Raw genomic sequence first — 120303 nt, forward strand, 5'->3', positions numbered from 1 at the left:
GGAAAAGGAGACACGGACAGCTGGAGGGAGGGTCGGGGGGAAAGGAGACACGGACAGCGTTGAGGGGTCTCTCTAAGCATGGCCCATAGGTGAGCCCGAGCAGTGACTCTACATTGTAGGCTTACTAAAACAGCTCGTCAGCCCCCGGCTATGGCGGGTCGCTTCCTCGCTCTCGGGCACCTTCCCAGCGCCTGGCAGCCTCGGGCTGCTGCAGGCACAGCAAGCTAAAAATCGGTGCTAAGCATAGTGTGCCGTCCGACATGTATTTTGCTGTTTCTGTTATTGCATCCAGAGGGTGGGTGGGGGAGGTGGTGAGTCTCTCAAACGTCCGTGGGCAATTTAATTAAGGGTGTGGCTTAAAAACACAAACGCTAAAAATGTGTGCTAATCATAGTGTGCCGTCCGACATGTATTTTGCTGTTTCTGTCACTGCATCTGCGAGTAGCCCCCCACCCGTCCGACATGTATTTTTCTGTTTCAGTCACTGCATCTGCGAGTAGCCCCCCACCCGTCCGACATGTATTTTGCTGTTTCAGTCACTGCATCTGCGAGTAGCCCCCCACCCGTCCGACATGTATTTTGCTGTTTCTGTAGGCTTACTAAAACAGCTCGTCAGCCCCCTGCTATGGCGGGTCGGTGGGCCGCTTCCTCGCTCGAGACACGGACGGGGGGGGGCGGAAAAGGAGACAGCGGGAGGGAGGGTGGGGGGGAAAGGAGACACGGACAGCGTTGAGGGGGTCTCTCTAAGCATGGCCCATAGGTGAGCCCGAGCAATGACTCTACATTGTTGGCTTACTAAAACAGCTTGCCAGCCCCCGGCTATGGCGGGTCGCTTCCTCGCTCTCGGGCACCTTCCCAGCGCCTGGCAGCCTCGGGCTGCTGCAGGCACAGCAAGCTAAATATCTGTCCTAAGCATAGTGTGCCGTCCGACATGTATTTTGCTGTTTCTGTTATTGCATCCAGAGGGTGGGTGGGGGAGGTGGTGAGTCTCTCAAACGTCCGTGGGCAATTTAATTAAGGGTGTGGCTTAAAAACACAAACGCTAAAAATGTGTGCTAAGCATAGTGTGCCGTCCGACATGTATTTTGCTGTTTCTGTCACTGCATCTGCGAGTAGCCCCCCACCCGTCCGACATGTATTTTGCTGTTTCTGTAGGCTTACTTAAACAGCTCGTCAGCCCCCGGCTATGGCGGGTCGGTGGGCCGCTTCCTCGCTCGAGACACGGACGGGGGGGGGGGGCGGAAAAGGAGACACGGACAGCTGGAGGGAGGGTCGGGGGGAAAGGAGACACGGACAGCGTTGAGGGGTCTCTCTAAGCATGGCCCATAGGTGAGCCCGAGCAGTGACTCTACATTGTAGGCTTACTAAAACAGCTCGTCAGCCCCCGGCTATGGCGGGTCGCTTCCTCGCTCTCGGGCACCTTCCCAGCGCCTGGCAGCCTCGGGCTGCTGCAGGCACAGCAAGCTAAAAATCGGTGCTAAGCATAGTGTGCCGTCCGACATGTATTTTGCTGTTTCTGTTATTGCATCCAGAGGGTGGGTGGGGGAGGTGGTGAGTCTCTCAAACGTCCGTGGGCAATTTAATTAAGGGTGTGGCTTAAAAACACAAACGCTAAAAATGTGTGCTAATCATAGTGTGCCGTCCGACATGTATTTTGCTGTTTCTGTCACTGCATCTGCGAGTAGCCCCCCACCCGTCCGACATGTATTTTTCTGTTTCAGTCACTGCATCTGCGAGTAGCCCCCCACCCGTCCGACATGTATTTTGCTGTTTCTGTAGGCTTACTAAAACAGCTCGTCAGCCCCCTGCTATGGCGGGTCGGTGGGCCGCTTCCTCGCTCGAGACACGGACGGGGGGGCGGAAAAGGAGACACGGACAGCGGGAGGGAGGGTGGGGGGGGAAAGGAGACATGGACAGCGTTGAGGGGGTCTCTCTAAGCATGGCCCATAGGTGAGCCCGAGCAGTGACTCTACATTGTAGGCTTACTAAAACAGCTCGTGAGCCCCCGGCTATGGCGGGTCGGTGGGCCGCTTCCTCGCTCTCGGGCACCTTCCCAGCGCCTGGCAGCCTCGGGCTGCTGCAGGCACAGCACACTGCCGCACCCGCATGCAAGATAACTCAAGCAAGCAAGTTAATGGGTCACCACGGGGATCCAGCAACGGATGCAGCCGCAGCAGGGCCTCCCGCCAGTGACGACACTCCGAACTCGGCCCAGGGAACAGCGCACACGGCAGACTCCACCCAAAGCCGCACGCTCCGCGCTGCAAACGAGTGAAGAGCCGAGAGTGCCCAGGCAGGGGAGGGCTTGTCACAGGGCAGTAAGAGGGCAGAAGTAAGGGCGGCATAACCGGGTGTCTGTGGATTGCAGAGGAAGGGCTAAATGAAAGATCGATCCTCACTGCAGACAACAACAAAAATGGCGGCCTCAAGGTTCTGATTTTTTCGGATTCGGGGGCGTGGTTTTGCTGATTTGAGTGACAGACAACGTCACTGTCTAAAGAACAGCAAAATTTACGCCCCCGAATCCGAAAAAGACGGGGCTTGTTTGGAGTGACGCATCTCTCCTCCAATGGCTGGCCTCCGTTTAGGAAGCCAGCCAATGAAGGAGAGACAGGGCAGGGAGGCGGGACCTTCTGCGCTACTAAGAGTCATTAAATCTCCGGCCTAAGACTGCGCAAGCGCAGCCTTTTAGGCCTTCAACCTAAAAAACTTGACAAACCTGTTTCTTATGGGTGGGAACTGCACATGTGCCCTCCTCCCGGCATGAAGTCATGTAGGCTGGCAGACTTGTTCTCCGTCTCCCTCAACAGCAGGAACGCATAGAGTTTCTTGCTGCTCAAATGGGTGTAATTTCTGATATTTGTGTTTCCTCGAGTCTTCGTTGCTTGATTTTTTTTTCTCAGTACAGATTGTCGCTCATAGTCGTTAAATGTCCCTCATAATGCCCCTCAAATTATGAAAATGTCACACATAAGCAATCTGAAACCTTGGCAGCTATGCATTGGCCAGATTCATTTGCAGGCATTAAACCAGTGGTCTTCAAACTTTCCATTGCCGCACCCGCCCTCTTTCCCCCCCCCCCCCCCCCCCCCCCCGCCGTGGGAAGAAAAAATCATCCGGGCTCCTCTCAGAATTGTTCACAATTATTTTATTAAATTGGTAATGTTTAAATATATCTATACATATTTAAACATTGCAGTTACATTCTGTAACTGTTTAAAAAATGCATTCAAATCCATGATTGCCAAACATACTATTCTGGTCAGGCTAGCCTTACTAAGGAGCAGAAGTAGCCATAGTGTGATTATTAGATTGGGGAGGGGGGGGGGTCCCCGGGATCACTTGAGGCCCCTCTACAGAGGGCCCCCTTCAGTTGTTTAAAGACCCCTGCATTAAACCATGCACCTAGTAAGTCTGCTACAAAGAAAGTTTTGAGATGCTAAGCTCTGCACTCGTATTGTGTCATTGGCTATGTAGCAGCAGCTGATTGGATGTCTCAGTTCCAGGCAGCCTCCTTCAGGCTGCACTGGAGTCTGTTTTCATTTTTTCATATCCTTCAGATTCACACCAACTACCAGTCCTGCCTATACCTAAAATGCTGAAGGAAGTCCGGGATCAATCAATGGGTGGCAGGCCTGCTGCAAAAGCTATAGTTTGCTGCCTAAGTCTCTAGTGTTCACAATCATGTTCTCCATTTGCTGTAATGGGAGCACCTTCTTCAATAGCTCACTTCATCCTCATTAAACGTCACCTTGTTGACACATTTGCACGTTTCACAAGTGTCATCAGGGACACCGTTTTTGTAGTATCCTAGTTTCCTGTCCATGTTTATGTATGCCATTTTCCACCACATGCTCAGCCAGTGGAATGTTACAGTGATGATGTATTACGGAATGTTGGGAGTCTGTGAAGAAAAGCCACTGTCGAGATTGGGCTGAGCAGCATGCTGGCTGCTGCTGGTGGGGATCATCTACATAGATTGTAACCTACTTCAATAAATCATCCTGAACTACATCAACCAGTCTGGACTTAATTACTACAGTTTTTAACTCCTGGACTTTTGCATTCTGGCACTTGTATTGCTTCATTACAACTGAACAAATTAGACTAATGCATTAACGGATTTCTAAAAGGAATATCAGGACTGGAGCTGACACGAGTCATCCGAAACCATACCCGTCCCAGGCTACACCTGCCCAAGCAAGTTACTTCTGGCCCCCAGTAAGCGCAGCTCATCAACCGTCTAATGTCAAATCCAGCGAGTAACTTCCCCACCCAGCTGGCTCTTGTGTTAACTTATTCAGCAGTACTACCCACAAAGCCATCAGTGGGCTCGGCCAAGAACCAGCTACTACTAAGCCCAGCAAACAACTGCTCCAAATCCAGCCAAATAGTGCCCTTACCTAAAAAATCGATCAAATCTTACTAATCTCCCGTTCCACAACAGACACAGTGCCCCCGGTCAGCCAGCAACTATCAAAGGCTGATTTGAGATATCTTTAATGAAATCATGCCCTGGCCCAACCCAGCCATCTCTTGCCACAAGCCCATTAAATATCTGCTTTTTCCTGCCACCTTTTACCCAGTCTATTATGTGATCTAGCCACTCCATACAATTACTGTACCACCCAACCAGTCCAGCTAATAACTGTCAAAACACAGAGTGCAATTACCACACTACCAACCATCAATTGCCACAACCCAGGTAGTATTTAGTAATCAATTTAACTCAGCCTGCATCAGTGTTAACACTGCCACCTTGTACTTCCGCCACAACCATTGTGTGTCCTAGCTCAGGAAATTTAGCAGCGTCTGTCCCAAGGTAGCCAGCAACAACCCTCAAACTCAGCCAACAACTTCCCTGACTAAGCAAGCAAGTGCCTCAGTCCAGCTACCTAATACTACAACATATGGACTGCTCCATCCCACGCGCCAATGCCCCAAGCCTTGACTGTAAATGCATCAAACCAGATAGCTGCTGCCCCACTCAAGCCACCTACTACCACAAATTACAAACTTCAGGAATCCAGACAGTAAATGCCTCAACCCAGTCAACAACTTTCCCATTCCAACCAACAAATGACCCAGTCAAGCAAGCACCCACCACAAACCAACTGACTATTGCAGCAGCCAGCAAATGCTCAAATCAAGCAATTCAATTCAATTTCAATTACGTTTATTTCAACTGAATTCGTCCATACAGACAAAAACCATGAAATGTTGTATCTTCATAGAAACATTAAAATACAATAAAACACAGTATTATTTAATATAACCATATAAAAACCATTGTGAATGTTGTGTGAGTCATAGGTAACAAATGACTGTCTTTAATTTGTATCTCAAATTGGTCTTTATAATGTACAATCAATTATATGAGATAGAGACTGTGTCCTAGTTGAAGGGGAAGGGGAATTACTGGATGTTTGTTAGAAAAAAACTTGCCTCCAGTTGGGGGCCTTTGTATACCTTTAGTCAAATCAATTAAAATAAATAGTACAGCCAGGTAGTAAACCAGAGTCTTCATTCACACTTTTAGGAATAAGGAGACCTATATGTTATGATGAACAGAGGAAATCCAGTAGCTGAGGTAAGGTTATAAAAGAAGGATTTATTGATCTTGGTTTCAGATAAGATATATGTTTCAGTCTTTATGGTAAGCCCCACCAGGAGCAGCCTCCCTGCTGCTCAGCGTATTCTCCAACTGACTAACACTGGCGTCCTCGCATTCCATTACCTCACCATGCACACCAACATTCCACACAGCAGATTCACACTGGCTGAGCAGCAAGGGCCAGAGTATCAGGAGAGATGCATAATACCATATACCAGATATAACACATCTTCCCCTCCTACAGAACACATAAAATATTGCAAATACAAGATGGAAACATCGCAGTTACATAAAGTAACTTGCCTATGAAAATATTGCAGTTGCAAAATGGGAACAACACATTGCATGCTAGAACATGCATCTGAAGATATTGCAAATGCAAAAAGGGTGAAGATATTGCAAATGTAAAACAGAAACAATACATTCCAAAGAGAACATGCATAGAAAAATATTGCAATCTACAAGATGGAAACACCTCAATATAGCATATCATAAGAGATATGCATAGAAAGAATTGCAATATGCAAGTTGGAAATATTGCATTATAATAACACTTATCTTCCTCTTTTACAGAACAAATTAATATAAAATAAATGTTAGATAGAAAGAAAGCAATACATTAAGATAAAGGTTAGCTAAATAATGAGCTGAAGACATACAAGATGGAACAAAACTAACATACCCCCCCATGCGGACACGTACGGACAAAAATGATGCAATATGTTACCAGACCACAAACACACCAGCTGGCCAGACTAGCATGAAATGAGAGATAACACAGGACACCAACAATTAGGAGGAAAGAAACACCATATAAAACACCAATAAGACACTCTTGAATGCAATTACACAACACAGGACTCTCCTACTCGCACACCAAACCGAAACCACTAAATCTCAGACACAAAAGCCAAAAGGCTGGACACTCCTACTCACACACCTAAACGAAACCCAACACACTTAAAAATGAAGCAGTGGGTGGCTTACACCCCACACACTCATCCCTGAAGAGAAGGCATCTAGCGTAAAAGCAATAAAAGGGTGGCTTTAACCCAACAGGTCATCCCTGAAGAAAGGACATCTTGTGTAAAAGCAGCGAATGGGTGAACTACACCCAACTAATATATAAACAACCAATGGGGGGCTTATACCCAACAAGCCATCCCTGAAGAAAGGGCATCTAATGTAAAACCAATGAATGGTGAACTACACCCCACTAGTGTATCAACAAATCATCAAAATAAAACCAATGTGAGAATAAATAAGTGAAGATTCCATGCATAAGAACCTTGTGCACAAGTAGGAAAACACAGTGTCACCAGAAGATTTATAATGTTGCATAAACACAGTAAAGTTCTGATGCATAGGAGCAAATGCATGCCAATAACAAAGAAAAGAAATTACACCAACGCGACAATAAATACGTGAAAAATTCAACACACAAGAGTTTGCGCATAGGTAGAAATTCACACTGTAACAGAAACATTCTAACACAGAAAGATCATAGAAAATATTCCCACGCACAGGAAAGCTTGCATACCGATAACTAATAACTCACCAACATGAAAGAAGTATAGATGACGATTCCACCACAAGAATATGTGCATAGGTGGGAGGTCACACTGCCTCAGGAAGTTTCAACACATAGAAATGTCAGTAATAACTCTCATGCACATAGAAAATGACATGTACACTGTGGATAGAACATGATGACTGAAACAGAGTTTGGAACATCTTACAACATCGTTTACACAATGTCCAATGGTAGTATCCAACAACAGATATAGCATTACCGACTGTAAATAAAAGAAATAAAGCATAGCACAAGTAACTAGACCATACTTGAAAACAACAATTAACCCTTAAACGGATAAGATCCGTTGAGAATGGTGAAAAACATGGCAGCAAAATAAAGACTAGACTAATCCATGGCACTGAAACAATTGCAATACAATAGCGTGAAAAATCCAAGATAACTCCTTCACTGTGCGCGGTCCTTTACCTAGGTGTGCATGTCACTGAGGAATGAAGAAAATCAGCGATGACAGACAGGCACGGAGGTTATCAGAATTACGGTGTTAAACCATATCCCACAGCAAAAGATCACTTCAACCAGTTTCCATGAGGCAATAACAATAACAGCAATGTACAGGCCATAGCCTCCAGGAGTTCAGACAGCAGTCGGACGATGCAGTAAGGGACGGCGTGTTACCTGTGCATACCTCAGCACACTTAATGCTCCCCTCTACACAAACGTCCTGCCAAGCAAATTATAGAGAAAGGTAAACGCAGCACTACCCACAATGCCAGAAGGGCTGAGCTTGGTTAGAATTTAGGCCGGTACTCGACAGCTTGCTCCAAAACCAAGATGGGGGCACACAATAAAATACATGCCGTGTGGCTCCGGGCACAGGCATGCACCTGCTATGGTCAGGGACTACCGACCATCCCCCTCCCCTGCCTTGTGTTCCCCCCACACTTATTAGAAATTGGACATGAGAGAGAATTTTCTTTGGAAGGCAGCGGGTCTTACAACCCCCCGGCCATATTTATTAAAACATGAAAACAAATAAAAATTTGAAATAAACAATATTTACACAATTATTTATGCAGAAAACGTAATTGACATTAGATTACAATTCATGTAGACAAGTATCAAAGGGCTAACCTTAACATACTTCTAATACAAAGTATTTCCTATCCGCAACTAATATTTTGAATCATAATCACACATTATTAATTTTTTGCATATCCTATTTGGGCATACGGCAAGGTCGCTAACCGGTGTCAGATCCTTATCAATCAGCCGCGCCCTCACGTATGAGTGTGCATGCGCAGAGGGCCCGTTTACTGAGAGGGTACTCCCACCACCCCCCCCCCCCCCCGGTTACCCCCGTACGCTCCATGAACTCCATTAACAAAAGGGGGGCCCTTGCACTCTGCGCCATTTAATGACATAATAGTGCACGTGCGGGGTGGCCAACCAGCCTAAAGAGAGCGTGACTCCCTCCTCCCCCACACCCATCCATCCAACCGGATGTACCGCGCCTTGAGTTCTGGGAGATACCACTTGTCCCTCCCCCTAGGCGGCCCCATTCAAGAATGGTGCCACCCCCTAAGGACCTTAAATTGACTACTCACCAATCATGACCTTATCAGGCCAGCATAGTTGCCCGACTATCTGGCACCCCCCCCTATCCTCCTACACTGAAAGGTCATGCCCAGACCTAAAACCCCCTAGCCAAGCCATGATGTTCTCCAAAAATATGTAGTTGCCTGCACTAGTCAGGTGAACCCCGTCTTGTAAGAGGCACAGTTCCCCCCTGACACACCCATGTGGTATGTTTTGCAATTGAGGTGACCAAAATAATTTCTCTATTTTATTGTTGATCCTCTTTACCGAGTGATTCAACGCTTTGGTAGAATCCCCCCCCCTCCATCTGAGTCTGAGAATCATCTGGGACCAAACTATGGTGCAGCCCAGGCATGTCTTAGCTAACCAGCCTACCTCAGAGATTATCGCCTCCATCAGGACCCTTCTCCCCAATCTTACCAGATCGTTTCTGCCCAAGTGCAAGATAACAACTGTGGGCGGCGGGGTGTGTGTGTTCTGCAACTCTGTAACAAACCCCCTAACTGACTGAGGCAGAGACCCCCCCTACCATGAAAGGAAACCCTGAAATCTCCCTGTTCAGCCCTCTGTCTGTAATTACCTGCAAGAAAAACTGATGTGATACTCTTTACATAAGAATGACCAATAACCCATACAACATGTGCATCTTTGTCCTGTGCATGCGCCCACCGTGATGAAGATACTTGCTGGTGATGTGCTGACGGCAGTTTCCGCCTTGCGTGACAGGTTCGAGAAATTGAAATATAAGCAAACAAACAAGACAGATATCAGTCCAATTGTTCTGCCACCGTCACAACATGTGCAGCCGCACATAACGCGCGTAACAATTAGAAGACCATCTCCCAATTCTTTTCACACTGCTATTGTGTAACCCTCTAGCAGTTGCCTCTGTGGCAGCCCCTATTCAGAGAATGTGTCCCAAAGTCTTTTGGATTTAAACCAGTCCTGTCAATAGTCATAGTCAACACCCTTTTGAATTGGAACCTGGTAAGTGGGGTACCATCTGCATGCATTAATAATGTCTCCCCCCACTGCACCCACCCTCTTGCGGAGGAAGGCCTCCATGTGCATCACTGGGCAGCATGGGTTAGTTAGTGCCCGATGAAGTACCAGCCCCTCACCACGGGCTTCTTGATCAGTTTTTGATTCCTTAATGATAATTAACAGCACATCACCTATTATCTGTGCGTGTTCAAGCTGGAGTTCACCTAGCAGGTACTGCTCCTTATTGCTAGCCACCAGTTCCCCTACCCTGAATGCCCCATAAAAGGCTAGTGAAAAGGCAGCTCTAAACAATAGCGCCTCCCCTGTTGAACTGCAAACGCCACCCAGGACATTTAATAGTGATGCCAGCCGCTCTAAACCTATTGGTTGTCTCGTGTCCGTGGCAGTCCCTTGGAGGCGCCGCCACCCCTTCAGAGCCTTCTTCACAATGAAACTATTTGTGAGGTCCTTGGTACCCCTGATCTGTGCAAAGAAAGAAACAGCTGGCACATGCCGGCTGGCTGTCGCCGCAGAGCGCCCCTCCCCTTGCAATGCGTCTAGGTACTAGATGAAGTTCCCTGACTTATCCCATCTCTCCGCCCAGCCCTGGCCCTAAACTGTATCTTCAGTTTCATGCACACCAGCACTATCTCCTTCGGTAGGCGGAGTATCATTTTACAACGGGCCGCCTGCTGGTTGATACATTCAACTACTGTCATGTTATCAGACCAGAAAATTACAGATTGATTACACAACTGCTGAGGCCAAACTGTCAGTGCAACCCAGATTGGAAATAGTTCCAGGAAACCTATATTGGTTGTCAGACCATTCTCCTCCCACCAAGCCGACCACTGCTGTGCCACCCACTTGTTTCCAAGTATGGCACCAAATCCCACACTGCCCGCAGCGTCAGTCCATAAACCTAACTCTGCAGACGTAGTGGGGGGAACAAGCCACACTACCCTGCCATTGAAGCCCTCCAGAAATGCTATCCAAATCCGCATGTCCTGGCGGACCTCTGTCGGCAGTCTCATGTGATGGTGCTTCTCCCGTAGACCTGTCATGGTCTGTGAGATTGAGCGTAAGAATGGTCGTGCCATGGGTATCACTCTCAATGCGAAGTTCAACTGGCCAACAGTCTGTTGTAGCTGATGAAGTGCCACTTTGTCTTTGGCCAAACATTGCTAGAGTGCTGCTCTAAATTTCATGATTTTGTCTTAAGGTAACCTAAAACAACCCTCAACCGAGTCCAATTCAATGCCCAAGAATTCTATTGTTGTTGCTGGACCCACCGTCTTTCCCGGCCCCATCGGGACCCCAAAAGCCCGCATGAGCACGCAAAATTCCTGCAATGCCCACGCACTCTCCCAAGAGCCCACCGACCCGAGGAAGAGAAAGTCATCCAGATAATGCACGGCGTGTTGGTGCCCAGTTGTCTGTCTAAAGACCCACTCCAAAAAAGAACTGAATTTCTCAAAGTAGGCGCAGGAAACAGAACAACCCATGGGAATACACATATCCATATAGAATTTTTCTTGAAATGAAAAACCTAGCAGATAGTAATCTAGAGGATGACCCGGCAGTAGCCGGAAAGTGGATTCAATATCTGACTTTGCCAACAAGGCCCCTGATCCCAAAGCCCTCAGCATATCCACTGCCTGGTCAAAGGAGGCATATTTTACACTACAGATTTCTTCATTGATGGCGTCATTCAGCGTTGCTCCCCTAGGCGTTGACAGATTATGAATCAGCCTGAACTCGCCCTCCTCTTTCTTTGGAACCACGCCCAGGGGTGAGTAAACAAAATTGTGCACAGGGATGTGATCAAATGGACCCGCTATTCTGCCCAGACGCAGTTCTTTTGTAATTTTGGTCGCTGCCACCTCCGGGTTGTTCCTAACAGACAGCTGATTTCTACACTCTGATGCTCCTGTGTAATCCACCGCTGAGATCCTAAAGCCATACAAAAAAACCTTCTTGCAACATCCTAGCAGAGGCATGGTCTGGGTACTTGTTCAGACAAGGAGTCATAGCCAGAACGTCAATGGGTGAATGTGACAACAGCCGTACTCTCTCCCTATTCCTGTTTCTTTCTACCCCTGTTTCCAGAGGAGGCGCTACCTTTTTTGCGGCATGTTGTTTCTGGGTGAGAAGGTTGATTACAAATAGAGCATGCATGTCTGAACTTACACGTGCCTTGTTCTCTGTGCATGATCGTTTATTAAAATCCCAGCAAACCCCTTTTCGCCCCCACTGCTCCCTGCACTAGGGGCCATATCCCTGCCCTGCGCCGGCCGAAAGGGCTGAGGTGATTTGGGAGTGTAACCTCTGTTCCAGCTCTGCCCCACATTACCAGACTGTCCTGCTGTAAACTGATCATACCATGATATTGAGTCAACCCGATCCCAGGTAAGTGATGAGTCAAACTCTTTAGCTTTCCTGAAACTCATGTCATAATCCTTCCATCCTACACCCCCATATTTATCATGGAACATTGTGATCCTACTTTGATAACACGCCCTTTCTACTTGCAAGTTAGGGGAACGCTCAGCTATAATAGCCATAAATACAGAGAAGGCCCTAATCCAATTGGTTAAAGTTTTCTCCACCCTGATTCTCGCCATTTCCACACGTCATTCACTAGCCAACATCCAATCTTTCTGCTTCCTAGCATATTCCATTTCCCTGTTATTCACAAGCAAAGAACATATCAATCAATCAATCAATCAATCATAGCATTTATATAGCGCACTACTCACCCGGAGGGTCTCAAGGTGCTTGGGATGGGGGGGGGTCCGCTACTGCTCGAACAGCCAGGTCTTGAGCTGCTTCCTGAAGGCGAGGTGGTCTTGGGTCAGGCGGAGGTGGGTCGGGAGGGAGTTCCAAGTCTTGGCGGGCAGGTGGGAGAAGGATCTTCCTCCTGTTGTGGCTCTTCAGATGCGGGGGACGGCGGCGAGGGCGTGGCTGGTCGATCGAAGGTGGCGTGTGGGAGCGTAGAAGTTGAGGCGGCTGTTGAGGTAACTCGGGCCTTGGATGTGCAGGGCTTTGTGTGCGTGGGTGAGGAGGCGGAAGGTGATTCTCTTGTTGACCGGGAGCCAGTGCAGGTCTCTCAGGTGTCTGGAGATGTGGCTTCGTCTGGGGATGTCGAGGATGAGTCTTGCTGAGGCGTTCTGGATTCCCTGGAGTCTCTTCTGGAGCTTGGCGGTGGTTCCGGCGTAGAGGGCGTTGCCGTAGTCCAGACCGCTGGTGACGAGGGCCTGGGTGACCGTCTTCCTGGTCTCGGTGGGGATCCACCGGAAGATCTTACGTAGCATGCGCAGGATGTTGAAACAAGACGAGGAGACAGCGTTGACTTGTCTAGTCATGGAGAGGGAGGAGTCCAGGATGAAGCCCAGGTTGCGTGCGTGGTCTGCTGGTTTGGGTGTGGAGCCCAGGGCGGGTGGCCACCAGGAGTCGTCCCAGGCGGATGGCGAGGAGCCCAGGATGAGAACTTCCGTCTTGTCTGAGTTCAGTTTCAGGCGGCTGGTCATCATCCATTCGGCTACGTGTTTCATCCCTTCGTGTAGGTCGGCTCTGGCGGTGGCGGGGTCGTTGGTCAGGGAGAGGATCAGCTGTGTGTCGTCGGCGTAGGAGATGATGTTGAGGTTGTGTTGGCGTGCGATGGCCGCAAGGGGGCTCATGTAGACATTGAAGAGGGTGGGGCTGAGCGAGGAGCCTTGAGGAACGCCGCAGATGACTTCGGTGGCCTCTGACCTGAACGGGGGTAGGCGGACTCTCTGTGTTCTTCCAGCGAGGAAGGAGATGATCCATTCCAGTGCCTTCTCCTGGATTCCGACGTTCCTGAGGCGTTGCACTAGGGTGCGGTGGCAGACAGTGTCGAATGCCGCGGAGAGGTCTAGGAGGATGAGGGCCGCTGTTTCTCCGTTGTCAAGCAGGGCACGGATGTCATCGGTGGCAGCGATGAGGGCGGTCTCGGTGCTGTGGTTGGCCCTGAAGCCCGACTGTGAGGGGTCGAGGGATCCATTCGTCTCGAGGAAGGCGGCCAGCTGCTTGTTGACTGTCTTCTCGATGACTTTGGCTGAAAACGAGAGGAGCGAGATGGGGCGGTAGTTCTTGAGTTCGGTGGGGTCTGCTGTTGGTTTCTTTAGTAGAGCGCTGAGTTCGGCGTGCTTCCAGCTCTCAGGGAAGGTTGTGGTGTCGAAGGAGGCGTTGATGATGTCCCGTAGCTGGGGTGCGATGGCGGCGTCAGCTTTGTTGAAGACGTGGTGAGGGCAGGGGTCGGTTGGAGATCCGGAGTGGATGGAGTTCATTGTGCGGATGGTGTCTTCGGTGTTGATTGGGGTCCAGGGGCTGAGGGTGGTGGTGGGGGGCGTTGGTGCGGTCGTGGGGAGCGTTGGTGCGGTCGTGGGGAGCGTTGGTTGTGTGCTGAAGCTGTTGTGTATGTCAGCGATCTTGTTGTGGAAGTAGGAGGCGAGGGAGTTGCAGAGGTCTTGTGATGGGGTGATGTCGTTGATTCCGGCGTTGGGGTTGGAGAGCTCTTTCACGATGTTGAAGAGTTCCTTGCTGTTGTGTGCGTTGTTGTCCAGTCTTTCCTTGAATGATGTTTTCTTGGTGGCGCGAATCAGTTGATGGTGTTTTCGAGTGGCGAGCTTGAGGGTGGTCATGTTGTCCGGTGTTGGGTCTCTTCTCCATGCTTTCTCGAGAGCTCGGCAGTTCTTCTTGGAGCTCTTGAGTTCGTCGGTGAACCAGGATGCTTTCTTGCTGCTGGGTCTGCTGGGCGGGGTCCTCAGTGGGGCGAGGTCGTCTGCGCAGTTGCTGATCCACTTCGTGAGGTTGTCGGCGGCCTGGCTGGGGTTCGCTGAGCTGGCGGGAGGGTGCTGGTTCAGGGCTGCGGTGAGCTGGTCGGCCGTGATCTTGTTCCAGTTTCTTCGTGCAACCTGTTGCTGGTGGTGGTGGATCGTGGTCCTTCTGAAGCTGAAGTGGACGCAGCTGTGGTCCGTCCAGTGGAGTCCGGTGGCGTGGCTGAAGGCGATGTCTTTGCTGGATGAGAAGACGGCATCGAGTGTGTGTCCGGCGAGGTGGGTGGGGGTGGTCACCAGCTGCTTGAGTCCGAGGTTGGCGAGGTTGTCAAGCAGGGTGGCGGTATTGCGGTCATTGTTGTTCTCCAGGTGGAAGTTGAGGTCCCCGAGGAGGATGTAGTCAGCGGAGGGGAGGGCGTGCGGGCTGATGAAGTCGGCGATGTCTTCGTTGAATTGTGTGCGGGGTCCCGGGGGACGGTAGATCAGGGTGCCTCTGAGGGTGGTTTTGGGGTCGGTGTGGATCTGGAAGTGCAGGTGTTCGGCGGTTGTCAGGGTGTCGTCGGTGTTGGTCGTGATGTGGATGGTGTTCCTGTGGATGATGGCGATGCCTCCTCCCGTCTGGTTGACGCGGTCCCTCCGGGTGATCTTGTATCCGTCCGGGGTGGCGATGTCGGGCGCTGAGGAGGCGTTCATCCAGGTTTCCGTGAGGAAGGCGACGTCTGGAGATGTGGTGTCGAGGAGGTTCCAGAGTTGAACGGCGTGTCTGTGGACGGAGCGGGTGTTGAGCAGGATGCACTTCAGGTGGTTGCTGCTGGTGTTCGGCTTGGTGGGTGCTGGTGTAGTGCAGGTCCGGATGCATGTGAACTTGCAGGCGTGGCAGATGAAGGGTCCGTGGGTGCGTCTCGGAGTGGCTCGGTAGCATCCCGGGGCTCGGCCGGTGTTGAGTGCGTTGAGGGTGGTGGCGTCGTACGTCCGGCGGGAGGGGTGGCCTCTGCGAGGGCCAGGGGTCCTGGCACTGGGCGCGGTCCAGGCGCGGACGGGCGTAGACGGGCTTACCTTTGGCGCACCTTCGGCGCTCAATCGGTGCTCCCGCTGCGTACGGTCGCTGCGCGGTCGCTCTGGGGACGTCATAAGAAGGGAGCCGGTCGGGAGGGTCTGTGGGGAGGCGGCAGCGAGAGCCAATCGGCTGGCGGGGGGGCAGGGCCGTGGGCTAGGGCGGCGGGAAAAGCTGGAGCGGGCTTGGCGGTCCTCGGGTGGCTGGGGCTGCGGGAGGCTGGTGTGGGCTCGGCGGCCCTCGGGTGGCTGGGGCTGCGGGAGCAGGCACAGGCACAGGAGCGTGGGGGTGACCAGGCCGGAAGGCGCAGTGGTCATATTGACATAAGCGCCAGCCCAAATTAATTCCTTCACTTCTCGTGTCACATACCTTGCCAAATGTTCCTTCCTAGAGGGTAGTGTACCCTCACCTAGCAATGGTAATGCCACCTCCTTACCTATTTCCCCAGCACCCACTGGTTCTACCACCTTGTCTTTTCCGGTGTCGCTCTCTGCTTGCGCTGCTTGGGGTAGACTAGGAGTACTTCGCCCCCGCCACTTGGGGCAGCCATAATCTTCGCCACCATCCTATGTGCCTTGACCAAAGGATCCTCCCCTACCTCTTTCGTGCCCACTGAAGAAGGTAACATCCCTCCCTTCCCTAGCCAAGGGAGAACTGCCGCTATCTGAGCCGCTAGCTCAGTTGGGACCTGACCAAGCGCTGCTGGTGATGAAACCGGGTGGTGGCTGCTGCACTCGGGAATGCTTGGGACTGACGCGTGATTAGATTTAGGCACCACCGGGACTACACCAAGGACCAATGGAGGCACTGAACTTGGTGTTGGCACCAGCGTGGCAGGTGCCGGGATTGCAGGTATATTAGCCGGAGTCTGAGGAGTTGGTATAGGAATCACCGGTGGCACCAGGCCCCCTAAGGGACCCTCTCCACAAGGCTGCTTTGGATATTGAACCTTCCCCCTCTTGGCTCTAGCCCGTTTGGGGAGTGGATCCAATTCCCCCTGGGTTGCGGGGGCACTATCATTCGCTTGGGCCTGCCTGATGGCCCAGTCTGTTCATCCAACCTCTGCCTGAGCTCCGCAACGCTCTTTCCTATCTGTTCTACCTTTCCTCATCTCCTATTCATCATTGACATACTACGCATCATTCCTTGCAGCATATGTTCCATGCAGGAACGCTTTGCGCCACGTTTACTGGCCATCCTCTTCCAACCAACAACTGCTAGGTAACTTACACACTGACCTGCGATAACACTGCGAGCACAATGTTATTTTTTGCTACCACCAGAATCTTTTACCTGTAGTAGTTAGGGGTACACAGACTGGCCGTAAGCACCACGCAACTGGGACCGGTCCACACCAGCTAACCTGGGTGGTGGGCGAGCGCACTCTAGCCCGGCGGCCCTCAGAAGCAGTGAAGTGCAGGCCTGCCTGTGTCCCCTTTCAGCGTTGTCCAAATCTGCACTCCTTGTCGTCCAGTCCGCAGCGCACTCCCTATGTACTCCTACAGTGCAAAGACAAAGTTAGCATATGACACACAAGTGATATAACCTATCCAATTCTGTAGTTGTGCATTCACCTGACTCACTTCGGTTCGAACAAAGAAGGTAAGTCTCTTAATATTGGGCCCAAAACCACGACCCCAGGTTTCAGAGCACTTCACATGAGCACCAGTAACAGTCCACAAACATTCAAGGCACAGTGCCTTTAAGCGAGCTGCCCCGAATCACCGTATAATATTTAGATCAATTACCCCCCTGCGCCTTTTTTTAAGAAACGCTGGTACTCTCCCTTTCAAACTAAAGAGGTGGAAGTACTCGATACCTGGGAGACCAGCCCAGCCTTTTAGCATCAGAACAGCTGTTAAATCCCAGCTTTATACACCTGCCACAAACTCTGTGCTACCAAAGGTTCATAGGAGGTGCCGGGCAAACGTGCTGCGCTCCAAACCAAGGTGCACTCACTTACTTTGAGGAGGCAACCCCGTTTGTCTCTTTAAATCAACCCGATTAAATGAATGGTTGTCACATAGGCAATCTAATACAACAGGGAATGATAAACAAACCCCATTCGGAATCCACACTGCTGTCCCCCGAGCGTCCTTCACTTAATTGAAAATGCACAGTGGAAGTTTGCCCGAAGACCGCTACACTGAAAATACAAGCCAACTCAGGCTGTAAAGTCGGCAACTCACGATACGTCCCCGTATACCGCTCGTGCCCTCCCTGCCCCGGCAAGGTCGCGCCCTCCTCACCGTACCTCACAGGCGCATGTACGCCCTACCCGAGACCGCTGATCGACCATTCTCGCCCAAGCTTGAACTGCACCTGCAGAGGAGATAGGAGAAAAACAAGATAAGGACGACACTACCCGCCGTCACCTTCACACCAATCAATTGTGGGGCACGCTTACCACGTCATAATGACGCGGCGGGGCGCGCCCCACCATGGGCTGCCACAAGGGGAAGGGGGGCCGGTGCCCTGTCATACCTGCGGGGGCCCGATGCGCCCCCACCTTTCTCGTCACTGCACAACACTGTCCTGCGAAAGTAGAAAAGACATGCGAAAGGAGTCTTGTAATGTCGAGCCAGACACATAAATGTTGAAAGGATGGTTTCTTCTTAAACAGGAACACTGGTATGCAGCAGGGAACAAGAAAAATGCATCTTTCTGAGTCCAGCTCCTAACGTTCACTATCTGAGATCTAGAATGGAATCTCCAACGTGGAGCAGGAGGTGGGTCATGAGCTTCGTGTATCGTAGACAAAAAATTATCTATATATACAAGGTAAAGAATCAAGTAACATACAACACAACACAGCTTTCCCCCTGAAACAAAAGGAAAAGAAGAACTAATTGAAAAACAAGCATTGGCATAGCCAATAGAACTCGCCTTTGGGACAATCTAAGTGAAAAAAATGTAAACTGAAGATACAGGAGTTTACATTTACCACTAGTAGGATAATGTTAGGATGCAAATGGTAGAAAAAAAGGGAGGCAAACTGATCAGCGTGGAAAGGAACCTCTAAAGGTTAAGATAAGATTGCAGTGGATTTCTAACAGATTTGATTAAAGCATGCATGTGAGGTGAGATGCTACATTGTTACTTTCAGTTCAGAATGTTTCTTTTTGTTAACTGCTGTTTGCAGATTCCCTGACAGTGCTCTGTGGATGACTCAGGCTTCCTGCACTCAGCGCGCTGCCTCTAGGCTCGACCTAAAAACTACTCCAATATGTCCTTACAGGTATAATCCAACATCAATTTAGGTTTTGAGTGTAACCGCTTATCACAATCTTCTTTATCTTTGTCTTCCTCAATACACATCAACTCTGAACAGCCCTCAACAGCAAGATCCTCCCCATCTCTTCCATCACCATCTCCATCAACTTCCGCTCCATCACTCCTCACAACTTCCAGTTCCTCATTATTAATATTTGCACAATCTGCAAAGGTGTGCACATCTGTTTCATCAACATTCCCCTCCTCGCAATCATGCAAGTTCATATTAGCACTTAAAGCAAAATCATTGCAAATACCACTATTATCAACATCCACAATGGAATCAGACCCTTGACGAAATATAGCAACACATCTCAGATTCCACACCCTGCCATCACTTACCTGAACAGCATTCCTTAACACTTTCGTCTCTTTTAGGGTTTCATAATATTGACTTTCTCCTTTCTTTACCTTACAGAGTTTTTTCACATTAACCTTGTATCCCTCCTTAATTAATTATTACTCCTTTAAAAGAATGTTGAAGGTCAAATATTTCATTGTATTTCTTGCACTTCTATACAATTCTGGACCTCACCACTTCTACTGGAATCGTGCTACTAGCTGCCTTGAACATCCATTCTGGATTACAGTTAGTTCTCCCACCACTTCCTCTCATAATCTCAAATGAGCATACCTCCATCACTTCATGAGGTGTGGTTCTGCACATCCATAAAGTTTTAAAAAATTGGATCTCCCAATCACTGCCATTCTTGACAGCCATTTGTATGGCATTTTTAAGTACTCTGTTAAACTTTTTTCTTGCATGCCATTACCGCTTGGATTGTATAAATATGTTGTTCTGTGTTTAATCCCCACTCTCTCAAAATACTTCTTAGAAATATTCGACATTAATTGAAGTCCATTGTTGGATACTATTTGTACCGTTAATCCTTCATCCATGAAAATGCTATCATTGAACTTCAAAACTTCCTCAGAAGTTATTTTGTTCAGAGTTTTCAAAACAGGCCATCTTAAAAACACATCAATAAAAGCAATAACATACTTAGCCTCATCTCCAATGGGTCCCATAATATTCCCAGCTACAGTATGCTGCAGTTTGCTGGGAATTATGGGTTCACACATGTTAGGTCTTAAAGTAACTAATGACTTACCTCTATTGACACACCATATGCAGTCCCTCACAATCCTCTCAATGCATACATCCATGCCAAGCCACCAATACCATTGGTTCATTCTTTGTTTAGTTTTTACAATACCACAATGTTCACCATGGCACATCTTGACTATGCCAATTCTCAGAGGAGAGGGTGGTTCTATTCTGCCACCTCTATGAACAAACCCATTGACTACAGATAATTCATGATGTATTTCCCAAAAAGATCTCAATTCTTTAGGAACACAATATATTCTAGTCCCTCTACGTTCCACAAACTCTATAATTTTTGGTAAAACTTTGTCAAGATGAATTGTCTTTTCCAATCCTTTTCATTAATATTATGCAAGCTTTGGTCATGTACTAACTCTATCTTTATATCATCCCAATCATGATCATAGCAATCTTGCAAATCAATCAGCATATGTGACAAAAAATCTGCAATTACCCACGGACATATGCAACCTCATAAATGAAATCTTGCAACCGCATTGACATCTTTGCTGATGCATTGAAAAGTTCTGTAGTAGTTAAAATATTGACCAGTGGTTTATGGCCACTATGTACCACGCACAGTTTCCCCCACACAAATGAGTGGATATGCTCCAGAGGCAAAACGCAGACTAAAGTTTATTTTTTCTTTAGTGGGAGACAAGGCATGTGAAGCGTATGCCATTATGTTCTCCTTACCGTACACATTGATTTGAGATAACACACCACCAAGCCCCTTATTACTGGCATCAATTGTAACTATATTATCTAAATTAGGGTAAAAACTTTTAAGAGCAGAATCTTGAGCAATAGCTTTCTTGATGCCCTCAAATTGTTGGTGGCACTCCTCACTCCCCAAAAATCTTACTTTATTCTTGAGTAATTGACTGATGCAAAAAAACCCTGCTAGCATTTGTTTTTACAAATTTCGAATGCAATTCAACTAACCCAAGGAATGATCTCACTTCTTTATACTTTGGGCTAGGTGCTTTCTGAAACACATCCACCAATGAAGGCTTAGGGAACACACCGTCACCACATAGCACATGACATAAATATGTGATAGACTTCACAGCAAATGTGCATTTTGAATGCTCTACTGTAAAACCTTTTGCTTCCAGGACACCTAAGACTTTTCCTAAAATTCTATTGTGTTCTTTCCTGTTTTCTCCGAAAATTAAGATATTATCCTGAAAACACCTCACTTTTTCATATTTACCAAACATTGGTGCATAAGTCTTTGGAAGATCACAGCGGCAGGAGCTAAACCAACCGGTACTCTCTTGTGCTGGAAACTTCCATAAAATGTAATAAATGCCATAGGAGGTAAGAGGTTTACTCTCTTCACTTGAGGAAATTTGGTGGTAAGCAGCTGACAGATCGATGGATGAAAATCATTTAGCATTGTTGACAAGGGACAATGTCTCGAAATCCTAGGGAGAGGAAATCTATCCACAACAATATTGTTATTGAGATGCCTTAAATCAATGCACAACCTCAGTTTCCCATTACTACATCCGGCCACGACAGTCGGAGAAAAATCCATTCAGCAGACTCAATAGGTTTGATAATATCTGCTCCTACCAAGCTTTCCAATTCTTTTTCCACATCTTTGCCAAGTAACACAGGCATGTGTCTCACCTTATAAACTTTAGGGCATGCATCAGGGTTTAGGACAATACAGTGCATAAAGTCATTGAGATCGCCAATACCATCGCTAAAGACTTTCGGAAATTTGTTTAGAATTTCATTAAACTGCAGATCACTGTCATTTAAAACCATGACAGGATCCGGACTATTGGGATTCAAAATGATATCTAAATCCCCTTGATCATTCCAGCCTACCACTGCTGGTCCTCTTTTAGCAACATATGTTTGCTAACTGACTCCTTTTCTTGAATTTAAAGACTAACGATCTGTAACCAACCATATAAATTTTCCCACCAGAAAATCCATTAGGGTGAATATCAAGTTTCAACAATTTATCACCTAACTGTTTGATGAATAAAGAGTTCCAAGTCTCCTCATCAGCAATAGTATATGGAGATACAGAATCTGCATACAGTTGCACCTTAACACCACCTACAGACATAGATCATAAAAGTTTCTTCCTACCCATGTCTCCCTTGTCTTTGATGTTTAAAATGAACAATTCTTTAGGATCAAGGTTTTGTGTTTCACTACTGCACTCATTAAGGGTGAGTTTTTTAATTCTAGACTCCTTATCACTTGAACTCTCTTCTATATTATCTACACATTTAACTTTCCTGCTCCCCTTCCTTCCACAAACCTTGGCAACATAGCCAAGAACCCCACAATTGGAATACTTTTGTTTGATAGCAGGACAGGACTTGCTGGATGCTTAACGTGAAGCACTATCACAGCGAAAACATTTCAAGTTCCTCTTCTTGACAAACTCTTGGTTTTTAACCGTTTCTCTCTCAAATTTAGCCACGCCTTTAGCTTTGATTTTGCTAATGACATCTTCCGACCCTTCTCTGGCTTCTTGTTTGAGAACTTTGGCACCGTGGCTAGACATTTCAGCCTTTCTTACTAATGCTAAAGTGTCTTTTAAGTCTGCGTCTCTATTGATCCATAACCTCTCCTGAATGGCAAGATCCCTCGCATGCATCACCACCTGATCTCTGATAAACTGATCTTGAAGATGATCAAATTTACAATCAGCATCTAACTTTCCCAAAGCAGACACATACTCATCCACAGTCTCATTCACTTCTTGTTTCCTATGGAAACATTTGTATCTAACAATCCCAATACACACCGTGGGTGCAAAATAATGATCAAAATCATTCATAACGGCATCAAAAAAAAATTGCACCACATCCCCCAAGAGCTTTCAGCATCTCCTCATAAGCCTGGGCCCACAGAATGCAACAAAATTCCTTTGTTCCCTTCTGATGTCATCTTCCCATCTTCATTGATAGTGTATATAAAATGTTAAAAGTAAGCTTTCCATTTGATCCATATTCCTTCAAGAATTTTTTCCAGCAGGCCAAAAGGTTTGAGGTAGTTGTAATTTTGACTGCCCATGCTTGAATAGTATGCTTACTTGTTATGTTATGTTATAAAGATATTTATAGTGCGCACTGCTACTCAAGAGTGTCCTGGCGCGTGGGGAAACAATAACAGTGGGAGGCAGCAAAGGCTAGATGGATTGATTGTACCCAGCCGTACTCTCAGATCTGCAGGCAAAGGTGATTTTGTCGTTCCTAGATTTAGGCTGGTAAAGATGGGCGGCCGCTCATTCTCTCACCTGGCCACTAGATCTTGGAATGCTCTGTCTGTTGGGCTGAAGTTGGAAACTGACCTTGCCAGGTTTCGTAAGGGCTTAAAAACTTGGCTCTTCCAGCAATAATCACCCAGAAGCATCTTTAGTTGTCCCGTCCTTATGAAGCCTTGTAGTTTTTCTTCTCCAGTCTATCCCTTGGCACCGGGAAACCCATTGCGGGTAGCTGTGCGCCTTATAAGTTTAAATAAATAAATAAATAAATTGTTTAAACAGGTGTGTTTTTAGCTGTTTTTTGAAGGTGCACAGTTCCTTAATGTGCCTAAGATCATCTGGGAGAGCATTCCATAGAGTGGCAGCCTTGACTGTGAAAGACAGCCCGCCAGTACGTGCTCGCCGGAATCTGGGGATCACCACCCGTCATTGCAGAGCTGAGCGCAGAGGTCGGCTGGGAGTGTAAAAGGCAAATCTGACACTGATATAGGCAGGGCCCGAGCCGTGTAGTGCCTTGTGTGTCATGGTCAAAGCTTTAAACTGCACATGCTGAGCGACGGGCAACCAGTGCAGGTTGCTCAGCTGCTTACGGACGCTAAGTCGCTTCGGGATGTTGAATAAAAGCCTAACTGCCGCATTCTGGATGACCTGCAACTTTCCCAGGAGATACCCTGGGATGCCTAGGTACAGGGCGTTGGCATAATCTAGGCGAGATAATATAAGAGCCCTGGCCACCGTCTCCCTGGCAGAGCGGGGGAGCAAGGGAAAGAAGTATGCCGAAGCAAACCCCTGAGAGTTTCTTGACCTGCTCATGGAAGTTTAGATCGTCTCCAAACCAAACTCCCAGATTTTTGCCACTCCGCAATCTCCTGTAGGACATGGAAAACCTGGAGGCCAGAGGGACTCTCTAAAAGCAGGAGGGAAGTGGCCGTAGAGAAGTACCTCCGATTTCTCCTCGTTGCACTTCAGGCTAGCTTGAGCTAGCCATGAAAACACCGAAGAGAGACACCGATGGGTCGTCTCAATCTGGATGTCATCTCCCTTCCACGTGAAGAGAAGCTGGGTGTCATCGGCATAGGCCATGATTTTAGCCCCCAGCTTCTCCGCCAAATAGATCAGGGGGTAAGATAGACATTGAACAGAAGAGGGCTCAGTGTGGACACCTGAGGGACCCCAGTGGCCACTCTACTTTCTGATGAAGAGAAGGGGGGCAACCACACCTGTTGGGTACGGTTGTCCAGGAAGGATTTAACCCATTCCCAAACCGTGCCGGAAATGCCAATATCGGACAAGCGCGAGAGGAGCTGGAGGTGGGGTACCGTATCGAAGGCGGCAGAGAGGTCGAGCAAAATCAGAGTCGCTCTGCCACCCGCATCAAGGCACTCCCTAATAGCCTCCGTAATCTCCACTAGCGCTGTCTCGGTGCTAAAGGATGTCCTAAACCCGGATTGCGCCGGGTGAATAGAACCCGAGGATTCCACAAATCTCTCCAGTTGTTTAAAAGCCACTTTTTCACATACCTTAGCCAAGGCTGGAAGAAGGGAAATCGGGCGATAATTGGAGAGAATAAGGAATAACTACTTTAATGTGAACTAATTAAAATACGGTGTCTCTTCTTCAATCAAAAGAACAACGGATTCACTGTAGAAAAGAAACAAAAATATAGAACCCTAAAAATGAATACACAAAACTGTGTAGAACTTGCAGTATGGTGCACCGGTAGAAGGTGTGCACACCACCATGCGTTGCCGTATGAACTGAAGGATACAATAATTAAAATGCTAAACAAAACTGTAATGGAAACTCAATTCTGAATCAAAGTACAGTGTCCTTTCTTCACCTGAGCAGGCCTAGTTCACTGTATGAAAAAATGCACAATAAAATAAATGCAAAAAAATCTTTGAAGTACTTGCCGTATATCACAAATCATAAGAAGATGTGCACACCACCATGCACTGTTGTTTGAATTTACTGAAGAAAACGGTAACTGCCTGAAGAAATCTGTAGTGGGAACCCAATGCTAAGGTGTGCGGGCTGCAAGTTCCGTCCCGCTCGCCCTGTAACCCTTTCGTGGGCACTCCCTTCTCCCAGGGGTCCCTGCCGTGTGTCACCCCAAGGGCCTCCTCAAGCATCTACTCTACCTTTCCTGAGGCTGAGTCCTTGTCATCTTCTCCCAGGTACCCCTGCCATGAGGCATCCCAAAGTTCCTGCGGGAGCCTCACATTTACTCTTTCTCTGGCGGCACACCACCCCTTGGCTCCCTCAGTGCCCCTGCCGTGAGGCATCCCAAGGACACTGTATGAGACTCATATCTACTTTCTAGTAAAAAAAAAAAAACATAACTTTCTTTTGTTTGTTCCGCCACGCTACCTACAGTTTCTCGATCGGAGGGAGCTCCCCCCTACCCCGACCTCTCTGTTTCTCTTATTTGAAGCCCATCTGCTCCAATACCCCCACATGGTGATATTAAGTTTTTGTCTGGGTTTTTCCACTGCCCCAGGCCCACTGCCCCCGCCAGGCCTTCCGCGCTATGATCTCTGAAAAGATTACTTCTGAGGGCGGATCAGGCGTGCCACCGCCGTGAGGCCTTTCTACATGTCTTCCAGTAGCACCCGCCTTTCCAATGCTGCCAAGGCATTTCCTCCCAGGTGGACCACTACTGTGTCTGGTCTGCCACCTTGTTTTAATGCTTCCTGCACCCCGGGTAGCAGTTGGCCCCACTTCATTCCAGAGCATCCCCACCAGTCTATTTTGGTGTCCTGCAGCCATATCCCACCGAAATTGCATCTGGCTGCCGCCCATCGTTGGGCCCGCGTCACGTAGTAGTGCCCCATGATCCACACCTTCTTCCGTGAAGTGTTCGGACATAAACGGGGTGGGAGAAATCGGTCTCACTAAACCGTTGGGCGTATGTAACGCTTAAATGTGCTGGACGCCCAGCACCCTATTCCCTTGATCAACCCACTATCCAATCCTAGCCCCGCTGCCGTAGAGGCTGCCCCTATTCTGGAAGAGTGGGAGCCATACTCGTGCGCAGGAAGACCCATTGCTTCCAGGGTTTTTCTCATTACTGCTATGAACTGAAGGATGCTGAGGAAAGAACTGTTCTTGTGCTTGAAAAGCGGCCCATCGTTCCCTTCCCCCTCTCCCAGGTGTTCTTGCAGTAAGCACACCGGGCAGCAGGCCGCGTCCTCAATGCAGTGTATCCTTGTCCACTTTCCCTTGCCTGCCTGGTCCGTCTTTGACCGCCGCAGCAGTATGTCCATGCAGCCATCGTGTATTTCTACATCCCCTCTATGGATGTACCCAAGGCTCTTGCCATATCAGTGTGCTGCTGAAATCTACCAGGAAACTCTCCCATTGCCCCAGGTCCTCCTGTGGTGTTTTTGTGTCATGCCCCTAGTTAACCATGCTAATCGCCTTGCGAATGTGCGTCCGCGGGGATCACTTGTTTAGCAAAGTTCAATTTTCCTACCAGCTGCTGTATTTTACCCAGTGTCACCTTTCTTTGCTGCCTCAACCTCTTTATTGTGTCAAATAGCTCAGCTACCTTTTCCGGCGGCAACCTGCATGTCCCGGCTACTGAGTCCAACTCTATCCCCAGGAAAGCCAGTCTAGTGGTTGGGCCCTCTATCTTGTCCTGGGCCAGTGGGATGCCTAACTCCTGGGCCATCTGTATAAAATTGTTTAGGAGATTGTCGTAACCCTCTGTGCCTGCCCTACAAATGAAAAGGAAATCATCTAGATTGTGGACTCGCCCGCCCTTTGATGAGCGCGCTCCCAATTCCCATTCTAGAAAACTACTGAAAGCCTTGAAGTGTGCGCATGATATCGAGCACCCCATAGGTAAACATTTGCATAGTAGTATTTTTCTTCTAGTTTGAAACCTAACAGATGGTAGCTGTCTGGGTGCACTGGCAACAGTCTGAAAGCTGAGTCTATGTCTGATTTCACCATCAAGGACCCCCTTACCTTCTTGCCTAATTAGGTCCACTGCATCGTCTACCAATGCGTAGGCCACGTGCAAGCTCCCAGTTCTAACCAATCGTTAATGGACTCCTCTTCGGGGTGGGACAGGTGGTGAATCAGCCGGACTTTCCCTGGCTACTTCTTTGGCACTATGCCGAGTGGTGAATCCATCATGTCCTTAAAGAGGGGAAAAGGGAAAGGGCCGGATACCTGCCCCAGCAGTAATTCCTTCTCCAATCTCTGCTTTGGCACCACTGGGTTGTCTTTAACTGATTTTAGGTTTAAGCTCACCCATGCGCCTTTGGGCCCCTTGTATGGGATTGGAAAACCCTGTGTGAAACCTTCTGCTAGCAGCTGTCTGTCTGTTAATTTGTGATAGTCTTTTAACAAATGTAGCAGCCTGCTTGTCTTTATGGGTGTCGATAGGGTCTGTCCTCCACCCCTTTCCCCGCTGGCCCCGCCCATAGGGCCTGTACCTTATTTCTTTTTGTGCCTATCTTGCCTTTGTCTGCCCCTGGCCCAGTGGCCTGTTGGCAGTGTATGGTGGAGTGGTTTCCCCTGCATGACCCACAAGCATGTTTGAACCTGCATGACGTTTCCCATTTACATTCATCTTTGTCAAATTTCCAGCATGGCTTGTTTGATTTGCTACCGGCCTGGCTTTTCCCTTTGAAATCTTTCCCCTGGCCCTCGAATTTGCCCTTAATCCCGTAGGGACGAAAATTGCTCTCTTTTGCGCCAACACCCTCCCTGGCCGCCACCATGTGTTTCGTGAAACCTACCATGTCCTGGCAATCCAAGCTTGTTATCGGCAACACTTGCATCTTCTCTCGAAAACCGTCATCGTATTGCAGCCATGCACCTTTTGCTCATATAGGATCAGTGCCGCCGTGCTTTGAGGGAATTTTTCAATGAACACGCATGCTAGTGTTCTGAATGCCTCAGCCAATTTTCTATTGATCTTTCTACTCTAGGTTTCCAGGGGGCTCTCCTGTCATCGTCTTTTTTATCTTGCACCGTTAGGTCTAACCCTGCCTGACGCACTTCCAATAGTGAAAAAAATGTCTATGAATTCTTTTCTCCAAATCCTCTCCTTTACTGTAAGTGGGATGAGGTTGGCCAGCCCTATCATATTTGTTGTCGTGGGAGGTCGCTTGGGGAGGGGCGCAGTTATTCACTGGCTGGCTTACCGTTGCTGTCCTGCCCTTCTCCTATGTTGGTTGTATTTGGGCTTCCCCTCCCCCCCCTGAGGCCCCTGTACTCCCCTGTGAGGCCACCTCAGTTCCTGTCTTTTCGACCTGCGGCACCAGACTGCCACGCCTGACTCCTTGTTTGTCGCACCTTCTGCGTGGTCTCCCTCGTCCACCCTTTTGTCTGGCACCGGGCTGTCCCTTGACCCCCTGCACCCATGCGGTGTTCCCAGGGAATGGAGCCCCCATCCCTGGCCATTGCCACCAGGGTATCCATGTTGTTGGCTGCGCTGCCCCCTGGGTCCAGGCCTCCCCCCTGGAATTCTGGTCACCCTTGACCTAACCCTGTCTGCCACGGCGGGTGCATGGGCCATGCTCCTTGCATTGCCACGTTATTCCCCCTAATTGGATTCCAATATTAACGTTTTGCCCTAGGCTGCTTTGCGCTCTACACCCTCTCCTGTTGCCTCGCTCACTGGTCGCAGAGACGGCTCTTGTTATGTTTCCGTAAAGCAGATCACTATTGGAGTGGTATATACGGATCCTAAATATTTAAATGTGTGGCACTGCCAGCTAAGAGTGGTCCCCTCAGTTATTAACAGCGTCTCAACAAATTAGGGGTTTAGAGAAAACACACAAGACTTCTGCCAGTTAAGCCACAGGCCAGACGCTTCTTGGAACTCATGGAGACCACTGCCATGGCCTGACATCCAGCTCCTACATCCCTAAGGTACAGATGCAGATCATCTGCACACAGGGATACAGCGTGTACTCTGTCTCTGAGAAGGATCCTCTATTCCCTCCCCCCCCATATCTCAGCCATAAAGTCAGGGATTTTATTTCCAAGGCAAAGAGAAGGGGGTGAGAGGGCACCCCTGTCTGGTGCCCCTTTGTTTGAGCACAGGATGTTATATGTGGCAGCCTGTGCCAAAGGATTTGTGGAAAGGAATCGAATAAGATTCACTAGGCAATGCCCGAATCCCAGGCAATAGTGCACCTCCAACAGGTAATCCAGTTCAAGGAGTCAAAGGTCTTCTCCAGATCCAGCACCAAACAGGCTGCTGTAGGATGGTGTAACGAGGCAAACTCCATAGGATGAAAAAGCTGACGTAGGTTTAAAGACATGCTATGGCCTGGGATAAACCTGTTTTGGTTGGGATGAAACAGGAGGAGCAGTAGAGGCAGCAATCAGTCTGCTGCCTTACTGATGATGATATAATCTGTGTTTAATATTGTTAAGGGTCAATAGGAGGACAACTCCATGGAGTCTCTTTCGAGTTTGGGAAGGGAGAACAGTAATGACTCACGCAAAGAGGGAGACAACTGCCCCTCTTCAAGCACTGCGCTACATAAATTCAAGCTTCAGAGCAAAAACATCAACGTAACCGCGGTAGAACTCGAAAGGGACCTCATCCGTACCAATGCACTCAGAATCTTTACAGCCCTTGCACTTAAAATAGGTTGGCACCCTACTCTTTACTTTTTGGGTCATGCTCCTGTCAAGTCAGAGCAATGCAGTACCACAAAGCAGCCCTCGCCATCTACGGTAGTCTATGTGCACAGCTACCATCCTATGTAGCAGGAGAGCAACACCGGGATGCTCTTTCCCTAAATTTCGACCTGTGTGCGACAGGGCCAGCTACATATAACACAAAAACACTTGAACAACAAAGTAATGACCTGATACAGCTGTAAGCCTCTTTCTCCAGAAATGTCGAATGGGGTATTCTGTACCTTTTTTTTTAATTTCTGTTTGTACAGTTATGTTTAACATTAATAAAACACCCACCCTCGACCAATCACGTTTCTGCAGTCTTTATATCCTGCATTTTATTCGCCTTTGCCATGTGTCTGTCAGGGATGGATGAGGAAGACGGGCAGTCATGCAGTAAGCAAGGGGCCAGTGCCTAAGGCTGACACGTGGTCCTTTTCTTTCAGGGCCTCTGCTTCATTCCACCCCGGCCAGGCCATTGCGCCAAGGCTATGGTGGGGAAGGGAATAAGTCTGAGAATCAGACTTTCTGGGGACCACGTGTTGCTCTGTCGGTTGGGTCATTTTCACCTCCCCCACCCCGACATTTCCCCTGCAGGGCCAACACATTCTCGCAATGGTGGGGTAGAGTTAGAGTATGATGTGGCTTCGCTGGAGGGCCAAGTGATTTTGTGGCCGTGGGCCATCTATACATCAGCCCCTCCTAGAGCAACACGAACTCTGTGGCATATTACCAAGCAATAGCGATAATTATCGCTATTGCTTGGTTAGAGACAAAAATTTACAGCTGAGCTGCGGCGATTTTTACCACAAATAAACCTTGGTATTACCAAGGTTTATCGCAAATGCGATAAAAATCGCCGCAATGCATGAATATCGCTGAAAAGTCAGCGATATTCATGCATTACCGAGCTAATGCTCTTAGCCATGTTATCCACCTATCATTGGATAACATGGCTAAGAACTGCTCAGGGCAGGTGTTAGCTTTTGGAGATATTCGCGCTTAGCGCGAATATCTCCAAAAGTTGGTAATAGGAGATAGCGATGTTAGCGACTGTTTTCAGTCGCTAACATCTTGGCACGCCCACTTTGCATGTCATTAGTGATAAATATCACTGACATGGAAAGCGGGGCCCAAGATGGTCGCTATCTCCTACTAGCTGTTGCTAACTGGTGTTAGCGACAGCTAGGTAATAGGGAGATAATGTTATCTCCGCTTTCTTGGCTTTTAAGGCCAAAACCCCCTTGATAATATGCCCCTCTGTGCTTTTTCTTGACCCCTCCTCTGCCAAGTCATCGCTCTGAGGCAATGGTGGGCTGGGGAAGGGCTGAGCGTTGTGATTGGTCTAAGTGTCTGAGTGCCGTTGTTCGGCGCTCAGCCAGGGACTGGGGCCCTGGGCATGCTCTCCATGCAAGCTGTAATGCAATCTGCATGAAGAACAGGGAAAGTGTGCATGACTGTTTTCGGTGCCCCGAGACGGCCAGCCAGATAGTCATTGCACACTTAAGAGGGTTCTACCACCCCTCCACTGCAGCCTCACCCGCCCTGCCCCAACAGACAGAGTTGCCACAGCAGGACGACAGAATAAAATGATAAGAACGTTACATTATTATCATTTTATTTTTTCCTTTTTTTGCTGCATCAAGGCAGCAAGGCCTTAGTGGAGGAGCCATCACTGTTTATCCCTCATCCTACTTTAACACTACTCACCCATAAACCCTAAAATTACCCATACCTCCCATTACCACTACCACTACCAACGCCTAAACCCCAAAATGTACTTTACATCCTTTTACCATTACCTACCCTTAAATCCTAGAATTGCCCATATCACCCTTTATCCCTACCCATCTCTAAACCCTAAAAGTGCCAGTATCTCCCTTTACCACTACACACCCATAACCCAGAATGACCCATACATCCCTTTATCAATCCCCACCCCAACCCCTAAAAATTGTCCATTTATCCCTTTACAGCTACCCACCCAATAGCCCTAAAATTACCCTTACCTCCCTTGACCATTACCTTCCCCAATACCCTACATTTTGCATTAATATTATTTGTTATACATAACACACATACTCACACTTACCTTAAATATAATTACCATGCGTCGTAAAGGCACCTACATGTTTAAGGTATTGTGTGGTAAAGGCATGCATGATAAAGGCATGTGTGGTAAAGGCATGAGATGGTAAAGGAATCATGTGGTAAAGACTGCTTCCTGCAGGGAGAAAGAGGACGAAAGAAGGTTTAGACAAGAGTGAAGGTTGAAGAAAGCTGACATTTCCTTGTTTTCTGTTACCAGCCAGTGGCATTGTCCCATTTATACCCCGACACACTAGACTGATGGGCAGCATTACGTTTTTTGCATGATAGCAAGGGAAGAAGTGTATGTTTAAAACCAATTATAAACATAACTAGCAGCCTGCCTTGACGTTGTCCGGGTATGAATTGCTGACGGGCAGTAGTATATTGTTTTGTAGGATTTCGTTTTGATAGCATTTCTTATCTGTGACAGGCCTGTGAAACGCTCAGATTCACAGTGCACTGTTGATGCACTTAAGAGTGTGAGTTCAGTAGTGTGTGAACTCGAATTTCCCTACTTTATTTTTCCTTGCAATATTATATAGCGCGAACTCGACAACATGGCATGAGCACAATTTACATTACAGAAGAACACATTCATTTTTGGTAGGCACGGGGAGACAAAGCGATTTGCCTGGAATCACAGGATGTTGAGCTGATGCCGAGATTCGAACGTAGCTCCCAAGCTCTAAAGTTCGCAATTCTAGAACTTGTGGAGGGAGGTGTGTCTAAAAGTGTATGTCGGTGCTGGCCATCAATGAGAGAGGTTTATCAAGAAGAGGGAGAGCGATCGGTAGATCAATTGGGCACCATTTACCACTAAGGGAAGTGGAAGGTCCAGTTTCAGCTTGTGCCCTCAAGTATGGATCAACAAAAGTGGATTGCTGAACTGTTCCTTAGATAAGGGAGTGTGTATATCTGGCGTGACCGGAGGTGAAGATGTAATACGTTTGGGTATCCATTTTGTTGGAAGTATTTGCCTCACACACCCATGCGGGTGTCATGCTTCATCATCGGCGTTGCTCCTCGTCGGGGAGGCAGTGCAATCCCCGACGGGCTCACCTCAAAGAGGGGCTCTTTGGCGGAGATCTTTTAATCCAACAGCCTTTTGGTGAAGTGTGGGTATGCGAGTAGTGCAGTGTGTAGCCTAAGTGGTGATTTAAAATGCAGTATGGGGTACCGGAAACTACTTTATTCAGGGGGTCCCCTACTACAATTAAAAACGTGAATCTAACCGTCTAGGTGCCAACAAGTTAGGTGTAGTGGCTCTAGATTAGATTTGAGACGAGGAGCAACGCCGAGGATGAAGCATGACACCCGCATGGGTGTGTGAGGCACATACTTCCAACAAAATGGATACCCAAAGGTATTACATCTTCACCTCCGGTCACGCCAGATATACACACTCCCTTATCTAAGGAACAGTTCAGCTACCCACTTTTGTTGATCCATCAATGAGAGAGACCTGTGCATTTTTCAAATCGGTGGTGAAAAAATATGAGTATGTTGCTGGAGATGTGGGCCGCTGTGCCACCAGTGTACTTACCGGGGAGGGTAAACACCCATTATTCCGCAACTTTCTTTCCGCATACAATTACTCCGCATACTTTCATTACGAAAGTACCATGACTCCGCAATGCCATTATAACGCATGGCATTACATTTTATATGCTTTTATCACGCATACATTGACAACGAAATTCGTCGTAAATGCATGAATGGTAAAAGCATGTTTTTTTTTAATGTTTGGATAAGGTAAGTATGGGTATAGGGGTATATGTTTTGGGGTACTGAGGTATATTTTTTGGGGTGTTTGGGTATTTTAAGGGTTCAGATATAGTTTTGGGTTATGGGGCACAGGGGTAGTTTTAGGGTTTAGGGATAAGTATGGGTTACAGGGGTATTTTTAGGGTTCAGGACTAGGTTTGGGTTTTGGGGTATAGGGGTATTTTAAGGGTTCAGGGCTAGGTTTGGGGTACAGGGGTATTTTTAGGGTTCAGGGCTAGGTTTGGGGGTTTTGGGGTACAGGGGTATTTTAGGGTTCAGGGGTAGGTTTGGATTTTGAGGTACAGGGGTATTTATAGGGTTCAGGGCTAGGTTTGGGTTTTGGGGTACAGGGGTATTTTTAGGGTTTAGGGATAGGTTTGGGTTTTGGGGTACAGGGTATATTTATAGGGTTAAGATGGGCTAGTGTTTAAGGGTGTTGGGGTATTTTAAGGAGTAAGGTTGCGTTATGATTATGGGGTGCAGGGGTATTTAAAGGGAGCAGGGTGGACACCCGGAGCTGGAATGTACAGAACCTGGGAAGAAAAAACTATGAAATATTGGGCACAACGCTTGCTTTTTTTTCAGTAATCCGGCGCCCCGCACACACCCCCAGCACACGCCCACAGCACACGATATGAGACATGGCATGAAGGGCGGAATGTACCACACACCCCCAGCGTTTGTTACGCCCCCAGCACACGCCCACAGCACAACGCAGACACGCCCACAAGGGACTACTTTGCTGGCACGGTTCTTTTACCTTTAAAATGTATATGGCGTGCGTCTGCATAGCCTATGTCCTTCTGCTGCAACTGACCTTTCCAAAGCTGTATTGGGTGTTGTGATTGTGCTGTGGTTCCTGAGATTACCCCCTCAAAGGTTTGGGCTCTCTCTTTATTATATTAGTATAGATGGTATCAATAGGCAGGACAGCACTAGTTCATATTTTTGTCAACCTCATGTAACTCATCAGTGTCAGGCAAAAATAAATTGTACTATTTTTATTAACTATTAGTTTCTCATACACAGCGCTTAGAAAATGTTAGATGAGAGCAGAGGGGAGGAGATTGAAAAATGTCCTAGTTTACGAGAAGGAAAGTTTCAATTCTATTAAGGACTAGGAGGTGAGGAATATTCATATCCTTCTTCACTTTATTATGCATAGCAGGTTGAAAAAACATTAAACAAAGATATCAAAAAACATAACAGACTACACATCCCATGAACCAAAGGGGGGGGGGTAGTCTCCATGGCAACGATAGTCCAATCCAGTAACAGTCCATAATATATATTCCTATGACGTCCCTTCCGCTTCTTCACTGGAGGATGTTAAACTGGGATTACTGTTTCATTCAAACTTTTGATCATTCCCTGCAATACAGAGACAATCCCGTTATCCAGTTCTTGAGTATACCAAATCTGCACAATACCCATGACTACCTGGATAGTCTTAGATGCCATAGCACCCCTCATGGAATGTGCTCCAAACCTACTCACGTCCACGCCTACCTCAGACATGACCCATCGTACCCACCTGGCAATGGAAGGAGAAGAAACCGCCTTGAAAGGTTTCTGCATGGCGATAAGTAACTGCCTCTCTCCGGGAGGACGGAGCTCCAAGGTAATTTCCTCATTTGCTGTAATGCCCCTCACCACACATAACTTAGGATGATCCAGAAAGGAGGGATAAGATACTGACCTGGTATTTGTCTTCGTTCTTCACGAAATGGTAAAGGGGACCCCTTCCAGAGTAAAAACACTGGCTGGGATGTCCAGAGCTCTGACATCTGACACTCTCTTACATGAGATTAGACATAGGAGAATGGCTAACTTAGCTGACAACTCTTTATGGGACAGATATTGGTTATCTTACCATTCCAAAAGAAGTCTCAAAATCTAGTTAACGTCCCACAGGCCCGAATACATAGGTTCTGGAGGTTTAGACAATCAGATGCCTTGCATCAGCTAACAAACCCAGGGATGATCCCCTGCTGGTCTGCCATCAATCTGAAAGTGTCCTGCTGAGATGGTCGAACGAAAGGAATTAACCGTTTAATAGGCCAGACCCTCTTGGGACAATTCCGCCAATTTTGTTTTTAATGTGAGTAACTCTTGCCTCCATGGGATCCACGTGTCTCTCCAGACACCAAGGATGCCATTGTCGCCAAGCCGAGCGATACCTCTTGACTGTACCTGATGCCCATGCTTGTTGAATAAGGTTCACAACGTCTGAAGAAAGCTGGTTATCTTTCCAACGTCCCCTGAAATCCTCCACTCCATGAGTTGCAAATGGCCCTGAAGCACTAGAGGGTGTAGGCCCCCCTGGTGATCCTTGAGAATTGAAGGGAATGAGGGCAGTCGAATCGGACAATCCCACAACAGCTCCATTAGCGTCGGGAACCAGGCTTGCCCCCTCCAAAGCAGAGTTATCAGCACTAAGGACGCTACCTGTCGACGAACCTGGGCCGCCACTCTGGGTATTATCATGAAGGGGGGAAAGGCATAAGGATACTACGTCGACCAATCCTGGAGAAAGGCGTCCACCGCCGTGGCCTCCGTATCCGGTCTCCAGCTGACGAAGCGCGAAAGCTGAAGGGCCCCATCTGTCCATCAAAGCCAGGAAGACTGCATGATCTAGTTGCCAATCGCTGGAATCTGAGAAATTCCTGGAGTGCCAGTCCACCACTGTGTTCTGGAGACCGGGAAGGTACTCTGCCATCACTGAGATCCGCTTCTGGAGGCAATAGTGCCAAAAATCCTTTGCCAGGTTGAATACGGTCTGTGATCGAGGGCTGCCCAGGCGATTGATGTACTGCACTGCCGAGATGTTGTCCATCCTCAACAGGATGCAACAAGAGACTCTGTCCTTGGTAAGCGATTTCACCGCAAAGGACCCCGTCAGAAACTCTAGGCAGTTGATGTGCAATTGTAAATCCTCTTCCGACCATCTGCCCCCCATCGAGACTTCTCCACATCGGGCTCCCCAGCCCGATCTGCTGGCGTCCGATTCTATCACCAAGTCTGGTGACGATCCGAAGATCGCCCGTCCATTCCAGGCCACCATGTGGTCGGTCCACCACTGAAGGTCAGTTCTGCCTCCTCCGTCAGTGAGATGATCTCCGAATAGGTCAGACCCCTCCGTAGATGCTGAGCTTTCAATCTCTGAAGAGCTCTGTAGTGTAATGGGCCGGGGAATATGGCCTGAATCGAAGAGGAGAGCATTCCCACTATCCTGGCCAGCTTGTGCAGCAAGATTCTGTCCCTCCGAAGAACGTGTGCAAGCTCTTTCTGTATCTTGTTCACCTTTTGTTTTGGCAAACTCAGGGAGGCCGAGACAGAATCTATGAGAAACCCGTGGAAGAACATCTGTTGTGTTGGACGCAGTTCCGACTTTTGGGCGTTGATTACAAAACCGAGACCCTGGAGCAAGGCAATAGTCATGGTCACGTTCCGGGTAAGATGCACCAGAGACTGATCCATAATCAGGATATCGTCCATTCTCATCCCCCGCTCGCGGAGCATTTCCACTACCAGTCGCAACAGCTTTGTGAAGCACCACGGGGCTGAGGACAGGTCGAAGGGCAGCGCTCGAAACTCGAAAATCTGACCTTTCCAAGCAAACTGGAGAAATCTCCTGTGAGGAGGTAAAATGGCGACCGTCAGGTAAGCATCCTTCAGGTTGAGTCTGACCATCCAATCCCCCGGTAGGAGGATGTCCCGGAGTAAGTGTATCCCCTCCATCTTGAAGTGGCAGTAAACCAGCCACTCGTAGAACTCCTTTAGATTGATAACCGGCCTGAAGCCTTCGTCTTTTTCTGAAATAGGAAGCGATTGCTGAGAAAGCCATTTGAATGAAGTACTGACCTGTAAATGGCTCCTTTCCTTAGGAGTTCCGAAACCTTGGTTTCTATCAAACTCACCTATTCTACTGAGAAATGTAAGGGTCGAGGGTGCACCGCCTTAATGGGGGCACTATAGAACTCTATGTGAAAACCCCTTACCATCTGCAAAACCCACGAGTCTGATGTTATCTTTCCCCAATTGTGAGAGAAAAGTAGGAGCCTTCCCCCTAGATCTGGAGGGGAAGAAAGGGTAATCCTTTCTAGAGGGTCCTCCTGGGGCGTTGGTGCCTCCTCTGTTATTCTGACCTTTCCCTACTGGGATAAAAGGTTCCTTTGGGGCTGTCGTTCCAGCCATTATTGCATCATTGTTGACCTCTATTGGAGAGGCCTTGTTGCCGGCCACGGCCGGAGGAGCAACCCCTGCCTCTTGTAGCCCCTGTAAAAACCCGCACTGGAAAAATCTTATTTATGGAGGCCTAGGCCTTATCCATGGCTGAAAAAGTGGTGACAAATTTGTTAAGCTCCTTGACAAAGGGTTCACCAAAGAGTTTACCCTGAGCCACGAGGCCTGCTTCAGAGGTCGCTAGGTCCCCTAACTTGGGATCGATCTTAATAAGAAGGGATCTTCTTCTCTCAGTCGCCAAGGCACTATTCATCATGCCGAGAAGACATATCGCTCGCTGTGCCCAACCAGCGACTATGTCCGTGGGAAAAGGGGTTCCAGACTCTTTCGAACGCTCCGCCAATTGGATGATTTGGGTCAAGAGCCCACCACGTCCAGGAGTTTATCCTGACAATTTCTCCAGGATCTATCTATTCCTTTTTTGGGGTCTCTCATATATTTGGAGAAAAAAGTACACAGCTTCTTATCTATTTCAGGAATGTATACTACTTTCCCTTTGAGCGAGGGCCGTGGACATTTTGCCCTCTTCCTAGTTCTAACTTCCCTCCCAGAGGTTGACGGATTGTTGTCGCCACATACTATGCCACCTTGGCGTCAGGGATCCACTTTGTCGAATGTAGGGTGATAAATCTGAGTAGTTTCAAACATATCCAAGTGACCCTCGTCCCTTTCTTGGGACTCAGAGGAGTGGGAGCCTGGGCGCCAGGGACGACCCAAGTCCTTATTCCCTTCGGAGGAGAGATCTCCCTCCGATACACCCTCCCCTTCAAGGGAAAGACTGCCATTGGGGTCCGAATTTGGGGCGACCGTGTTGCAGATTTCTCCGGGGTCCTCTTCCTCCCGGCAGGGTGCGTGTTTGAGCGTTTGCGCACTCTTAAGCCTGTCAAACCCTTCCAAGTGCCCTGCGTGATGCTTCATAGGCTTTTTACTCCCCACCTGTAAACCCCTGGAACCCGCCTCCACCAAACTGGTATCGTTGAACACGCTGTGATGCTTTTTGCCAACTGATCCACGTTATCCTACAGGGGTCCAGTGCCCTAGGGATGGCCTGCGAGAGGGCTTGGTCCACCGCGGGTGGGAGTCGCTGGGGGGCATCCCTCTTCCACCTCCTATAAGGAGGAATAAAAATGGTCCTCAGAAGAAGACATGGCAGTAGAGTGTGAGAGCACAACTAACGCCTTAATAATATGCCAGGCAGCCCCCTCTCCGATGCTCAAACAGCTAGATATCCAAAGCGGTCAAAACCGACTCCAGAAGGAGATAAATCAGTCACCACCATTTGGCGCTGTAGCAGATCATGTGTGGGGTAAATCTCTGCGTAGCGGTGTCAATGTAGAGAGTTGGTTAGGAATCGGGCCGGCTCTCAGCTCAGCGCCCGAGTACCCAAGAGCGCATCAAGGGCAGCGGGAGCGCTCGACGGAGCTGCCTCGCACGGCGTTGACCGCCTGACAGAATCCCCACAGCGCGCAAAGCGCACACCGAGAGGTCCGCGAATGAAAGCGGAGAAAGTGCTCGGGCAAAAGCCTACTGCGCAATTGAGCAATCAAATCAAGTACCTAACAAAGACTTTCAAAAACGCTCATAAACCGCTACACATACAATAACAAATGTCAGGTACACGAAGAATGTAAGGAATGCCACTTAACTGACGAGAAGTGAAGAAAGAGGAAGCGGAAGGGACGTCATAGGAATATATATCATGGTCTGTTGGACTATCGTTGCGATGGAGACTACCCCCCCTTTGGTTCATGGTGTAGTGAGCCACACGGCCACTGCAATACTATGTTTAGGGTGACCAGATGTCCCGGTTTTCCCCGGACGGTCCCTGTTTTCGGAGCAGTGTCCCCGTGTCCCAAAACTTTGCTCCTAATCACAGAAATGTCCCAGTTTTTGTGCAGTGCCCTAGGTAAATGGAGAAATGTCCCGGTTTTAAAATAGTGTCTCGCACTGAAACACTATTTAAAAACCGGGACATTTCTCTGCATACTTATTAAAAGTGCTGAGACGTGTCTTTATTGGGATGTCCATTTTTTGCCATCAGGATGAAAAAAAAAATCTTACTGCTGCAGCAATACCACCTTTCACTGCCTTGAAAGAGACCCGTTTTAGTTCTTTCACAGTCTCATCATCCAAGAACTGAAGCATTTTCAATGTTATGTACAACGAAGCCCAAGTTTGTTGCTTATTTATCTTATGCAGCTAAGAATAGCTGACAAAGCGATTAGTCCTGGCTTGTTGTAGGTGTAATGTTACATGCATACATGCATAGCTGCCAAAGTTTCCGATTTCTATGTGTGACATTTTCATAATTTCAGAGTAATTATGAGTGACATTTTAATGACTATGAGTGGCACTTTCCTGCGAGCAAAATCAAGATATTAAAACGAGGAAAACTTATAAATATCAGATATGACACCCATTTGAGCAACTAGAAGCTCTACGTTAGCTGCTGTAGAGCGTAAGACATAATGGTTAAACTACTTTCATTTATACTCATGTTTAAGTAAATATACTTAGAATCATACAAATATCAGGAAACTCCCTTGCAACATATTACATCAAGGTTCTCTCTGCACACTAAGTCAGGAGCTGTTTTTTATTTTTTTGTGGTTGTTTGTTTTTTGAGTCTTGTACCTTCAGCTTTTGCTGACTTATACTGGACCCTCTGCGAGGACCTGCTAACAACATTCTGGTGGCTACTGTTGTTGGATAGGCCAGCAGAGAAACAACATAAACATTGCCAGTCTTTGTGGTGGGCCCCCTCCTTCCCTGCAAACTAAAGTCAGGAGAACATCAGGACTCACGGCCACTCTCTGACGTCTTGTGAGGGACCCGGCCCAACAAGGAACCTATGTGAGAGAGGCCCCAACAACATAAAACACACTTCACGTGGCACCAGTCTTGCAACACATTTCACCGTTTTGAGGAACACCGCAGGCGCCTCTGCTGCCTGATCGGGCGCTGCCATTGGCACACAGGCTTAAAACTTAAACTTACTTGAGCTGTAACACACTCTGCCAAGGCTGGCTAGGCTGCAGGCATTAGCTAGGCTCAGTCCGCGAACCACTGCATGCCCCGGCAATTCTGGTTTTCTGTTCAATCCGCGCCTCTAGGCTGTGTTGTCCAGGCTGAGCAGTGAGTCATACTTTGCAATCCACAGGGAGCCATGAGTGTCACCAAGTAAGGATATCACACCGTGCAATTAGTGGGGTCACATGGGTGACAGTCACTGAAACCTCGACGTTTCTCTCGGCTAAGTCTGTGTCACACATATGATTTGTCTGTAACTTTTCATCTGTGTCTGTGGAGGCGGCTGTCACTTTAGTCCCTTTTCCATGTCTATGACAGCTGTCAAATAGTCCTACTTTTATGTCGACTGTTACTGAAAACTGTATAACTACTTCTATGTCTATGAACTGTCCCCGTTTTTAGTTCCCGCCTACGCAGCGGGCATGCGCTGCACAGGAGAGAGACTAATGCCATTGGCACAGCTTTGGGGGCAAAAACATGGGAAACAACCTTTACAACGCACTACCATTACAACAAAACTTTTACAACGCAACATCCATTACAACACATGCCATTACAACGCAACCATTACAACGCATGACACTACAAAGCATACTACTACAACGCAGTCATTACAACGCATACCATTACTACGCATAGCATTACAACGCATAGTACCCTTACACTATCCAACACTTACCCTACTGTTGCACCCCCTGGAGTTAGAATAGTAATTTTTACCCCTACACTATTCAACACTTACCCTACTATTGCACCCCCTGGAGTTAGAATAGTAATTTTTACCCCTACACTATCCAACACTTACCCTACTGTTGCACCCCCCTGGAGTTAGAATAGTAATTTTTACCCCTACACTATCCAATACTTACCATACATGCAATGTAATGTTATGCGTTGTAATGGTATGCGTTGTAAAGGTAGTATGTGTTGTAATGCAATGCGTTGTAAAGGTAGGTTTTTAAAATTCGTTGTAATGGCATGCGTTGTAATGGAATGCGTTGTAATGGATGTTGCGTTGTAAAAAATGTGTTGTAAAGGTATGCGTTGTAAAAGTATGCGTTGTAACGTCATACATCCCAAAAACATGCACGCGTTGCATTGCTTGCAATGGCAACGCGTGGACGTCTGGCGATTTCCTTGCGGGAGCTCGTGGCGCCATATGGTCACACGCTGCCACAAGGGAATCGCCCAGGCCCCCTGTTAGGAAACGGTGACCAAAAACCTTGACATGTGTGATGTTCGGGAATCCCCGTCCCGTCATTTTCAGCTATTCCCTAACCACTGTAGCTGATAGGCATTTTTAGAATCTCCCTGGCGCATGTAAAGAGGCGCATCGGAACGTAGCTATTGCTTGGCTTACTGTTCCAGTACCACGCCCCCTTCCTACTTCCTGATTTCGGAACGCATTGCCGCAGTGTTCGCTGCTCCCTCTTGGCGTTTTCTTGGTTATTTCGTTCTCATTCCTGTGGCCGGTATCTTCCTCATTGCACAGCTTTCACCGTGCACTTCTGGCGTGTTTATGGCTGTCTGCCAGCATTTTTCTTCGCAGCTCCCGGGCGGGCGCTGCAGTACCCTACCTTGTCCCACGCATTTTGCGGGCGTCCTGCTCAGCCCGTGTTTTTAGTCGGAACCCCCCGTAGCAAACTGAAGTTACTCTTTTCTTTCATTGTTTAACCTTCCTTCTGAGAGTGAGCGCTCCGCCCTGGTTCTCCCTCGGGCCGGGTGTCTCTCCTCCTGAGTGTGTCACTGCTCCGCTGTTCATGCCCCTGCACAGCCGGTCGGTACACCTCATTCCTTCCCCTTTTCTTTTGTATGTTTGAGTGTGTGAGTCCTTTGTGAGTTCTGCCCTTCCTGGCCTGGATAACGGGTCTACTGGATATCTCCTTGAGCTAAAGAACTCATCTTTACAGCGATCACGACCTTCATTTGGGGTAAGAATTTCCTTGTGACAACCACACATGTCAATGTTTTGAGTAGTACTTGTATGTTTAGCGTATATGGTATATAGTGCCTCCTGTTCTTTTTCCTAGCCTGGACCACCACCTGAAGTTCTTCTTCCTGTATTCTGACCCCCTCGTATGAGGAGTGTAGTAAACTACTTCTCTGTGGTGCTCTACTGATTAGAATGTTGATGACATCATAGAATGCCTGGGTGACTCTCTGGCTCTTAACGTCAGTTGATCTACTCAGGCTGAGCTGATGAGAGCTGGCTCCTGGTGGGGTTTTATCTGTCTTACTTCTGTACCTGTAATCTTGGAAGGAACTTACAATAAAGGAACCTATCTGTACAGTGGACTCTGCTACCTCCTTTACTACATTTTGGCGATGTGTGTCAGCGATCATTTTTCTGTTGGATCTTGCTGGTGAAACTACTGCCTGCCTCCTGTGGATGTCTAAGTTGTTTTCCTTCTACAATAAAACTACTTGCTACAATTCCTCGTGTGGATTCCTCACTACAATATGGTCCTGCGGTGTACCCTACATAGGGGAGGTTGTGTGGTTGTGTCTGTGAGTGGGTAGTCAATGCCCATTTCTTTTAGTTTGCTCAGGTAGTGGTCTGTGCGTCCATGCCCAATTTTGGTCCCAGGTTTTCTATCCTGTGGTGTACCCTACACAGGGGAGGTTGTGAGTCTGTGGGTAGTCCATGCCCCATTTTGGTTCCTAGGTATTGTCCTGTGGTGTACCCTACATAGGGGAGGTTGTGTGTGTGGGTAGTCCATGCCCCATTTTGGTTCCCAGGTATTGTCCTGTGGTGTACCCTACATATGGGAGGTTGTCTGTGTGGGTAGTCCATGCCCCATTTTGGTTCCCAGGTATTATGCTGTGGTGTATCCTACTTAGGGGAAGTTGTCTGTGTGGGTAGTCCATGTCCCATTTTGATTCCCAGGTATTTTCCTGTGGTGTACCCTACTTAGGGGAGGTTGTGTCTGTGGGTAGTCAAAGCCCATTTCTTTTAGCTTTTTGTGGTAGTGGTGTGTGCGTGTAGCCCATGCCCCATGTCCCAGGTTCACTACCCTGCGGTGTACCCTTTTGAGGGGAGGTTGTTGATTTGTGGGTAGTCAATGCCCTATTTCAGTTCCCAGGTTGTCTTTCCTGTGGTGTACCCTACTTTGGGGAGGTTGTGATTTTTAAGTATTAGTACCCTGTGTTCCCTATTTTTGGTGGAGATTGTTTAACATCGTTGCTTTTTGACACTCTGCTTCCGTCAAAGTCTACCTGCCTGAGATTCGTGGCCATGGGTTTCATGTCGGTGGGACTTTGGGTGAGGAGTTTTTATTTTTCTCTGTCAGATTGTTTTGTTAGGGGAGCTTGTAAAGGGTCTGTGTCTACGCTCGCCTTTGTTTTTTTTCAGGGGGTTTTCTCTCTGGTGTTCCCAGTTGTGAGCGTGACCATCTTTCTTTGCTACTCTGCTCTTTATTCATTTATGCCATGCTTTTACTCTAAGGGAAGGGGATGTGGCATATAGTAGCATTTAGTGGTTTCTTTCCATCCAAAATTTAGCATGTTATTCTATTTCTGCTCACACTTATGATTATAGTATTTCTGTTCATGCTAATCATACCTCATGCAGTACTTGTTGTACATTATTTATTTGTGTACTTCATTTTTGTACTTTTATGCAAATGTCACACTTGAGGTATCTTTGTCTATGTTTTCTTCTTTCTTTTCTCATTCTCTAAGGAGAGAGGATGTGTAGTAAACTACTTCTCTGTGGTGCTCTACTGATTAGAATGTTGATGACATCATAGAATGCCTGGGGTGACTCTCTGGCTCTTAACGTCAGTTGATCTACTCAGGCTGAGCTGATGAGAGCTGGCTCCTGGTGGGGTTTTATCTGTCTTACTTCTGTACCTGTAATCTTGGAAGGAACTTACAATAAAGGAACCTATCTGTACAGTGGACTCTGCTACCTCCTTTACTACAAGGAGAGTGGTGGACACTCCTTGGGGTTTTCCCTCATACTTTTACGGGACAGTGGACAGGAGTGTGTTCCCTATCACATTCTTGTTTCTGTGTCCTGGAGGTAGTGGGATTCTTCTTCGTTCCCGTGGAAACTGGCGAACTTTTAACACCCCCTCCCCTGCTGCCGCGCGCGCTTGTTATTAGGTGTGGGCACAACTTCATGCTTGGATGACACCAATGGCCGTGACGAGGCCGGATGTGGTGTTTGAGGTCAGGGTAGGAGGTGGCAGGCTGAAGTGCGACACCTTTGGGCGATCCTCAGAGTAACAGGGCTGGTTTTCAAATGCAAAGTGCCCTATTGTTAATTAAAAGCATATGGTTTGCCTCCAAGACATGAGTAATCACCCCTGACAGAAGTTTGGCTTATCACCAACCTTTACCCGTCACCCCCTCCGAGAAGAGATGGTGATTAATCACAGGGCAGTCACTCGAAGATGGAAATGTTCCTGCAGTTATGTTGACAAAAGAGGTTTACCGAGCAGTCATTCCATTGTGATCTTATTTCTTTAAACAAGTCAATGTGAATCACAGACTCTGCTCTGGGTGACGTGCCTCAGTTAGCGACAAGGACCGCATCTCTGCCAGCTAAACGGCTGCATCTGAGGCTGGTAGAGAAACTAATTCTGTGACTTCTAAAACCTTCGCGACTTGAGACCCACTGTAGATTCAGTAGAACTGAAAAAAGGAAAAGAACTCCCTGCTAGGGTCTCATTTTGTTTCTTCCTGCCAGGGTCTCGTTTTTGTTTCCCCACCCGGTAAATCCGCAATTCGTGTTTCTATCCCAGTGCTCAGCTCACAAGCCTGAAACCTCTTCTTGCTGAACATACTCCTAACAAAAGCACGCCTTCAAAGTTTCCTGTTGTTTTATTTGGTGTAGCACTTTCTTAAGACTCTAAGCACTGTCCTGCCACACCACGCCCACTGCCACAAGGGGTACTTCAACCCTGTCTCAGGTGCTACCTCACCCCGCCCACACCCCTGCCCAAACCCTAGGGGGTTGCCCCACTCTCTCTCTGTGCTACCTCGGTCCATCCATAAGCCTACCCAAACCCTGGGTGCTACGGCAACCCCTCTCAGCCCCACCTCGGCCCCAGCCTGGGAGCTTACAGCAGCCCGCATAGTTCCTGTCTCTCCCGGTCCAATTCCCAGTCGCCACCCCAGAGTTGTTTATCTCCCCCAGCTGCCTCTATCCCAACCAAGCTTACTCGCCCACTGACTAGCGTCACGTGCCTCTGTGCCTACTGCCTACTGGCCCCTCTCAACGACCGAGCTCACCCCCCAAGTGTCAAGAGCCGTAGTGACCCGCCCTAGGTCTGTCCCATACGTCACTGAACCGGCCCCATTTGGCTCTGGAGAGGCTGTGCCTGTCTTTTACAGCCCTGGAGCCGCCTTCCTCCCCCTCCAGGCCAGCACCCTGGGCAGCCTCGCTCCTACCCGCTTTCCCTCACTACTAGGGCTTCTAGGCGCTCACCCCCGGGAATCGTCATATCTTAAACCCAGGGCTTTAGATGGGATAAAAAAACTTAGCATAGCGTGCCGCCTGACTGGTATTTTTATGTTTTTCTCAATGCATCCAGATGTATGATACTACAACAAGTAACATCATACTTACCACAAGTCACGACTATTGACTTTGTCAACGGTTATTAGTTGCATAAGATAAAAAAGCAGCAACTATGGCTTGTATATGATATTGGAAAAACTTTTATTTAAAGCCCTGATGACACCACCACAATGTTGCTGCTCCCGAGTTTCAAAAAGAGAAAATGACTCTCTTTAAAGGATTCCCTTCCCCTTCAACCAGGGCACAAGTCCTAAACAAGCATTGGCATAGCCAATAGGTCTTGCCTTTGGGACCTTATAAGTGTTTAACCATGCAACAGTTAATGTTGTTGCACCAAGGATATTGTGCTGCATAACTAAATACTTATAATGTCCTGAAAGTGAGACCTATTGGCTATGCCAATGCTTGTTTGTTTTGAGAATTTGGTCACCCTCACTCTGTTGCACCAGCAACTCCCTGGGCCGGGCTCGGACCAGGGTGTATAAATAAAGGGCTACGTCAGCGCACATGGCTGACTGCGCAAACGGAGAACCTGCCTGCCTGCCTGTATTATTAATGCCTCAGTGTAATTAGACCTCCCATAGTATAGGCACATTTGCGTGCAACAGTTACCCCTTCCTGTTGCCTCCATTAGAAACCTAGACGTGCCACACTCCACAGGGGGTGTGTAGTCTGTTATGTTTTTTGATATCTTTGTTTCATGGTCTTTTAACCTGTTATGCATAATAAAGTGAAGAAGGATATGCATAATCCTCGCCTCCGTCCTGCCATAGAATCAGGCTCCAGGTTTGGTTTCGCCCAGGGTGCTATCGTAGCAAAGGGAAGCCATGCTTACTCTACCAATATGCAAAATAGTCAAGTTCTGGAAATTGCATTCAATTTTGCTTCTGTAGTCTTTCTTTTATGCCTATTCGTTTTTATTTACCGTTTTTTTTGCGCGTTTGTATCAGAACTTGCATGTCGGGAAGTGTAGTTTTGGCATTTAAAGAGCCCAATGACGAATGCACGCGCAGTCTAGGGGGGTTAACGTATCGCGCATGCGCAGTGAGTGACACAACGGTACGCTGCCTGCGCGAGTACAGCAGATATGTGTAGTTCGGAACCCACTGGCGCATGCGCCCTTGTTATTGGCCTGTGCTCCATCGGGGCTTCGGACCGGATTTGTGTTGCTCTCCGTGTCAGAAAGCGAAGAACTTCAGGGCTACCTGCCTGGCGGGATATCGTGTTATGCCAGGTGAGAGCGCGGACTGTTGAGGATGGAGAGGAGTGTGGGGGCAAGAAAAGGAGAGTGAATGAGAAAGAATAACCGGTGAGATAACTGAGATATCAAAACATCGAGGAGAGATTCAGGCAGGAGCGAGGTACGGGGGCATGGGTGTTTTGTTAGTAGGATATGAAGCTGTAGATATTGCTAGTCTGCCGGCGATGAGTGGGAGCTCAGGACCAAGAGAGGAATATGGAAGGATAGGGAGAAGTGTGGAGAATGGCTGGTTATAGAGCAGGGATCTCCAACCTTTTCATTAATAAGAGCTAAATATGTTAATTAAACAGCAGGACAGCATTATTATTTATCAGACAAGATTGCATTAGTGGCCATCCTCTGTTACCAGCCATGGTCACTTCAGTGCAGGATTGCCAGCAGCAATGTAAACGAGAATTTGCATCTATTGTTGAGTGGCCTTTGATCACAAACTTGGGGATTTGGTGGTTTTCCCTACCTCTTTGCAATGTACCAGATTCTCTTACCATAACTCAATATATTTGTGATAACCCCTTGAACGCTGGGTTTCCTCTTATCCACCACCAGTATCGTATCATTGAACACCATTGTGGTTGATGTTCAGCATGGCTAAAAGTTACTGGTATTGAGTGGGGGTGGAATGGAGTGGGGTAGATTGGGGTAGACTAGAGTGGGTTAGATTGTGGTAGATTGGAGTGGCGTAATTGGGTAGATTAGCATGGTATATTGCAGTGGGGTAGATTGAATTGGAGTAGATTGGGGTTGAGTGTGACAGATTGGGATGGAGTGGGGTAGAGTGGAGTAGATTGGTGTAGATTAGAGTGGGGTAGATTGGAGTAGGGTGCATAAGGGTAGGGTAGAGTGGGATATATTGTTATAGAGGGGAGGGAAGTATATTGGGGTGCATTGTGGCACATTGGAGTGGGGTACATTGGGTGGATTATTATAGGGTGGAATGGAGTGGGGGTAGGTTAGGGTAGTTTGGGTGGGATGCATTGAAGTAGGGTAGTGTGGGGTGTGGTAGACGAGTGGAGTGCAGTAGATTTGGGTGGCTTGTAGAAGATTAGAGTGAAGTAGGTTAAATGGTGTAGAGTGGAATAGAGTGTGATAGATTAAGGTAGAGTGGAGTGGGGTAGATTAGGTGGATTGGAGTTGGATTGACTGGGGTGGAGAGGAGTTGGATAGATTGGAGCGTCGTGTGGGTGAGATTGGAGCGTCGTGTGGGTGAGATTGGAGCGTCGTGTGGGTGAGATTGGAGCGTCGTGTGGGTGAGATTGGAGCGTCGTGTGGGTTAGATTGGAGCGTCGTGTGGGTTAGATTGGAGTGTCGTGTGGGTTAGATTGGAGCGTCGTGTGGGTTAGATTGGAGCGGGGTTAGATTGGAGCGTCGTGTGGGTTAGATTGGAGCGTCGTGTGGGTTAGATTGGAGCGTCGTGTGGGTTAGATTGGAGCGTCGTGTGGGTTAGATTGGAGCGTCGTGTGGGTTAGATTGGAGCGTCGTGTGGGTGAGATTGGAGCGTCGTGTGGGTGAGATTGGAGCGTCGTGTGGGTGAGATTGGAGCGTCGTGTGGGTGAGATTGGAGCGTCGTGTGGGTTAGATTGGAGCGTCGTGTGGGTTAGATTGGAGTGTCGTGTGGGTTAGATTGGAGCGTCGTGTGGGTTAGATTGGAGCGGGGTTAGATTGGAGCGTCGTGTGGGTTAGATTGGAGCGTCGTGTGGGTTAGATTGGAGCGTCGTGTGGGTTAGATTGGAGCGTCGTGTGGGTTAGATTGGAGCGTCGTGTGGGTTAGATTGGAGCGTCGTGTGGGTTAGATTGGAGCGTCGTGTGGGTTAAATTGGAGCGTTGTGTGGGTTAGATTCGAGGGATGTGTGGGTTAGATTGGAGGGGAATAGAATAGGGTTGTGTGGTCGATTTGGAGTAGGGTAAATTGGGTGGATTGGATTGGAGTGTGGTAGATTGTGGTGGAGTGGGGTAGATTAGAGTGGAGAGGAATTGGATAGATTCCAGGGGAGAGTGGAATGGCGTAGTTTGGAATGGGTTAAGTGCGTTGGATGGGATAGATTGGAATGGGGTAGAGTGCAGTAGATTGGGGTGGGGTAAAGTGGAGTGGAGGGGCATGGAGAGAGTGGCGTAGATTGGAGTGGCATGGATTGGAGTGGCATGCAGTATTGTAGAATGGATTTGCATGGCATGGAATGGAAGGGCATGGAGTGGAGTGGCGTTGTGTGCAGTACGCATGGTGTGGTAGAGAACTGCCTTTACAGACAACACATTTTCAATTGAAATGACCATTACATTTGCACCGAAATACAGTTTTACTGCACACAAACGATAATGTGTGCAAATGTCATCACGTAATGTATTGGTGTGTATTGATCATATTCAAATATTTGTTTCCACCACACTTCAGTATTGCGAAATAAATGGCTTCATTTGTACTAATACTGAAATATATTCTGAAACATCAGCACAGTTCCTTTTTAAGTCAAGCTTGGGCAGCTAATGCCCTGATCCGTGAAGCATGCTGTATTCAGGTATGGACTTGAACCTCCACCCATCTTTTCAATTTCCTCCTGTTACTGTCCTTTCAAAATCTTTGCTTTTGATTCATGAATAGGCTTAGTGGTCCCTCCTTAGTACCGCCTTGCCTGCATTTGTAACCTCCTATGAGGACTGGACTTTTTACTAATGTTGTTAAACAGCCTGTTTTATCTACACTATCTGAGCAATTTTTCTTAAATGATTTCCCTCTATTCCACCCTGGCGTGCTTTCCTACAACGCAGCATTTCCCCCTCATTTATATATATATTCTTTTTAGTAATTGTGGCCAGTCCGCTTTAATCATACTGGCTGTGCTTCTTTATATTATTTGCCAGTACGGTCCGATTTAACAATAGCAGACGCGATCGGGAACGTTTGTGTTTTTTTTTTTTTGTGGGGAGTGGGGTGAAGTAACCCCATACCGTGCTTTCACTTTAATGGTGGTCGGTATGTTGTACGCTAGGCTTTGAACAATATGTTAATAATGTTAAACTCGAAACTGTTTGTTCCAGAACACAATTAGTTGTAAGCTAATAAGCATAGTGGGCTCTAAACTTCACTCGGGTGATTTTGCAGCTCAGTAGAGGAGACCAGATGCAATCTAAAAGGAGGGACATTGGCTTGGAGAAGTTAAGGTGAGAAGGAAATAGTAAAGGAATTAGAGTGGCAGAGCTATTATGATTTCCAGGTCATTTAGATGAGGTTTCTTTGCGGTGCGTCACTTGTACTTCTGAATTTACAACTGGATTAGCGGGACTGTAGTTCAGTGACACTTAAAAGCTCGATATTGATGGAAGGGGCAGTGTGAGGATGATGGGCAGACTTAACATGTATTTGTGTAGCGTATCATTTGCTGCTTATTTGACCTTAACACTTAGTGCACATATCAGTTTAAGGTTGTGCTTCATCTAGTATAATTTTGTCCTTCCGTGTGTGTGTGTGTGTGTGTGTTTGTGTGGGTGTCTAGGGGAAGGGGTGTTGTTTACAAACCACATTGATGCGGATTGTTGGTTTGAAGGTTGTGGATTATCCTCTGACATATGTTTCATAAGCTCCATGGTGTCTCACTGCCTCTGAGAGTCTTTGTTATACACCCGTCCAAAGGCCTACACTCAACGGCATATCCAGAGCACGTGTAGCAGTGCGCCGCGTTGTCCGCATTCCCTCAGGCAATGATCCAAGTCAATCACACCCATGTTGTGGAGCCTCATGCGTATGAAGTATGCCCGTTGCAGGAGTGTCAGATGTATCCACCATACACCCCCGAACGGTGACCTCTCCGGGATATCCACAAGCTGCCCCTATTCATCATCCTCTAATCTGCCAAAGTCTCTGTAGGAAGATGGATACCTGACTATGGTTACCCCAGATTTTTTTCCTAGTGTTTAGCTGGTTTTCGACTTAGCCTGAGGCCCTGATTAGCAGGATCCCAGGCCAACTATCTGCTCTCTCTGTAAAATGGACTCCATGTACTTTAGGTACATCTCCAATTGGATATGGGGTCACCTTATGAGCCCCTGTACAGTGTACTATAGGTACCCAGGGCATAGGTGCATCCAAGGCCTACCAGGGGCAGCAGCATGCATTATGTCACCCCTGGCTGGCCATCCAAATTGACACAACTGGCAGATCACTCAGCTGGGGCAAGATCGTGTAATCACCTCTTGCTTAGATATAGTATTCCTATAACTAACCTTATATCTAGACACATATATACCTACTAGCAGCCTGCCCCGACGTTGTCCGGGTATGAATTGCTGCCGGCCAGTAGTATATTGTTTTGTAGGATTTTGTTTTGATAGCATTTCTTATCTATGACAGGCCTGTGAAACGCTCAGATTCACAGTGCACTGTTGATGCACTTAAGAGTGTGCGTTCAGTAGTGTGTGAACTCGAATTTCCCTACTTTATTTTTCTTTGCAATATTATATAGCGCAAACTCGACAACATGGCATGAGCACAATTTACATTACAGAAGAACACATTCATATGTGGTAGGCACGGGAAGACCAAGCTATTTGCCTGGAATCACAGTATATGAGCTGATGCCGAGATTCAAACGTAGCTCTACAGCTCTAAAGTTCGCAATTCTAGAACTTGTGGAGGGAGGTGTGTCTAAAAGTGTATGTCGGTGCTGGCCATCAATGAGAGAGACCTGTGTATTTTTCAAATCGGTGGTGAAAAAATATGAGTATGTTGCTGGAGATGTGGGCCGCCGTGCCACCAGTGTACTTACCGGGGAGGGTAAACACCCATTATTCCGCAACTTTCTTTCCGCATACAATCATTCCGCATACTTTCATTACGAAAGTACCATGACTCGGCAATGCCATTATAACGCATGGCATTACATTTGATATGCTTTTATCACGCATATATTGACAACTAAATTCGTTGTAAATACATTAATGGTAAAAGCATGTTTTTATTTAAATGTTTGGATAAGGTAAGTATGGGTATAGGTGTATATGTTTTGGGGTACTGAGGTATATGTTTTGGGGTGTTTGGGTATTTTAAGGGTTCAGATATAGTTTTGGGTTATGGGGCACAGGGGTAGTTTTAGGGTTTTGGGATAAGTATGGGTTTTGGGTTACAGGGTTATTTTTATGGTTCAAGGCTAGGTTTGGGTTTTGGGGTACAGGGGTATTCTTAGGGTTCAGGGGTAGGTTTGGATTTTGAGGTACAGGGGTATTTATAGGGTTCAGGGCTAGGTTTGGGTTTTGGGGTACAGGGGTATTTTTAGGGATAGGTTTGGGTTTTGGGGTACAGGGTATATTTATAGGGTTAAGATGGGTTAGTGTTTAAGGGTGCTGGGGTATTTTAAGGAGTAAGGTTGGGTTATGATTATGGGGTGCAGGGGTATTTAAAAGGAGCAGGGTGGACACCCGGAGCTGGAATGTACAGAACCTGGGAAGAAAAAACAATGGAATATTGGGCACAACGCTTGCTTTTTTTTCCGTAATCCGGCACCCCGCACACGCCCACAGCACACGATGAGAGACATGGCATGAAGGGCGGAACGTACCACACCCCCCCAGCGTTTGTCACGCCCCAGCACACGCCCACAGCACAACCCAGACACGCCCACAAGGGACTACTTTGCTGGCACGTTTCTTTTACCTTTAAAATGTATATGGCGTGTGTCTGCATAGCCTATGTCCTTCTGCTGCAACTGCCCTTTCCAACGCTGTATTGGGTGTTGTGATTGGTGCTGTGGTTCCTGAGATTACCCGCCTCAAAGGTTTGGGCTCTCTTTATTATATTAGTATAGATATAGATAAGTTAGTATAGATAAGTCACTCCTATGGCAGGCCTTAACAATCCTGGAGGCAGGGTGCTTGGTTTTATGTGAGATGGTGCTCTAGCATGAGCTGAGTCTGTCTGCAGCTTTCGGAACCATGTCCTTATAGCTTTTCTAGGATATAGCCATACCATATACTCTTAAGTGCATTATGAACCTCGAGGTTAAATGCTAAGTCTGGTTTGGCTTTATCAAAGCATGTCGAGTAAGGTGTCAAACGTTTTGGAATACTACCTCCTCGCCAGTTTTGGTGACGGGGGTAGCATTCCACCCTTCTAGAGGGAGAAGACATGTTGTTCCTACTAATCCCGGTTAAAGTTAACCATAGCCTCAGCATAACAAAATAGATGCTGCTGCCACAGACACAAGTCTGACCTCCTGCTGCCGGGAGTCCTTCCAGCGAGGGAGGCTTGGACAATAGGTTTCCTGTCTTGGGAGGTGCTAGCACCACCCCAGATAGGCTCTTGTGTATTGGGGTAGGGGGGGCTGAAAGAAATGAGACCCTGCCTGGGGCACACAAGGTGTCCCATGCATAGTCCAGTTCAAACCGGTGCTGGGGCACTCCAGCCCCAGCTCTGGCGCGAAACTAGACAAAGGGAAAGGGGTGTAACCACCCTCTTCCCTGGTCCCACTCATAGGAGGGACCTAGCAGGTAATCCAGCCCCTAGATTTGGTATATAGGTAGGAGCTGAGTCCCAAGACTTTAGATTAAATCCTGGCTGAAACTTGAAACAAAACTCTGGACCTTCGACATTCTACTCGACTTAGAAGACTGAAGAATCTCCCTTGTGGTCAAGGAGTGACCACCCTGCACAAGCAGGCACCATCCAGCGATCAACGGCTTGCTTTGTCGACTCTCCCGCCGTAGCCCGAGCACAGAGCCTGACAAGAACCGGACTTCCAGACAGCCCGATCCACAGTCCCAGCAGAGCTGAGACCCGTGGAGGCGACGAGAGACGTGGGACCGGCCATCTTGAAAAGTCTGCGACTTGCTAATTGTGCAGCACCCGAGACACCCTCGAAGCTGTGCATTGGGGATTGAGAAGCCCCAGCCCCGAGCATCATTTGCACTGAAGATCAGCCCTGCACCCTCCACGAGTTCTGCTTGGGCCCTTCTGCACTTTCCTGCTCGATGCGTCTGTCTGGTCACTTGCCCGTTGGCTAGTGGCCATCTTGACGACCAATCTTTGAATTTCCACCGCTGGTCTGGTTGCTCCAGACTAGCCCTTGCTTCCCTCAAAAGAAGCAGCCCATCAGACCTTGCTGGTTTAATTAAGAAGCCAACTTTGTTTCCTGCGTGGGTTGCCTCTGCCAAGGCTTGTTGACTCGAATCCAGAAGCTGACACCGCCGACAGCGAGAGCCTTCGCGGGACAGTCTGTGCCTGACTCCTGGTCGACGCCTACTGGTCCACGTGGCTGCAGAGAAAAGCTTCACAACATCACCTGGTTCCTTCCTGGTCACTGGCTAGTGACCCAGACTCTGTCCCCTCTGCTTTCAGGTACTCTTCATCCTCGATCCGCCCTTGGATCCACCCGGACACTTCTCTCATGGTCTCCTGCAGCATCTTTCTTCAAGGCTCCATAGGATTCAGCAACGAAACCCGACACACTCTGACACCTATGCACCAGCTTCCTGTGGGTGAGGTAACGCGAGTACTCCGGTGCTCCTGTGGGTATTGACTATCCAACTGTCTAGGTTTCAAGTAACTTTCATCGAGTCCAGTCAGAAGTGCCCTAAAAGAACTAGTTTCTAACTCTTTCGTTCCCATTCATTCTCTATGGTAAGTTGCGTGTGAGTAAAGACTCTGTACATGCCTCCCGTGGGCCTCCTGCTTCCTATCCCTTGGTAGTACAGCTTAGCCCCAGCGATTCCCTATGCCTATACATTTTCCGAGCAGTGGTACTTATACCACTATTTTAGTATGTGGTTTAGCGTGCCCCTAGGGCCGATGTATTTTAATTAAGTATCTTATGTGCTTGTGCTTCTGACCTCATAAAGAGTTCAGAGGGATTGTCTAGAAATAAATGCATATATAGTTTATATATATCCTGTGTGGTGTCCTTTCATTTGGTATTAAAGGGGTTACATATGGTAAAACAGCTGGCTTCACATGCCCTCTTGAGTTTAGCCTAAGACTGCTTTGTCCATGCTACCACTAGGATAGCTGGAACATTATAGATCGGTCCTTCACACCTAAGAGGAACATATGTACACTACGACAGAAATTGATTCTTGGTCTTGATAAAGGTGGATAGAATTTCAACAAACCACCGAAACGCGTCGACGCCCTAGTACAGAGTGATTCGTGGCTCAAACACCGTTGTTGACACAGTAATTTCTCAATGTACATAACATCGGTGCCTTAAAAGAGTATTAGAACACAAACCTTGTATTGCACAAATTGTATGTCTTACTGTTTTTCTGTCTGTTCTTAGCAATATTGCTGGTCAATATTGAATGTGTATTGTTATTTTATTGTTATTTTATTTTAACCTGTGTTAAGCAGCTTACTATGTTTTCTGCTTTTTTAACTTTACTGTATACAATAAATTTTGCCAGTTTTTTACTCTAGATTTACTTGTTATAGTTATTGCTTTTTTCTTATTCATGGTGTTTATGTACATGACCTTGCTCAAGGGATTTGCTCTTTTATAATGGTTGGTGAACCCCATTTCCCTTGACTTTAGTTAAGGGGTACCTCTCCTATCTTAACCTGTCTATGCATTGACCTTAGGGCATTGAACAAGGAGGTGATCATGGACAAATTCCCTCTGCCAAACATCGCACAAATGATGAGTATGTTGGAAGGAGCTAGGGTATTCTCACTCTGGATCTGACCTTGGCCTACTTCCAGATCAAGCTCCATGAAGATTCACAGGAACTTGCATCGTTCGTGACACCCATGGGTGCATTTAAATTCAAGAGAATGCCCTTTGGTTTGGTCTCTGCAGCGGCGGTATTCCAGAGAATCATGGGGAGCATACTGAGAGGAATTCCTGGCGTTTTGTGTTACCAGGACGACGTACTCGTGTTTGGCAATGACAACGAACAACGTGACAGAAGGTTGAGGCAAGTGCTGGCGAGGTTTAAGGACCAAGGCCTCACTGTGAAGAGGGAGAAGTGCAGAATTGGGAGCAAGGAGCTAGACTTTCTGGGGCACAAGGTGATACCAGGAGGGATTCGTCCGAAAGTTGAGCTACAGAACACTGTAATAAACTTGATGCCTCCAAAGAACAAAGAAGAAATAAAGTCTTTCATTGGAATGCTAGAATTCTACAGTAAATTCGTAAGGAACTCCGCGGGCAGAACATTCACCATTCGCCTACTCAAAGATGTAGGGTTCAATTGGGACGATGAATGCCAGAAAGAATTCAAGGATGTAAAGAGAGCACTGGCAGAAGCACCCAGCCTGAAAGCGTTCGTACTAAACAGGAAGACGGTGGTAATGACTGACGCGAGCTCGAAAGGGCTAGGAGCAGTTCTAGCTCAAGTAGGGGCGTGTGGAGAAGAAACAATAGCCTTCGCATTAAGATTGCTACAAAAGTCTGAGATGAACTACTCTGTGATCGAGAAGGAGGCGTTGGCGGTACACTGGGCCATGAGCACATTCAGAGACTTCATCTGGGGTACAAAATTCACCCTTCGTACAGACCACAAGCCCCTAGTTGAAGTGTTTAACAAGAAGGGACTTGACGCAATCTCGAGCAGAATCAGGCGATGGGTGGTAATTCTACAGGAATACACATTTTGTGTCGAGTATGTACCTGGAACGAGGAATCTTGCGGCAGACTGCCTCTCACGGCGGGTAGAAGAAAAAGAAGAAGACCAGTCCAAAGACAGGAATAGTGAAGACAAGGAAGACTTCCAAACCAAAAACGTGTGCGTGATCACTCGAGGGGCCATCAGCGAAGAATCTTGGAAAGAGGCCTTGGAGGCAGACGACCTACTTTTGGGAGTATGTGAGAGAGTAAAAGGGACGTGGAGACACGAAGATAAACGAAGCAAAACACTAGGCCCATTCTGGATGGTCAGGGAAGAACTGTCTGTAGCTGATGGGTGTCTGTTCAGAGGAACAAGGCTGATCCCGCCCAAGGCGGTGAGGGAAAAATTGGTGGATTTAGCCCATGATGGACATTTGGGCATCACCAAGACCAAACAGAGAATGCAGGAGGACTACTGGTGGCCGTGCATGGACCATACCATCGAAAGGAAAGTGAGAGGTTGCATCCCTTGTACGGTTAGTGACAAGGTCTTGAAACAACACACACCGCCCATGATTTGCAGGCCACCCCCTTCGGGACCGTGGGATGAAGTGGCACTGGACATAATAGGCCCACTGACGGGAGAACTACGCACACCGTACATCTTAGTCTTGGTGGATCTGTACTCAAGATGGCCAGAGGTGAAGGTAGTACCTGAAATCACCACAAAGACTGTCGTCGAGTTCTTACAGGAGCTATTCCTTAGAGAAGGATTGCCTAGCAGTTTGCTAACAGACAACTGAGTGCAGTTGTGCTCAAGGGAAATGAAGGACTTCCTCGAGAAATATGGGATTGAACACAAGTGCTGGGCGCTTTACCACCCTGAACCCAACAGAATGGTAGAACGGTTCAATAAGACCTTGAAAGAAATCATCCAGTTAGCTAAGACTAATGGACTAAACTGGAAAGAAGAAATCGTGAAACGTCTGGAAGCCTACCGCCTGACTCCACACCAGACGACGGGGGCAACCCCATTTGAATTGCTCAGAGCGAGAAGACCCAACACTAAACTATCACCAGGATGGATGAGTTGGCACAAAGGATGGACTGATCACTCTAGAGAGTCTAAAGGGCTAGACAGACAGGGCAAGACCATGTTAGAAAGGAAGGAAAGGTATGATAGATTGCACTCCACCCACGATGCGGGGTTCAGGGTGGGAGATGACTTAAAATTCAGAGCACCTACAGGGAAAGCGAGTTGGTTGGAGTTCAGCAGGCCCACAAAGATTGTTAAATTATTCAGAAACACAGTGAAAACTCAGGAGGGAAAGATTTGGAACTTGGGAAGAGTAGTGAGGTATCCTCCCCCCAAGGAAGATAATGGAAGGGGGGGAGTGAGCGTGGACAAGCCCCAGGGGAAAGGAGAACTTCCTCCTAGGAAGCGTTTTGTAATAGCTCACCCTGCCAGTAGGACAAGCCAGAGAGTGGTTAGAACGCCCTGACATCTGGAGCAGTATGTGACTAAATAATGCGGAGTAGGTTCTGATAATGTTCTTGTTGACCTTTTGCATTTTGTTATGTAGGGAAGGGGGATGTGTGGTATCTTCCACTCCGTTCCTCCACCACCCTCCTGTCCCATAGCACGCTGTGGAACGCTCCGTGGTGACATCACTTAGAATGTCACCACTACGAAGGTTCCAAGGTGAGCACCGCGATAGACTGCTGACTGGTGGTGTTCGAGTGTGACTCCAGCTGTGGCTGAGGTCGTTGACAGTTACTTCAATAAAGACTTTAAGACTCTTGATGCCGTCTCCTTTGCATGTTTGAACCTCTACTACAGACAGTTTACTATGTAACATAAAAATGGGATGTCCCCAATGCAGACACAAATTATTCTTGCCTGTGCTGAGGGGAGGACGCTATAAATGTTCTTTTATTTTTAAGGCACAGGGAGAAAGCTTGATTTTCCCAGAATCAGAAGGTGTTGAGCCGAGGCCAGGATTTAAACATCTTTCCCCATTGCCGAAGTCACCTCTTTCCTTTTACTTAGCATTACCAGTATCGTTCACTTGGAAAAAAAGCTTGTAAGGTACAACCGGCTGCAGTAGAAAGACGAGGTTGTAGATTGGAGTGGATGAATGGCTGCTGCTTTTTAATGTATTTTTTATCAGGAGGGCCCATGCTCTGCTCGATTTGAGTTCTAGGGCCTGAAAGGAGCCTGACGTAAGCCAGAGCTAGACATCTGACTCTAGCCTTCAAGTGCTTATACACATTTAGTGATGCCGGCGGTCTTTACCAATTTGGGTGCATGTCAGCTGAAGGATTAGTATGAGCCTTTCCTGGCATGATGTAGGAAGGTAGGATCCTTCTGGCAAGGTTATCCCCACTTTTTGCCTGGTGTCAGTGTGTTTTTAACTAGTTTGACTGGGATCCTGCTAATCAGGACCCCAGTCTCTGTGCTTCTTCCCTGAATTGGACATGGTGAGTACTTACACCCCAGATTGGCTACTAGTGTACCCTATACGTCTCTAGTATATGGTACTAGAGTACCCAGGTTCCCCCATGGACTGAACTATGTATTATGCCACCCCTGGGAGACCCACTCAAATTGGGACTACTGGTCTGCTATTTCAGCTGGTGTAAGTTGGTGCTAGCCTCTCTTACGGCAGATACACGTTTCCTAATATCTGAGGTCATTACACTTCAACCTATAAGTCACCCCTAAGGCAGGCCTTTCAATTCTGAAGGCAGGCTGCTCGCATATCAGTGTGAGGTTACCCCTGCATCAGCAGGACACCCCTACAACCCACAGAGTCCGTTCTCCTGGGTTGTAAGAGCATCCATCAGCCATTACAATATATAAAGTGGCGATGAGTCATTACACAATGGCTAACTCTAAACTGGCTGTAACAAACTCTGTCGTGTTTGGTATCAAACATGTTGGAATCATACCCCAACACTGTAAACGGTGTTGGAGGTTTCATTCCATGCACTGTGGGACCCCTCCAGTGGGGCCTCAGTGCTTCTGTTACCAGTCTTCCAGACCCTGACAGCAAACTCTGGCTGTTGCTGACCAGAGACATGATTCTGCCCTCCTGCTGCTGCGCCAAGCTCGAGCAGGGGAAGGCAGGACAATAGGTTTCTGTCACAGTGAGGTGTAACCACCTCCAAGACAGGACTTAGTGTATTGGGACAGGGTGGGGCTCTTGACAGCGCCACTAGACTGCTTTGCAGGGTACATTTGATGCCCTCCTTTTATACTCCAGTTGGAACTAGTTCAGGGAGCTGTTAGCTCTCGCTCCTGCGCAAAACTGGACAAAAGATATTGGAGTATCTTCCCCACTGTCCGGACCCTCCTGTGTGAGGGACACTTGAATCACCCCAACCCTTTCCTTAGGGTACTTCAGGGCTTACCTGAGGGTGGTTCCTTAGATTTGTCGTGGGACAAGATTCAGATCCGAAACCACTTCTTCAACTGTCTGGACACTTTGGACTCCGCTGGACTTCGCTTTGTGAACTGAGATTGCAACTGGGAAGACTCCTCCTGGTCTTGTCGTCCTGCCAGTCTTCTGCATTATCTATGCCTGTGCTTCATACCGGTTTTTCACAAGGCCTGTTGTCATCCAAGACACCCGGAGAAATTTCCCCTGGAGTGAAGTCGCTCCCTTGCATCTGCAGGCACTGAAATTAAGCTGACCGGTCTGCTGTTCCTGAGCTCCCACGGACTCTGAAAGGTTCTTCAACACCGGTTGTGGTTCTGCAACTCTTTCAAGGCCTGCACAGTCTTTACAGCAAGTTTTAAGGCCGTATCCCTTGTCGTAACCGCTGGAGCAGTACCCCTGTGCACTGTTCCGACTTGCCGTTGTCAAGGCTTGTTGACTCCAAGAAACTCCAGCATCTCTTGCAACCAAGATATTTGTCCTCCCCACATCCTCTGCACCGTGGGCCTGCATCATTTGTGAGCTGGTCAAGGTCCTCTTGTGAATTCTGTGCCTTCGGCATGTCGGTCCTCCTGACATTCTTCTTTGACTCCCGTAGGCTCCCTTGTTTGGTCGGGGCCTACTCTGACTTTACTGCTTGTGATGAGTCCCTTGCTGGTTCTTACATTGCACCTTTTTCATCTGCTACGCTTGTTTGATTTATTTATTTTTTTGAAAAGTTTATATAGCCCTGGCTCGACCCGAAGGTATCAGAGCGCTTTACATGAGATAGGACATTGCATCAGAACATTGTTACATGGTTACATCAGTTACATATTAACAAGTACACACGTCTTATGGGGAGTGGAAAGGTAGAGAGGAGAAGGCGAACAGGTGTAAGGAATTCAAATAGTAAACACAACGGGGAGGTGAGGAGAACAATGTCCGATGTCCGACTGGGCAGGTGCCGGCCAAGGGGTGAACCCGAGCCCAACTCCTCTTTAGCTGCAAGGGACCGCTCCACCGGGCATCAGCCAGGGTTGCTCGGGCACCGCGGAAAATAAAGATGCGTTCAGGTTTCCGCCTAGGAGGCATCATGAAAAGTATCTGTTAAGGTGTTGTTGGAGGGTAGGCTCCCCCTGGCGACCACTGTGTATTTGTGCTACTTAAGTGTTCTATTACTAAAGTATTTGTGTATTGTGATTATATCTCCGGGTAGGAGATTCTGCAATGTGTTAGTGTTTATAATAAATACATATTTTTATAACTACACTGTATGGTTCTTTTTTACTTAACCTTCACTATATGATTAGTACTGGTAAAATAAGCTTTTTTACACTCTTTCTGGACTAAGCCTGAAGGCTGCTCTCCACAGCTACCACTTTCTATGGCTGTCTAAGACCTCTAAAATCACCACAAGGGTTGTCTGGATTAGTACAGGGTGCTTCACTTAAGTAGGTGTGCACCATATACTAAGCTAGCCTCCTACACATGAGTTGTGTGTATGAGATGAATGAGAAGACCGGTTTGAGTATTTACTGTTATGGTTGATACTATTGTTAGCCAATTATAAGGTATATCTGAACTACACTTTATGTGCATGCTTATCTTTTTCTAATGTGTTCTTTTGGATTTTAATTGTGTGCACTGTTCCAGTTACAAGTCATATCCTGGCAGTTTTGCACACCCACGTGTGTCTCCTGTAAGAGTGTGTGGTTTGTTTATTTCTGTTTGTGTTGTCCGCTTAATATTGCCCAGCTATATGCTGTATCTAAACTGTGTTGGGGGGGTTTAAAGTACACTGTCCAATGTGTTGTGGTGAGTGCTTGTTGCTGATGGGAAATTATTACGCTCTTATTTATTGCTTACATGCTCTGTTCTGCCTAATTTTGACTGTTGGTGGATGATAAAGGCCTGTATATGTTCTGATGATGCTGTGCTGCGATTTGTACCTTTCGGAGTCTGACATATTGTCCCCTGCCAATTCAGTGTAAATCGACTAGGCTATTTAATGTGCAGAGTACAAAGTAGGCATTTTAGTATGTCTAGGTTTTGCTCCCATTGGCTGGTGGTTCCTCCTCCTTCCCTTTTCAGTAAACAAACAGTACAACTCCTCATTCCTACGTTTTCAGCGGTGTCAGCAAAAGCTGTTTATGCTAGTAAGGTCGTTGTTCAGTTGCTTGGAACCAACTGAGTTATAGTACACAGCGTCACAAGATGGTTGAGCAAAATAAAAGTATTAACTAGAGGAGGGTAATGAAGTAAGGACAATGAAATATTGCAGTGTTTCCTGGTCAATGATGGATTTACCTGATTACCACATAATACAACATATGATGCATTTTTGGCAGATTTCAGTTTAAAAAAAATTCTAGCTCAAACATATCAAAGGTTAATTAAAAAGAAGTCACACATGGTGCAGCATAGTAGCAGATACTTTCCAGAGGTTAACTGGTCACTTTTTAGTTTCTGATTGCTGTAGTCCAGTGTCCAGAAATGATTATATCACATAATTTGCTTTTCTTTGCCACATAATCTTGCCTTTTCACATTCTTTGCTGCATAACTTCCATGGACATTGGATTGGAAAGAATGGAGCAGTAAACTAGATAGATAAAATGCTGAGTAGAGGTTATGGGGAGGACCATGTGGAAAAATGGGGAGACTGAAAGTCTAAAGATAAAAGTGCATTGAGGGAAATTGATGCATGAGGGTGCAGGTGGTTTGAGGAACATCAAATCTGAAAGCAAGAATCTGTAAAGCAGACAAAAGTGTGGATAAACCGATGAGTGAGAAAAAAGAATGGGATAAGAGCCCAGTTCAGTGGAGACAGGATGGAGTGTATTGAAGAAGGTAAAAGGGAAAGGATGAAAACATTGAAGAATGATTGAAGGGGAGAAAATGGGACACAGCAACAGAGTTCGAATAGGTCAAAACTGGCAGGGTGAGGAGTGAAAGGATGTTAATGGGAAAAGATAATAGAGAAACAATAAAAGCAATGAATAGGAGGAATATAGAGAAGCATGGATAAGGTTAGCTGAGTGCAAGGTGCAGAGGGAGAAAGAGCATTAGAAGGATAATGAGGTAGTAGAGGTGGTCAGTGAAAACAACTGTTGCATATTCTATAAGTATTTGGTATTCTAGAATTCCTAATACCAATCTGTGCATCGTTTTCTGGAAGTACGTGCATAATTTTGAGTGTTTTTCAATGTGGGTTTATTATTCTGCCAGGTAGCTGGGTAGCGTATCCTTTTTTTGTGTGCTATGTTTTTACAGAGACTTACATTGTGCTTCACTCCTTGCCTATCTTGTTGGTTTGCAGTAAAAACAATACAATTAAAGGGGTAGAGCAAAAAAAAGCAGAAAATTACATTTTGAAAAAAGTAGAATATTCAAAAAAGTTGAGAAAAAAATCCTGAGCAAGTGCATGGTTAGGTAGAGGTCTTAGGTTCATTTAAAGTTTTATTTGGGTATTTAAGCCTAGAGTGAAGTATGGTATGATGGATAATGTAAGGTTAGCTGATGGAGTGTCTGAAAAGTTTCAGCGCTCCGTCCATCATCTCCTTGTGTTTGCTTTATTTGCCCTAAGTTGGCGGGGTATTCCCAGATGTGGGTCCCTTGCTCACTTTGCCACTGGATTCAAGCTAACCTGGCTGAAGAGGGGTGTTATCCTGAAACCTGTCCCAGGATGCTTGTTTCTGGTTCAGGAAAGACCTGGCTTGACAGTTCGGGCTGGACTGTTCCCATGAGGCACAGGGTCAAGACGGATTTGCATATAGCTGGGTCTGAACTGAAATGGCGAAGTGAGCTAAAGAATGATGATGGATTCAACCCAGATCTGTGACTAGAGGTGAGTGTCCGAAAAGTGTCCGCGCTCCATCCATCATCTCCTTGTGTTTGATCTGTGTAATCGATCAGGATTTTCCCTGGGTGCGTGTTTATCTTTGGTTTATTGGGGACCCCACCTGTGACCTGTTACTCAATAGGCGTGGGCATGGGTCGCAGGACCTGCCTGACCACATACCTCTGACTCAGGGTTGATGGAGAAGTCACCTTGGGTGAATCAGACAGCAATGCTGTGAGTTCATCGGAATTCCTAAAAATAATATGGCAGTCACTGATATCATATTTGTCGACATTATCAACATTGCACATACGGTGGTCATCTTGTACATTAATATTGGCAACAATAATATTATCATATGAGCATGGATTATTACATACCTTGTTATCACTATTGCCATTGTCAGCGCTTCTGCGCGGGCACAAGTTATGGTGTACATAGTCTGGCATTGTGAGGGCACAAGCTGTGGCATACGTTCACATTCCAAGTACTGATATTCCCGTTGTCAGGCCTGCACTTTTCATGACGTGCATTGACATCGTATTTACCCATTCCAACACATGCTTTGAAACCTGACTTGGCCTTGGGCCTCTCGGAGGTCAGTAAGTAAATCCATGCATTGTGAGCAAGAGTGGCGACCAATGTGGACGATAACATGGCAAGGAGCCAAGAATTAGAGAAGCTGCTGGGTGCGAATAGTAAAGTAGAGAGAGATACATGTGGCAGAAATGTACGGGCCATGAAAACAGGTCACAATGTGATAACATCCATATACGCCACGTGGCGGAGCATGAGTAAGGTGACCATGTGGTGCAGTTTTGCAAGGACCTATCCGCCTCAGTCGGGCGGGACTCAGATGCTGGTGGGATCCCGATTATGCGAGTGCATAGAGTTGGAGCGCCCTAGACGACCCACAGCACCAGGCCACAAGGTATTATTGCCAAAGTGGTCTCCTCACAACTATAAGATAGAATCATGAGTGGCAAGGAAAAGTGACCAATATTATCAGGTAATACAGTTTTTAAATATACAATTACCTTTCCCAGTCCACGTTGAATAAACAGTGCACTTTGACACCAGTAGCAGTGACGTTGCACAGGCGACAGATCAGCCGATCGGCCTTCCCTTTCAACCTGTGGTTCCAGTTGAACAACAGATCTCATACAATACAAACCCCAGAGGAAGCACCGGAGATCCTGGGACCCTCCCAAAAATGCCCAGAGACTCCTGTGAAGGAAGGAAAGGGACAAAAGGAGCAACCAGGGGAGTGATGGGAGAAAGTTACCACTCCTAGACGATCACATTGCAAGTAACTTGGTAAAAGTCTGACGGAATACCCTTCTAGGAAGCTTATATGGAAGATCTGCGGATGGATAGACCTTTCTGACTGATTCGAGGGTCCGTGAACGAATGGGGGCATTCTCCACATCCCTTGTCTTATACTCATCATTTCAAAGGGCTTAATTGTCATGCCCTGTGCTCTCATTGAAGTGGGCGTAATGACAGTTCCTAATCGGGGTAAGCTGGGGACTCAGATTCAATGGAGGGCTGGTTAGCCCCTTAACTGGTAAGACAATTTTTTTGTAAAATGGGATGGGATTGGTGGGAGCCGAAGTGGGTTTGTGGGTTACAGCGTAACTCATCCCGGCACAAGGGATGTATCAATTCTGTTCCTGGCAGGGTGGATTTTTCACAGGAATTAACAGGTTGGGAGGTGGGGAAGGCTCTAGAGGGGAGAGGCATTTGCATGATGGGTTGGGGGGAGGAACTTTTTGTTCAAACTTTGCATAGGACCACTATGTGTCATGTTATCGGTGGGCAAGTGGAGGAGACTACTCCTTGAACAGACTATATGGGAGACCCAGTACTTGAAACGTATTCTATACTTTAGTAGAATGGTACGGTTGATCTTGGAATGTTAACAGCCTTAATTCCCCAATCAAGCGCCACAAGGGGTGGAGAGCGATCCAAGAAAATCAACTCGACATTGTCTGTTTCTAACAAACGCATTTGAGGCTGCGGAACACCTATCTTATAAAACATAAATTATCCCCTCGTGATTCTTTGCTTGTGTGAATAATATAAAAATGGGTGATGTTCACATTACTTAAGGAGTTCTGCTATGATTTAACATGAGTGCTTAAGAATAAAGAGGAGGGGAGGTATATATATTTGGAAGGCCTCCACAGGGGAAAGCTATACAACTTACTCGATGTGTATGCCCCAAAGCAGAATTTCAACCTCCTTTTTCTTTTTTTAATCTGAGTGCAGTTGGTGAATGAGACCCTGGGATCTTGTTATGGGTTAAGGGGGTAAACCTGGTCCCTGATGGAACATTAGATAGACATCCCTGAATTAGTTCCTGGAGGGCTCCATGTCTGTAGAGCTGCTTCAGGGTCTGAAGGGCTATGTCTTGGTGGACCTCTGATGCACTGCATACCCGGATGAAAAGGACTATGTATTTTTCTCCCATACACACAGATCTTACTCTAGTTTAGAACAAGTGTGGGGAACACAGGATAGAAGGGAATCCACATAGTCCATTTATCTCTGTGGAATAGAAATAACTGACCATGCAATGGTTTTCTGAGAGGGTGCACATTGGATTAGTCCCCCTCAACCTCCAGTCTGGAGATTCGATAAATCCTTACTGAAAGACAGGGTTTCCAGGCAAGAACTCAGTAGGGCGATGATGAAGTACTTTCAGGAAAATGGTACAAGGAGCGTTGGTTCCAACACTTTATGGGAAGCCTTTTAAGGCTGTGCTTGGGTGATGTTGCATTGCAGAGAAAGTGGGCTTGCGACAAATAAGGTAAGACATAGTCACTCTGGAAGCTGAGATTGCTCAGGCTCTTCCATAGGAAATCGGACTCCCTTAGAGATTTATGAGACATGGTCATCATTAAGGGCCAATTAAATCTCTGGGAGATGGAAAAATCAGAGAAAGCATAACTAAGAATGCGCCAAACGTTTTATAAATAAGCCAATAAGACAGGCAATCTCCTGGAAAATACCTACCTTGCGGGGAAGCGAAGATGAGATCCTGGAAGATAATTGTGATGAATAGCGGGCATTGCAGGACTGCTACTCCTCGCTTTATCTGTGAGACTTAATGTCCCTGGAGAAATTAGAGAACTTTATAGCACTAGCCATCGTCCTTAGGCTCTCAAAGACCAGTAGCGACCACATAGAGTTAATGGCGTAGGCTGCAAAAGCTATGTCAGACTTGCATCCAAATAAATCACTGGCACCAGATGGTCTCCTAAATCGTGTATACAACGTTTGCAAACTTACATTGATCCCACATTTGTTCAATTCCTTCTTCTCCTCATGGATGTTCTTGCCCTCAATGGCTGCAGTGAACATCACGCTGATCCTGAAGCCCTGATAAGCAGCAGAGGATTGTGGGTCTTATAGACCCACCGCGCTGTTAAACTTCGATATTAACATTTTCACAAAGATCCTTGTGAAACGAAACTTACAGCACTTACCATACTGAATCGACCCAGACCATTCTGGGTTTGTGACACTTGGGCAGGCAGCAGGCATTAAGAGGGTACTACATTCAAACGAAAAGGCTAACTATCGGGGGATCTCAATGCTAATACTGTCAATTGATGCCGAAAAGACGTTTGATGGAGTCGATTGGCTCTTTCTCACTAAGATACCACAGGCGGTGGGCTTTGACTCACCGCATGTTGACTTGGCTGAGCACTAGTTATCAGATACCAAAAGCTCGGGTCCAAGTTAATGGGGAGAGATCGGAGGAGATCCCTCTCCTTCGAGGGACCAGACAGGGCTACCCGCTCTTGCTGTTTTTGTTTATACTAGCAGTCAAGTCTCTCGTAGCTACTTTAAGAGGACACCCTGGAATACAGAAAATTACCTTAGCTGAGGAATGCAGTTTGCAGATCATATCCTCCTGTCTCTGATGGACACTCTACAATCAATTTCCAAAGTGCCCGAGCTACTGGGAACATTCAGTACTGTGTCCGGCTTCTAGGTGAACTTGGTCAAATCGGAGATGTTGAAATGGGGCTCTTACTTGATACGAAGAGTAAGCAGACTATCTTGGCTCTGTTTGAGTGAGCACCAGTGGAAAAAGTTGAATAACCAGGAGTGTATCTTATACCACGGCACTGCCTGTTATGCACAGCCAACTATACCTGCGACCTTAACTCCATCCAAACTGACCTTTACTGATGGCAGAGGCTCTATGTCTCCTGGCTCAACAGAGTGTTATAAAGCAGAACATGCTACCTTGCCTACTTTATCTATTTCAAGCACTGTCTATCACCTTTCTGCAGAGGGACACCTTCTGCAACAAGCCATAGAAAGCTTTATCTGGGCCAAGAAGGCGGCGCAGGTCTCAAAGACTCTTATGAGATCCCCTAGGTGATCTGGTGGCCTTGATTACCAGACCTTCGCAAATACTATCAGGTGGCCCAGCTACATTTTTTCTTTGAAAGGTCCCTATATGAGACTGAGCTCAACTGGGTGCATATGGATGCATCTGTCATTGGAAGGGTTCCTTGGGCAGTCCCCTGGCTCCCCAAGACCGCCACACCGGAGGTATGCTAATTCTCTGAAATTCTTAAGACTCTTCGCCATAAAGAATAGACGTACCAGGGGTGATGGGCTAATGACTTTTCAATCACCATTTACACTTGTGTTCGGTAATGCAGAGTTTTCCCCAGGGACAAGTAAAGGGGAATTTGCACACTGGGACAAGGGGGGATGCAGGATGCTTCTGGACCTATTCAGAGTAGAAAGTGTTAAAGACCTTTTGAAGTGCAAACAGGAATTCCACCTACAGGAAATAGAGGGCAAGGGTATGCACCTGTTACAACGCATTTTTTACTCCGCACTACCATTACAACCCGACTTTTACAACGCATACCATTACAACGCATTGCGCTGGGGGGCGCTCTAGGATAGGGAATAAGTATAATTTACTATCCAACACCTTCCCTAGGGTCCACGGGGACTGGAGTTAGAATAGTAAATTATACTTACCACTATCCAGCACCCCAAAGCGCTATGCATTGTAATGGTATGCGTTGTAATGGTCGCGTTGTAATGGTAGGTAGTTGTAACGGTATGCGGAGTAACGTCATACATCCTATTGGTGGGGGTGTGGCCAACACATGTGGGTTATTTGCTCATGTGGTGGACTTTGTCCTAGTCTGATAACATTCTGGAAAGAAATCCTGAGTCACATTAAGGGGGTTTAGGGATACTCATTGCTTCCTGACCCAGCCACTATAATCCTGGGCCTCAAGCTGATGAGCATGCCACCATGGACCAAAGTAGATTAGAGGATCCTAACCAACCTGCTACTAGCAGCGAAGCATTGCTAGCGTTACAATGGAAAACCCAGATGATACCCTCCACACAGGATTGGGTCAGCAAATTGTGGACTCTAATAACGATGAAAACATTGACATGCCCCTTGTAGATAAAGAACCTACTTTGAAACACAATGGCATCCGTTAATTGATTATTTAATGAATAATGGTCCAAGTTATGGTTACCCCAGATCTTTGAGGTCCTTAAATTTGGGCATCTAAGGCTGAACCCTTTGGATTGATACTGTGTTGTGTGTCTCATTGATGAAGCATAAGACAATGTAATTTATTTGAGTGTCTGTGATGTATCTTATTGCCACGTTGTCCTTTCAATGGTCCACTGTCACTCTAATATATGGTTTGGGAGAGGGGAGGATGGAGGTGTGGGTGCATTTTTTTTTTTTTTTTTGTAGCAATGAAAATTCAATTGAAACGTCTTGCAGAAAAGAAAGCCAAGGAGTCATAAGCTTACTGGTGTGGGTTGATTAGTGGAACAAAAAGCTGCCTGAAGGAGAATAATTGATGCTTCTAGGCCATGGTATGCGACCATCCAATATGGAGAAAGTGGGAAATGCATTGCCTGCAACACGTGGAAGAAAATGTGAAACATCTGTACAGATGTCCCTCCGAATAGTCCCCACCCCTTTGATACAGACTCGTCTGTCTGAGTCCAGCTCTTCCTCCCTCTACTTCTCCTTTGAGCCAAGCAGTATAGCGAATGTATTTTGCTCTGTGTGCTGTTCGTGATGCACTGTGGTGTAACATCTGCTAAGATTGTTCTTTTGTTTATTTTGCAGGCTGAGCCACAACCTGGGCATGCAAGAGAAGAGCCAGCAATCCAAGCGGTCTGAGAGCCACTTAGTTCCTCTCTCGATTGCATGGAAAGTCCTGGTAGCCAGAATCCAGGAATTTCAGCACATAATTACCACATGAGGCTGCCTACAGCTCCTGGCCCGCCCTCAAGCCAGCAGGCTGCACCGACTGGGCGGATGCCTGAACAGTGGCCTCCAGGCATGCAGCCAGACAACCTGGCAGGGCTTGGCTGGGCAGATGCTTCCATGTGTGCAGGCAGCCAGAACCAGCCTTGGCCTAGCTCTCATTTCTGGGGCTCGGCATCCACCCCTTGGAGGCAAGAGGTACCCAGCACTATGCCCTGGGCTGGCCGGCGTCCCGGGATGGTGAGCTTCACTGGTGTGCCACCATGGTGAGTATTATTAGCGCAACCGCGGTTTGCAGTATAAAGTCTTGCTTTCAAATCAGGGAAAATACACTGCCAGGAATCGGTAAGGTTGCAACCTCCTTACCTCTTATTGTATAATAAGCCTGTTCTTTGCTCAGACGCAGCATTTCTAATTAATTTTTTTCCAAATCCCCATAACAGAATACTCTATTTCCCCCTGCTGATGTGCAGAAATGGTCTGTCCCTTCCACTCTTGGTCAACTCTTCTTACTTCGTGACTGTTGTTCCTAGCTTTAGCATACTATACTGAATTTGCATGTCCAAGCAAAGATAAATTGATCTTTTCTATATAAGATGGAGTGTGCTGTGTGGAAAAGCATAATAATGTGAAGATGTTTTTAAAAATGTGTGTAAAATTAACAATCTGAAAACAAACCTCTATTCAATAGTTGGCACAAAAGCCCGTCTTTTAAAAGGCTAAATAAAATCTGTCTACAATATAAGAATCTGTAGAAAAAGCAAACCTGCCAAGACAAAAAAGTAAGATTTTGTGGTTCTGTAGTAGTGTGCAGGTTGAGGGGCATGGTCTGCGGAGCATGGTTGTGGATTGTGAGGTTATGGCTCTATAGCCAGTGGATGAGAGTGTACATAATGCTATGTAGAGTATGGCTCAGGGTTTACCAAGTATGTGTGCTATGCTAGTCGTTGAATGTGGTTTGATGTGATCTATGTGGCCCAGGATACAGAAAGTGTTGTAGCCTGCTGATGCTGAAAGTCTGCTGCATTTGGATTTAAGGCGTACAACTTGTGGCTAATGCCACTTGCTGCTGCTATAACTTTGCACGCTCATTTATGTAAAACATGCTTCTTGGATACCATTGCCTGGAGCCCAACATTCTATCAGAAGAATATAATTTCTAATACTGCAGTCTGAGCATATAGTTAGAAAAATGTAAATCTATTGAGTATAGCAATACCAAAGGAAAGATGTGATTTCTGGAGTGTACAGTGAGCCAGAATTATATGAACATAGGGAAAGACAGTAAAAAAAAAGTCTGGTTACAATAAAATAGGACAAGAGCTTTGTGAGCCGATAGAAAGTTTTGTAGGAAAGGCGAAAGAGCTTAGTTTGCAGTGGGACAGAGGTAAAACCAGTCAAGAGACATCATGTAACTAGATGCAGTCCCACCAAATCAGTCACTATGCTCAGGGTCACACAATATCAGATCACTGTGCTCGGGAGGGGGAGGGGGGCTGTGCCGATCCGCTCATTTTTTTGCATTGACGCTATATGTTTTCCATAAGAATATTACATATCTTCTTTTATTTCTGCCTGGGAAATCCTTCATTATTTCTAAATCGGAAATGGGAGGGCCGAAAGCTGCATTCTCTTTCCTCCTTATTAGTGGCACTAGAATCTGTACTGGATCCGGCATGATCGCTCCTCTCCATCAGTGATTGCAGTTAGAAAACCCTCCTTTTAAAGCTCTCAACCTCGAGAAATGCGTCCTTGATTATGTTTAATCTGAAGGGGGAGGTTTTTAAATTGTTTTCTTTTTTCCCCATCACATAGTTCTCTGCACTAAGCTGTCTTCTCCAAAGAGTTCCATACCAACAGTCCGTTTTTATACAGCTAGTCTGTAAATCTTCCTCTGTTAAAAAAAGCCCTACTTATAGGAGAATAAGACAGAGATGCAGTAGTCGGGACCAGAGAGTCAAACATTAAAAATGATGTTACAGGGTTATAATTTTTTGGAGCTTCTTTCAACAGTGAACTTCTACTTGGCAGGCGTCTGAAGGTAAAAGTTTTCATTCACAGTGTGATTAGAATTATTTTATTACAATTTTAACTCTTAGTATAGAGAAACACGCAAATACACATTTCAGAATAAAAATATCTAAAGGATGTAGTTGTTAGCTTTGGGTCTCTTAACAAGCTATGTGAGGGAGTATTGCTTGGGCAGGATTGTACAGTAACTAGCTGGTGAGGTTCTCATTAATTCCTGGATTATGTATCCAACTAAAATGATAATTTATAGAAAAATTAGAGATAGGTGGTATCAAGGTAATTCTGAACTGAGAGCCTTTTATGAGGTGTGCCCATGTGCTGTCTTCATGGTTGAATGACCACTGTATGGGAAAAGGCAGTTATTAAAATACCCAAAGGGTAATATTCTCCGGTTTCATCATTTGCCTCCCTAAAGCTAGCTCTACTCGTGTGCAGAGCCACCCACGACTGTTGAAGGCTCTTTAGCCTACACTTGCCTGGGGCTGAGCTTCTAAGCAGGATTGCTTGAGGACCATGAATGATAGCTGAATATAGGCTCTCAATGATGTCTAAGGTGACATTTTCACAAATGAGATGGATTTAAACATCATTCCATGATTCCCCACAGACATCTGATTTATATGGAACAGATGGCAAAGAAAGTAATCAAACCGATATCACTATGCATAGAAGACAAACCGTTTCCTAGAGAGGAGGCTCTTGGTGACCTAGAAGCAAAGGACATTTGTAGGTTCCTATGATTTAGTGAGAATGGCTTTGACTCTGAGAGGTGCTGCTAATATTTGTTTTATGATGGTAGTAGATCTTTGCATTGGAGGGATGAGTACGTCCACAGCTGCCAGTCATCTTTATCCATCCAGCTGTCACTTTAGTACCATGGTGCATCCTCTGTCGAGCTAAGTGGAAAGAGTTGTCTCAGGTCTCACTCTGACCATCCATTTTCACTTGCAGCTCAAATTCCCCTCCAGACAGGACGAGGCCTGCGGCGGTCACCTGCAAGAGGAGGCTGGAGAAGGGCGAGGAGTGAGTGCCTTCCTCTCTGGAAAGAGTGATGTGAGAGTGTGCTCTAAGAAACACATCTGCTGACATAGTCCCTTTTGAACAGCTTTTTTTATGCACAGCTTCAGACCCACTGCATACAGACACTCCTTCAAAGACAGCTCAGTTGACTCTAAGTAGGCGAGCATACACGTGCATCGCTTAGAGCTTCCCGAGTTGCCCCCAACAATGCTCTTACACACTTTTTTATTTCTTTAACAACTCGCATCTCTATGTTCTGGGTGTTTAAGTAATATCCTGCTATACTGCCTTAGGTGTCTGTATTATAAAAAAAACATGACCCTACACATGTACTATTAATTGCACTCATTCAATCACACACACATGCGCACACACTACACTACCCTGGGGTATGTTGAATTATCATTCATAGCTTGTTGATCCCTTTGAAAAACCTTGATACCTGATCCTCCTGTATCTTCTGTCCCTCACCCCTCAGAGAACCTACCAACAAACATTTCCTGACTGAGGACATGATGGCTGATCACTTCAACTGCCTTAGCCTGGAGAATGACCATGCTTATGGCACCACCGGTTTCCCCTCTCGGGGGCGCACTGAAAGCAAGTGGCATCAGTGGTTATCAGATTACACAAGGTTCCAGGAGCTGGAGGGACGGTAAGAAGAGCCTTAATATGTCTATTAGTTCCCATAGACCACTTACTTCAAGATGTGAGCTTTGTGATGGAGGTGGTGATAGTAGGTATAGTACAAGTTTCCCCAGTTAGTGGTACCATTTGAAACTTGTCTCTTACAAATGTTCCTCCTCTTGCTGTACAGTGTGTGCTGTGGTGCTAATTATACCCTAAACCAGTTTTCATTTAGAGGACATCTTTAATATACAGACGGGAAAGTCTATTGTAAGTGACTGACGTGCTGTAATTGGCTTGGGAAGAAGTGTTATTTATACATTTGCAGTAACTTACTTGGGTGTTGTCTTTCCTTTCCTTGTTCCATATTATAAAAAATAAACTTCAGCTCTTCAAAAAAACACAATGAAATATTTCACAGATTTGGGAACGTTTTGTCGAGTTGTTTTTTTGTCTCATCTCAAAAAGCCCACTACTATAATGTTAAAATATTTATATTTTAAATCCATGTATTAGATTTTTCTTACAGTTCAAGAAAACATTAATCCTTTCCGCTAACTGCATTCATACGTCCTGTATAGTAGATCACATTCAGTATTCTGAATTGGGCAGACCATACACCAGACTTAGTAAAAAAATATGTATTTATGACCCAAGCAATGGGAACAGTAGTCTGATTCAACAGCATGTGCTCCTCTTCAATGCTTGGGGTCGTGAGTGAGAGCCCCATGAGCCGGAATTGAGAGGCTGGGAGGCAGAATTCCTGTCTCAGTCTGGGTAGTGGGACAGGGTGTTGGCTGTGGTATAGGTCCCCCACCGTTATTTTTACAGCTTTAATGCAGTGGGACAATGCTGAAGCTGTACAATAATTATCTGTGACTGAAAGCCCTTCCACTGGGATAGCAGGTGCATACAAAGAAGGGGGTGCTGTTTTACGCAAACATATCACCCAGCATTTCAAGGCCACTGGCTCCAACGCATTGAATACTCTAATCCCCCACACAGGATTTAGGAGACTTGCCTCCAACTCACCCCTGTCTCTTGTCACCCAAACTGGCCCAATTCCAGAGCAACCCCACCTTTAAGCCATCTGGCAATTAAATGAATCTTTGCAGTCAAGTTGTAAAGTTTAAATTCAGAGAGGCCCAAGCCATCCTCCATGAATGGAAACTGCTAGGTCTTCAAGGCCTCCTCTATGTCCGTTTGCAGCCCATATGAAATCCTTTAGGGGGGCCTCCAGGTCCTTAAACCAACCAGACAGCAGCCACATTAGTGAATTGCCAAAATAATGATGCAATCTTGGTAGAGCCACCATTTTGATCAGTTCAACTCTGCCCATCACTGATACCTTGAGAGATAGCCAAAACTCTACACTGCCGTTGAGTGACTGCAAAGCCTAGCCAAGATTTCCTGCAAAAAGATTGTCGGTCCTGTGGTAAATTCTCTGCTCTAGATGGCGAAACGTACCTTCTCCCAGGTGATAACCCAGTGGCGAGAACTCCCAGACCCCAACTGCATCAAGACACATTTGTGCAGAGCCCTGATAACCTACCAAACCCCTGGAGACACTCAATTTTGGAAGGTAGCCCTACCCACAGCATCCCTTAAAAATGTAATCTGCTTAAAGCTAAATGACTTGGGCAACATAAGTGAGTGGGATTTCCCCTGTCCCTGATATTTGCTCGTGGGTAATCAGTGAAGGTTTCTATTGCCAAGGCGATGAGCATAGGTGCAGTGCGCAACCGTGTCTAGTCCCACGATAAATCAAGTACCTAGCCAAAATCCTGTGAGTTTATAGCCTAGACCAAAGGCTAGTATATAATAGTTTAATCCACCAAATCCATGCTTCCACCCCTGGTGTAGTATATGCTTCATGTGAAGTTGACTTATAACCATGTGCGGGACCTGTTGTAATTTGCCTTATGCCTTGTTTCTTGCAGTTTGCAACCTGACCAGCCAGTCTCTTCAGTTGATGAGAAAGCCAAGGAGGACACTGTTTTAGTAGAAGGGGAATACACGATGGGAGACACGCCGGTGTTTACCGTTTCACCTGAGCTGCAGGAGAGTTTACGAGATGCTGGCACTGGGAGTATACTGCCAGAGAGTGTGCTCCGCTCCATGTGAGTCCTTTTAATTCCAACGGCGTGGTATATGAATTTCTCAGAGTACAGAGTCTTCTTTTCACACACAGTCCTGCTGAGGATTCCATTTGCAATGGTTTTTCATGGTGAAGAAGGAGCAGGTTTATAAGGTGCTAGCTAACATTCTGCAAGCCTCTTCATTTGGATTTCCAGCTAGTCGTTCTTTCTCATCTCAGCATTCCTATTGTGGAAACGAAACAGGTGGCACTTTGTCTTTATAGAAAGGAGGTCAGGTTATTTTGCACTACTTGCTGAACCTAATGGATGGTGTTGGTATGGTTTCAGACTATTCTAACCAAAATATTGTCTGACAGGAATGTTCTGTCCCAAGTATCATTTTCAAAAATGTCCCTCATTGGAGTTAATAGCAGAAAATCCACACCCACTGGGACGATGTTTTTACACACGATATTTAGGAAGTGAAATATCTGTTAGTATTTTTTCATAGAATTTTCTGACACGCAAACAATGTACTTGCCCCCCCCCCCCTTCCCCCCTCACCATTCATTGTTTACTCAGTCCTCATTTGCCTGTGCTTTCACTGTTGCCCATTTGCATTGTTTATCTCCATCCTGCTGTGTGGTGCTATAGGTTTGTAGTCTGGGGCGAAGAGGTTTTATGTAGTTGCTATGATCTAAATTACTGCATTAGTAAGGAGCTCTGGCCAACATGACACATGGTGATGGTTGTTAATATAAGGACAGTGCCGTAGACTCTGCCTTTCTTGAGCCTATTTTCTTCATCCTTGGAAATCCCATGGGGTGAGGTCAAGTCCAACCAAAAAGTGATGGATGGAAACATGTTGCCAACACGTCTAAACCACTGATCATGGGGGCGTGGCCAAGATGGTGACGGAGTAGGACGTGCTTTACTGTCCCTCCGGCGCCGCCAGATCTTTAGCCTTGGATATCGGCCTGTCCAGTGCCCATCCGTGCTGGCTGCAGAGGTGCCCTGTAGCCCTGACTCACCCTGCTGCTGTTGGTGGCTTAATTTCTCGGATCCGAGTGGGGGCACAGCGGAGACCTGTGGCGCGCCCCTAGCAGACATCAGGCTCGGCAGGCGGCATGGCAGGCAGTGCGAGGAGGCCCACGCTTGCTAGGGTGGCGCCTCAGCGGATTCACGCCGCCGGCCCTGTCTGTGAGGAGTGACCAGTGGAGCGGGGGCCAAGACATCGAGGGAGGTTGCGGAGCGCCCCCGGATCTGGTGCGGGGTGCGCAGCACGGCAGACCTGCAGTTGAACTGATCGGAGCAGCGGCGTCCACAGAGGCCTGGGCGTCCGCTGCAGCCCCGGCGGTAGAGACCCCGCTGTGCGGACCAGGACTGCTGCCTGCCATCCATCCGGCTGCATCGCCAGAGGTGAGGAGGGTGAGGGAGGCCCCCTCGGGACTCCAGCTTCTCGGTCTGCACACCGGCAGACTGCGTAGGGCACACACGGAGAAGCGGAGCGGAGTCCCCGGCACTGGAGGGGGCTGAGCTGACAAGAGCGTGGTCCCTGGCTGCCCCTGCGGCCCACTGACTGGGGGTCTGGCTGGTTGAGGAGGGCCTACTGTCTGGGGGGCGTGGAGGGGGCCTGGAATGTGGTGAGGGGGCCTGGAGTGTGGCGCATAATCCTTCCCCCGGCCCTGAAGATAGCGTAGTTGCCCCCAGCTGCCCCCCCCCCCCCAATCCTGGTGGGGTGAAGCTTTGCCTGATGGGGTTGCCGACCTTTCGTCCCGAGTGTCGGTGGGAGGGACTGTGACTTTGGCCTTGCTCCCCGGGGCGTTGTAGCTTAGGGGGAGAGCTGGGGCAATGGACATCCCCCACCCCCTCCCCTGTGTTGTGTGGTGGCCCGGAGCCGGCCCTTGGGCGGAACTGTGCCCCCGCTCTCTTGAGAATCTGCGGCCTATTCCCCCGGGGATTTAACTGTGGACTGGAGCTTACGCTATGGGGTGAGTGCGTGGGCTCCTGAGAGCTGACTGAGCCCTCACCAGTACCTCGATATTGGGGCACTGGTCACCCGGGAGGAGGGATGGCGACGGCATGAATTTGCAAAGAAAAAAGCGTGAAAGTTGCAGCCCAACCGGGAGTTGGGAGGTCGGATGTGCCGCCGGCTGCCGTGTCCCCGTGCTCTGGTGATGGTGAGGCCCTGGCAACCAAGGCCTTCATGTTGGAGCTATTCTCCGCCATCAAGGAAGTCGAGGAAGACCTCTCGGAGCTTCGCGCCCAGCTTTCATCGGACCTGCGAGAGATGAGGCGGGATTTGGACGCTGTGGGGGAGAGGGTGGCGACCCTTGAGGAGCATGACCTTGGGACGGCAGAGGACATTCATCAACTCCAACTGGATGTGCTGCGTCTCACTGAACAGAATCTGGATCTTCAGGCGCACGCTGATGATCTGGAGAACAGGTCCCGGCGGAACAATATTCGTATCAGAGCGTTGCCATGGAAAGGAGAGGGGGATGATCTGTGTGAATATGTGAGAGCACTCTTCCGCCAGGTTCTTGCCGAGGAGGAGGTACAAGACATTCAGCTGGACCAAGTCCATCGGGTTGGCCTACCGCGAGGGGCTCGTGGCCCTCCACCAGACATTTTGGTTTGTGTCCACGATTTCCAGCTTAAGGAACGGATCCTCCGGAAAGCCCGAGATCTTGACCCCATCCAATTTCGTGGTCACCATCCTACGCTTTTTCAAGACCTGGCGGTCTCTACCCTTGTCAAACGCAGGGAGTTCAAGCCTATCACTACCCACTTGAGAGAACAGAGCATTCCCTACTCTTCGGGACACCCATTCCGGGCTCATCTTTAAGTTCAAAGAGAATGTAAGTCCTGGTTCGCTCCTTGGAATCAGCCTTTGATTTTCTGGGGATGGAGCGGCCTGTGTCCACACCTAGAAAAGGTGGGTCCCCAAGCAGGCAGCGCAGACGATCTGCGGAGTGGCAGCTGGTCGGGAATCCCTCCCCTGCGGCGAAACCTGATATTTCAACGAGCCTACTGGAGAGGGGGCTGCGGTGGCTTATGTGGCCTTGGTAACGGATTAGTCTGGGGTCGCCTGAGACTAAGTGGCATGGCACGGCACGGGCTGTACTTGTAGCTGGCGCCGGAGTTTGAGGATTCTCTGTCGCAGCGTGGTTAGTACCCTACGACCCGGGGCGGTGTGTCCTGCATCAGGAACTGGCAGAGTGAGATGATGGGGTCCTGTTCCCTTGCTATGAGGGCTTGTGTAACAGACTGTTGTTTTCTCCTTTTCTACTGTGGACTGTGTGTCTTCTACTTGTTTGGGATTTCGAGTGGCTGGGGAGGGGGAGGGGTGTTTGGGGTTGTTTTTGGGGCACCGCCTCAACTTCTGGGGGTGTTAGGCGAGGATCCAGGGATCTGCGGGGGCAGAGCAGTCCTTTAGGGGCCTTGGGGAGGGGTTGTGCAACAGATTCCGGTCTCCTCCCGTGTTATGGTGGGTAACGGCTTAAAGGTGGTGAGCCTCAATGTTAGGGGTTTAAATAGCTCAGTGAAATGTGCTGCTATTCTCTCCCTTTTAGAAAATGCGGAGGGTAGTGTGTGCCTGTTACAGGAGACACATCTCCTCTCTAAAGATTTCAAGCGAATGGCAGACTTGCGCTTCCCACTTCAGCTCTGGTCCTCGGGCCTGAACAAAAAGCACGGTGTGGCTCTTCTGTTTAGCATGCGTGCGCATTGCAAGATTGTCTTGCAGCTGGTGGACATTAAGGGCAGATTCTTGGCTCTGCGTGTGCAATGGGGGGAGACGCTGTTTACGATAGGGTCCATTTATGCCCCCAACATTAAACAGGAGCCCTTTTTACGGGCAGCCCTCTCAGAGGTATTGGCGTCCCCGGACGCTCTAATTCTGGTGGGGGAGGCCTAAACATTGTGATGGAGGGTGGAGTGGACAGGTCAGAACAGAGGTCGCATCAGGCAGGGGCAATTTCAAAGGAAGTGAAACAGTGGCTTCTGGAAGGGGGGTTGCATGATGTATGGCACGTTCAGCACCCACAGGAGCGCAACTACACCTATTACTCCGCAGCCCATAAGATGTATGCATGTTTAGACCATTTCTTGGCCACGTCCCCCTTCCTACCTCATCTGTCTGAGGCGGATATTGTGCTGCGCTCTCTTTCAGACCATGCTCTTATCTCTGAGGTGATTACTTCCAGTGGCACTCGGCCGCCACCAGCGGGCTGGCGCCTCCGAGATTCCCTGCTGCAATCGGAATCGGTGGTTTCAAAGATCTGCAGCACGATTGCCCACTACTTCGACAAAAACGAGGTGAGGGAAACTCCTCTAGCGTCCATTTGGGAGGCCTTGAAACTGGTAGTGCGGGGTGAATTCATAGCACTTGCAGTGACATATTCCCGCCTGCTTAAGGAGAAGCGCGCTGAGCTAGAGGGGGAGGTTAGTGGCCTGGAGGCGATCCATAAGCGGACTGGGGCTCCGAGGGTATGGAGGGAGCTGGAGGCGAAGAGGCGCATGCTTAAACATCTTGATTTAGACAGGGCGGCGCATGCCTTATTGCGTCTACGGCACAAGTTTTACCTTTGTGGAGAAAAAGAGGGTAGGATGCTTGCGCATAGACTGCGGGCGTGCACGCAGTTAACCACTATCCAAGCCATCAAAGACCCTCTGGCAACGGAACACGCTACTGATGCGGCCATTGTAGGTGTTTTTTGCTAATTCTATCAAACTCTGTATACAAGGGAGGAGGCGCCTTCGAGGGGAATAACGGAGTACCTGGCGTCATGTGGTGTCACGCCCCTTTATCAGGAGTCGGCGGAGGCTTTGGATTCAGAGATACGAGTCGAAGAGGTTATTTCTGCTATCGCGCGGCTGAAATTAGCTAAATCACCTGGGCCAGATGGCTTCTCAGCCATATTTTATAAAACTTACTGCGTGGAGCTGGCTCCTTTCTTTATGCGCCTTTTTAATTCCTTCCTTGACACGGGAGCGGTGACTCCGTCCATGGCAGAGGCAGCAATCACGGTCATTCTCAAACCTGGGAAGGACCCTTCAGAGTGTAGCTCATATAGGCCGATCTCGCTCCTCAATATTGATGCCAAATTATTCGCAGGTGTGTTGGCTGCGAGGCTTAGCCCCTTGATGGACGGAGTGATTGAGTCCAATCAAGCGGGATTCATTCCAACGCGGCAAGGTGGGGATAATACTAAACGGCTGCTTCACCTTATGGATTTAGTACACCGCTCTAGGACGCATGCCTTCTTACTATCTATTGATGCGGAGAAAGCCTTTGATCGCGTTGATTGGGACTACCTGTTTGCGGTGTGAGAGCTTTCGGGGTGGGGGACAACTTCCTGCGATGGGTACAATGCCTCTATGCATCTCCTAAAGCAACAGTACGGGTGAATGGTTGTAAGTCTGCTCTTTTTCCCATCTCTAGGGGAACGCGACAGGGTTGCACCCTCTCCCCGTTGCTTTTTGCGCTCTATATGGAGCCTTTCGCCCAACTCATTCGGGCCCATGCTGGTATCTCCGGGATAAAATTCGGAGCAGATGTTCATAAGATTAGTCTGTATGCAGACAATGTCATTTTAGCGTTGACCAATCCTCACTCCTCCCTACAGTGCCTATCGACGGAACTCCTTGCATTCCAAAAGGTAGCGGGGGTTTAAAGTTAACTTCTCACAATCACATATCCCTAATATTTCCATCCCTGCCGCAGGCGTGCTAGACTTGCGTCAGGACTTTGCCTTCCAGTGGTTACAGTCTGACATTACGTACCTGGGTATCAAGCTGACCCCATCTATTGCTAAAACTGTGACCTTAAACTACGCCCTGCTCGTGGGCCAGGTTACCAAGGCCCTTTCGGATTGTTCCCGTCTCAATTTGGCCTGGTATGGGAGGCTGGCTGCAATAAAAATGACTGTACTCCCCCGGATGTTGTATCTCTCTTTCAAATGCTGCCCTTGAGTCCTTTACCGGGAACGTAACGGAAGCTCCAGGGACTTCTCAATAGGTTCTTATGGAATATCAAAAGGCCACGATTTGCGTTAGCCGTCGCTACTACCCCGAGGGCGTCAGGCGGACTCTGCTTCCCCCTATTGACGGCGTACTTTTAAGCAGCTTGCCTTAGATATATCGTAGAGTGGAATAGACCACTGTCTAGTAAACACTGGAACTTTATGGACCAGACGGTGGCGGGATGTAACATATGGCGAGAGTTGTGGCTGCCTGCTTGGGGTTTGTATTCCTCCCCAGTGACTTCCCCGACTCTAAAGGCATGGGACCCGCTGGCGCAGCGTAAGGGGTGGACCACCTTTCCATCCCCAATGACTCCTATTGTGGATAACCCAGACTTCCCGCCGGGGTGCGCGTTCCCAATCTTCCAGCGCTGGCGAGAGGAGGGCTGTAAGAGAGTAGGCTCTCTCTTTGACTTGGAGGGTCTGATTCCGTTTCCTAGGTTGTGTGCCGAGTACTTCCAACTGCCCAGAGCGGACGCATTTTATCATACGCAGGTGGCGCACTGGGTGACCCATCCGGCAAACGTGGCTCTCATGTCGCGGCCGCTGACAGTCTTTGAAAAATGGTTGGTCTGTAAGAAAGATGATAGGAGGCTTATTTCAGAGCTGAATGGGATGTTAATACGCCATCAGCGGAAGTAGCGTACAAAAGTTCAAATTCGCTGGGAAACTGAGCTGGGGCTACCCCTGACAAGAAAAGAGTGGGAGCATGTTTTCTATCGTGCGTAGCATACGGCCTATAAGGTAGCGGCGTGCTGGTACTATACACCGGCGCACGTCCAGGCTTGGGATGTCCCGAAATCAGGCCTCTGCTGGCGGGGGTGCGGGCTCTCAGGGACACTGGAGCACTTGCTGTGGCGTTGCCCGAAACTGGAGTGTTATTGGACGATGATTTTAGATGAGCTAGATGGTGTATTTCAGATTACATTCCCACGGGTGCCTGAGCATGTGCTGTTGGGACTTCCCCATCCTATGTTCTTTCCTCTGCGCTCGTTGTGGGGCAGGCAGATTGCATTGGCTTTGCTAGCAGCGAGGCAGGTCCTGTTAGCGCAGTGTGGCTCCCCGGCGGTGCCTGACCCCCTTGACTGGATCCAGCGGCTTTGGCATGTCCTCGCCATGGAGCGACTATCATTAGGCATGGACGGGAAAGGCTCGGAATATACTAAGCTATGGGGCCTGTTCCAACAGCTCCTGTCCAAGGACCTTCAGGAGGTGACATGTCCGAAATACTTGCAAATCATACAGATCATTCCGCTGGAACCTGTGGGGGCTATGCCTGCTAATTGATTGCTGTCGGCCCGTTAATGTATAGAATTGGTGGACCCTGGAGGGTGGTGGGTGTAGGTAGAAGCTGGTGCGGAACGGGGTGGGACTGGGTGGTGGGTTGACATGGGAGGGTGGAGGGTCAATGGGGGTTTTGGTTTTTCTGTTTTCCTTTTTATGGTCATTTCTATATAAAAGCGGTGGTAATAGCTCAGGTGGGGCGACAGCGCTTCTTCCTTTACGGAGGATCGCCCTCCGGGGTGTAGGCACAGACGCTGTGTTGTTGATATACGAATATGCCCTGCCGGCGAGTCGATGTAGGCAGCTGGGCTGTGTATCAAGATGCCTTCCCGCACAATAAAAATGATTGACTCTAATTCACTGATCATTTTTTGGGGAAAATGTCATTACATAATTTCTGTATCTGCCTGCCTCATGATAGAAGGAGGCCATCCTGCTAAGACGGAACTCTGAAACGTATGAAGGAAGACATTGTCATTGTTGTGTGTATTTATTAAAATTACAAAAAACAATTTGATGGACAGAATGTAGATCAATGTTTTACATTCACCCCAGTACAAGGATCTGGGCCTAAATCCATCGTTTTTTGCACTCCACACCACCCTGGGTCAGATAATGGCTTCATGCAAATCAGCTCTGACCCTGTGCCCCATGGGAACAGTCCAGTCCGAACTACAACAGCCATATCTTTCCCAGACCGGAATCAAGCATCCGAGGACCGGACCGGTTTCGAGGTAACACCTCTCATCAGCCCGGCTAGCTTGACTCCAGTGGTGTGGAGGCTCTGGGACCCACGTCTGAGCTACCCCAGTACACTCGGGGAGAAAATTACAAAAAACAATTTGATGGACAGAATGTAGATCAATGTCTTACATTCACCCCAGTACAAGGATCTGGGCCTAAATCCATCGTTTTTTGCACTCCACACCACCCTGGGTCAGATAATGGCTTCATGCAAATCAGCTCTGACCCTGTGCCCCATGGGAACAGTCCAGTCCGAACTACAACAGCCATATCTTTCCCAGACCGGAATCAAGCATCTGTGTGTATTTATTAAGCATATACAAGCTGTATTCTAAGTAGGGCGCCTAGTTGTACAGTATTTATTGTTTTGACATTTCCATCTGTATTTATCCATATATATTCTTTTAACATTTTGTTGGTATTGTTGTGTTTATTTTTTCTTGGTGAAACAATTAAGATGCACCTAGTATATTTTGACATTTACATAACTGATAAACGTACACTTACACTTTGTAGATTTTTAGTGCACAAAATAATACTCGTCAGAAATCATTAATATTGGAGTACTAAAGCTTGTGCACATCTCAAACTGTTAAAAACCGAAGTAGAAAATCATCCTTTTTAACACCCTGTGCTGCCAATGTATATCGCGTTCCCAGTCAAAATTGAAAGTGCAGTGACATTTATGTATTTTTCCATTTTGAAAAATAAATGTTGACAGGGAAACTGTTTTCTACATTTTTTTTATGTGTAAGAAACAGGACAAATGCAAAACTGTTGGCTTAATTATAACTAACTGGTAAAAGACGGCACCAGGAGCAGATGTTGTAGGATGCCCAGTCTTGGTCTCCGTCAACACGCACATCTGGCTACACAGCTTTGCACTGCATCACAACGATTATTTAGGCAAGGATATTACGGCACCATCATATGACAAATCAGTATTGACCATTCCCAAATTCCAGTGCTGAATTTACTTCGAAATTAAAGCAACTCTTGGTGCGATGGAGAGAACGGAACGGGGGAAACAGCGTGAATGACTACAGGTGTCCATGTAACATGGTAGTTCTATTCACTCTATTTGCATTTTCATAATTTCCCCTTTCTTTGGGTCTCAGCCTGGCCTCTGTGCATTGTCCGGATCATTGGTTGCACATAATTTGATGCAGCTGTTAGGGAAAACAGAATTATATCCACTGGGATAGAGCACATTGTAAGTAAAGAGTTTATTTAAGTTAATTAAAACCAAATGCATATTACAAACAGTTAAATTATAAAATCTTTTTGCAGTGAACATAGACATTATAGTATTCAGACCAAAGAACTAACAAAACCTTGTTACAAGAGTTGCTCATCCATCTTAAAAATACCTAAAGTGCATAAAACAGATTGCAATACATCACAGAGGAATGGGTATGACAGGCTAACTCTGGTGCTCCAGCAGTTATTGACTGGGAAATCCCAAAAGTCACATGTAATCTAGACAAAAGACAGCCTTGACATGTGAAGACAAAGAACGGCCATTCTGGCACACAGCAATGGCCCAGTGCAAACCATATTATTCGAAAAAGGTAAAGAAATGTACTGAGGAGTGTTGACTCCAGCCTTCCTCATACATGATGGCCGAGGAGAGCAAGGTCTTAAGTTGGAAAGGTGGCTGCCACAAGATGCAGGATGAGCCATTATACTTCATCCCATAGCCGGTATTGACTGTATTTTGATCATATGTAGCGTACCCAATTATGAAGGATAATCCTTGGGTATACTTAGATATTTTTTTTACTTTTTTCTGGATCCTGGCTATAATCCAGTTTATATTTATTTAAGAACTCTCAGAAATGGTTGAGTCAGCCATGTGGTATCCACCTACCATGGTGGGGGTAATTGGCTATAATGAAGCATGCCACAATAAGTTATGGGTGAGGTGATTTTTCCAAAATCTTTTAGGGTTACAGCTGTTTGCCTAGTTGATACTTGTTGAGCAATTACCAATCTTGACGGTCCCGGAGCAGATTTAAATTAAAGTCACTGATGACAATCTCTCGAATATTGCTGAAATGGGCCAATAGATCCGAGGTAATATTCAATGTTTTTACACATGTTGACTTCCCTTCCAGTGCGGGATTAATGTATAAATTTTATCAGAATTAACAGGCCAATATTAGAGCCTAAATCCCAGTTATCAATCTTTATGCCCTGAAGATTGTAATTATTGGATTTTACGTCTGTTATTTTGTAATGCTTTAAGTAATTTCAAGTAGGACATCGCTCCAAGGTCAGAGTTGATTTTTTCCATGCCAGCAGCACTCCAAGATAACAAGTATACTTTTTTTTGCTTATGTTATTCCATGCTCCTTGAGGTCCCTGGATGGGCTGGTGTCGTTAGGGACTAGAATTCTTTAAAGAGCAGTTGCAATCCATCCCAAATTGTTTGCTTCTGCTTTATCAGGCAAGTTTGGTTAACCGTTTCATCCTTGAGGCCTGAGCCAGGAAATTGTGAGTAGAGCGATGTTAGAACATTGAAATAAAGGACCAGGCCAACTGCGTTTTCTAGAATTGAAAGTTGGAATTGGATTCTTTAATGGGTGATGCTTGTCCTGAACGAGCTCTGTCATTATTTACCAGGAGAATATTTGCATAGTGAGCCGTAGTTGGCTGTGTTAGTAAAATACCCAATCCGCAAAGATCTTAGGTTTCTCAATGACTAAATTTGCTGCTTCTCCCAATGTCTATGTGGGGACCATGGCATCTTATTTTTGTGTCCAGAATTGAAGACGAGCAAAACTTTATTGCTGTAATATTGGTAGATGTCAGTTGCATACAATTTTGATGAGCAGCTAACAGTATGACTATATTACCTCTATTTGGAGTATATTTAATGTTTAAGTCCTATTCTGGGTGCAAGATTGTAATTTGGTTATTCTCACTGGTCTCCACTTTAGCTGAGTTATTAAAGCTTGAGCTGTCCTTGGATAGCACCAAGTTCCTTTCGGTATATATATATGTTTGCAACTTGTGGATACCCTTCCCTTCTACAGCCCCGGAGGCATCTGAGGAAGACCATGAACTAGAAGCAAAGACTTGAGATTAAACTTCTGGAGTACAGCAGGGTTGGAGCAAGTTGAACTGAAAGCCCTTCTTGATTAAAACTGTAATGAAAGCACACTTAATTGAGTAGTTTAATCAATAGAAGATAGATAAACGGTTGATTCTTTTCAGCTATGCAATAACATCAGCGTCAAGGCTACACTTAGTATGAGGGGTTCTGCAGCTCCCTCCCACCTCATCTGGTTGACCACTTCTGTCTACCTCCTGCTCCATCTCCTCTCCTCTCCTCCTGAAGGAACATATGCCTGTGAGTTGACCTCATCCTCAAAACTCCCTTTCCTGTGGTCTCACCCCACCAACTCATGCAGAACTCTGGCTGTTTGGTGCTCATTTGTGGTCCTCCCCCAGATCAACCCCAGGCTCCTTCACTGCCTAGCCCCCCATCCTGTCAACTATGCAGATATTTTGTAACAAAATATCTTCATGCTCTTGCAATGATGTAGTTTACATTTTTTTACTCCATGTGGACTATATTTGTCTTGTGTTTTGAGCATTTATTTAAAAAGTATTCTTTTAATAGTCGTGCCAATTTTTAAGATTAGTTTGAATTACATTTATAACAGTGCACAAGAATAATGCTTAGTATTAACACACCATAAAAACACAAGTTAAAAATAAAAACCGTCAACCTGGGGTGTGAAGTTTACCGGTGTCAGAGATAGTCACAAAGCTTTGGAAAGTTTTTCATTGGCCGTAGTTCTTGAGGCTATTTGCTTGGCTGTGTTTGTATGGCTTCAAGCAGGAAGCCCTAGCAACAGTCATCAATATGCCATTCACTAGAGAGACACAGTATGGAAGCACAGGAGACGAGGCTCTCCAAATCATGAAAAACAGAAAATTAGACCTCAAGATCCACAGGAGCCCTTCAATTCAAGGGGCCTTTTAGGAGACCACCAACCCCAAGGAAAAGACCACTAGAGGGTGTGGGGCTCAACCAGTGGTTTTGCATGCCTCTTTCACGCCACAGGCTTCCTTTCACAGTAGATCAATCCAGAGGCACTACAGCCACGTACCAAGACAGCCCTTTCATGGCAGAGCGGGAGATAGAGGATCAACTTCGAGGGGAGGGGGGGGGGGTTGGGGGTTGGGGGGTGGGGGAGGGAAGTTAGGCAGGCTCTCCAGCAAGTGACTCAGTGATAGGCCCCCAACACCAGTGGTGGGAGGGGGGGTTTCCTTCAACAATGGAACATCATCACCTCAGACAAGTGGATTCTAAACAGTATCCAACACAGATAGTGTACCAAATTTACTAAAGCAACAACCAAACATCTGACCAAATCAAAGATGAGCAACAATGAGGAACAAAGTCGCCTCAAAACAGGAGGTAGTGAATGTATTGTGCAAACTGGTGATTGAAAAGAATCAAGCGAGAGAGCGAGGTCGGGGAGTATATTCTGTTTACTTCCTTACACGAAAGCTAGGCAAAACTTTAAAACCTAGCTTACAACTGAGGGTCCTGAACAAGTACGACAAGACTCCAAAATGTAAGATGCCAATTGTGCAAGAGGTCATTCCACGACTGCGAAAAAGAGACTACATGACAGCTATAGACCTGAAGGATGCATACCTGCTTGTACCGATAAACAGGAGACACAAATTCCTGATGTTCATCGTGGGAGAGGTACATTAGTATTTCAGATTTTTGCAATTTGGAATAAAATTTGCTACCAGGGTTTTTTTTCTAAATGTCTAGCTGCTGTCTCAGCTCAGCTAAAGATAAATACCGATACTTTCATAAGTACCAATATGTTAGAAATGGGGGTCTCTAGTTGGCAAGGGCTTGAACCTTTGTCCAAGTAAGGACCCTTCTTCCTAGTCAGTAAAAGGGAGTTACACTCCTAAAATAACCCCTGGTCACCCCCTTGGTAGCTTGGCACAAGCAGTCAGGCTTATCTTGGAGGTAGTGTGTAAAGCTTTTGCACATAACCAACAGTAATACAGTGTAAGCACTACAAAAGGACACCACACCACTTAAGAAAAATAGCCAATATTTTTATACACAAGACCAAAAACGATAAGAATCCACAATACAGTACTTAAAAATCCACAGTTGTCAAAATACGCTTTAAAAACAGTTCCTTGATGTCGATAGCTCCGTCCGGGGCTATCTTGGTGTTGTGAGAAAACAAATCCAAATAGTTCAGGCTGGTCGCGGCGTCGCAGACCAGCTATGGTGTCGGGAAGACCCACAGACAGTACCTGTTAGATATGCAGGGCACCGAGGCCCTTGAAGTCACTCACGTTGCAGGTCGAGCTTCTTTCTGTTGGGATCAGGAGTGCTGGCGTCTGCAGGCGTTTTGGTTCTGTGGTTCGAAGTGCAGCGGTGGGGCGTCTGGTGCCCTCAGTTCGCGGTGCGAGCAGCAGCTCGGTGGCAGCATCAGATGGTGTTGTCGGTGAGACCAGGCTCGCGGTGTGAGGTGAAGGCGGTGCTGACAGGTCACAGTGCAAGCAGCGGCGGCGCCGTTGCTGAAGTGCTTTAGTCGACTGACAAACGGGAGTCGATGGTGCGGGCGTTGGTAGACCAAGGCTGTGGTGCGGAATGAGGGCAGTGCGTTGTGTAACTTTACAAGTGGTGCCCTCGAACCACGGTGCAAGCAGTGGCGTCGATTTCGGCGTGGAGCGTCGATGTCGAGGAGACCAAGGAATCATTGGGAAACGAGGCGGTGCGGAATGCAGTGCCCACAGGTCGCGTTGCGCGCATCGGCTCGGTGGCGGCGTCATCCGTGAGACCAGGGTTGCGGTGCGGCATTGCGGAGGTTCCCTCTGCGGTGCCTTCAGGACACAGCAGCAGCATTGTAGACGTTGTCTGGTTGCTTTTCTTCTGTTGCAGCACAAAACACACAGTCACCAGTGCTGAGGGCAGAAGAGCTTGAAGTCTTTGCTGTTCTTGAGACTTCTTGAACAGGGGGCAAGCTCTACCTCAAGCCCTTGGAGAAACTCACAAAAGTAGTATGCAGAAAGTCCAGTCCTTTCACTTCCCAAGACAGAAGCAGCCACTGCAGGCCAGCAAAGCACACAACACAGTGGGTAGTTCCTCCTCACAGCTTCTCCAGCTCTTCTTCTTGGAAGTCTTCTTGATCCAAAAGAGTTCTAAAGGTCAGGGTTCTGTGTCACAGTATTTGTATCCAAAAATCCTTTGATACTCTAGGCAAAGAGTATCTGTGCCCAGCCAGAACTAGTTCTTCCTTCTCTGGTGTCATTTCCCAGCAGGGGGTGGAGACTGCATTGTCAGAGGCAGACCAGGCCCTTTGAGGTACAAGGAAATCTCCTCCCTCTTCCCCCATCGCAGCCCAGATCTATTCAGCCCTATCCTGACCTACCTAGACTATCAGGAGCCACCCTTGCTTCCTAGCCATCTGTCGTCCAAAACCCAGACAGGCAATCCATATTCCAGCAGAGGCACTTGGGATGACTGAGCAAGAAAATACCTACTTCCTAAAAGTGGTATTTTCAAACACAGAATGTAAAAATCACCTTTACTAAAAGATGCTTCGTTAGAATCAGAGTTCGGGCATACTAAATTCTATTTTACCACCTAGTTCCCAGGGCCAGTTGTAAATTGATACTTGTATAGCGCACTACTCACCCGCAAGGGTCTCAAGGCGCTTGTACGAATACCGCTGTGGAACCCATCCTGGCTTTCCCTGTGAGGTGTCCACTCCTGGGCACCCCCAAGGTGGAGGTCAGGCATCCTTACCGTTGTGGGGGCCGTTGTGGAGATTAAGCAAGCTATTGCCCAGAGTTGCAGAGTGGGACTCCATGATTGGGATAGGCACCGAGGCGAGAATGATCAGGTCCGTGGAATTTTGAGCCCAAGACCCCCCGAGGCGGGGAATTGAACCCTGGTTCCGGGCCAGACCTCTGCATCAGGGTTGGCCGCTCTAACCATTGAGCCACACTTCTCCACCAGTTATGTGTATAAGATGGTATAAAGAAACTTCCCATTCTGTCCTATGGGGAACAGGTAACCGTGCAATAGTGAAAAACGAAATTGGCTGTAATTCACTATCAGGAAATGGACCACACACCAGGGCATGTCCTACCTTTCACATACACTGCAATCTGCCCACAGGGGTACTTTGGGCCTACTTTGAAAAGGGAAGGTTAGGAACTGGCAGGTGCGTGCACGGGCCAATTCAACATGGCGGTTACAAACTGCGCGCAGACTCTGCAATGGCAGGTCTGAGGTACCTTTTCCGGGCTACTTGCGTAGCTGGCACAATCCTTGCTGCAGGCCCACACGTAACATTTGATTCCCAGGCCCTGGCACGCTCTGTGCACTTTACTAGGGCTGACAAGAAAACCAAACAGCCAATCAGGAAAACACCAATCCATAACATACTTTACCACAGGAGCACTTGCACTTTACCACTGATCAGCAGTGCGAAAAGTGCGCAGAAACACTACACCAGCAAAAACAGAGTCAAACCTGGGAGGGCAGAAAGCAAAAACTCGGGGGAAACTCTCCAAAAGATGCCAAGTCTAACACTATACTTATGACTAGTTGATTGAAAGATGTTTAAAAATATCAGTTCAGTATAAACATTACCAAACAAACTGTGCACCATTTTGGTTCCCCATATGCTTCGAAAAATCTTTTCCCATGGCACAGAAAAAAAGATATTCTTGGAACCAAGGCTACACTTCTGAGAAGATACAGCCTGCCCAGTGCAGAAGAGAATCCTGGCATTAACAGAACAAGTTTTCCTTTCCCAGAAGGGATAAGCTCGGACGGTGATGACAGTAGGGAAATTGATGGGCATGATGGCTTCCTGCATACCCCTAATACCCAACACAAGACTGCACATGAGAGCACTACAGGAGTGGTTACAAAGACAGTGGTCACAGGAGACTGAGAGTTGGTAGGATATAGTGTTTGTAATAGACACCAGTCCACTGAGAGTTACAATGGTGAAACAAACTTTGATAGGCAGAGCACGCAAAGACCCAACTCCCACTGTCACTGTTATGGAGGCCTCCCTCACCGGGTGAGGGGCCCGTCTGGGCAAACTAAAGTTCAGGGGGTATGTAAAGCCCACAAGATGCTGTAAAGCTCATACATGTGTTGAAACTCTAGATTGGTTTTGGAGCACTGAAAGCCTGTCAAACACAGATAAAGGGAAGAACAGTACGAGTCCAGTAGAGTAACACGACAACCATGTTTTGCTTCAACAAACAAGGGGGTACAAGGTCATAGGTCCTGTCCACACTAACACAGGAGATTTGGACATGAGCCATACAGAGAACGTTCATATGATAATGCCAGAAGTACAAAAAACAGAGACCAGCAGGTTAATTAGGCAAGTAAGCAGCTCACACAAGTGGGAGCTTAAACAACATGTGTTAGACATGATATTCCAAAGGTGGGAGACTGCATCAATATGCTTCTTTCTGACCCACAAAATGTCACAGCTTTGCAGCCAGCTTCCCAAACTACTAGTCGCTGGGAAAATGCCTTGTTGATTAAATAGTGAGGGACATTTGTATACGCTTTTCACTCCAATCCATTTGATACCATTAGTAACATAAAAATGCAAGCAAACAACAGTGACACTAGTTTATTCACTTGCATTGTTTGGTGCTGCAAATCCAGAGAAATGAGAAGAGGCTTTTTGCATTTGAAGGCTCATTTTGTTTGGGGGAGTTCTATAGAGTGTTCAAGGATTCAATCTGGGTGGCTGAATCGTATTTCTCTCTCAAAATGGCAATAAAAACGAATTTAAGATTAAAAAAACAACTGAGACACTAATCATAATCTACCCGCGGTGGACAAGACAGACTTAGTTGTCCGACCTAGTGGAGATGGCGTAGGTGAGAGTACTAGCACCACCAGTGCATCAGGCTCTAGTAATGATGCAAGGGGGCAAGTGTTCCATCTAAAACCACACACCGCTTTGGGAATCTGGACAACACATTCAGACAGTGGTGCACATGGGGAGTACCTGAAATAATACTGGGCGCAGGACACAACCATACTTAAATATCTCATTTATCTGCTTGATGAAGGCCTATCCTACCCTTCACTAAAATTACATTTAGCAGTCTTCCTGGCTTACGCAAGCGGTTCAATTAGCAGAAATGTGTACAAAACATGAATCATTAAGAGATTTCTGGAAGGTCCAAATAGATAGATACCACGGTGGTCAGCACCCACACTATGGTGGAACCTTAATATACTGCTAACCCAAATACTTTAATCACCTATTGAGCTGAAGCACATTGCAGAGCTACATTTTGTTTTACCTTAAAGATGGCCTTTTTTGGTACCTACTAGGGAACCACCTGCCAACTCTGTATCTTCCGAGTTTGCTGAAACTCCTCCACGGAAATTAACGTGCACCGCGCCACTACTCTATGCCCGATTCAGCATCTGAGGCTTCATATTGTTAGGCATAATATTTGTCCTGATGATGATCCGTGTAACGGGTTAATGGATCGAAACGCCATCGACAATTCATAACACCTTATACATCTCAAACTTTTTGTACTTTAAATGTAAAGGTGTTCGTTATGTTTTGGTGTACCATGACATTGCGCAATTACTGGTGCAACAAACTTTAAGCTTTTGCCTAAAAGCCCTTTTGTTTCAGTTTTGTCACTCACTATATGTTGCACATGTGTTAAGTAGGGTACAGGCTTGTGCCCCACTTTGTGAATTGCTGTGTAATATTCATCCTTATTGTTAGCAAATAAATATCTGACCTCTGTCCGGCTGGACAAGTCAAATCAATATAGTAACGACTGAATCTATATTTATTGTTCCTTGATATCCCTCCTTAAAGTGATCACTGTTGTCTGAATAGAAACTCTCGGCAAAGGCTACAGCACCCAAGGACAAGCAGCCCAGCGGATCCCTCGAAGGATTCCCAGACGGCGAAAGCCCTCGAAAAATCAAGGTCGTCGAAGGATGCCCTCGAAAAGGGCACCTCGGCGCTGAGGAAAGAAGGGCCAACAACTACTTCGACATTGACGACCTCGAAGCGCACAACCTCTCAACGCCGAACAGGCTGCAGATGGAAAGGTAGAAGAGGAGGCTCGAGGAAGAAATGGCGAGCATCCAGCAGTTACAAAAGGACTTCGATGAAAAGATGAGCCAGTATACCATCCCACCGAATCTCATGCTCATAGTCAAGAGACAAGGAGGATGCAGAGCTGCCGAAAACTCCTGAACCGGTCGAGGAACAAGTGGAGGAAGTCTATTATTTTGAGGACGAAGCGACGAGGATCAGCAGACCTATCAGTACTCAACGTCCTCGGAGGCACAAGACTTGGAGTGGCAGGACCTAGACGGTGAATTGCCGGAAGAAGGAGTAGACACCTGCCCTTCGTGTCCTTCAATGCCAGACGACATAGGAATCTACAATATGGTTGACCAAAAGGCTGCACAGACATATGGGGGCCAGGCACGGAGAGGAGGCCAGCAACCTACCCCCTAGTGACTTCAAAATAAAGCAAACGCCCATCCTAACAACACCTCTGGGTGGGCAGAAGAACATACAGAAAAACAAATACCAGGCGTTCCACAACTAACACTGCCTCAAACACACAACACCAGTAGGGGGCAGAATAAGAGCCTTCATCCAGGAATGGAGGAAGGTCACAACAGACAAATGGATACTAAACATCATACAATAAGGATACTGTATAGAGCTAGAAATTCAACCTCCAAACGGAAACAAGGCACACTCAGCAAAAGAACTTTCGCTCTTGCCACTAGAGGCGCAGGAACTACTCAGCAAAGAGGCGATAGAGATAGTGCCACACAGCCAAAGGAACAAGAGGGTTTAATCCACTTACTTCCTCGTGCCAAAGGTGGACGAAACACTAAGACCTATCCTACATCTAAGGTTTTTTTTTTTGAAAACCTTTATTTCGATGGAAGAAATACATTTGCAGGCCTACAACCACACGGGCCGGCCGTTGCTAAAACGTAACAGAAACTCAAAATTGGACTATTACACAGCTCTTCAGCCGACAGCCCGAGGGCCCGGCAGCGATTCAGCATATTATTCTTCAGAGTCTTGTGATGGTAAGCAGGATGAATTCAAGGTTTCACATTTTAAATATATATAAATAAACCATGAAAAATAAACTGAAAAAACAAGCAAGGCAAAAAGGAGACTATACAGTGAGTGTCCGTCCCAGGGGGGGAGAGCCGTATCAGAAAATTATATGTGCAATGTAGATCGATGAGATCCTGAGAGGGAGGGGGCACGGGAGCGAGTGATCACAGCATCAGCAAGAATGTTCACTAAAGAAGGAATGCTCTGCTACGGGGACAGCGGTATCTCCGGGACATCTTCAAAAGGGAGAGTACAGACCTCCCCACGGTATAGGTTCCATTGATTCCATATTCTCCCCCACTTCTTGGGTCTACCACGTGCAACATATATGGTTTTCTCCCTAAACATGCACCAATCCATGTTTTCTTTCCAAGCTGAGACCGTAGGTGCTCTTTGGGACCCCCATAGTTGTGCGATGTCTCTTTTAGCTACCATGTTCCCAAGGGTAGCCCATTGCATCTGTGCCACATTATAATCGTTTGGCTCCCACACATTAAATAAGCAGCGTCGGGCCTCCGGCAACAACGAAACTCCTGTAACCTCTTCCATGACAGCATGCACGCGATTCCAAAACACCACCACATCAGGGCACTCCCATATAATATGGAGGAAGGTAGCAATCCAACCACACCCAATCTTGCACAACCCATCCACAGAGTAACCCATACGCAGCAGCCGGGGACCTGTTATATAGATACGATGTAGGATTTTTAATTGCACCAGCCGGAGACTGGCCGGAATCGCGACCTCTTTAGTAGAAGATATACCAGCCTGCCAATCTTCATCATCCAACTCCAGTCCATCGCCGGTCCAAGCACCCCGAAGCTGCAACAGCAAATCCGATCGATCGTTGATAAGTTTTTTATATATTAGGGAAATAGTACTATTCGGGACGTGCCCGTCAAGCACTCTATCCTCGAGAGGAGAAGATTCAGGGATAACGGTCCCGGTCGGGAAACCGAACCAAGCGCGTGGCGGATCTGCATATAACGGAAATGCTCCTTATCACTGAGCGCATATTCCGATTTGAGCTCATCAAAAGTATTGACCCTGTTTTTGACCCAGAGATCCCCGACCCTACTAATACCAATGAGGTCCCACTTCTCGAAACCCGTCGTAGTCCAAAGACCGCCCAATCTTTCCGCAGCGTTAAAGCGGGGTCGCTCTAGTCAATTTGTCCGACCACCCCATAGCTGCGCTTGCACTACCCCACACCCGCACCGCGACCCCGGTGGGTCCAGTCAGTTTCCTTCCAGACGATTTGGAATATAACGCCCTGTTATAATTCCCTCCCGGTAGCTGCCATTTGTCCATTTCGAACGCAGGATTTGGAACCGGGCCGTACATGACATGATTAATTGCGCTCAATTGGGACACCCAGTAATAACGTTTAATGCCAGGCAGCGCGATGCCCCCATCGTACCAGGGCAAAGTCAACTTCGCTAGGGCAATGCGGGGACGCCCGCCCCATATCAACTTCCTCTGAAGGCTCTCTATCTCGCGAAAGTAACTGGCCGGCACAAGGTCAAGCGTATTCTGGAGGGTATATAGAAATCGGTGTAGGGACATCATCTTAAAAAGAGCTGCCCTCCCGACTGGGGAAAGCGGCTGGCCGCACCAAGCAGTCACGTCGGATTTAAGCCGAAGAAGCGGAGGAAGCAGGTTCCGTTCGTACCGAACCGCGGGGTCTAGTGATATAAAGATCCCCAGATATTTAAACCCGGCCTGTGATATCGGTATCAGGCAGATACGTGCCTAGGGGGGTACTTCCCCGGTGAGTGGATAAATACTAGATTTAGCCCAATTGATGACTAGACCAGAGTTCTTCCCGAACTAACTAAGTACATCAAATAATACCCCCAGTGACTTCCGAGGGGAAGTGAGATATAACAGAATGTCGTCGGCGTATAGCGATATGCGGTCTTCGAAGTCTGGAGACCACCTAATGCCTTTAAGCGACGGTTCCCACCGTAGCCAAGCAGCAAGGGGTTCTAACGCAAGCGCAAAGAGCAATGGAGATAAGGGGCATCCCTGTCGCATACCCCTCCCAAGAACAAAGGATTCCGAGACCCTGCCGTTAACCACCACCTGGGCCAGCGGTTCCTCATACAGGAGTTTAACCCAACGGATAAACCCGGGGCCAAAACCGAATTTCACGAGGGCCGCCCACAAATTTGGCCATTCCACAGTATCGAAGGCCATCGTGGCATCCAAGGAGACCAAGATGGCCGGCTCACGCAACGACTCCGCTCTCACCAGGACGCCATGGAGACGACGCAGGTTAAGCGCGGTGTTGCGGTGGGGAATAAACCCAGACTGATCCGGGTGTATCAGATCGCCGATCACCTTTATCAGCCAGTTTGCTAGAAGTTTTACCAAGATCTTAGGTTCGGCATTCAAGAGTGATATCGGTCTGTAAGACGCACACAGGTCCCGGGGTTTCCCCTCCTTATGAATAACAAAAATGGACGCTAGTCTCCGGTCTCGGGGAAAGGACCCGACATTTTGCGATTCTAGAAACATCTCACGGAGGTACGTCGCCTTTTTATCAGGACACAACTTATACAATTCGATGGGGACGCCATTTGGGCCCGTAGCTTTCCCCGAGTGGATGGAGCAGATAGCGAGCGCTATTTCATCGGTAGAAAATTCCGCCTCCATAAGCTCTTTGTTGGAATCAGACAGGCAAGGCAATGCGATATCTCCGAGCAACAAGTGCGAGTCCTCCTCCGGTCTGTCTGAGACTGGCGCGTACACCTTTTGGAAATGGTGCGCGAAACCCTCCACTATCTCAACAGGATCCACAACTCGCACTCCATCCGCTCTCTCTATAACAGGCACAACACGATTCAGTCTTTCCTTTTTATCCAACCAGGCAATCAACTTCCCCGCTTTATCTCCAACATCATACAGTCGCCCCTGTTGCTCACGACTCATAGCCTTGGCCGCATCAGTCACCAGAGCTCTGTAATCAAACTGTTTGAGGGATAAAGCGTGTAGTTTATCCTGTGTGGCACCAGACTGTAGCTCTTCTTCCAAGTCAGTAATTTCAGTCTCCAGTCGTACAACCTCCTCATTGTTACTCTTCTTTGCACAAGCAATCAACGACTAAGTTTGGCCACAGATTACTGTCTTGAAGGCCTCCCATAGTGAAATGGAGGTAGACACCTACCCCACATTTTCAGCGAAGTAATGATCAATAGCCTTAACCACACCCGCCCTGGTTCTAGGATTACGAAGGTGCCAGGGATTAATCAGAGCCACCTGACCCTCCGCTCCCAGCTGTATATCAATAGAGAGCCACAGTGGGGAGTGGTCCGAAATACCCCTGGCCAGGTGTCTAACCTCTCTCACCGAGATGGCCTGAGCCGCCGGCATAAGGACGTAATCAAGCCTAGCAAGGCTCCCGAGTGAAAGGTGTATTGTGCCTGTCCGGGGTGCATCAGCCTCCAACAATCCACCAGACCCAGTGTCTCCAGGAAGTTACCCAGCCAAGATTGTGATCTCGCAAGTTCCCTAGGGGAGCTGCGGTCCTCTCTACCACAGACCACAGAATTGAAGTCTCCACCCACAACCAAAATACCTTCGGGGAGCCCCAACACCACCCTTCCCAACTCAGAAAACGTCGTAGTAAACCTGGCGGAACATACACTGAGAGTATGGAGATAGTCTTCCCCTCCCACCTGCCCATGATAGCAGCATATCGTCCCCTATCGTCTAGTATAGTATCATCTATTTAAAGGGAGAGGGAGTTCCTGACAAGAACGCCAGCCCCCCTCGACCCAGTAGTGAATCCCGAGTGCGCTACCAGACGATAACCTCGCCTATTCATTGCATGGCATGTGTTCCCTATCAAATGTGTTTCCTGTAGCAACACTGCATCAGGGGAAAGACGTTTCTGAAACTGCAACACTATCTCCCGTTTTATCCTGACCCCAAGACCATTGACATTCCAACTTAATACCCTCAGCCCCCTACCCCCCATCCCCGAGATGAAGACAAATTCCCTCCCACGATGAAACAGACACCAAAGTCAAAATATGCAGTAATACGTTGCCTCGAAACAAACCAATACAAAACAAAGTTTCCCCCACCACCCCCAAAGAAATTCTCTGAACACCCCCCCCTCCACCCTGCACCCCTGCGTTAGACCAAAAAGCCACCCCAACTTGCAGTGTGCCTGTCGCCCTAACATGAAACTAGTCTACAAAAAGAGAAAAAAAACCCTGAAGGAGGAAGAGTCCCGGTTCCCCTACCGCGTCAGGGTATTTACAAATATATGTACAAACTCAAAAAGTCATCAAACCACTGCTGCAAAGTCCATATACCACGCGTGCCGGTCGTCACTCACTCCTCCTGTTCCGAGGAACCACCGTCGGCGCCCCCCGATTGCTCCGGGCGGTCTCGATGCATTGGTAGAGTATCAAGCCAGTCGCTAACGACCTCGGGCCGATCAAAAAAGAGCGCCCGTTCATTGTATTCGATGCGTAGTTGAGCAGGGAAGAGCATAGCGTATTTCAAGCCCATGTCTCTCAGTCTCCGTTTCACCCCCATGAATCCCATCCTCTGCTTTTGTACAGACTGTGTGAAGTCCGGGTAGAAACCAATAGTCACATTCTCAAATTTCGAGGGGCCGTTGGCCCGCGACCCCTGCAGGATAGCGTCCCTGTCCCTGTCCCTGAAGTTAAAGATCCTGGCAATGAAGGGCCGTGGAGGGGCGCCCGGTTTATGTTTCCCACCCGGGACTCTGTGGGCACGCTCAACCGCAAAAATGTTACTGAGGCCCTTAGGGGCCAGATGGTTCAATATCAGGTCCTCTACAAGGAGATCCGTTGTTAATTCAGTGGACTTCTCTGGAACCCCGATGATACGCACATTGTTGCGCCTAGCTCGACTTTCGAAGTCATCCAGCCGACGGGCAAACAGATCATTAGAGGACCGCAGATTACGGACTTCTGTTTGGAGATCGGACATGCCGGTCGTGAGACTGGCGGTCTTTATATCCAAAGACTTGACCCGTTCATTGGTCTTCGCCAGATCAGTCCTGATCAAGTTGACATCGATAGCCACTGTGTCAAGCTTTAGGGCCAATGTTTCGTATTGCTGGCCCATGGATGTCTTCATGCTTGCAATGGCGCCCATGACGTCTCGTAGGGTCAATTCTTCCGTCGCTGAGGAGCCATCTCTGGTCTCGTCCAAAGCTTTACCAACACCACTGGGGGATCCTTTTGGACGAGTGCAGCGATCCATGATATTGGATTGGATGGCACCTCTCGGTGCGTGACTTTGGTGGTCCGCTTCTCGCTTTCTGGCTTGCTCGCCATATTGAACGAGGCGCACCGGAGGGGCCTTTGGGACCGGGTGTGAATGGCTCCTCACAAATCGGACTTGTAAAGTCTAGAGACGAGGTGCAACAGGCAAGCGCTCACCCAAGGTTAAACCATGAGCCAACAGTCGGATGGCGGCTGGTTGCAGTAGACCAGGACCAAAAACTAAACCGAAAGTACTTCAGGGGCACCAGTCGACTTCCACTGGCCGTTGTTGTTCAATTGCCACCTGGGTATCTCGGGGACTCGAGTCCGGGGCTGCTCCTCGGTGTAGGCCGCAAACCTTCGGAGTGGAGTAAATCCGGTTTCTGGCAGCCAAATCGATTTTTGAAAAGAGCGTCTGTCAGCAGGGTCATATCCATAAGAACCCGTCGTCTATATCAGGACCAGTGACAGGATATATGCGGGAGGCGGCGAGGGTCTCGGGAGCCCTTTGCTCACGCGACCATCTTGGATGCGCGCTAAGCTCCTCCTCCACATCTAAGGTTCTTGAACAAATTCATAAGGACTCAAAGATTCAAAATGACTTTCCTACAAGAGGTAATACCCCAAATACAACAAGGGGATTACATAGCAACTGTAGATTTGAAGGACACGTACTTGCCCGTCCCTCTCAACCACAAGCACAAATGTCTACTAAGGTTTGTGATCAATCAAACTCGCCACCAGTTCACAGTACTGGCATTTGGGCTCAAATCCTCACCAAGGGTGTTTACAAAATGCCTAGCAGCTGTCACAGTACACCTACGAAGGCAAGGAATACATGTATGCCTCTATCTCGATGACTGGCTCGTGAAGGCAAGTTCGTACAGCCTCTGCAAACAACACATCCAGCAGGTCATACAACCCAACTGGGTTTCTCAATCCATTGGAAAAAATCGTCAAGAGAACCAGAGCAGATCAAGATATTCTTAAGGGCGAAGATCAACACCATACAGGCCAAAGTGTTCCTCAGCAGGAAGAGAACATTGGCGATACTGAAGGAAACACGTCTTTACCACAAGGAGCAAGTTCTGACTGTGAGTACGGTGAGCAAGCTGATGGGAATGATGGCGTCGTGCATTCACCTAGTCTGAAATATTCGACTCCTCATGAGACCATTCCAGGAATGGATACAGCAGCAATGGTCCCAGGCAACAGGGAGTTGGGAAGATCTAGTGGTTTTCACACACACGCAGTGCATCAGGAAATAGCGTGGTGGAACAAGGAAAACCTATCACAGGGGAAACCATTCACACAACCAACTCCAACAGTGACCATTACAACGGACGCCTCCCAGCTGGAGTGGGGCGCGCACTTGAACAAACTCAAGGTGACGGAGCTATGGTCGCAGCAGGATGCGGTCAAGCACATCAACTACCTGGAACTAAAAACTGTGTTCATAGTCTTAAAAGCCTTTCAGAAGGAGCTGTACGGAAACAGGGTCTTGATCCCAACAGACAACAAGACAACCATGTTCTACATCAACAAACCAGGAGGAATACAATGAGTAGCACTAGCAGGACTAGCACAGGAAATATGCACATGGGCCATTCCACTAAAAATAGACCTACTAGCAATACTGCTCCCTGGGAAGGACAATGTGGAAGCAGACCGACTCAGCAGGCAGACATCAGCATTCCACGAATGGGAGATCAACCAACAGGAAATACAGAAAGTGTTCCGGAAGTGGGGTACACAGAAAATAGACCTATTTGAAACACACCAAAATGCCAACACTGCGCATCCAGACAACCATCAGTCACAAGGGAGTGCGCTATGGATAAGTTGGTCAAAGACATTTGCATACGCTTTTCCCCCGATGCTACTGATACGCAGGGTACTCCGCAAATACAGGATCAGTAACATGTCGCTGATACTAATAGCACCTCGCTTCTGCCAAACGGTCATGGGTTTCACAAATAGTAGAGATGGCGCATGCACCAGCACACAGATTCACAAAAAGAAGGGAACTGTTAACAATGCAGAACGGAAGGGTCCTACACCCAGAGCCAGAGAGCCTCAGCCTAGCAGCATGGCTCCTGAAGACCTAGAGCTTGCACACCTCAAACTACCAGCGAGCATAATGGCAGTGCTCAGGGAGGCAAGAAGACCTAGCACAAGGAAATGCTACGTAACAAAGTGGAAAAGATCCTTCGAATAGTGCATTAGGGAGAGACTGCAAAGGAAAATCACAAGGGAATCCACAGTACTAAAATACTTAACACATCTACTACAAAGTAAACTAAGCTACACATCACTAAGGGTGCACTTAGCGGCTATAGTGGCTTACACAAGAGGAGAAACAGGGAAAAGTTTCTTCACCTCCCAAGTAGTAAAAAGATTTCTAGAAGGAAAAAAGAGAATCGCACCTCCAAACAGAATACCAGCACCAGCATGGAACCTCAACATAGTGCTAACTCAATTGATAAAGGCACCATTTGAGCAGATTCACAAGGCTACACTGCACATGCTCACGCTAAAGACGTCCTTCTAAGTCGCTATCACATCACTACGAAGAGTACGTGAGTTGCTAGCGCTAACACTTTAAGGGCCCTACCTGCAGATACACAGTGATAGGATTTTAATGAGAACAGATCCACACTTCATACCAAAAGTGGTGTCTCTGTTCCACATCAACCAAACAATCCAAATACCAAGTTTTTTCCAAAAAGCAAGCACAGAAAGGGCGCTGCACACATTGGACGCCAGGAGAGCTGTGATACACTTTATAGAGAGGACAAAGGAGTGCAGAAAGACAAAGCAGCTCTTTGTTTCCTTCGCCAGCAGTCTTTTGGGACGACCGGTTACCAAAAATACAATTGCACGGTGGATTGCACAAACCAAACAACTATGCCACAAGCAAGCAGGTAAACTGTTACAAGGAGCAGCTCATGCTCGCTCCGCAAGGAAGAAAGGAACAACGATCGCGTTTCTAGGTAACACACCTATTCAAGACATTTGCCAAGCTGCAATATGGTCTTCAGTGCACACGTTCACTAAGCACTACTGTGTAGATATCCAAATGAACAAATAAGCGCAAGTGGGACATAAGGTCTTACAACACATATTCAGTCACCAGTGCTCATCTTCCACCCAGCTATCACAATAAGGCAAACCGCTACAAAGTCTATGCACAGCATAGTGAATCCAGAAAGATTCACGTTGCAAAACATAGTTTCTTACCTGTCGGTGTAGTTTTGCAGCTCTACAACTGTCTGGATTCACTAGCGAACGAACCCTCCTCCGCCAGAAAGATGAGACAGGAGAAAAGGGATTAAAAATGGAAAAGACGGGAGGAGCTACGCCGTGAACCAAGATGGCCGCATAAGCTCCCGGCTCCGCCGACCTCCACCGGCGGCCCGTCAATCCTGTTGTCTATCCTCTACCCACACCCTGGGCCTGGATGTATGAAGGTTGCCTGATGCCAACGGTGCTTTCACGGATTTTCTGTCCACTTCAGCGACGAAGATATGTCGTGTTCCATTTTTGGCCTATTCCCGGCTGCCACCGGGACCTCGCTTTTTGAAATACCCGAGAGGGACCTGATCAACATCGGCTGTGGGACTGCGATTGTGGCCGGTCTTCCAGGCCTGAATATTTTTTTCCACCTTTGAGTCCCTTGTCCTCGTTGATGGATGATGCCGGAGAAGAGACACTGTGCTGTGCTGTGATCCTCCTGCACCGTGACTGTGGGTTGTGTGCCTGACCCTCGTTTCCCGCCCCGGGGGCTGACGGGCTGCACCCACGGCCGGTGAGTGTGCTGAGTTTGCTAGTCTGGGGCGCCCGTGTTGTTACTATCGCCAAATGTGTACCCGGAGCCCAGCGATGTGGGCTGGAGATTGTGTCCCCCTCCGTCCTCTGGTCCTGGGGATGGAGGGGGTGGACGGCGCACATTCACTGAGATCCGTAATGGCGGCGATTGGGGCGCTCCGCTCGCAATTTACCGACACATGTGTCTCCCTGGCGGCGAAACTGGATGATCTTTGCTCGAGACCGGCCACAGACGCTACAGCGCCTGCACAGAAATCTGCGGTCCAGTCGAGTGAATTGACCCGCCATCTCGAGGAGCCCGTGCTGCAGCCCGACTTTGTTTCTCTGAGAGTCGGCCTCACTTTTCCCTCATCCTCTACAGTACACGGTCTTCCCTCTACATCTCCTATCCGATGGTGTATCGTCGCTGGCTGTCCTGCACTTCCTTGTCGAGTCTCAGGGTCCCGTCTACGGGGCTCGCCATTTTCCTTTGTCTCGGCCCGTCTGCATGAGGGATGCTGCCATTTTGTGACAGGACTTTGTTCCATCTTCAATGCCCTGATCTGCCACGGACGCTTTGGCTGCCTCTGGTCGGATGCGGCTTGGTCGGGATGTGCTCCGGAACGGATTCGCACTGGTCAGGGCTGACTTTGACTTTGAGGTTTATTCGCCCCTTGCCACTGCTTCGGACCATCTGAGACGCTCCCTTTGTTTGCAACTGATATGCCTTTGGTAATGGATCTCCTCGTGAGACTTGCAGGGTTGACTTCTGTTTCCCTGGGGTTGCTCCGTTTAGTTTTGCCGGGACTGCACCAAATCCCTCACCGGGCTCGGGGTAAGGGGGAGGGGGGGTTTCATGGTGACTATCCTCCCCGTAATATTGCTGACTGTTTAGTATTGCTTGATGATGATTGTGTTATGGGGGGGTCGCCGCTGGTGGGGGGTGCCAGGTGTCCGGGGGCTTGTTTGTTTTTTCTCCTCCTCCGTTTCTTCTTATATTTTCCCTTCTGTGGGGCAGTTTCGGGGCGACAGGCACGCTGTTAGTGGGTTAGGCCGTAGCCATTACAGGGGTGCAGGGTGGCGGGTGTGGGGGGGTTTGTTATTTTAGTTTTTGTTCTATGGTCCCTATCGCTCTTTTCCGTCTTTGGGAGGGTTCTTTCCTCTTTAGTAGGGTTGGCTGTCTCTTGGTCTCGCACCTTTCTTTCTTTTTTCCGGCTTTTTGATGAGCCTCTGTTTTTCTATTCTTGGGGGGGGGGGGTAGGCTCTCTGGGGTGATTTTAGAAATGTGGATTATTGTATTATGGTTTATTGTCCAATATCGTCGCCGTGGCTGCCCAGATTGCATAGATGCTTTTTTCATTGCCTATCTCCGATAGTACTTGAGGTAAAATCCCTTTCGTCTCCTTGGTGCTTCTATCCTTTGAGGTGTGTTGTCCTTGTTGTTGCAGCCCCTACTTCTCTTCTAAACTTTTAAAATGAAAACCTCATATCCCGTCTGCGAGTCCCACAACCACTCCTTATATACTTCGTTATATCCTGTTTACTGATTTGCTCTAGTTTCTCCTGTTTCATTGACTGTTTTTGCGGCCGGCCATGATGGTTGTGGGCCTGCGCATGTACCTCCTTCTTTTATGAATAAAGGTTTTAAAAAAAAAAAAAATGGAAAAGACCTTGGAAAATAGAGGGGACACAAGAATAACACAAGACAAGAAAAAAGAATCCGAAGATGGCGACCAAAGGTGGGAGCTTCCGGAGGAAGCATGTCGACGTCACGAAGAACACCAAATGGTGGTATGTCGACGCTCACCTGGGCCACGAAAAAAAGACTACAATTCCAGACCCAACCACTAGATGGCGGAATAAGGCGCCGCATAGTGAATCCAGATAGTCTTTAAGCTGCAAAGCTACACTCACTGGTAAGAAATTAAACGTTATGTTGGAAGCAAAACCACAAGCACTCCTCTCAAAAAGAAATAAGTAATCAACACTCCATCGCCAATGTCTCCGTTACGGGTAGATGTAGGGCAGCCACATGGTCCTATACACACAACTTTACCAGACACTACTTAATGGATATCCATGGGAGGACAGAAAACACTAAAACACCTGTTTACAAATGCGGACTCATTGTGGCCGAAACTCTCGAGGATATAACTGCTACAGGGTCAATGCAAAGCATGTGAATCCAGAAAAGATTCATTCTGCAAAAGTAGGAGTAATATTGCAGCTTGAAGAATTTGCTGGATTTACACGCAACCCTCCCTTTTTCCCACTAGATGATAAATACTTGCAACAGAGTAGAGGAGAAGGAGTTAGATCACAGGAAGAAGCCACAGCAGCGGATCACAAAAAAGAATCTAAATATGATTATCATGCAGAAGGGCTTCTAGGGTGTAAGCTGGCGTAGTCCTAAAAACATCTCCCTCATCGTTGATGGATTTACCTTCATTGACGGTTATTGAGATGACCTTATGAGTAACAACTACTTTGATAGTGAGCATGCCATCTGCTTTGTCGATGACAACATTGTTGATGCACTTAAAAACCCTTTCCTTGATTCACCATCAATGATGCCACAGACAGTATCTCAGTCGATTGTCTCACTGTTGATGGTACAGCTGATCACATCCTGGTTGACAATTCAACCTCACCCCTGTTGACTACGTTTTTTTCAGTGATTTCTCAGTGTCTTTTAACTTCCAGTCCACCTGCAGTGTGGTCATTTTTGCCAATTAATATTACTTCAGAAGTTCCTCCTCAAATCCTAGAAGAAACTACACCAGAAGGCGGCAAACTCAGTAGCATTGATAGTGACCATGAAGAGACATTCCTAGGGTTTGAATTCGATCATGACAATACAGATCTGGATTGCCAAGTTACAAACCCACACAAGCTTGATCTGAAACAAAGTCACACAGATGAGTTCTAACCTTATGGTCACCTGTTGTGTTCTGGTACTATGCCTCCTTAACAGCAACCATATGTGCTACAGGTACAGTGGATTGTCTGGAATCTCTTTAATACTTCCTGGAAAGGTTTTGTCACTGCTTAACCGCTGCTTGGGTATTATGCTCTATCAGCTCCTCAGAGTCAGCCACCCCGACCAGGGTCTCAAGTAGCAGCAAAACCTCAGAGGGTGGGTGGATTGGGGGGGAGCATTTCCAATTGCTTTGACTACAAGTTTGCCACACCCTCAGCTGCCACTTGAGCCATCTCCTTCAGTTGAACCACCATACAAGTGTCCACATTTTGCCCCACAAGAGTAGAAGAATACCAGTTTCCAGACTCTGATGTTTATGGTCAACTTTATGATAACATTTCTGTTGATGATGCTTAGGTCTGCCATGGCTGCTCTCTTTGCTTGAATTTCTATTGCCGGAATCTGTAAAGAAATGACTTTGTCATCTAAACATGCCATTGTGAGGCATTACTGCCTCAATGTCCAGTAGACGTGAGAAGTGGCAGTAGGATAAGCAACGCTACACAACCTGTTTAATTAAGATGAGCCTGTTACTGCATCTTGAGAGTACATTTGTGAAATGGTTACAGTAGTCATTATTCAAACATGTGAAATCTGTGAAAGATTCAATGCTGGAGAAGAAATGGTTACTTACCTTAACTCCAGTTCTCCATCATTGGCATCCTTCATAGATTCACGTGCTTCCGCCAACCTTCACAGGAATTGGGTCTTCTTTCAACTGTTACATTTGGCCTGCTGTGAAAATCTGGGCAGTTCATCCACTGTGAGGAGTTGGAGCTTTGAGTTTCATCTGCTTTGTCTGGGTTAACGTCACACAATGAGGTGAATGGGCTGCATATAGTCTATGGCTGTTTTCAAAGTTACTTGAGTGTACGGATATGATATGTTAACATTGACTATAGGGGGTTTCTGGGCTACCGATAGGGGACTAATCAAGCCTTGAATCTATGAAAGATCTGACATTGGACTGAAGCTGCGCCCTATTGACTAGGCCCAAATAGGCATTGGATTTACCCTATCAGTTTTGGCTAGACTGTTCCCATTGGGGCCGTACCAAGACTGATTTTCATATGGTTGGTCCCTGTCTTATGTGGCATGGTGGGTAAAAGAATGATGCGGTCCAGAGTAAGGACCAGTATTAATTTTTATTTCCCTCAAATATTATTTTTTGGCATTGTGTGGATGTCTTTAATAGAGTTTATGAAGTTTCGCCAAAGACTGAACCTTTTCTGGAAGGTGAGTAGACGGTGTCTTTTACTTGAATTGAGTGCCTCCAAACTTTTTTGCTTTGTTCCTGAAGTTTTAGACAGTAGATTATGTAGCTGGACCGAGTTAGGTCAATCTAGCTTTCCTTCGTGATCCTTTCACAGGGTATTGCCTCTGTATTGTTCTCCTCTATTTAATATCTCCCTTTTTCTGTGATGTTTGGTTTTGTGACATTGCTAGTCATCTCGCTGTTCTGCTTGCTGTGTATGTTTTACTATGATCGTAACAGTCGTTTCAACAATAAAAAAACATTTATACTTCAGCTGTGTCCACCAGTCACCGTGAACAGGGCCTGGCCTTTGGCCCGGTCATGACCAAGGACACAATGTATCTTCCCCAACCATTGGTTAACATCAGGAAGCATTCTTTAAACTGTGTATGTCTGTTTGTGTGTACTTGCTCACACACAGATATGTTGCCTTTCTGCTCCACAGATATGTTGCCTTTCGGCAAGGTAACAGGATTTCATACATTGGGGGGCCCACCTGCTAGGGGCCTAACAACCCCCCCTCCTTCCCCAAACCCTGCACCCATGTCTCCTTGTTGGAAAAACATGTTGGTGATGAGGACACTACCACTCCGCTTTGGTGCCTTGACCTCTCAGCCAGGCCTGGGAACTTTAAAGGCTCATGGTGGGTAGGTAGCTCCCATGTGCCAAGAATTGAGATCCCAGCCCCTAAGGGTGCAATTCCTTGATGGTATTTCTGTGTCTCGGCCTGTGGGATTTTATTTGTGATTTCCATTTTACTTTTTAAATATGTTTGAGAAGCTGCCTGCCAGTGCATTGTTATTCCTTTCTTTTAGTATTTCAAAAACGATCACACAGATTCACTCCAAACAACAAATGGATTTCAAGTTACGCCTTGCCCTGTTCATGTTCACCAAAGTTATACATGTTTTAAAAAAATAATAAAAAAATCTTTTCCGTTGGAAATTGACTGTACACACCTCATTACTACTCATCACTAACGTTGCACTGACTCTGAAATTTTTTTAAGTATATGGATCGAATGAGCAATATGACACAGTGCACACTGGTTTCCAAGGTCGATTTCTGGAACATAGTGAATGTGTCAGTAGTCATGTTACAGTTTACGATGTCATGCTTGACTAAAGTTTGACTATGTTCATTAGTACTTTCATTACTAGTGTTTTAAGCGTTTTAGGTCGCACATTATGCAGAACTGTAAGTACTTAAGGATTTTAGGTTACACCATGCCTAGCTTGTTTAGTAATCCTTTAATGTGAAGCTTTTAATTCAAAGTTTCTCATAGAGCCACAGAATTGTAACAAAAGTACATGTGTTAATAAACTTAAATTCTGTGTTCCATTTTCCTCAGGAGTCATCCATGCATGGAGCTTGTTCTGTGGAAGCCTCCTGGCAACCTGATCCATGAAGCCATTCGCACACTGACCCGGCAACGGGACGGCTCCCGAGACCGGGATGGTTGCAATGGGCGGACAGTACCGCAGGTTGGTGCCAGCCGCTCCCTTTATGCCCACCAACTCAACACAGACAGCAGAGGAAGTTCACCGCGGAGGGGGGTCCTGCAAGACCATGAGGATGCAATGGAGCTCTGAGGGAGTGGGCAGGGCCTGAGATGGAGGCTCCTAACATTTCCTGTCCACACTTGCCACCAATGAACCGTATGGAAGGATGTGCATATGGCAAACCTTTCAGAATAATCCAGTGAAAACCATTTGGGCTCAAAGCACATCATTGGGATTGCTAGGGGTAAAAGGCTTGTTGATGCAAGTAACACTTAAGACCTAGAGAGTGACTGTTTTGCAGAAGTATGAAGTATATGACGCTAAAAGATTAAGAATGAGATAGTTATTACAGTGAGTAACATATTCTTACTGGTAACACTGAGGACTGAAGCCAGGCACTACAAGCTTTACCAGCTGAGGAGTAATCTGGCAAGTTTTACTCTGCCAACAGCTTCTCCTTTCTGAGAGGTGCTACCTGACCCCTAATTAACTTAACCTCCTTTATAATGAAATGGGCAGTTATCCTTGGGACCTTTGGCTCTGTATCAGAGTAAAAGTTGCTGTTCTAGTCCCTCTTAAACACTTCCGCAGGGCCTTGCTACAAAAGATTTTTCCACCGGCTCCCATAGTTTGTCCCAGTAGTTCTGCCACGTTGGCAGTTTTGCCGGATTATCCATGTCCAATTTCATTGGGGCCTCCCTCATTTCTCAGTTCATTTGATTACCTTCCCATAACTCTATTAAATGGTGGCATCCTAAGCGCCCAAAACCTGTCTCTGTGGCTCTTCCACATGAGCAGTGATAACCCCCTCTCCCCCAATGATGAGTCGGATCTCTTGGTACTTTTGAGGTAGCCATCTTTGCTAGTGTACATAAAGGTGCATGTCACATTGACTTGCGACACAGGTGTGTTTGTGCTTGACTCTTGTAAGGTGCGAGTTGTTTTTATTTTTTTTACATTTTTATTTTGAATGTGAAGCCTGGGTGATTGCTTTATTCTGTTTCAACATAATGCTTGAGTGTTGCCTATGTCTTAAAATAAAGAGGTTCTTGACCCACCAAAAACCGATGTGGAACTGGAATTTGTAGTATTGTTTCTGGTAACATTGCTCAAAGCTCCAGCATTCTTTATCTCGTCCAATAGCTCACCTTCCTTATGGATTAATTGTGAATGATTGCCATTGTGCTTTTTGTTTTAAAATAGAATAGCTGGCTTTTGAGGGGAGTTGGGGTTTATAATTGCCTCCTCATTGTTTTCTATGTTCTCCCTAACAGGGCTCTTCTCAGAGTTACTTTGGGTCATGACCAGGAGCTGAGCTTTTTTCAAAACGACTTTTTTATTAAACTTTGCTCATCGTACAGTATTCAAAGCAATTGTTCAGTGTACACATTAAGTAGAGCAGACAGCATCAAATACGTGACCAGGACAGTCCACAGATACGGAGCCTTCACAGCTTTCAGAAATATGAAGCCCTCATGGGGTAACACACAGAACTGTCTGGTCCCCCCCCTCTTCTATTTCTGCGTCCACCCCCTCATGCTCACTAACTTCAGTAATTATGCCTGTTGCCACACAACTTTTAGCATTTCCTAGGTAGCCCCTACATTGGTAAGACAGTTGCGCCACCCGTGGCACCAGTCCATGTCAGACTCCCAGTCTTCAACTTTGGGAAGCATCGCTGCAGCCCAAGCGTGCTTTATGCGATGCTTGGCTACCCCCGCTGCAACAATCAGCCAAATCTGCTAGTACTTTGGCCTTCCCGCCTCACCCGTATCTTGCTTTACACTCCCAAATAAAAGCAATTCATCACTCTCCTGCAGAGGCACTCGGTAAAGCAAGAAAGCACCTGGAAAGGGGCCTCCACATTCTCTAACCGAAAGGCTTTCTCAGATGTCAAATGAATCCGGTAAAACAACATGCAAATGTAAACATACTTCTATATATGTGCAAGCAAATAATGATGAAGCACTCGCAAAATAATCAAATACTTAAAATAAAACACATGCAGATGATAATGGTAAAACACATGCTAATAAACACAAGTCAGAAATAATGAAGCATTTACAAGTGAAATGCAAGGGAGCAAAACCTAAGCAGATAATAATAATGGAGCATTCACAAGTGACATGCAAGGAACAAAACCTAAAGCAAGCAATAAATATAGAGAATTGTATGTACATGAATATATAGTTAGAACAGAAATACGTCGCACGCTGGTCATTCTGCACACATTAGAAAACATATGTTGAAATAACTATAGATCTATCCAGATATCTCAATAACAATGATCAAAAGAAAGTACCTCATCAGCTGCAATATCTTCATCATAGCCCTCACAAGTCACTGGGATTCCAAATTTCAGCCCTAAGGTCAAGAGACTTCTCAAGCCAGGAAATGCAGCACTGAGCAGATGCATCCACCTCTCAGGAGAGAACCTGATTTTCCAGGCAAGAAACCCCCCTTTTTATATTATTCTCAATGCACGAAGACACCATCTTCGCCAGAGATTCTTACTGGTTCAGGCAAGGCTCCCACAAGCATTCCAAGGATTCCCAACGCATTCTCTTCGCTCTCCCACATTACACCTTCCAGACCCTTATCTTAGTGAAGCTCGAGAAAGTAGAAAACATCTCAAAGAGAACAAAAATACTCTCAAAGAGGAAAACAATTCTGCACGCAAATGACCTGAATTACCATGAGTAACCCGGGGTCTGCTTGTGTGTGCAGAACTCAAGCCAATCAGAATTCAATATGGAGTTAAAGCAAGCTGAAGTCAATAGTTAAAACTTCATTTCCCAATGGACAACACACGGCACATTTGTGCACCACTACCTACAAGACTACACTCTTAAGACAGAGAAGTACATTCCACACATTTCTCTTTTTCATGCTTTAAATCGTGCATCCCACACTTTCTGTTTCAAGCAAGGCTGTTTTGTTCTGTGCTGAGGAGAAGGTAAACATTCTTACTCTGAAGCTATAAGAAGACACAAAATGAAAGTTGAAGTAAAAATGCAAGTGGATAAAAAATGATGTCATACATTCAATATGGAGTAAGTTAAAACACATAGTCAACTAAAATACTGGTAGTCAAAGGTCATCACATTATCCCCAGACATATGAGTGCATATAGCACTACAACCTTTATTAGTAAAATGGAGCCATTTGGCATCTAAAGGAACCACTAGATTGAGTACCTGGGCCATTATCCAAACCATCTCTACCTAGTAGAGTTGTATTACAGGGCATCCCCAGAGGATGTGAAAAAAGGTGCCCTCTTGCCCAGCCACGTGGACATAATGCAGATTCCCCTCCCGTACTTGTGGAGAAGCATTCTTGAATAGTATGATCTATATAAGATCTGTAGTTGTACTAGGCTAAAGCGTGGTTTTATCGCCTCCTCCATTGAGCTTTACAAAGGCTGTGCCTGGTCATCATCTTCTAATGCCCCAGAGTCTGTTTCCCAGGCCTATTTCTGTGCCATCATCGGGTCAGGGAAGTTGTTTACTATTTTCTTGTATATATTATGGAAATGGCCGCATTTGCTAGTGGGTTCATGCAGAGACGAGCTTTCAATGGCTTCGCCTCAGGCAGGTGTTCCCCCTTCAGTATGTTTGCATGAGGGCATGTACCAGGTGTAGTTACCTAAAATGCACAGTCTTCATATTCCTTTTGCAGGACCTTGCCGGACCTTGAACGTCACCAGTGATTGTACCCTCCAGATGTTGCCCAGTCACTATACCAGTCAGGGCCCACCTCGAGAATCCTTGCAGACTACCCACCTCTCTCAAGAGGACACTGTCTCAGAGTGAGGTTTAGTCAGTCTGCTTACCACCCCATCCCAGATATTTGGTAGCCTCTCTCCATAGTCTCATCACCGTCTTGAGTCAGCAGATCTCGCCCTCTGCTCATAGAGAGCTGCGGGGTAGCCACTGCACTCCATTGCCTCTCTGTCAGCCCAGTATGCTAGTTTACCATGATCAAAAAACGCCCAATCATTAACCCTTCTCACACTTTGTGGTCCAATAGTACTCACTTATGTCAGTGACCATCAGTTCCTGTCTTAGACTTCTTTCTGGAGCTTATGAATTGCACTGCGTGAGCTGCTCTTGTTCCACAACAATAGCCTCACCTCGTGGTCAGTCTTTTGAAAAATGTCTGGGGAATCCTATAAGGTGTATTTTGGAGAACATATAGGAGTTGTGGAAGAGTTATCGTTTTGTATAAAGCAGCTCTGCCTATCAACAAGAGCGAAGAGTTCTCCAGTTTTCAACATCCCTGCGGAGTCTGTCTAGCTTTGGAAACAGATTAATGTGCAAGAGTTCGTTAGGGTCACGGGTGACATAAAGCCTGAAATATAAGTCTTCCAGCACCAAAAACGCAGTATATTTGAATTTATAAACCTAAACATTGGTCCTTAAATAATCAAATCTCTAACACGATAAATATAGACTGAAATCGGAGCTATATTACACATGTCCAGCTGGACAGTAATTTTAATAATACGAACAAATGGACAACTGTAGTTGAGCACATTAATCTAGTTCTAGATTAATCCTAGATGAATCCTCTCTAGAATATGACAAGTACAAAACATACACAAAGACATTTCAGGCAAGTCAAGTATAGCTTGTCAAATTGCAAATTCCACCAAGCTTATTAAAGACAGTCAGTGCACTTGTTTTACACAGTGGAGTAATGCGCAACGCTGTCTAACAAGAATCAACAACGTTTCGATCCTTTCAGCACGATAATAGGATCATCTTCAGGACATATATAAGTATACTTGAAGGGGGGACTCTGGAGCCTTCCTGTCAAAGGATACATGAAGGACTTCATTTGATGCGATAACCCGAGTGATCTCCAAAGATTCTGAAGATTTGCATTATTGTATCTGTGGATAAGGTTGGTTGAGTAAAGTGCAGCAGTATGTCATCGGCGTAGAGGGATATTCACTCCTCCCACCCCTATCACTACAAACTCCCTGTATGAGTGGATCTTGGTGAAACCAAGCTGCCAGTGGCTCAAGTGCCAGAGTGAGTATCATAAGGGACAAAGGACATCCTTGCTGGGTGCCCATTTGCAGGACGAAGACTCTGGACACAGCGTTGTTTACCCGCACTCCAGATAGTCGACCCTGATACAAGAGCTTCACTCAGCCACAAAATTATGGGCCAAAACCCAGACTAGTAAGAGTTGCCAAGATGTAGATCCATTTGATACTGTTGAATGCCATTCTGGCATCAAAGGACATAAGCCTTGTCTGCTCAGCGTGAGGCATAGTAATCATGTTTAACATCCCGTAGAGACACTGTAGGTTTCCGCGAGTTACCCTGTGCAGCATAAAGCAGGGTTGATCTAGATGGATCACTGATGTAATAACCCTCCGCAGTCTGGTTGCCAGGGCCTTTGAAAGCATCTTCGCTTCCACGTTTACAAAAATATGGGTCTATATGATCCACACTCAGCATGCTTAATTTGTAAAAGAAATAGCGAAGGTGCCTGAAGCTCTGCTCACAAGCTTAAGCTGGTGAAATGAAATGTTGAGAGGTTTATGAAGGGCATCCCTGGGCATGATTTGCATTCTGTGATCTAACAGGAGTGTGGCACTGTGTAAACCGGATTCTCCACCCTACCTTCAACCTGGGAAAGGGTACAGGATCCTGCAAGGAATTGGAGTCTTGAATGCATTTTGGAACAATGTGACGAAAAAATAAGTATAGAACTTTTCTTGGATTTAGTCCACGGTTGTTCACCCTGGTGTGGAGTGTGTAACGTCAGTGTAATGACTAAAATAAGGAAATGGCCAGAAGACATTTAAGACAGGTAGTGACCCTGGGCAGCAAGTAACCGATAGGGATTGGACCTCAGCCACAAGACAACAAGCACCAATGTGAGACTGGCTTATGATGATCTGCATCTCCACCAACTGGAATGTCCCTTGATATCCAGTTTAGACATTTTATTGTTGTCTAATCGGTATGCATTATTATTCTCTTTCGAGTACAACTGGGGCGTGGACTACTCAGGTGGGTATAGCAATTTTCTTCCCAAATATCCACACAAAAATCTTTTCACCAATATGTTTTAGCTATATTCAGGCCATATAAATAGTATCCCAAATAAGGTCTACAATTTAAAAGGGTAGGCTGTTTACATTTTTGGCATATTCCATTAAGGAAAAGGATTTGAGGTTCTGAAGTTGGTAGAATATTCTGGTGAAAGAAGGACATGGAAAGCAATGCCAGATATCACACCGGTGGTAAGGAGAAGGAAAATGCTGCTTACCATAATGCATCTGTTCTTGGCATGTACAGCTGCAGAGTCTCACACTGTGCATTAGATCGCCACCTCGTGTTGAGCTCGAATGTTTGCATGTTGTTGTCGTCTTGGAAGAAGTCTTTGTAGTCACAAGATAGGTGACTCCTCCCTTGGACGATAGTGCACATGGGCATCGACTCCAATCTTTTGACTGTTTTTTTCCACCACTGGGTTCGGATGAAAATGTTTCGCTCTGGTTCAAAATCTACTTTTCAAGTACTTCAACGCATAAAAATTTTCTTCAAACTTCACCAAACAACTTTCAATATCGATAAACATCGACTCGACTTCATTCGCTCGATTCCGGTCATCGTCGCGGGCCGTTGAGCCTACCCACGCCGTGAGGCCTAAGTCTCATGGAAAGGACGCCATTTAAAAGATGCCCCGAGTGTGGAGCAAAATTTCCACACAGTGACCATCATGAGGTCTGTAACCTGTGCTTATCACCAGAACACGACAAATCCAGCTGCACAGCCTGTGCATTCTTTCAATCGAAAAAGATCATTCGAGATTGGAGGGCCCATCAACGCGGTATGCAGAGATCAGCTCCGGAACCGGTGGATATCTTCGAAGGTACATGCGTCCCAGAAGAAGATTCGTATGATCTCCAGATCGTATACGAGGCAGATGAATCCGATGACTCCATACCTTCGGGTCAACGCGTGAGTACCACTGCCCCTACCCCAGCCCAAACACCAAAGTCGAAGGCAAAGGTCAACACTCCGCCTGCGGGACCCAGTCGAGACCGGAAAAACACTTTGAAAGCCCCGCCATCGAGTCCGGCTCCGAAAAAAATAATAAAGCCTTCCGGTAGCTCCAGGCCGAGCAAACCGCATGTGCCGATACCACCTGCTCCCTCGGCACCGAAACAAAAAGAAGTCCCAGTTTCGAAAGAAACTCTGAAACCATCGACTCCGAGAGACAAAGTGGCTCCGAAAAAAACGAAGCCTGTTCTGATGCCGCGAAAACAGCTTCCACTCTGAAGCCGATACCCTTGATGCCGAAACAGACAAAGCCTGCTTCTGATGCTTCCAAGTCCACGAACAGGCGTCGGCTCAAAAGACCATATCTTCAGTGCCGAAATCTACGCCAAAGGACTCAACATCAGCTCCCAAGGCTAAAGACAAGCAACAAACCGGTTCGGAACCGAAAAAATCGACGCCGAAGGCTGTGTCTCAAGAAGAGGAGCTTTTCCAACCAGATCCTTTTTAAAAAAAGGATCTCCATTGATCCAGAAACAGGACATGTTTCCACTACACCACACAGGGAGAGGAAGTCAGATACAGCACCCACACCTCCAGTGCCTGTCAAGAAGGATTGTGCCACATCTCCTATGCACCCTTCTTCTCCTGTATTTCCTCCTTCTCCTCCTCTTCTTTAAACATTTCACCTCAAAATTCTACTCCTCATTCTCCACCTCCTCAGGATGTTGATGATGATGAGTATAGCATGGGGGGGAGGGAGAGACCCAGATGACCCTTTTCCTAACCAACAGGTTCACCAGACTGGGAGTATCCAAACCCCCAAGGATGTACCAGATATTCCTGACCCACATACACATCCATCTAAACCTTCTCCTTCAGAAGACAATATTGGGTTTGGACACTTGATTAATAGGGCTACCATCTATCACAATGTCTCCATGCATTCAGAGGAGGCAGAGGAAGATTTTTTATTAGACACTAATGAACACTCCCAAAAATCTTTGCAAATACTGCCAATGATTAAAGGAGACATTAAGCATGCACCAGAAGTGTTTAAAGCTCATGTATGAGCTAGAATCATAAACCCAAGGATAGAGAAATGGTACAGACCAGCTCCTGGGGATACTGCCTACATTAAAAGGACAGCTACCCTTAGACTCCCTAGTAGTTTTAAACGCTAGGAAAAGAGCAAATTCTAAAACGTCAGGCGAAGCACCACCTCCTGATAAAGAATCAAACATCATAGACGCTTCAGGGAAAAGAATAGCTGCCAAGCTAGCAATACATGGCGCATCGCTAACACACAGGCCCTCCTCGCAAGATATGACAGGGCTCACTATGATCAGTTAGAGAAGCTCTTACAACATCTAACTGACCAATATAAGGCACAAGCAAATGACCCCATACAAGAGGGTAAGCTTATATCAAATGCCTCCATTAAATGCTCACTTGATGTTGCAGACTCTGCATCCAGAGCAATAAACACCAGTGCCCTCCTTAGACGTCACGCTTGGCTACGCATTTCAGGATTTAAGCAAGAAGTGCAAACTACTATCTTAATTAATCATTCAACCAAAAACAATTGTTTGGTCCAGAGGTAGACACAGCACTTGAAAAAATGAAGAAAGACACTGACACAGCAAAGTCTATGGGAGCTCTGCAGTCCACCCAAGCACAAGGCTCCTTTCATCGCTCCTTCTACAGAGGAGGCGCCAAACAAGCTGGAGCAGACAATTTAGCTTCCTTTAAAACAAATACACAAACATCCTCCAATAGAGGATACTTTAGAGGAGGCTACAGAGGCAACAACAACAAGGGAAGAGGTCGAGATAATAACAGCAATCGAACCTCCTCCACCACTAAACAGTGACTTCCTTCAGCTCCCCTAACAGCATTCTACTCCCGTAGGAGGGAGATTAACACAGTTCCTACCCGTCTGGAATTCCATTACAACAGACAAGTGTGTTAGACAAATTATCCAGTATGGTTACTGCCTAGAGCTTACAGTTACCCCTCCACATATACCACCCAGACAGTGTCCAATGTCCACAGAGCATCTACCACTGCTCCAACAAGAGGTACTCTCATTGCTGCAAAAAGACGCAATAAAGTTAGTTCCATTGCAACATCAAGGAACAGGGGTTTGCTCACTCTATTTCCTAATACCCAAGAAGGATGGGACACTAAGACCAATTCTAGACCTAAGGCCGCCCAATCTGTATATACACTCAGATCATTTTCACATGATCACTTTACAAGTGCTCCCACTGCTGCAACAAGGGGATTTCCTCACCACACTAGACCTCAAAGACGCCTACTTCCACATTCCCATACATGCTTCTCACAGGAAGTATCTCTGATGGGAAATATCCTTAACAACGAAGACTTTATAACGACTTACCTGAACAACGAAGCCGGAACCACGGCTTTCAAAAACCACGACTTTCCTTACGCACGACTTCCTTAAACCACGAGTCTCTCCACTACCCTCCGCTCCTGTATAACGTCACTCCTCAGAATTAAGGGAAAATAAGGGCTAATGGTATGCGTTGTCAAAGCTTACTAACATAGTACATTAAGATCCGTTTTTTTTTTTCGAGTGGTTCACGCAAGAAGTATTGTAATTACAATAGTGCCATCTCATGGCCAAACACGAG

The 120303-nt window shown here is 47.1% G+C and overlaps 1 protein-coding gene across 1 annotated transcript; it reads left to right on the plus strand.

The window, feature by feature from the left end:
* The first annotated feature begins 47520 nt into the window (after nt 1-47520).
* Nucleotides 47521-111685, plus strand: HCFC1R1 (host cell factor C1 regulator 1). The gene is made up of 6 exons (XM_086931727.1): nt 47521-47745; nt 70704-71110; nt 73827-73898; nt 74374-74550; nt 76463-76642; nt 110471-111685. The coding sequence occupies exons 2-6, from the start codon at nt 70785-70787 to the stop codon at nt 110709-110711; spliced, it is 996 nt and encodes a 331-aa protein (XP_086787853.1). The 5' UTR covers nt 47521-47745; nt 70704-70784; the 3' UTR covers nt 110712-111685.
* Nucleotides 111686-120303: the final 8618 nt, after the last annotated feature.

Source organism: Lissotriton vulgaris, chromosome 7 (genome assembly GCF_964263255.1).
Source record: "Lissotriton vulgaris chromosome 7, aLisVul1.2, whole genome shotgun sequence".
Classification (NCBI taxonomy): Eukaryota; Metazoa; Chordata; class Amphibia; order Caudata; family Salamandridae; genus Lissotriton; species Lissotriton vulgaris.

Coding starts and splice junctions, on each gene's coding strand:
- HCFC1R1 (XM_086931727.1), top strand. CDS start 70,785: ATGGAAAGTCCTGGTAGCCAGAATCCAGGAATTTCAGCACATAATTAC. Junction 73,899..74,373: donor AGGCTGGAGAAGGGCGAGGA/GTGAGTGCCTTC, acceptor CTCACCCCTCAG/AGAACCTACCAACAAACATT. Junction 74,551..76,462: donor TTCCAGGAGCTGGAGGGACG/GTAAGAAGAGCC, acceptor TGTTTCTTGCAG/TTTGCAACCTGACCAGCCAG.